Consider the following 131,183-nt stretch of genomic DNA (forward strand, 5'->3'; position numbering starts at 1 on the left):
AAGACTTTTTTCATCAGGTTTAGGTAACATCAAAATTCCCATTTGTCATTAAATGTACTCATTATTTTTGAATAAATGCATTTATCTATAATATATAAAAAACATAGTCTTATGGTTGCCATAAGATGTAGAGCTGATTCTTTAGCAGACTTGGAACCTTGTCTCATTTTTTAATGTTGAGTAGGTATTATGGTTTCTTTAAGATTCTGTGGAAGGCCAAAAAAATGATTAGGAACAATAGCAGAAAAAGAGGTGTAGCTGATAAAACACTGAACAAAGTTATGGGAAAGTCCAGCTCATTGCTGCTTATAAACACGTTTGTATCATATAGTCACAGTGCTAGATGAAGTAGGCTTTAACAGGAACAAAAGTTTGCACTCATGCAGTAAGTCTCATCTGTTTTTTTAACTTCCTGATTCCTTATCAAACGGAAACAGCAACAAAATTAGCAAGTTAGAATCTCACTTAGTAACTTCTAGTAATCAAGACTGTGTTTTAGTTTGGTTAAATTTTTTTTTTTTTTTGGAACTGTTTTATTTCCACCTGTTTTCAAGTTATAGCATTAAATTAGACACAATGTAAGGGTCCGTCATCAATAAGACTTTTAGGCCGGCTTTACACTGCAGGTCTTGATGCTCATATCCGATTTTCTGACTATATCCGATTTTTTTGACGACCCGCTTACATCATCTTTTAAAAGTGACCCGTATCTGATTTCTGCATTTACACTATGCAATGCTGAAACTATCAAACGTAGACGTTCTGAGGACTAATTAGCTGTATTTCCGCATTCCGCGGACCTCCTTTAGACTTTTGTGACTGCGGTTGTCATGGAGGCAACGCAGCGACGGAAGGAGGCGTTGCCTTGGGCGCTCCTGAGGGGACGCACGGGGGAGGAAAAGAAGGGGGGCTGCTCGGCTTTCTCTGAGTTTTGAATGAGGAAGTGTTTGCAGACGTGCTGTACTAACAGTTTGATCCAAGTGTTGAACCTTTCCTGCGCGATGACTTCTCTTTTCCGACCGTAGTCAGAAACACACTGAAGATTTCCTCGGGGTTCACTTTTCCGTTCTGAACCCTCAGCCTCCAGAGGGGGTTGAGAAAGACTCCAAAACTTTTGGGCGAGACACCTTCTTTTTAATTTTCGGTTCTCCGACAGTCCCCCGCTCCGCGCTCACACCCGCTCTCCTCTCCTTAAGTTACACGCACACACACGCAAGCACGCGCGCGCGCACACACACACACACGGTCCCCATCATACACGTCCCCCAAAGAAATAAACGGCTTCTAGCCCGGTCCATAGCAACGGTGTCCCGCTTCATTAGTTACCGTTTGCGTCCGGACCGGACATAACAGCGGTTTCCAACTACGGTCTGAAGCTGAAAGGTAACACGCTGACAGCAAAATCAGCACAAAAAGCACCTTTATAAGTCATGTGATCTCAGTTGGTGGTGTCCTGAGTTGATGTCACTGATGTACGACTCGCATTTACTGGGGAATATCCGATCTGTCTGCTTACATGGCACACGGAAATGCACGTATCCGATTCGTTTCCGATTTATTTCCACATATGAGAGAGGCCTGTATCCGATCTGAGAAAAACGGAATCCATGCACTTTTGTCCTGCTTACACGTTCACCGATCATATCCGATCTGTGTCCCGTGAGAGGAAAAAATCGGAATTGGGTCACTTGAACCATGCAGTGTAAAGGCGGCCTTAGTGTCATGGTGCCTTTGGTAACTCTCCTCCCCCTCCCCTCTCTGCTCTGCTCCTGAGGATTCCCAGCTGTATTCACTCAACTCATCAACCTCCAGCAGTCTTAAGGAGATCCAACCCCAGCATTCATCGCCAGTTCGTTGTTCCTCCATGGTGCATAATCAGATCACTCATGGTCTCGCTCTTTAAGAGTTACCTCTTGTTAATATTTTCCTATGCCTTGTTTTCAGGAAATACATACCACAAGTGTTTACCTGGGATTCACCTCCAGAGCTATCGGTCCTCCTTGATCACGCCAGGATTCCTGTTCATGCCAACCCTCCAGCTCAGCCATTGCAGAAACCCTCCAGCCACACCACGACTCCAAGTCAAGATTCCCCGGTTCTCACCTTGTTACTCACCTGCAATCCTCAGCCGTCATCCTCGCCATTGCATCGGCGTCCCACAACAATAAATCATCTAACTTACCTTACACTCTCCTGTTTTCCTTCCAGGTTCCAGCATCTGGGTCTGTCTCGGTTCTTTGAAATCATGACAGTTAGTTGTGTTCTCTTAGTTCCTAATTATTTGTTTTCCTGCTTGTATTTCCCCTGTCACTTGTCTTACCATGTTTCATTTGATAACTATACAGCAATGTTAACTGATGGCTCTAATTACCCTTAGTGTATTTAAGTGTCTGATTTTTCCATTTCTTCTTTGTCAGGTCATCTGTTTTGTCATCCTTTTATGGTATTTCTTTGAGATTTAAGCTTTTATTTCTGCCACTAGCCTGTCCTCTTTCAATAGAGAAGCAGCTGTTATATGCAGCTGTTATATAAATAAACAACTCATGATGATACTGGAAGCTGGTCTGGTTGTTGCTGAATTGATGAAAAATATTGTTGCTTCACTTCTTCCGGAGACGAACGTATGAAAATACATGATTACAAGTATATCAAGATTCACAGATTGTTTTGTTGTACCACAAAATATAATTAAAAAAAACGCTGTTTCATCATCCTATTCTGTGCAGACTAATGTCTCCTCTGGTGATGAGGACAAATTATTAGCTGTTGAGTTATGCAGACAGGGATGGGTAAAATGAGTGAAGCCATCCAGAGCAGAACCATGAGATGCTTTGGTCCAAAGTCATTTAAGGTATTTTGCTGCATTTAAACATGACGAGTATAAGTAGAATTCATTCTAATGTGCCAAGAACCGAAACGAAACACAAATAAGTGCACAGAACACAAATGGCGAGCTGAAGAGTCAGCCGCCCTGGTGCTTGGGCCACGTCAGCTTATGTGTCCGTGCCTCCAGCGCAGAGGGGCGGGGCCGACGCTGTAGATGGAGTGCCAGGCCAACCAGGACGACGAAGTGATGACGTCCAACCTAGAAGAAAAGAGATAGACCAATCGCCTCCCAGATACAACCGCGTTCAATTAACATAACTAACAATCCAAAGCAAGAAAAAAGCTCATCCACCCCCAAAAGGCTCGGCTCGTAACAACAGAATAAACGCCACAAGTCCCAGAAAGGAATAAGATGTCCTGAAGAAGAAATATTAGAGGGGCACACACTGACAGTGACCGGCTCCATCCTGTGGTCTGGCTGGCAAGTCTTAACTAGATGTGTTGTTAATTTTATGCTGCAGACGTAACAAGAAATTTGGACCCTTGCTTTTATACAGACAAAGCTTCGCTAAAATTGAATTCCAAGGAAGGAAATGTTTTGAAATCTTATCATTCTTACACAACATATTTCATGGTGAATATGATTGCACAACAATAAATTACCGATGAATTTCTCCAGCAGATGTTTGGTTATGCATAACCCAGACACTTATGCAACCTAAACACACATCAACAACTAATAGAACTTAAGTGTTACAAGAACAGGCAGACGACTGAATCCTTTTGCAGGAGGTTTATTAGCCCCACTAAAAGTCCACAAAGCTAAATCAGGGTCAGACAGACAGGAGTCGAAAACAGGCATGAGTTCATTAGAGGAGAGACAGGGTAATTAGCATTCAGGCAAGAGTCAGGGCAGGTGGCAGGCAAACAGAAGCTCATGTCCAACTAGTGATGGGACGATGATACCTCAAGGAGTGTATTGACACACTAAACAAACTGTGTTGGCACTGTTATCATACTGTGTTGGTCACCCAATAGTGACCCCTGCAGTAGTTATAAAATCATTGCAGGCAATGAAATTCCTTGTTCGTGTAAATGATAAAACTGAGTAGGTATGTAAAATATAGCAAATTAGAGTATAAATTCAGAGTTACAATTTTTTAACTTATGTGCACATTTGTCAACTTAACTGTTAAATCATATGAAATAAAAGACAAAAAAGTGATTAGTTCATGAATTTTTATTGAGAAACAAAAGTTTTTGAAGTGTCTTTGCTCCAAGGCGATTTCTCCTCTTACACACCAGCTCCCCAGCCTTGGAAAATACTCTTTCGCATGGTACAGACGATGATGGTGAGCAGAGAGTTTTAAGTGCAAATTCATGAAGATGATGGTATATTTCCTGGTTCCATTTCCAATATTGCAAAGGATCTTGGTTTCTGGGTGTGTTTGTTTCTGCCAGGTAGCGTTGGACTTCAGTAATGGAGTCAGCTGTTGTGTTTCTCGTCTTCTGGGTCTCTGCAACCTCCATATCTAAAGTTTTCCAGAGATTGTGCCCTAAAAAAATAGCTAATCATTACTTTATTATCACATGATATATCATATCACAAAGTGCCACAGAAATGTATTTTCATACCTGAACTGGGTTCTGACCCATGTGAAGAGCTAGGCTCTTCTTGTCTTGGGTAAGGCTCTTGGCTCCTCATTTCTTCTGCACATTCTGACTGCAGTCTCTGCACCGCTCCACTTGCCTTTTGATGACTAACAAATCCATTCTTTTTAAATCTGGGATCTAACAGAGTTGCCAGAGTCATCACACTGAGAGATTCCATGCCGCAAATGGCGTCAGTTAGCCGCTTCCTCAGGTTCTCAGCCAGTTGCTGAGCAGCTGTTTTTGTCACTGTTGTGGCCTGACGTTGAAGCTCAATGTGGGGCATTCTCATCATGGGAATGACCTTCGACCCAGAGACCCTTTTTTCCTCAGACAGTTCTCTTGTAGCTTGGTCAAAAGGAGCAAGAACCCTGAGCATCTCTTCAATGATCTGACATTCTTCTGGAGTCAGTGGAGTGATGTCAGGTTTTAATGTGGCCAGTGACACCCAGACTGCCTCCTTCTGCTCAGTCATTCTTTCAAACATTTGGTAGGTACTGTTCCATCGTGTTGGCACCTGGTTCATTAATTTATGGTCCGGTGTTCCCAGCTGTTGCTGTATTTGACTGAGCTTCTCTTTAGCGGTCACGCTCGATCAAAGGTATGTCACAATGTGTTGTGTTTTGTTGCGTATTTCAGTTATTGTTGGGATTTGATCACATGATTTTCACACAATTAAATTCAGGGAATGGGCTATACAAATGGTATGCCGTATTTGCAGCATTCGAGCACATGCAGTCATGTTTGCTGCTGCATCAGTGACAAGACACCTGACCTTTCCTGCTATGCCCCACTCCTCCATGAGGCTCCTTTTAACCGTGGCAATGTTTTCTGCAGTGTGTTTCTAAGGAAAATGCTGCACTGCCAAGACTGATGAATGGAGTTCATGGCTTTCTTTGTCCATATAGTGGCCAGTAACAGCTAGATATGCCTCCATATTCATAGACGTCCACATATCAGCTGTTAAGGTAACAGCAACGGGACTCTGGAGGTCCTTTTTGGTTTTTCCTTTTTCCTCCTCATATCTCTGGCTAACCAAGTCCTTGATGGTCTGAAAATAACCATACAAAAACTGTTACACCAATAAAATATAGTTATATAGTTAGTACAAACATATAATACAAATCCTTAAACATACCTTCCTGCTTGGTAGAGCATACAAGGGTAAAATAAGCTTCAGGAGCTCCCTGAATCCCTCATTTTCAACAAAGCTGAGTGGCTGACAGTCTTTGATGATCATATTGACCACTGCCTCATCCACTGCTTGCTTGTTAGGAACTGCAAGCCAAAAGGAACTATTTTGTCAAAAGCTTAATAAAAGGACTGTAATTTTTACAAACAATGTCAAGTAGACATAAGACGATATAGTGGTGTAGTGGTTATCACTGTTGCATCACAGCAAGAGGGTTGCAGGTTCGATACTAGGCCTGGAGCCTTTCTGTTTGCATGCACGTTTTTTTTGCACAATTTTTAGAGAGAATTTCAACATACCTGGGGTACTCTCATAAGTATCTGCCAATTGTTCATTGCCATGCCGAGCTCTATAATGCCTCAGCATTGATGAAGTGCTCTTATTGATATAGGATAGCTCTGTGGAGCATTTCACCTACAATAACATAAAAAGTTGATTTATCTGAAAACAATTCAAACCTCTTACCAGAACATTGCATTCACTTGTTAAAAAAAATAGACACCCTATCTCATGATTACGAGATCAGGATCTCATAATTACATGATAACATGAATAAAGCAACTGTAAGGCTCTTTAACTTACTATTATATGTATCACAGGTCATTCACTTGATAAACTGATAAAGTGAGTGCAATGTGCCACTGTAAAAAATAGTATATAAAGGAGAAAAAGATTTACCTTGTTTGGGGTCACGAGATCAAAATTATTCCACACCGGGGAACACTTCCATGGACGATCCATGATCAAGCAAAACTCCATCCGACAAACCCACGACATGTTGATCCAGTTTGTTTCCTGATAAACACACCTTGGCGCAGCACATCCAAACGATACAGTTCCTGTATCGGTAACGTGATTCTTTCTTAAAACAATACACGAACCGATACGAGGTTTCGCTCTTGAGCTTTCGGCACAGTGCTGATGCACCAGTGTCGCTCGTCCCATCACTATGTCCAACTACAACACTCAGTGAGGAAGGCAGAGTGGCACAAACAATACTTCACACTGAGTGTGGTTCAGTACGGTGCTTATGTCTGCTGTGGTTGATTGAGTGAATTTAATTATGATTAATTAAATCACACTATCTGTCACAGACCAAGGTTTATTCTCCACAATTTCCCCATCCCCTGGTGGAGCAGTGAGCGGCAAGCTCGGGAACTATTTTGGTGGATTTAACCTCCCAATCCAACCCCTTAATGCTGAGTGTCAAGCAGGGAGGCATTGGGTCCTATTTTTAAAGTCTTTGGTATGACTCAGCCTGGGTTTGAACCCACGACCTTCTAGTTACAGGGTGGACACTCTAGCCACTGGTATCTTGAATGAGAGTCAGGTATGTTGCAAGCAGGAAGTGGACGCTGGGTGTGCTGGGAGATGAAGTGGTTTCATTACTCTGGAGATTGCTCCTGCCGGTGACCTGAGGAGGCGACAGAGTTCTGACTTCTGACATTAAGTTACATCTTACTACAACTTCTTACGATTTCTAATTGAAGGAAAAATAAGCTAATGAATAAAAGAGCTTAAACTTTCTTATGGAGATGATGCTTTCTCATCATGTGTGTTCTTTCTCTTGAGCTGGTTCACACTTATGGACAGACTTTTGTCAGTGTGAAGATGCAGCTGTGCTTCTCTGAAGACTGAAGCCACTTCCGAAAGTTCAAACAGAGAAACTGAAAACACACTCAGTATATTGTTGACATGACATGGAAAGTATGAGACAAATATGATCACAGTGATGCTGGAAACCAATCTGGTTGTTCGAGGACTGTTGAAAAACGCTGCTTGCTTCACCTTCCTATAAAGACAAATTTATGAAAAAGCCACAATAAACATTGTCATAGATCCCACAGTGATTTCTTCTATCAACACAAACATCACCAGAGGTTTGTTAGTGAGCTGGAATCTGCAATGTGTCCTTTGAGGACAAATTATTAGCTGTTGAGCTATGCAGACAAGGATGGGTAAAATGAGTGACACCATCCAGAGCAGAACCAAGAGATGCTTTGGTCCAAAGTGATTTAAAGTATTTCGCTGTTTCACAACAACCAGATAGCGCTGGACAATTATCAAAGTCACTTTCATCAGGCTGCCATAAATGCTGACAAATAACAGGTATGTTAGAAGCTTAGAAGCACGGCCACTATAAATAAAGTAAAAACAGCAAAAAAAAAACATGAAGGAAATGTTTGTGAAAGCAAGCACCAGGTATTGATCTAGAAAGGTTTTGCACCATAACCCACAAGTCAATCCATGACACCGCAAACCAGGTTTAGTGGAGGGGACATATAACAGCTGTTTTTCGTTTAGTGTTGCAGCGACTCTACGGCTCTGTGACTCTCTGGCATCAAGGATGAAATACATTTTTGAAAAGCCAACAAAAATGACTGTTTTTTATAAATTTTTATTGTGATTGATTTGACATTCTAGACATTATGTAAAATTTGAAGGCTTTTTCCTCCGTCGACCGGCACAGCGTATGACGTCACGCCAGAGCACAGCAGTTTGTTGAAGAGTAATAAAAGTTTGAAGTCAATTTGTAGCAAAAAATTCAAATTGCAGGATCATACATCTAAAATATGTTGTAGTCCAAAGCCTTGTGAGCTTTTTAAAATTTTATTGGTGTCTCTAGCTGAAAGAATGCCAAAATAAGTAGCTCCGATACACGACAGAATATGGACCCTTTTAATTTTACTTCACAGCATTACCTTATAAAAAAAAATAATAATAATAAAAAAAGTTTAATCAATTGAAAATGATTAAATTGATTGATTTCTAATAATATTATTTCACTTGCTTACTTGTTTGTAGCTACAAACAGAGTAATGTTGTGTACTCTATCCACTGCAAACAGAACTGCAATGAACAGCATATAGGAGAAACCAAACAACCTCTACACAAGGAGCTTTACCAACATCGCAGAGCCAACCCAAGTGGACCTGAGTCTGGAGTGCACCTCCACCTGAAGGCCACAAACCACTCGTTCGAGGACAGTGAAGTCTGAATTCTAGCCAGAGAGAAAGGATTGTTTGAGCGAGGAGTGAAAGAAGCCATCTTTGTCAAGAAGGATAAACCTTCTCTTATTAAGAATGGTGGTCTCAGGTTTATTCTTCCATCCATCTATGGCAGTGTTCTGAAATCCAAACTGAGGACTGAGGACAAAGGACTCTTAACAACCCGAAACAATGTAGGCTAAGTTGACAATACCATCCAGTTTCAGGTCTGACTCCTCCTCCATGAGCGCATATATACCAGCTCTTTTACCAGCTAATTCAGAATTGACAAAGCCTCTTGGATAAGAGGTGAAACGTCGTCTAACTTTAAAAAAAAGTCCAGATGACAGCCCCTAAACCTACTACTATGATTTTTTGGATAAATGATTGGTATTTGCCATGTTGATTTCTAAAAGTTATTTTTTACATAATAATTTAAGTAATTTATCTTTGTCATGTGCTTTATTGATATTTCAGGTTTCTTAATTCTGTCTGATAAAAGCTAGGAACTAGGAACTACTTTATGCTGATGACTCGGCCCTTGTAGCTAGTAACGCATCTGATATGTACATTGATTGTGAAGATTGTACATCGCTTTTCCTCTGCAGCTGAGATGTGTCATGACTAGAACGCGGAGGGAGGACCCAGATGCTGAAAACCCAGAAGGGCAGAGGCAGGTAAGTAAAGAGGTAAGTATGAGGTTTTATTTTCTTAATGTTTCTTGCGGTCGTTGATGGTGTAGTGGGTAATCGTGGCTGTGGCTCTCGATTGTAGATCCAGAACTTCCAGAGCGGGAGCGAGACAAAGTCTCTGGGCAGGATTCTTGAACCCGGGCATGGTGTGGTGATCTTGAAGAGCGTGGACGCTCAGTGGATACGTGGCGTGGCTGTGGTCTAGGTGAGAAACAGAGGCTGTGGCTCACAGTGGCAGGAAACGTCAGCGGTGGAAGGCTGAGGCTGCTGCTGCTCGAGATGGTGAACTCAGGTGACTCTCGTGGCGTGAGAATGTAACCTGAGTGCAGAAGACAAGACAAGGTTAGCTTAGTACAGAGGCAAGGGGGCCAGACGTAGAGCTTCAGGAGACTAGGCACCATCAGGGTTAACGGACTGGCGAAGGATGATGAAGCTGGGTCTCCTAAAGTAGCAGGTGGCTGATGAGTAGAGTAGTCACAGCTGAGGGAGATGCTGTATCAGCCTCCCACATTGTCCAATGAACATCCAGAGACGATTATGGTCCATGATGAACCACTGAAGTCAACAGAGAGTTTTACTTACCTGGGCAGTACCTTAACTTACTCAAACTCAGCTGATCTGGAAGTGGAACGGAGAATACTTTCTGCCACTGATCTGAAAGTGGAACAGAGAATACTTTCTGCCACTAAGGCCTATGGTGCACTACAAAAGAGACTGTGAAGTTTCCATGACATCAGTACTAGTACCAAAGTGCAGGTATATGCAGCCGCAGTCATCCCATTTTTGCTATACTCCATCGAGTGTACCACTCTCTACCGCAGACATATCAAGGCTCTAAAAAGACTTCAGCTTCGCTACCGTCGCTTCATTCTCAACATCAAGTGGCAAGACCATATCCCAGATGTTGAGGTTTTGAGACGTGCCAACACAGTTAGTGTTGATGCCCTAATAACATCGTCACAACTTCGATGGGCAGGGCACGTATGCGTATGGGACGAAGAAGCCCTACAAAATCCAAATGGCGTGAAACTTTAAAGAAAGTGAGAAGGTCCAGATGTCAACATGTGCACAATACAAATACTGTTCACACATGCATTCTTATGCCTTCAAAAAAAATAGTGTGAAATATTATATTCAATCACACAAACTATTTATGTAAAGGTGAGCTAACACCTGTGCTCAGGTGAGTGTTTATGTTCTTCTAAAATGGATGAAGTAATGTGAAAAGAAGGAGGGAGAGTGCCCAGCCATCCCCACACCAAGACCCCGGCCGCAGCAGCCGTGGCAACCAGAACCCCCTAACGCCACTCGGCAGCAGGCAGAGAAAAACCGCCCCAGGGGCGATCACGTCCGCCAACCAGGCCAGGGCCAGCATGACCGCCCAGAGGCCCCCAGAGAGCAGGGAGGCATGGGAGAGCGCAGCACCGGCCCAACCAGGAGAGCAGCCCCCGCCAAGAGAGCCCAACGCCGGTCCCCACCCGACAAGGGTGCCCACAGCCCCAAACGAGCACCTCATCACCACCCAGGAATTCTGGGCATTCCCCTGCCCCAACCCCAGGTACGAGCCAAAACCCCCCAAGGGAGACCCGCTCCGCGCTCCAGGCAGCCACCCACCCGGCCCACGGTTGGTCCAGGAAGGAGCAAGGCAGGGGCCAGCCGTCCCCGCCCAGGAGGAGGGCTCCAAGGAGAAAAGGGGGGCCACCAGGGGTGTTGTAAAGATGGCACGACCAGGCTCGGCCACTGTTGGAGATTTGGTGAGGCCTAGCGCTGAGGGGCAAGGACCAGAACCCACACCACAGGGACACGGACACCCCCAGTTCAGGTGTGATGTGATCCCCGGCTTCTGGCCTTGCCAGAAAGCTCAGGGATCCCTCTCCCTGCGTGGAGAGCGGGCCGCCGGGCCCAGGAAGCCAGCACTCAAGGGACACGGCCGGCGTTGCCAAGGGCCCAGTTCCCCGTACCAGGGATGGGGTAGGGGGAAGGATGGTGCAAGGTCCCACCTTCCTTACGAAATGCGTGTGTGTGTGTTTGTGAGGGTGTTTGTGTGCATGTGTGTGTGTTTATGTTGGAATATATGTTTTGAGGAGTGAAGGGTGTGTGTACTAAAGGGGTGCAGTTAAAATTGGCTGGTAGGGCACTGAGGGGACAGCTGCTGTCCCGATTACTCACAGTGATGTCCCATCACCCTCCCCACCAAGGGGCCCTAAATGTCTAAGGTGCAGTTAATATTGGCAGGTATGGCGCTAGGAGGACAGCTGCTGCTTGCTGGCAGTTATGTCCAAGCAACCCCCCTACAAGGGCCCTACATGTCTAAGGTGCAAATGGAGTTTTCCCACTTGATAAGGAAATTTTCAACAAACCTTTTATGAAGATTATATTTGGCTGATCTAAATTTTTTGATCTGCATTTTTTATTTGATTGCAACACGGATTTGTAAACTTTCCCCATGCCATTATGTTTGTGAAGAGTGCAGTAATTAATAAGCCCCACTCCCAATGTTCCCATAGCTTACAGAACAGGAAGTAGATTAGATAATTTAATAAAGAACTAATAAAATTATTTAAAGAAAGTAAATGTATGTAACACGAACTCAGCGTGTGCAGAGTGAAACAAGAAGAGTCAGAATTAGACATTGTTGATGATCATAATAAACCTTATCGCAAAAAAATACACACATTTATTAATATATGAATGTAAGTAATATTAGCTTATAATAATAGCTACCCCAATACTTTTGAACCTTTCTGACTGCTTTTAACTAACACAATTATAAAAAAGGAAAAAATAAAATGATTATTTTTCAGAAAAAGTCAACAATTCAATGCATGTGCAGGTAATTCTGATAATTCTTTTGTCAAACCTTTTATCACAAATAACATACAGCCTTTTCTTTTGCATCATCTTACCACCTCAAAGCTTCATCCTACACTGATCAGTTCATTTAACGAAGAATGATAAGCAAACACGGACAAACAGAACAGACATGGAATAGGAAAAAACACAATTAAAAAAAAATCAAAACATGTTTTTAAATTATAGACGAGAAAATGTAAATGTAATTGCTTCAACCACAAGGCATTTTATCAACACAATCTAAGTAAAAGTTTTATTCTAAAAATAGTATTTGCTTTATTCCTGCGTTATATCTGTCACGTTAAAAAATCCCATGATAATAAAAGATGCTAGCATAATTCACTTTTACCGTTGTACTTCATTTACCTTTTCTTTTGAGGTTGTACAAATGAAAAATGATCATGTGTAGTACTATTTTTGGAAAATGAAACAAGATGAACTAACTATAGCTGTGTTTGGTGAACTTATATGGAAAGCCTCAGTTACCCCATCATCTGCTGAAGTCTGTGACAGAACAAATATACCCTGATGGAGAAAATCCTCTGCAGTTGCATCCAGAGAAATGACTCGTTGTTGTTCACCTTTCAGGATATTCCTTCTGGGGTCGCCACATCAAACGAGCTTTCATGAATTTGGTTTAGATGGTTCAGACATTTACAAATGTGAGAAGTGAATGCATACAGGAGTGGATTCAGACAGCTGTTTATAAATGTCAGTGCCGTAACAATATAGTGTTTGTTTCCAAATAGTTTCTCAAGTCTCTCATTGTGTAAAGCAGTAGCTCCAACACTCAGTACATTTACAGCGTGGTATGGAATCCACAGGACAAAAAACACTATAATGATACTGGTAACCAGTCTGGATGTCTGAGGGTTGTTAAAAAATGCTGCTCGATTCACCTTCCTATAAAGCTGAACGTATGAAAATGCTACAATAAAAAATGAAGCAAATCCCACCAGAGTCTCTGTCAGCTGCACAGCAATCTTCTGAGGTTGAGAGGAAAATTGATTTCTGCAGCGCAGCCACTGCTCATCAGGGATATCCCTTCGAGCCACCAAGGCAGGGATGGACACTATCATTACAACCAGCCAAAGCAAAACCAACAACAATCTTGTTTCTTTCTGATTGTAAAATTGTTGGTGCACTACAAGCATGTAACGCTGGAAGCTCAACAAAGCTATAGTTAGCATACTTCCATAAACACTGCAATAAATGAGATATATTAGGACTTTACAGGCCAGCAGACCAAAGATCCAGTTGTAGAGCAGACTGTAAATCCACAGTGGGAGAGTCACCAGACAGAGCAGGTCTGACACGGCCAGATTCAGCATCAAACTCTGGGTCATGCTGGACAGCTGCTGAAAATTTGGCTTCAGAATGATGACAGCAATGTTTCCAGGGACTCCCAGGAGAAAGCAGAGAGACAGAATCACTGCAGCCGGCACACCTCTGGAGTCCATGGAAGGAGAAGGGAGAAGTTCAGAAGAGGAGGAGATGTTTGAAGGTGCTGCAGTCAAGTTGAGTTTCTCCATGACGCCCAACACTAAACAAATGATGGACCTAAGAGTCACAAAATAATCAGGAATTCAGAGGTTTCACACTATTAGCATATATCTGAGTTTAGGTCAATGATCATTTCTGAATTGGCACACGGCAAAAAGATTTGACCACAAACATGCCTGATGAACAAAAGTCTGTTTAGTTTTAAGAACAAAAAAACTCACAAAATGAGAATAGCAATGACGGCATGACTTTAGTTTTATAAGAGAGGCTGGAAATAGTTTCTTGAGACTTCCATCTTATTTTGTTACTGATAGTCATGACAAAACTAAGAACCAAAATAGCATCAACATTGAAACATAAAGTTGAAAAGCCTTTTGATTTGTTGAGATCTTTATTTTGTCATCAGAACAAGACCCTAAAATAAGGAGTGTTCTTCCAACTACGTTTCTTGCAGCTTTATACCGGTGTCACACAACTGTTAGTTATTATCAGCTTAAAGGTACAAGTGATGGGCAGGAAAGTGGCATTCATGAATTACTTACATAAAAAGGTTTTAATGCAAAGTGAAGCTGTGTCAGTAATCACACACACAGAAAAAGAGACGATGTCTAGAGCACAAAGACGTATTTGAATTTCTAAGGAATGAGCAATTATGAGGAATTGCGTTTGTTCCCCTTTTAGCATATCCCTTCAGGGGTTGCCACAGTGAATCATCTTTCACCAATTTGTACAGGTGGATTGGCAGAGAAATTTACACCAGAAAACCCTAGATTCGATCAAGGCTGGGAATCGGCACAGGGAGACCCAGACGTGGGTCCACTTGTGGCTACAGTTAAGCTGCCAACCTGAAGTTCAGATCTCTGTTACATTGTTTTTTTGCAACATAAGAATAAAAGTGAACATGAGTAGATTAGCAGCAGTTCACAAAATGCAATGCTTTTACAGAAGAGAAATACATTTCAACAAAAACTTAGGGTCCTTGCTCTGTAAGAAACCAGCAACAGCACTGAGCACATTGAAAAATGATATGGAACCCACAAAACAAAAAGACTACTGATGATACTCATAAACAGCCTGGTTGTTTGTGGGCTGCTGGAAAATGCTGCCTGCTTTACCTTCTTCTGGAGGTGGGTGAGTAAAATTACTACAAGACAAAGATGAAAACAACTTACCTGGTCCTCCACTTGCAGCACTTTAATCCACTGAGCTTTTGTCAAGTATTAAGACTCAGTTTTTTAGTTTTGTTCTGTTCAGTGGTCGGCAGTTCTCACTGTGCAGTTTCCTGTTTCTGACCACATTCTAACAGGAACATTTCAATTCTTCTTATTTCTGTGAATCGAGTGTAACAAAAGCAGTGATATGCAGTAATAGATGTAAGGGTTGTTTACCTTATTTACCCTGTTGCTGTACAGATGAACAAAGATGTTAGCAGGTAGAACAATTTAAAAAAACATGTTGAACTAAATAAATGTCAGAGTTTATTTGAAAAACCTCAGCTACCACATCATCTGCAGCTTTCTGTTTTAGAGCAAAGATACCCTGACAAAGAAGATGCTCTACTGTTTTCTACGAAAAAGTGACTCAGTAGTAAGCGAGTTTGTGAAAGCATCACAGGTTTAGTAGTTTCACACATTTTTTTGATTTAAAGTGGTTTATTTCAAGCAATTGTGGCAACACGAGCGGTTAGGCACACCAAACAAAACTGAGGACTCAACCAGGTGGAGACGTGGTTCTGGCTTAAAAAATAGTTTTAATATCAATAATTAAAAAACAGGGTAAAACCAGATAAGAGTAAGAGCCTCATATAAATAATTAAAACAGAGTAAAACAAATAACATTAAGGGCCTCAAGCCCACCTGTTGACATCACAGGTACACCATCAACACTGGAACAGAACAAACAACAGTAACATGCAGGGGTATAGGTGTAAACAAGCAAAACACAGCAAACCAGTGAAGTCCCAGTTTGTGTACCCGAGTCCTTTTGTTACAGGTGGTCAGGAAGCGGCAGGTGTACACACGTCACAACCGGCCTCCAACTCCCAGGAGCCCCTGCGCAGTCACATGGTTGGCCGTAGACGATGTGGGAGGGGGGAGCAGACGCCGCAGTCAGCGACTCCCTCGTTGGACCACCAAAGCGGATGGTGGGGGGGAAGGCCGTGTAGAGAACACCTACGGACACTTCCATAAAAAGGACCAGAACTCTGTACAGCAGCACCCTGTGGAGGAAAACCAGAAAACAGGTAGCAGGGCATTACCTCTGCAACCAGAGGACATGCAGGGTGAAGAGGCACACATCACTCACATACCAGTCAGTGGGGGATATCACAAGGAACCAGAGCAATGCGCTCCGTTCCCATTTCGCCTCCACCCCAGTCACACGCCCACCGGGTGTATGACCTGGAGTGGTGACATCCACAGCACTGCACTTCCAGGTGCAGGAACCCAGGGAGGCAGTCTCAGGCAGGAATGAGCAGAAGCCAGCTCAGTCCCGGCATATAGGTGGCCTGGTGCTAATTAGCAGCACCAGGACTGGAGTGCCTACACCTGGGAGCCCAATTAACTCATCCTGCTACAATCCACCCCAAAGGCTTGCATCGTGGACCCGACGATGGAATGAACGAAAACCCACGGAACCAACTATATCCATGGCCTAAGGAGCAGACCCGATCAATGCGGGATATCAACTATAGGGAGGAACAAGGAGCGATGCACTCCGTTCCCATTTGGCCTTTTTCAGTCACAGCCTGACCTGCCGTGTGACATTTGTGATATCCACTGCACTTCACGGGAAATATCCAGTTGACCCTCCACAGACTTTTGACTTCTGTGTGGGTCAATGATGAAAACTCATGCACCACCTGAGAGCCGATGCATCACACAACCCCAACTATCTGAGACCCAAGGAGCCAACCTGATTAATGCGGGATATCACTATAGGGAGGAACAAGGAGCGATATGCTCTGTTCCCATTTCGCCTTTTTCGGTCACAGGCTGACCTGCCATGTGACATTTGTGATATCCACTGCAGTTCACAGGAAATATCCCATTGACCTTTCAGAACTTTGACTTCTGTGAGGGTTAGAGTTGGTGACCAGCCATAGGTCTCGTGGCACAATGTAGGGAAACACCGCACCATCGCGTCTCCTCGTCCTGTTGCCGACAGGGGATAAGTGCCTCCTGTAGGGCAACATAAGAATTCTGATCTGCACCGGAATCACCCAAGGGAGGAACAGTGATCGACACGCTCCGTTCCCATTTCACCATTTTACCAGTCACAAGCTGACCTGCCATGTGACAAGGAATTAGAGTGACCACCACAGCACCAAGAATCACACCCTGTTGACCCTCTACAGATTCTGAACTTCTGTGAGGCTTAGAATGGCAATCAGCCGCAGGCCTCTGAGGTGCAGCGAAGGGGCACACTGCTACAGTGTCCCCCCGTCCTGTTACCGACGGGAGAAAGTTGCCTCCAATTGATGTGTCCTCATGCACACCTGCACCTCCTCCTGCCACTCAGCCAGCTTCATTCTGGTTGCTAGAAGATGTAAAGCTTAGTCTTTAGCAGTGTTTCTGGAGTCCCACAGGCCAGCCAGGCCTGGTAGGACTCTTTTTTTCAGCTTGACGGCATCCCTTATTTCCAATGTCCACCACCAGTCAGACTATTGAAATAATATATATATAAAACAAAACATTTCATGATGATAATACTGGAAGATAGTCTGGTTGTTGGTGAATTGCTGAAAAATATTGCTGCTTCACTTTCTTCTGCAGGCGGGTGTATGAAAATAAACACTGGTTCATTGTCCTCTCCTATGCAGACTCATATCTGAAATGACTTTATAATATGTACATTCAAATGCTAAATGGACTTTTCTAGTCAGATACTTAGAGGGAAAATTAGGGCAAACTTAACTTTGAAGTTTTGAAATTATCCTAAGATTGTTGTTTGAGTTGTTTAAAGTTACAAACCTTGAAATATGGTGTTTAACTGGAATTGGATGTACAGTAAACCCTTGTTTTTCGCGGGGGTTACGTTCCAAAAAGAACCCGTGGAGTAGAAACCTTTATTTTTTTAACTATTATTATACAATTAAATACGGTGGCCCAGAAGGGTCACAACACAACACATTAACTTTACACACAACACATTAACTTAACACACAACACATTAACTTAACACACAACACATTAACTCACAACACAACACATTAGCTCACAACACATTAACTCACAACACAACACATTAACCCACAACACAACACAATACACATTAACTCACAACACAACACATTAACTCACAACACAACACAATAACTCACAACACAACACATTAACTCACAACACAACACAACTGCAATTAACATTGCAAAAAGATCCTTATACACTGACATGCCACCATCAAGAGAATTTGTACGAACGTGATGTAAATTTGGCGAGCTGTTTTACGTATGTGCACATACGTATTAAACGGCAACGTTATTGACGCACAGGTAGAGAAGAAGCGGAGTGACTTTTTAGCCAATCAGATTGCAGAACACAATGCACGATGCAAATCCGTGAAGTAGCGAAACCGTGAAAAGTAAACCGCGTTATAGCAAGGGATCACTGTATTTCGAGAAGACAAGAAGGTGATTATACACAATAAATGACATCTTTCAAATTAATTTCTGCCTGGGGCTTTCTGGACTGATAAGGGAAGTTTTTAACTGCTGGAATATTTAGGGTGATAGTTTTTTTTCTTCTTCTTTTTTTATGTTATTTTCACTTATATTGTGCAGATTGATTGCTCCAGCAGTCAAAACACATTTTACTTTTCCCCTGGTTCCAAAGGCAGCTATCTGTCACATGAATAGTAGTTAAAGGAAACACACTGTGCTGATGTGAAATTTGGAAGCTTTAGAGATTATTTACAAAAAGGAGCCCAAAATACATTAAAAATCCATGTTTTTCTTAACCACAGCCTACTGTACAGATACACATGCTAATTCAAGTTATATACAGCTGTTTCCAAGGCACCAATTAAAAATGAACTAAGTAGTGCGATCCTTTGTCATGGTGCCTCTGTCAGCTCTCCTCCCCCTCTGCTCTGCTCCTGACTCCGCCAGCTGTGACCACTCACATCATCAAGCCTCTGCTCTTCACAAGGAGACCCAGCTCCAGCATTCAACGCAATTTCATTGCCCCTTATGGTGACTAAGCCTGGTCCAGTCTACTCTTGTTAAGCTCTCCTTGTCTTTGTGCTACGCTAAACTTATTCTCCTGCCTCAGGATTCATTACCCACGAGTGTCACCTGAGTCGGATGTCTTCATGAGCTGTTTGTGCGTTCCAGAGGAAGAACCTGTTAACGCTAACCGCGCTACTACCTCCAGCCACGCCACGTCAAGATCGCTCGTCATCACCCCAACTGCTAACCGGAAAATCAATTCATTACTTACCTCTTCACTTACCTGTTTTCCTTCCGGGTTCCAGCACCTGGGTCTGTCTCGCATACGAATCATGACATCTTTTTTGCAAAATGGACTTTTGGGGCCAGTCCGTTATCATTAAGGTCACTTTACAGCATTGGTGATGACAATATTGCTTTGTCTTTAGGAAACACCAGAAGTTTTGCCCCAACAGCCACAGTTTTCTGCACACTTCTGAAAGTTTCAGGAAGTAAATGCATACAGGAGAGGATTCAGGCTGCTGTTCAAAAAACAATTGTTCCTGCAATGTACCATGAACTATTGGAAATCTTCTTGAGGTAGCTGCAATAACACACAGTATATTATTGACAATATTTGGAAAGTTAAAGATAAATAAAGTTCCAGTGATGCTGAAAACCATTCTGGTTGTTTGAGGATTATTAAAAAAAAGCTGATTGCTTCACCTTCCTATAAAGATAAATGTATGAAAAGGCTACAATAAACATTGCAATATATCCCAATGCTAAGCACCAACATACATAAATACACTCATGTAGGGCCCTGTGGTGGACACGCTTGGGTGATCAAATTCTGCAGTTGTAGAATGGAGGAGTCTGAATCACCCCTGTCCACCGATTTTAACTGCACCTCTTAAAACACCTGCCCTTCACGCTGATGGGCCGGCGTCTGCTGCCGGGGTGTTGGTGGCGCTGTGGGGGCTCCTGCGTCCCTGATCTTGTGGCTCTTTGTCCGTGCAGGGAGTGAGTATACAACATCTGAGCGGGCTGGACGGCATCCCCAGGGGCCCCCCTATGCCCAAGAGGGGCCCCTCTCTTGGGCATACCGGGACACCCCAATCTTTTCCATCGTTGCTTACAGCAACTAGAGCCTGGTCCTCTAGCGCACCGTCCCTTGGCCCTGTCTGGGGCCTCCGCTGGTCGCCTGCGTCCGCCTTCCCAATCGGGCGGTTGGTTTCTGCCGTTTCCCCCCTCTTGACCTTGGTGGGGCTGGGGAGCAGGTTGCAAGGGTGCGCAGTGTGGGCTGACCATGGGCTGCCTCTGGGGTTGAGGGCAGGTGGGGGTTCATGACTCCCGGGCGGTGGCGTGCATCTCGTCTGGGCACCGGCGTTGGTCTTGAGTGGTCGGAGCATTGGGTATAGGGCCAGGGCTCCGGCTCTGCGTGCTTTCTGTTCCTCCTACTCCTCGGCCGGGGGCTGGTGGGTCACGACCTCTGTCTCCGTTTCTGTGGTGGGGGTCAGGTGCACTGGAGAGTGGTTACTCCTGGATATTTGCCTGACGGTGAGGCTCTTGGATGCCTAGATCGGCCGGGTTGCTGTGCTGTCTGCCCCTGGCTCTGGGGTGTGGGGTGCCGGGCCTCCTGCCTTTGCTGGAGCATTCAGTGTGTTCAAGGTACACTCTAAGGCCCCATTAACATTGTATGGTTCAAGTGACCCAATTCCGATTTTTTTCCTCTCATGCGGCACAGATCTGATATGACCAGTGAACGTGTAAGCAGGAAAAAACCACATGGATTCCGATTTTCTCAGATCGGATTCAGGCCTCACTCATATGTGGAAATAAATCGGATACGTGCATTTGCTCATGCCACGTAAGCAGACAAATCGGATATTCCCCAGTAAATACGAGCCGTACGTCAGTGATGTCAACTCAGGACACCACCGACTGAGACCAAATGACTTCGTACAGGTGCTTTTGTGCGCTGCTTTTGCTGTTCGAGGACAGCTGGAGCCCCATCAGCGTGTTACCTTTCAGCCTCAGGCTTCAGACCGTAGTCGAAACCGCTATTTCCAGTCCGTCCCGGTCGGGACGCAAATGGTAACTAATCAAGTGGGACACCGTTAGTCTGGAACAGGCTAGAAGCCGTTTATTTCTTTGCTTGGATCAAACTGTTAGTACAGCACAACGTCTGCAAACATTACCTCATTCAAAACTCAGAGAGAGCACATAAGCCGGCTGTCTGTGGCTGCTTTGGCAACTGTTAGTGTAAAATGTAAAGAGCAATGGTGGACTCACTGCCCCTTGTGGTATCCCGGTGTTACAACATAACACTTTTGAAAGTGTGCCATTGAGCTTAACTTGTGTTCTATCAGTCAGGAGTGAAGGAAACCGTTTAACCATGTCTAGATTTACATTAATTTCCATCAGCTTTTTGACCAGTATCGCTGGCTGAACAGTATCAAAAGCAGAACTGAAGTCTGCAAATAACACTCTAGCATAAGTGTTAGGTGCCTCCAAGTGCTTTAGTATGAGGTGAGACTAATCACTGCATCGAGAGTGCTGCTGCCCTGTTTGTATGCAAATTGCAGATTATCCAAAAGTGGTGAAACTTCTTCCTTAGGACAATCAGTCATGATTTTTCCAAAACACTTCATTGCTATTCATGTCAATGCGATGGGTCTAAAATAATTTCCAGACTGTGGACTGCTGCTTTTTGGCATGGGAATGCCAAAAATCATGGGAATACCATGGGACACTTTTTCCATAGTGCAGGAACCTTACAGTTCTGTATTGACATTTGAAACACTGGAGCCCAAGCTTCTGACAATTCTTCAGAACACTTCCTAAACAGGAATGATGTTAAACCATCTGGACCTGCTGATTTCTTGCTTGGTACGTTGCTAAAAATGTTGATTACCAAGTCACGATTTATGAGCTCGGTACATGAACTACATTCACCAGAATTAAGGAAATTAAAGTCAGCCATGTGGCCAGCGTTATGAGAATTCAACCGCAATGTCCTCCTAGCACCCTACCCGCCAATTTTAACCGCACCTTAGACATTTAGGGTCCCTTGGTGGGGAGGGTGAGGGGACGTCACTGTGAGTAATCAGGAGATGTCCCACTAGCCCTACCCGCCAATTTTAACTGCATCCCCCTTAGTACACACACCCCTCCCCCCTCAATATATACATCCCAACATAAACACACACACATGCACACACACACCTTCTCAAACACACATACACGCACACACTTTTTGCAAGGAAGGTGGGACCTAGGACCATCTGTCCCCTGCCTCTTCCCTGGTGGGGGGTACGGGCCCCTTTGCAACGGCGGCCGTGTCCCCGGGGTGCCGGCTTCCTGGGCCCGGCGGTGCTCTCTCCGCGCGGTGGGGGGGTTCACATTACATCTGAGCCGGGGGTGTTTGTGTCCCTGGGGGGTGGGTTCTGGTCCTTGCTCCTGAGCGCTGGGCCCCGCCAAATTTTCAACTGTGGCCGAGCCTGGTCGGGCCATATTTACAACACCCCTTGTGGGCCCTCTTTTTTCCCCGGGGTTCCCCCCTCCTGGGCGGGGGCGTCGGGCCCCTGCCTCGCTCCTCCCTGGACCAGCCGTGGGCCGGGCGGATGGCTGCCTGGAGTGCGGAGCGGGTCTCCCTTGGGGGGTCCTGGCTCGTACCTGGGTTGGGGCGGGGGGATGCCCGGAACTCCTGGGTGGTGGTGGGGTGCTCGTCTGGGGCTGTGGGCGTCCTTCTCCGGTGGGGCCCTGCGTTGGGTTCTCCCGGCGCGGCGGGGGGGCTGCTCTCCTGGTTGGGCTGGGGCGGCGCTCTCTTTCCCTCCGTGCCTCCCTGCTCTCTGGCTCTGGGGGCCTTGCGGCGGCCCTGCTGGCCCTGGCCTGGGTGGCGGGCTTGGTCGCCCGGGCGGCGGTTGTTCCCTGCCGGTTCCCGTGTGGCGTTGGGGGGATTCCGGCTGCCGCTGCTGCTGCGGTGGGGGTCTTGGGGTGGGGATGGCTGGGCATTCTCCCTCCTTCTTTTCACGTTCCACCATCCATTTTAGAAGAACATAAACACTCACCTGAGCACTGGTGTTAGCTCACCTTTGCACTAACAGTTTGCATGATTGATTGACTGAAATAATTCACACTAGTTGGTTTTAAGGCATAAGTATGCGTGTGAACACTATCTGTTTTGTGTACATGTCGACAGGTGGACATTTTTGCAGCTAGTAGGTGTGTTTATAACATTTGAGTGTGTGTGTGGACAGGCTCCGCCCTTTTTATTTTTATTTTTATTTTTTTACTACATTTGAACCTTACCATAATGATTAAAAACCAGTAAACTTGTTGCTTTATGCTGCTTCATGGTCTTATCCCCCTTCCCCTCCTATTATCACCCCCTACCCCCCCCTCTCTCTAACATCCCTCTCTCTTCTTCCCTCCTTTCCTTTTCCGTCCGGTCCAATACCAAAAATTTTCAGACATGATTGAAATTAATAAAGTTTGGCCTCAATTACGAAAGGGGTTTATTCAGAAATACCTTTGGTTTGTCTGAAGATTAATAACCCCTCTTGTTAAAGTAAAATATGTCCAACACAAGAGGCCCTCAGCTCTCATCTGTCTGCCCAGCTGTTGGACAGGACAAGTTAAAAAAAAAAAAAAGAATTCAACCGCAAAAAGAATTTGTTCAGTTTATTTGCTTTGTCTGCACTTTTCACAGTTGTTGGTTGTGTTTTGACAGAATTCATGTTTGTCACTTTTTTCATTGTGTCCCATAGGTGTTTAGTGTCTTTGGCATTGAAATTGTTCTCTATATCAAGACAATGTCTATTTTCAGATTTTTTTTATTGCAATGTCCAAATTCTTTTGAGGTGTCTTTAATCCAATTTTGTCATTGTCAAAAGCAAGCTTTTTTAGATTTATGCACATTTTTGCTTCCTTTGTTACATAAGGTTTATTGTTAGGGAAATGTTTAACAACTTTCTTTGGAACAATACCATCAATACAAAAATTGATGGTGTGATGGCGTGATGGTTTCAGTTGAATAAACCCCTTCCTCTGGAACCGTGTGCCTCCAGACTCTGCATTTTGGGACTTTCATGCTCACCAGCCCTCCCACCTGAAAATTTGAAGTCCATGATATCTTGAAGCTGTGAAGAGATGTCTTACAGGTTAAGTGGAATTAAAAAATTATTCTGTGTCTTCAAATTGTAGTGGAAGGGTTGTATCCCACATAAAGAATGTGCAGTCTCCTATCATAAATTCCTGCATGCATTTAAGGTGGAGATATCTTCTTGTGGCTGAGGGTTTCTTATAAGTGCCACGCAGAGGAGAAACAGACTTGGGGGTGTGTATTCCAAATTAATCCTGCTTAGGGTTGACAAAAAGTTAAAGTTTTAAATCCAGTTGGAAAGATGAGCACATTGACAGTTTCATTTCAGTCAGACAAACTCTTGCAGTAGAATACATTTATTTTCACATACTTAATTTACATCTTAGTTGGCATTCACAAACTTTGATTGGCATAAGGCTCCGTACAATTCCATGAGATAATTTCCATAAACTTTAGGGTAAAAAACCCCGAACGGAGCCCACAGGTGGAATCCGGGGAGGAGGGTGGGGCGACGAATGCAGCGCTGCGGTCAGAAAGACAATGAACGGCTGCACACCTGGACTTAAATAGGACGCTGAACAGGTGAGTTAATTAACTACCGCCCTAGGGGGGGGAAGAGACTGCAGAGTTTTGGCTCCCTGAAAGGCGAACTCGTTCGCTATTTTTGATCTGTATGTCCGGAGAGGAGTTTAAACATCTAAGAAAGTATATTCCATGTGAGCTGAATAAACTAAAGGGTTAACTCCAGTCAGCTTGGGTTTCCAGGGCGGCTGCATGCTATGTTCTTGTTTTTATGTTGATGCTAAATTTGATGCTAAAATTAGTGTGTGCAGAGTGAAACAAGCAGAGTTAGAATTAGACAATGTTGATAAATTGATTTTATTAAACTTTATTGCAATCAAAAACAGGCATTGATTAACATATAAATTAGCCCCACCCCCAATGTTTCCATAGGTTACAGAACAGGAAGTAGATTGCTCATTTAATAAAGGACCAATAAAAGATTTTAAAGAAAGTAAATGTATGTCTGCCACATGAACTCAGTGTGTGTGGAGTGAAACAAGAAGAGTTAGAATTAGACAATGTTGATAAACTGATCATATTAAACTTTATTGCAATCAAAAACAGGCATTGATTAACATATAAATGTGGGTAATATTAGCTTATAATAATAGCAACTCCAATAAATTTGAACCTTCATAATAAAATGTCAACAAGTCCATACCAGTTCAGGTAACTAATAATTCGTCTGTCAAACTTTCTTTTTTTTTTTTTTTTAAATACAGCCTTTTCTTTTGCATTATCTCAAGACATGTGTAAGAATCATCCTACACTGATCAGTTAATTTAACAAAGAATGATAAGCAAACACGCACAAACAGAACAGACAAGCAATAGGAAAAAAACACATTTTTAAAAAATCAAAATACGTTTTAAAGTTATAGAAGAGAAAATGTAAGTGTAATTGCTACAAGCACAAGGCATTTTATCAACATAATCTGAATAAAAACCTATTTTAAAATAAGACCTCCACCTCTCAGTGACTGTTTATGTGAGAATGGTGTTACTGTGAAGCTTCCTGTTTTAAGCTTTATTCCAAAAATAAAATTTTCCTTTATTACTGTATCATATCTGTGTGTCAAGTCTGACAATCCCACGATTAGAACTTTACTTTTGTACTTCATTTACCTTTTGTTGGAGGTTGTACAAATAAAATGATCACATGTAGAACAATTTATGGAAAATGAAGCAAGATGAACTAACCATAGCTGTGTTTGGTGAAATTATATGGAAAGCCTCAGTTACCCCATCATCTGCTGAAGTCTGTGACAGAACAAATATACCCTGATGGAGAAAATCCTCTGCAGTTGCATCCAGAGAAATGACTCGTTGTTGTTCAACTTTCAGGATATCTCTTCTGGGGTCGCCACATCAAACGAGCTTTCATGAATTTGGTTTTGATGGTTCAGACATTTACAAATGTGAGAAGTGAATGCATACAGGAGTGGATTCAGACAGCTGTTTATAAATGTCAGGGCTCCAACATTATTTTGTATGTTTCCAAATAGTTTCTCAAGTCTCTCATTGTGTAAAGCAGTAGCTCCAACACTCAGTACATTTAAAGTGTTGTGTGGAATCCACAGGACAAAAAACACCATGACGATACTGGTTACCAGTCTGGATGTCTGAGGGTTGTTAAAAAATGCTGCTCGATTCACCTTCCTGTAAAGCTGATTGTATGAAAATGCTACAATAAAACATGAAGCAAATCCCACCAGAGTCTCTGTCAGCTGCACAGCAATCTTCTGAGGTTGAGAGGAATATTGATATCTACAGCGCACCGAGTGCTGGTCAGGGATCGGCTGGCGAACCACCAAGGCAGGGATGGACACTATCATTACAACCGGCCAAAGCAAAACCAACAGTAATCTCATTTTCTTCTGATTGTAAAATTGTTGGTGCACTACAAGCATGTAACGCTGGAAGCTCAACAAAGCTATAGTTAGCAAACTTCCATAAACACTGCAATAAATGAAATATGTTAGGATTTTACAGGCCAGCAGACCAAAGATCCAGCTGTAGAGCAGACTGTAAATCCACAGCGGGAGAGTCAGCAGACAGAGCAGGTCTGACACGGCCAGATTCAGCATCAAACTCTGGGTCATGCTGGACAACTGCTGAAAATTTGGCTTCAGAATGATGACGGCAATGTTTCCAGGGACTCCCAGGAGAAAGCAGAGAGACAGAATCATTGCAGCTGGCACACCTCTGGAGTCCATGGAAGGAGAAGGGAAAAGTTGAGAAGTGGTGGAGATGTTTGAAGTTACTGCAGTCAAGTTGAGTTGCTCCATGACGCCCAACACTAAACAAATGATGGACATAAGAGTCACAAAATAATCAGGAGTTCAGAGGTTTCACACTATTAGCATATATCTGACCTAAGGTCAATGATCATTTCTGAAGTGGAACAAGTCTAATAGAATTTGACAACAAACATGCCTGATGATCAAAAGTCTGTTTATTTCTAGAGCAAAAAACTCACAAAATGAGAATAGCAATGACGGCATGACTTTAGCTATATAAGAGTCGCTGGAAATAGTTTCTTGAGACCTCTATCTTATTTTGTAACAGGCAGTTGTGACAAAACTAAGGACCAAAACAGCATAGACATTTAAACATAGAGTCGAAAAGCCTTTTGATTTCTTGAGATCTTTATTTTGTCATTAAAACAAGACTATAAAATAAGGAGTGTTCTTCCAACTACGTTTCTTGCAGCTTTATACCGGTGTCACACAACTGTCAGTTATTATCAGCTTAAATGCAAGTGATGGGCAGGAAAGGGGCATTCATGAATTACTTACATGAAATGGTTTTAATGCAAAGTGAAGAAGTGTCAGAAATCACACACACAGAAAAAACTTTAAAGGGTCAATGTGTGATTAATAAAGTAGAACTGAATTGAATGGAATTGAATTGAATTGATTAAAACAACCTACCAGGTCCTCCACCAGCAGCACTGCAATCCACTGAGCTTTTGTCAAATATTAAGACTCGGTTTATTAGTTTAGTTCTGATCAGTTGTCACACATCAGAACAGTATATATATGATTGTGAAGCTTCCTGTTTCTGACCACATTTTATGACAAACATTTCCTGTCTTCATTTCATTTCTGTGAATTGGGTCTAACAATAGCAGCGATAAACAGTGAAAGATGTACAGATGAACAAAAATGTTAGCAGGTAGAACTTAAAAAAAAAAAAGTTGAACAAACAAAATGCACATTATCTGCAGCATTCTGTTACAGAGCAAAAATACTCTGACCAAGAAAAGCCTCTACTGTTTGCTAGAGAGTAGTGACTCATTTCACTGACTTCAAATAAGCAATGACAGAGTTTGTGAAAGCCTCACAGGTTTAGCAGTTTCACACATTTACAAATGGGAGGAGTAAATGCATATAAGAGTGGATTGATACAATTGATATAACTTTATAACTGTTCGTAATTGTTTGTAATTTTGCTCCATATATTGATCTTTAAGTTTTCAAATAGATTTTCAAGACTTTTGTTGTATAAGGCTTAACTACCCTTATGCTGTGTTAACATCAAAGCTAATTCCCACGTCAAGTTCACTTTAGGGACCTCTTCTTGAGCGCACAGTGCTTGCAGGGCCAGACTGCATTATACACCTGGGCCTTCAGTAGTGCAGTGTCTGAATCACTCAACCCCTCATTAAGCCTTTATTAGCCTCTAAATGAACTGAATAAAGAAAACAGTAAACAAATCTTGTTATGCAACTACAGCCAGCACAAAACATTGAAAACAACCACATTAATTTGGAATATCATTTATTAGGATATCATTTCATTCATCAAAATTCTCATTATTTGAAGACAAAATCCATCCTCCTCTCTTTCCTCAAAAAGAGTTTGATGCCGCTGTCACGTAGATTATAGCACTTAAGTTCCTTTTCTACATGCCATCAAGGCAAAAGCTGAGAGCTGAGTCTGTCCAGTTGTGTTTTCTGATGAATGAATGAATGAATTATTATTAAATGTCTTTATCCATTACATATACAACAGTTAGACTTACGATTGTAAGGAAAATTGCTGGCTCTAGCACTCTTAGAACCTTGTCTTTGTTTTTTTAAGTTTGAATAATTTGATTTCTTTAAGATTTTGTGCAAAAAAGATAAGGAACAAAATAAGTTAAAATGATGCAGCTGATAAAACACTGACCCCAGGAGGGGGTCACCAAGTTATGAGCAAGTCTTGTTCTTTCCTTCCTATAAACATTAAAGGAACACATAGTCACAGTGCTAGATGTAAGCAAAAAGTTTTTACTCAGCAAGCAACGCCTTGGTTCATCAACATTAACATTAACACGTTAGAATCTCTCTCTTAGACTTAACAATCAAGAGTGTGTGTTGCAGTTTGGTTAAATAAATCTTTTGTCAAAAAAAATGTTTTATGTCTAACCTGTATTCAAAGTTATGTTTTGACGCTTGTATTCCCCCTGTCACTGTCTTCCCTGGTTTAATTTGCTAACCACCTGTAATTGTCTTAGTAAAAAAAATTGACAACAGAAACCATTAGATCTTTTGTGCACACACATTGATTACAAGCAAAGGAGTCACAGGTCAGGATAGTAACCTTTACCTGTAATTCAAACCCTTTTGTAACAGCTTGTGCACATGTTTTCAGAACCAAGAAACCTTAATTTCCTCCAGGGCATGTAAACCTATGAGCACAACTGAATATGAATTACATAAATGGTAGAAGATCTGCGGTAATTGAAAGAATGTAAACACTGAAGCTAAGATGCCGGTGTTTAAGGATTGACCTGACCCCTGGCAGTAAAACCAAGCACATTCTTTTATATACATTGGCACTTATTTCAACAACAGACTTCATGACATATCAGTCAGACAACTCATGCAGTACAGAATGATTTATTTTCCAGATTTTTCTATTAATTTGCCATAAGGCTCCCATCAGATACAATAAAACAAGATCTGCCATAAAAACTCGGGGTATAAATGTACCCCTGACGAAGCTCACAGGTGGAACCCGGGGAGGAAGGTAGGGTGACAAATGGAAAAGGATGACAGAGGGCGTAGAGCACACACCTGGTTCTTTAAGTAGGTGGCGGAACAAGCTGAGTTAATTGGGGTGAACCGTCCACCGGGAGGTGTAAACAGGTGGACACACTGCTGAGCTGCCTGCCTGAAATCCTCCCAATTTCGTTCATTTTTTAGATCGAATTCAGCAAACGTGTCAGGGCTACATTAAGGTCTCTGTTGTGCTGCCAGTGCCTCAACATTACATTGGCACACTCTAAAGATAATTATCTAGTCTCTATTATCTTTCAGCAATTAGACATGGACAGCACTATTTCCAAACAGCTTAAAGTTTCTTAATATGTGTGTCATGGCTAGCAGGCTGTGGCAGACCCAGATGCTGGAACCCAGAAGGAAACTCGGCAGACAGAGTGATAAGTCATAAAGGATTTAATTCTGGAACAGAAGTAAATGAGCGAATAAGGAGAAGATGGTTGGAGGTTCTTGAGGGCGAACACCATGGTCCAGAGGAATGCCAGAGGGACGCCGAGACAGGAAGCAGCGAGAGGTGAGTGCGGCCCTGATTTCCAGACGAAGGCAGGATCCTGAGCAGTAGACAAAACAAGGGGTTAGTCGTGGAAGCGAGAACCAGAGCGAGACAAGACATGAAGTAGCCAGTGAAGCACCGTGGAGTACAACGAACTAGCGTCGAGTACAGGTCCTGGTCCTCCTTAAGAGCCTGGGTCCTGATGACGCTGACGAGGCACAGCCGTTGTCAGCAGGTGGACTTGATAACGAGGGCCCGGCCGGGGACACCGTGACAATGTGGACAGAGAGTGCAGTGAATGCTACGTGTACCACTGGACTGCAAAGATCTAAAAGCCTCAATACAGAAAAGTCACCAATGGAGACTGCTATTACCAAAGCTTGAGACCTTGACTTACAGTTTGAATGGACATCAGGTGACAAAACTAAAGATTTAAGACAATGGGTTGATAATATCAACAAAGAAAAAGTAAATAAAATAAAATAAAAAACAATTGGGCAAGCATTTTGCCAACAAGTTGTATAGATTTGATCTCATAGTAAACATACATCAGAAACATACATCAACTCACTAGCATTTGCTTGTTCGGGTCTTACACAATTATATTTGGAATTTTTGTATTCAGTTTTTTATGCGTATTTCATAAGCATATGAAAACTGCAGCTGATAAAACCAAGTTATGGGAAAGTCCAGCTCATTGTTGCTTATAATCACTTTTGTATCCTATAGTCACAGTGCTAGATGAAGTAGGCTAGACAGGTTACAAAAGTTTGTACTCATGCACCAAGTCTCGTCTGTTTTTTTTCAAGTATTTTTTCTGCCATCATTAAGACTTAGCATTTGTGAGAATATTTGACAGGGTGAACTGGAGCTCATGTCAAGATTTTGCCACTTTGTTTGGTTTGTTTTAACAGCTGTTGCACCAGGCAGATTATTGAAATATTATGAACAGGTTAAAAAAAAACAATTCATGATGACACTACTGGATGCTGGTCTGGTTGTTGCTGGATTGCTGAAAAATATTGATGCTTCAGTTTCTTCTGGAGGCGGATACATGAAAATCATGATAACAAATAAATCCGGATTCACAGCATGTTTTGTTCTGGTTAGTTGCCATTTGTCGTACCACAAAAAAAAATTAAAAAAAATAAAACGCTGGTTCATTGTCCTCTCCTATGCAGACTCATGTCTGAAATGACTTTTTTATATGTATATGTAGAAAAAGTCAAATGGACCTTGTCTAGTCAGATATCTAAAGGAAAAATTGGTCAAACTTAATTTTGAAGTTTTGAAATTACCTTAAGATTGTTAACTGATATGCTTAAAATTAAAGACTTTGAATTATGCTGTTGTTTAACTGGAATGAGCTGTATTTTCAGTAGACAAATAGGTAATTTTATACAATAGATGAACTCTTTCAAACTAAATTATGTGTCATGGTTGAGTTTGTTTTGTCTTGGCTTTTGCTTTAGTTCTTGTTCTGTCTTGTTTGGTTCTGTTTCCTGTTTTATTTTGAAAGGGTTCCTGTCTTGTCATGTCTTGAGTTGTACTTCCTTGGTCCCCATCTGCCCTGATCGTGTTCACCTGTGTCTTGTCTGCCCTGTCTGTATATAAGTCTTGTCTCTGCCTTCCTCTTGTGCTGGTCCATTAGCTTCTTGTCATAGTGTTGACGTCTTCTTGTCATAGCATTAACGTCCGTAACTTCTTAGCGTCTTACTGTCTGTAACGTCTGTAACGTCTTCATGTGTCTTCGTCCCTTCATGCCATGTTCCATGTTTCTAGCCACGCTCATGCTTCCATGTTTCTAGCCACGCCACAGTAAGTCTTGTTTTATTTTGTCATCCTGCTCGGCAGCGCTTTTTGTTTGTTAATAAACCCTCTAGTCCTGAACCCGTTTGCCTCCCGTCTCTGCGTCTGGGTCCTACTGGCTCTCGAGCCCCCCTCACCGTGACATTCTGCCTGGCCTATCTAGACAGATGTCAAAAGCTTTCTGGGGTTATTTTCGTATTTTTCTTCTTTTATGTTATTTTCCCTTATATTGCTGCAGAAGTCAAAACAGTTGTTTATTTTCTCTGAAGGCAGCAATTTCACTGTGCTGATGTGAGATTGGAAAGCCTTAGAGTTTAATTACAAAATGGAGCACAAAATACATGAAAAACTTTTTGTTTGTTTTTTCATACAAATACTGTACACATGCTAATTCAAATTAAATACAGCTGTCTCCGAGGCAACGATTAATAATCAACAAAGTAGCATGATTTTTTTTTGCATAAAGGACTTTTGGGGTCAGTCTATTATCGTTAAGGTCACCTCACAGAATCAATGATGGTAATACTGCTTTGTCTTTGGGAAACACCAGCATTCCTGCCACAACAGTCACAGTTTTCTGCACACTTCCAAAAGTTAAAGGATGTAAACGCATAGAGGAGAGGATTCAGGCTGCTGTTCAAAATAACAATTTTTCCCAAATTGTACCACAGCATGTTGCAAATCTTCAAGAGGTCTTCAGTATTGAAAGAAACTGCAATCACACTCATTGTATTGTTGACATGATATGGAAAGTATGAGAGAAATATGATCACAGTGATGCTGGAAACCAGTCTGGTTGTTTGAGGATTGTTAAAAAGAGCTCCTTGCTTCACTTTCACCTTATAAAGACAAATATATGAAAAAGCTGCAATAAACATTGTAATAAATCCCCTTGTGATTTCTTCTATCAACAGAATCATCACCACAGGTTCGTTAGTGAACAGGTTAATGCAAAAGCAAAGAACCTAAAATCGTGACATAACCCCTCCCTCAAGGAACCACTCCGAGTTTCCACAACAAAGCCAAGGAGGAGGGGGGTCTGGTAAATGAACTGCCACGAGCAGCAGAGTCCACAGTCTGGGGGACGGCCAGGTGCTCGGGCCAGGCATCTGGAGCAGGGAGGGGTTGGGGTGTATCCGGCATCTCCCTGTCGAGCAACCCCCTGTCCAGGACCTTCCTGGGAGCAGGGAGGCGTCGGGGTGTGTCTGGCACCTTCCTGGGAGCAGGGGCGGGTTGGGAAGTCTCCCGGACCCTCCTGGGAGCAGGGATGGGATGAGGTACGTCCAGCACCCTCCTGAGAGCAGGGACGGGTTGGGGTTGGTCCAGAACAACCTCCGGAACTGGAGCGGGCTGGGGTGCGTCGAGGACAGCCCCGGGAGCAGAGGCGGGACGCCAAGAAGGGCGGCGACGATGGTGGCCCCCCATCATAGCCAGGCAACTGCAATCAAAAGCGGAGGCGGGGAGCTGGAACCAGTCAGAAGGATTGCTATAGGCTTCCCACAGCCACATGTCCTGGTCCAATGGGTCCAAGAAGGACCGCTGCTGGAGAGCGTCCGGCTCCACCACAATAAACAGGAGAGCACTTGAGGAGTGGCGACGACGGCACCCTCTTACGGTCAGACAACTCCTGTCAGACACAGAGGCAGGGAACTGGGCCCAGTCAGCAGTTCAAGGGGACCTGGTCCTCTCCGCCTCCCGGCAATATGCCTCCAGGAGCTGCATGTCACACACCCCTGGAAAAAGGAAATCTTCCGGCTGGTGTTTATCTGCCTCCTGGCAAATTGCTCCAAAAAGCAGCACGTCACTCTCTGCTGGGTACATGTCTGGCTGGTCCACAATGTTACGAGGGAACGTTGAGGGTGTACCCAGGTGCAGAGAGGAGGAGGAGGCAGGAGGTTCCATGCAACAGGAAATTTCAAGTCCACCAAACTACAAACAAAACCACTGCATAAGCAGGATAGGCTTGCTCCTTATGGAGGTGATGCTCAGCCTCAGCAGTTCTCTGGACCCCCAAAACATCCTCCAAGAAATGTAACACCCCCATCCGACGTAGAAGCTGGCACACTTCTACAACCCTCTCTTTTTGGCCCCTCCTTGAACTCTACCCCTGCTCCTCAGCTGGATGTCCCAGCAACGCAAGCACAACCTCACACTCTCACTCCAAGGAGGCCTCAGAGACAGAGAAAGCCACCAGGGCACCTCAACGACTTTTTCTGTGGTTCCTCAGGACGAGGGACTTTGTAAGGGGGAGACAGTGTGGCATCCCTGTCTTCTGTTCCCTTGTTAATGTTCTGTTAGATGCTAAATTGCTCTGTTAGTTATGGAGAACCGTGAGCCGGTTTAGCTCGTGCGAGCCGGTTTAGCTCGTGTGAGCCGGTTTAGCTCGTGCTGGTTTGCGGCGCCTTCCGTCCGTGAAACCAGGGTTCGGCTCCGGGCTGCTCCCTGTTCCCTTCTCTACCCCTGTGCCGGTTCCAAGCCCGGTTTGAGAAGGGCATCCGGCGTAAAACATTGCCAAGTTTACCATGCGACTTGTTCGCTGTGGCGACCCCTGATGGGAGAAGCCGAAAGAGGAAGAAGTTATGGAGAACCGTGGGCGTGGCGGTAGGAGGGAAAAGCCGCGAGACTAGAGGGAAGCTCTCATTTTTTGGTTGGGAGGTCCTCTCTCTTGAATGTATGGCGTGGTTACGGCCGACAGTAACCGAGCTGTTCCGAATAAATCAGGAGTTTATGGTGAAACCAGCAACTGCATTCTTTGAAACGCCAAACGATAGAAGCTTGTAGGTATCCCACTTTTATCCCTTTTCTAACTATAATAATAATGGTATAATCGTTTACACGATGCCTCTGCGGAAGGAACTGTCGCACCTGAACCCCGTCGTGCCCTTATCAAGTACGGAGTTGTCTGAAATGAATGCCACAGAGGCTCCACCAGTGTCCTGCCCGGCTGATAGGGTGTACATTCCCCTGTCTCATCGGCAACGGGCTTTCCACTTTGTGCATGACTGACCTGCAGTCAGAAACCCAGGAAAGGCCAGCACAAAAGCTTAGGGACAGGGATCAACCGGCATGATTTGGAAAAACAATCAATCACTGAGAGGATGGTAGTATTATCTCTCAAACGAGGAAGATCAGTGATGAAATCCACCGTGATGTGTGACCATGCCCGTCGTGGGATGGGTAGATGATGCATGTCAGCCGGAAGTTGTCGATGTGACTTAGCCATTTGGCCGGATGTACATTGGGTTACATACTGAGCTAAGTCAGCCTGTAGTGTGGGCCACCAGAAAGAAGATGACCTGAGTGTTTTTCGCAGAATTTAAGCTTTTTTGCGGTAAATAGAGCTGGGAAGTGAAGCAGCTCTATGCATCTGTGGCATCTTCCCTGAGAACTGGAAGTAACTTCACAAAACATAAAAGAATTAAAAACATAAAACCAAATTAAAACATTGTAAAGACATAAACAGAAAAGAATAGAAAGCATAAAACTAATTTAAGATTCAAACAAGCCTAATAACAGGGCTAGGCTGATGCTAAAGCGCTGAAATGGAGGAACAATTCTTGTCACAGTGCTCGATGAAGTAGGCTTGACAGGAACAAAAGTTTGTACTAAACAGCAAGTCTCATCTGTTTTTTTTTTTTAAACTTCCCATTTTCTTTTCCCTACCAAAAGGAAACAGCAGCAGAATCTGACTTTTAGACCTAGCAATCAAGAGTGTGTTTCAGTTTGGTTAAATAAATGTTTTTGCTTAAAAATGTTTTATCAAGTTATAGCAATGAATAAGACACAATGTAAAGGCCCGTTACATAAAAATGCATTTTTCCTGCCTGTCATCATTAAGACTTTGTATTTGTGAAAATATTTGACAGGGTGAACTGGAGTTCATGTCAGGAGCGATTCTGGCATTGGTCTGTTTACTTTAAGTTACACACATGGATTACAAGCAAAGGAGTCACAGGTCAGGATAGTAACCTTTAGCTGTAATTCAAACCCTTTTGTAACAGCTTGTACAAACGTTTTCAGAACAAAGTCATCAGGATATGTAAACTTTTGAACGGGATCATTTGGGAAGTTGCTGTTGTCATTATGATTTAAAAAGGGTAAACAGATTTTTTTGGACCATTAATGGCTTCCCCAACAAGTAACTATGAAAGGAAAAAGTTTTTTTTTTTTTTATCATTCATATTCTATGAAAATGACCAAGAAATCTTGATTTTTTCCAAGGCATGTAAACCTATGAGCACAACTGAACATTAATTACGTAAATGCTTGAAGAGCTGCGGTAGTTGAAAGAATGTAAACACTGAAGCTAAGACTCTTGTCTTAAAGGGTTAACCTGACCCCTCGCAGTCAAATCAAGCACATTCTTTTATATACATTGACACCTATTTCAACAACAGACTTGACCACATTTTTTAGATCGAATTCACTTGCCTGCTAAGATCAAGAACATCAATGTTCAAAAAGGCTCAATACAGGATTGACACTGTCATTGCAAGTCTACTCCAGACATATTATATGGACATCAAGTGACAAAACCAAAGATTTAAGACAATGGGTTTATAATATCAACAAAGAAAATTTAAATAAAACAAACAATTGAGCAAGCATTTAGCCAACAAGTTGGACAGATTAGATCTCAGAGGCATTAAAGAATAGGATGCGTTTTTATAGAAACATACATCGAAACACTTTGTCAGAACATGACACCCTTGGCATTTTTTTGCTAGTGTCTTTCAAGTTTTTTGTTGTGTTGAGGCAAACAAAAATTTTCTTATGCATAAAAAAAAATAAGAACAAGTTAATTTAGTTCGTTAAAAGTGATCTATTTTAAACTTAAATGTCTTCTACTTTAAAAAGAACGAAAAAAAACTAAAGTTCTGTAGGCAATTTCTTCTGACAGCTTTAATTCAAGTAATAGTAAAGGAATTTGTGGAAGTAATGAATTAGTGGTTCTCCTGTCTCACACATTTACAAATGTGAGAAGTGAATGCATACAGGAGTGGATTTAGACAGCTGTTTATAAATGTCAGGGATTTAACAATATCCTGTGTATCTGTACATTTTTGTTCAAGCGCCTCCTTGTGTAAGGCAACTGCTGCCACACACACCACATCTACAGTGTGGTTAGGAATCCACAGGAGAAAAAACACTATGACAATACTGGTAACCAGTCTGGATGTCTGAGGGTTGTTAAAAAATGTTGTGTGTTTCATCTTCCTGTAAAGTTGAATGTATGAAAATGCTACAATAGGCAAAGAAGCAAATCCCACCAGAGCCTCTGCTAGCAGGACGGCTATCTTTTGGGTTGTAGAGGAGTATTGATGTTCACAGTTCACCCAGTGCTCGTCAGAGCTCAACTGTTGAACCACCAAAGCAGGGACGGAGAGAATCATTGCAACCAGCCAAAGCAAAACCACCAGCAATCTTCTTTTTGTCTGATCCCAAGACTTCTGGTGCACCACGAGCATGTAACGCTGGAAGCTCAACAAAACTATAGTCAGAAAACTTCCATAAACACTGCAATACACGAGATATGCTAGGATTTTACAGGCCAGCAGACCAAAGATCCAGCTGTAGAGCAGACTGTAAATCCACAGCGGGAGAGTCAGCAGACAGAGCAGGTCTGACACGGCCAGATTCAGCATCAGATTCTGGGTCATGCTGGACAGCTGCTGAAAATTTGGCTTCAGAATGATGACGGCAATGTTTCCAGGAAGTCCCACCAGAAAGCAGAGAGACAGAATCACTGCAGGCAGCACACCTCTGGAGTCCACAAGAGGAGAATGAGGGAGAGGTCCAGGAGTAGAAGAACTGTTTGAAGTTGCAGCTGAGTTGAGTTCTTCCATGACGCCCTCCTCCCTAAAGATATAAGAAGATTCCAGCAATATGAAAAGTAACCTCCTGCAAAAATTCAAAATTTGTGTAAGACAGACTGCCAAATTTCAGATAATTACAAAGAATATGTCCAATGAACATACTAAATTTGAGCTGCTCCACACTGCTGTCGTGCTGTACAGAATATGAAATCAGGAAAGTATGCTGCCAAATGTAATTTATGAGATGCAAATGCAGAGACAACAGCTTTTTTCATGCAAAAGGGAACAACTCCTCCCACCATTATACTATGTGAAACATGAACAAAGAAACTGGAACTTATTTAAAATTATACCTGTTTTTATTTAACACCTAGTTGTTTCATATAGATGTGACCTAACAGTTGCAGTTTTTGCATAGTTGTGTATATGATGAAAATTTTGCTTCAGGCTTCAGTTTCATATCCTTTATATTGCCAGTACAGCAACATTTTATTAACAACTTTTTTTGTTTTGTAATTATATTGTTTGGTACTTTGTAATTCCCTGTTTTGTTGTAAAAGTCACTGTTTTAGGAAAATTTTAAAACAGATAAGTAAACGCATGGTCAGACACACACAAGAAATGTTGTCTGTGTGTATATACATAGTGATCATATTTATTTCATTCCTCTTGAACTTTTATAGATAGGTGAAGTCTAAACACTGAAGCTACTAAAATATATATGTACAGGACATATGACACATTAAAAAGTAGAAACACATAGGGCAGTCAACATGACACCAAAACAAAAGAAAATTTACAAGAAAACTACAATGAGCACAGATAGCTTTTAACTGAATGTGCAAAGTATCAACATTTTAAAACAAAAAAAAAAGATTTCTTAATCTCTCATCATTAAGGTCAGATCTTGGTACTTAAGCTTTTTTTGCAACATAGATTGTGAGAAGTAAATGCATACAGGAGTGGATTCAGGCAGCTGTTCACTGCGTGCAGTGCTTTCACTGTGTACAGTGCAGTCAAACAAAACTTAAAAAGGTCTTCATTGTTTAAGAATATGGCTGCAGCACTGAGGACATTGAAAAAATGGTATGGAACCCAGAAAACCAAAAGACTCATGATGATACTGGTAACCAGCCTGGTTGTCTGTGGATTGTTGAAAAATGCTGCCTGCTTCACCTTCTTCTGGAGACGGGTGTATGAAAATACTACCAGAAAAAAGATGGTAAATCCTACCAGGCCTTCCACCAGCAGGACTGTGATCCACTGAGCTTCTGAGGAATATTGGGATTCACAGAGTGTTGTGTTCTCATTGGTGATCACCTGTCGAAACACCAGTGGAGGGATGGAAAGTATGATGGAAACCAGCAGCAATCTCACTCCCATCTGATATGTCCAATTCTTCTGATGCACCACCAGCAAGTATCGCTGAACACTCAAAACAGTCACAGTTAGTCCACTGCCATATTTGCTGAAGTACACAAAGAACGTTAGAAGCTTACAAGCTACCGGTCCAAAGGTCCACATGTAGAGAAACGCATAAATCCACAATGGAAGAGTGAGCAGGCAGAGCAGATCTGAAACAACCAGGTTCAGCATCAGTTTCTGGCTCACAGAGGACAGGTGCTGAAAGTTGGGTCTGAAAATAATCACAGCGATGTTCCCAGGGACTCCTAACAAAAAGCTCAAAAAGAACACCACAGATGGTACGAGGCCATTGTAGTTCCAGGAAGGATGAAGGATAAAATTTCCTGGAGATACAGATGCATTGGAAGACAGCTCACTGGAGTTTAGTTGTTTCATGCTGCGATCCTTCTCTGAAGACTGTACAGTCATCTAGTGATGGTTTCAAATGTGCTGTTGTCTTAAAAATAATTAAGGGGCCAGTAATGTAATGAGGAAATAGAATGGCATCTGCAGTTGAGACCAATCATTTTCACACCCCAGGAGTATTTATCAGAGCCTAACCTTCTAAAATAATGTTGTGGTAATGCCAACATCTCCTGTGTGTGTTTTTCTTTATTAACCCTGAGACACCACATCACCTGAAGGCTTTTTATGACAACTCAGAAATAGTTTGACCTCAAAACCCTATTCCATTTTTGTTTAGGTATGCGATTGTTAATGTTTAGCATGGGAACAAAGTTTGTAGAAGTGGGACCATAAACTTCTGTGGTTGAGTTTTTTTACACACTTAAAATTTTACATGAGATTTTGTCAGCTGTTAATAAGTTTTTCTACTTACAAATTGTCTTGTATTTTTATATGCACTATCTTTCTCTTTTTTTTAAGTTCAAAAAGTAACACATCAAGCTACCATAGCAGTTCTGATGTAAGATGATTCAAATGTCATTCTCTTCTGAAATAAAACAAAAGCAGAGCTTGTTTTGAAAAGCCATAGATAGGTCTGACTTTTCTCAGGTTTGTCATCAAATATATTCCAAACTTTTACCGATAAAGTTATATTTTGTCTTTAGAATTGGAGTTAGAATTGGACCTTTGGCTTTGCGAAACTTAGAACTTTGCTTTTGTTTAATGCAAATGGCATAGTTGAAATTGTTTTGACAATCTTGTTTGAAAGGGCAAAGATTTAGAAAAAAAGTGGAAAGAACTGACAGATCTTTTGCAATGCATTTGCTTTGCATTGTTTCAGTGCTAGAAGAAGTGGATGGAAACAAAGGTTTTAACTAATCTAGCAAGTAACACCTTTGTTAGCTTCCTGATTTCTTCTTCCCTTTTAAAAGTATAAAACAAACCAGTATGTGTTTGAATGCCACATTTAGCATGTGTGTTTTTCTTTTTAACTCTGTGATCACATCACTCCACTCAGAGTGTGCTGCCTACAGTGATTCTATAGATACTGTGAATTTCTATAGGTATGATTAAGAATTGTAAACAGTTGAGTGGACGCCACGTGATGGTGTGTGTACATGTGTGTATGAGCATCAACGCGATAAATGTAAGTAACATATGACACCCTTACCAAGACCTTGTAATATCACCCCCCCCCCTCCCCTCTCGTTTTTTCGGAGCGGCTAAAACTTCATAAAGTTGTTCATTAGTAAAGTGTTAATTTGCTGGACAGGAAAAAAAAATAATAATAATTCGGTAAACATTTTTGTTGAAAACAATTTTTATTTACATCAGTTTTCAAGTCATATGAAACTAGCTTTGACTTTGTATATAATAAAAATATTTTTAAATGCAGCAAAACTGGAGCTCACATTAAACAATGTTCAAATAATATGATATGGAACCTAAAGAATAAAAAGTTTAAGGATGATTCTGATTACCAGCCTATTGTCCAACAACTGTTTAAAAATGTCACCCTTTTCGCTTTTTTGGAGACAGATGCATCAAAATGTAATGAGATTACAGAGATGCACAGTGTGTTTTGTTCTAGTCAGTGGTCACCTGTTTTACCACTTAGGCAGAGAAAGGATGATTGAAACCAGCCACAGTATCACAAGCAGCATTCTCCTTCCCACTTGACGTGTCTTCTCCTAATGTACCACTGCAAGTAAAATGAACCCTCAAAACAGTCACAGTTAGCCAGTGCAGCACTCTAAGAATGTTAGGAACTTACCTGGTTAAAGCTCCAGATGTGGGAAAAAGTATAAATTCACACTTGAAGAGTGAGCATTTAGAGAAAATCTAAAACAATCAGGTTTATCATCAGTCTCTGGCTCACAGAGAACATGTGCTGAACGCTTGGCTTGAAACTAATCACAACTGCAATGTTTTCAACTGCTTGGTACTGATGGCAAACTATGACTATGGGTTCAGAATTTTGTCAATTACTAATTTACCCTTTTAAAAGAAGGGACATGAAGATGTTCAGTTCTTGGATATGGTATACTTATCTTTGGCCAACATGTGGGGGCAGCATTGGGACACATACCAGTGCAGTCAACTAGGTCTCAATCTGCATTCACAATGCTGACCATGCATCCCTGCTTTCTCCTATTTGAAAAACAAAGAATTTGGTGTGGGGAACCAACCTTATTAGTAGAGTGTTTCACCACTTCAACTGAAAGTTAATTTTTTTTCATTGTGTCAAAGTATCTCAGACACGACGTAGATGAGTCCCCTGTGCTTCAGTTCTCTCCAAAGATGCTTGAAGATACATTTATATTGCTGTTTAGGTTTGGTAGTCTCTTTTTGTTTCTAAAAAAAAAAATAATTTGCCAAAGAATATTAGTGAGAGAACATAGTAGTTTGAATACAGACATTTTTAATGCGAAGGCAAGTATTTTGTTAAAATGTTCTCAAAAAAGATACAACCATTTATCTTATTTTAAACCAATTGTGAAAATGTCCATAATTTCATGAAATCACAAAATTCAGAGTATTTCACAATGTGCTACAAAAAAGAAATGAAGATCCCCCCATGAACTGCCATATTATTGTGGTGTGGAAGATGTGTTTAGAGCTTGAATTATCCAAGGACCAATGCTGTCTGGTGCAAAAGACTCTAGTAGGGTCTCTCATGACAAACAGGTCCAAGATGACGAAAGAGACTGAGAGCTGTTAAAATAGCCTTTACGGAAATCTTAAAAGCAAAATTCACTACATTGCCTAAACAGGCATCACAGTGGATTCATCTTTATATAACACCAGTTGCAGGAAAAATCACAAGGGGCTGGGCCGTTTAAATTGGATGGCAGTCAAGGGTAGGTGCCCCATGGTTTAGCTTTCATGTTTAAGTTTATTTCAATGAGGCTGAATGAGAGGGTTGTGTCCCTGGTGTTATGGCTGTGGCCGTATTTGGTTAGCTTTGGTTCTGTTTGTTCTGTTTTGTGTATTTTTGTGTCAGAGTGGGACTACTGTGTTTTGTGGATCTTTAGGTTTGTATGTCTTTGTCTGATTATTTTCAGGTGTGGTGGAAAGGGTGTGGCCTCCCTTTGGACCAGCTGGTGGAGGCAGCCTTTAAAGCCAGCACTTGGACCTCCAGCCTGAGACGGGAGCCTTGCTGCAGCAGAGACTGCAGCAGCAGCAAGGCCCACTTCTCCATTTTGTTTTGGATTTCACCACTTGTTTAGTTGTGTGTTGCACTTTAGTATTTTGTATTAGTGTTTTGTAGTTTTGTCTGTGCCCACTCTGTTTAGTCCTTTGGTTTATAATTTTGTTTAAGTGAAGCTGTAGGGTTGAACTGTCATTTTGTTTAGTACATGTTTTCTCCTGTTTTTGTTAGGTTAGGGAGGTTGGTGTTTTGTCTTTGATTTCCCTTTTCTTTCATTTGCAGGTAAGTTTACATGTTTCAGTTAGTTGGGGTTTTGTTTGTTATTTTGGCCTTGGTTCACCCTGAAGCCTTTTAGCTTCTGTAGAGGGATGGAGGGAACGGTGTCTGCTTCCGTGTCCTCTTTGCGTGGTGATGAAGAAATGTAGAGCCACTTTCTCTTTTGTGCATAACAGGCACATTTATTCACATGAGAAAGACATAGTACATGCTCCTCGGATCATGGAGTCTGCCATACACACCGAACATTGCACATGCGCAGCTCTGCTGCAGAATCACCCAACATCACTGTCAATAGGTTACCGTAAAGCACCTTGTCTGAACACACACATAAACACAGGTTCTAACTTTACCATAACACATTGAGTAAGGGCGCACTTTAATCTTTACATCTTAACACCCCCACTCGAACTTAGCTCACTGTGTTACATTTTGATTCACTTAACTGTTTCACATTAACACATTAAACACCAAACAAATTCTGGGAAAACCTTTGTAACTTCAGCTTTGTTGCTGGCTTAGTCATCACATCGGCTGTCATTTTATCAGTTGGACAGTAGTTTAACAAAACTTTACCACTTGTCACGATCTCTCTGATGAAATGGTATTTGATGTCAATAAGCTTGCACCTCTGTCTGTTAAGAGGGTTTTTAGCTAGAGCTATGGTGCCTTGATTGTCTTCAAACACTTCTGTCTTTGCATAGCTGCATCCATCTAGGCCAGTGAGTAACTGCTCTAAGTAAATGACCTCTTGTAAAGCTGCTGCAAGAGACATGTACTCTGCTTCACATGTTGAAAGTGCCACTGTGGGTTGTCTTTTTGTTTTCCAAGAAATGAGTGAGCTTTTCTCACTCAGACTCACACAGTACCCTGAAACACTGCGCCTATCCTTTTCATTGGATGCCCAGTCAGCGTCACAGTAAACCTGGAGGCCTAAAATACCTGAAGAGTTTTTGTTAAAGCACAACTCCTTTTCCTGAGTACCTTTAAGATACCTGAGAACATGTTTAACACTGTTCCAGTGTTCTTCTGTAGGATCCCCAAAATGCAGAGAGAGTCTGCTCACAATATAACTCAGGTCTGGCCTAGTACAAGTTGACAAGTAGATTAGACTTCCTACTGCTTCCCTGTACTTCCTTATGTCTGTCATTTTCTTTCCATTGTCAGAATAGACCAGTTTCTGTTTACAAGGTGTCTCCCTTGGTTTGCAGTCTTCCATTCCAAATCTTTCTAAAATCTTATTTATCTATCTTTTCTGCGACATTTTGACTTGGTTTTCGTTTTGATGGAAATCAATACCCAAAAAGTGTTTCAATCTTCCCAAATCCTTCATTTTAAATCTGTCAGTTAACATTTGCTTTACATCACTTAGAGCCAGTTCGCTGCTTCCAGCCAGAATAATATCATCAACCCAAATCACAAGGATCACTTTTTCATCCTCTCTTTTCATAGAATAGAGACAGTGATCTGCAGGATTCTGTTCAAAACTGTTTTCCGTCAAATACTTGTGTAGCAATAAGTTCCAGTTTCGACCTGATTGCTTTAGCCCGTAAAGTGACTTATGTAGCTTGCATACCAGTTTTGGACCTGATTTCATTTTCTTCTCAAAACCTTCTAGTTGATCCACAAATATTTCACAGTCTATTGGAGCATGCAAATAGGCTGTCTTTACATCCATTTGGTGTAGGATTAAACCTTCCTGTGCTGCTTTTTGCATCACTATCCCTACACTTGTCATGTCTGCAGTGGGTGAAAAAGTCTCACTGAAAACTGTCCCTTCTTTCTGGTTATGGCCTTTAGCCACAAACCTTGCTTTAAATTTATCACCTCCGTCAACGTCTGTTTTAACTGCATAGACCCACCTTCCCCCCACTGCTTTCCTGCCTGCAGGTAACTTAGTGAGGGTGAAAGTCTTGTTGTCTATCAGTGACTTAATTTCTTCCTCCATAGAAATCTTCCATTGCTCTGACTCTGCTGATGCTACTGCTTCCTGGTAGGTATTGGGGAGATCACATACTGCTCTGTAACAGAAGTCTACACACATTTGAAGATTGTCCTTACTTACGGTGTCATAGTCTTGGAGATAAGATGGTTTCTTTTTGGTTCGAGTCGGATTCTTTCTTTGAGTTGTCTCCCGGGGTTTCCCCACACAGGGTTGCTCTGCCTCTTCTGTGAGAGTTTCAGGAACCTCAGTCAGTGTCAACATTTTCATCCATTTCTTTTTCCATCTCTGTTGGATCATCATCATTTGTTTCTCTAGGAAACATTCCATCAACACACTCAAAAAATGGTTCTGTTGTTTGTGTTTCTTTTTCACTTGTAGCCCTATTCATGTACTTTACCAGCCTGTGCTTCTGGACTTTACTTTCATTCGGGTAATAGACTAGGTAAGCTGGGCTATATTTGTCATATCCAACAAAAACTCCTTCATTACATCTTGACTCAAACTTCCCTTTATCTTGTTTGTAAGCCAAACATGTGGAGCCAAATTTATGCATGTTAGCAATATTTGGTTGTTTTCCTGTTAACATCTCATAAGCGGTTTTCTTGGTGCGTCTGCTGTAACGCCTGTTCCTGATATAAGCTGCTGTCTGCATTGCGTAGTTCGAAAACTTATCTGGCAACCCGCTTTCCATCAGTAAACATCTGCTCATTTCCAAAAGAGTACGCCAGCCCCTTTCTGCTGTGCCATTTTGATGAGGTGAGTACGGTGCAGACCTTTCGTGTCTGATTCGGTTTTTGGTCATAAGTGTCTGAAAATCTTGACTTGTGAATTCAGTGCCATTGTCAGAACGAATGCACCTTATTTCACCGTATGGTGCTACATCCGCTATAAACTTTTCATTCGCACAAACTGCATCACTTTTAGCTTTAAGGAAATATACAAAAACGGTCCCCGTGTAGTCATCAGTAAAAGACTGTGCGTATCTGTACCCATCTAAACTAGTTTGCATAGGACCAGCTAGATCTGTATGTACTAGTTGTAGTGGTTTTTCAGCCTTTACATCTGGTTCCCTGTTTCTTGTCTGAGTGGTTTTACCTTCTGTACACACTCTGCATGGGTTCACCTGTTTATGCATATCCCCTTTTACTTCCATTCCTTTCACCACACTTTGCAACTTTCCTATGTCGTCAAAATTGCAATGACCCATGATTTCATGCCAACCTTGAACATCATGAATTGCTTTACATTTGTCACTGTCATCTTCAATAGTGGGTAAATAGTACAGATTTTCATGAATATCAAACCTGCATCTGCTTTTTGTTATCAGGTGGCTTTCTCCTTTCTTGAATGTGATGGTTGTCCCCTCATTTGCTGCTCTTGCCACCGAGACGATATCATGGGGGTACGCTGGCATGAAGAGGGCATCTCTCAGATATGCCAGGTTCTGCTGTCCATCGCAGTCTACCAGGTGTATCAACGCTGTTCCTCTGCGTTGCGCTGTCCCGTTGACCTTCGTCCCGTCAGCTAACTCCACTGTGTGCCTCTCTGGATTGAAGGACTCATCAAAGTTGGTGAATTTCCTGTTTTCATTCACGATGTGGGATGTGGCGCCTGCGTCGACCATGATGCCCTTCATCTTCACCCTGCTTGCTGGTGTCTCTGCTTTGGCCTTGAAGAAGTGGTCTGTGCTTCCACTTGCGTCCTCTGTCACCTTCCGGATGTCGTTTTGTCTCCCCCTTTTCTTACATATTGTCACTTTATGTGTGTTACTTTTGCAAAAGTTGCGCCACACCTTCTGTTGGCATCTTTTTGCTATGTGTCCTTTTTCCACATTTGTAGCATGTCACTTCAGCCTCTTCTTCTTTTCTGTGGTAGGTGCAAGTTTTATTTTTCGTCTGTTCTTGTTTTGCGTAGGTTTTCATTACGTTGTCTGTTGATTCTGTCTTGCTCATTTTTTTCTGCCTCTTCATAGACTCTTAACCTCCTCTTGAAGTCTGTGAAAGTTACTTTATCTTCATTCTGAGTTATGTGCACGGCGAGTGGTTTAAATGAGTCGGGGAGTCCACCTAGGATCATGGCGATGAGCAGTCCGTCACTCATATTCTCCCCGGCATCACGTAGAGCTGTGATCGTGTTTTCCGCCCTTATCACGTAATCCGTCACGCACTCATTTTCGGCCATCTTCAGCCTCGTTAGCGTTGTGTAGAGGTTTATGATTCTGGGTTTACTCTTCCCCGAATAGTGGTCTCTCAGAATCTTCAGAGCTTCTCTGCCTCTGTCCGCAGCTTCATGTCTGAGTGACAAGCTCTTATCGTCAATTAGCCGTATTAGCTCCGCATAGCAGTTGGCATTCTTGCTTTGATCATTAGCTAGCTGCTCTTCGGTCACAGGTTCATTAAGGATGGTTTACTTAAGCTTCAAGTTGTGTAAATGTCCGAGAAAATGTGTTTTCCACAGTTCATATCTTTCCTTTGAACCGTCAAATACTACCTGGGCTGTTTGAAGGCTTGCTAGTCTGTTAGCCATGTTGTTAGTTCGCTCTTTGCTTTTCGCGCCTTTTTCGTGCTTCGCTCCGTCAGCTCTTTTCTTTAGCAAACTTGTCTTTAGCTCTTTCTTTTGTTTCTCCAAATTTCACCTTTCTTAACGGCAGCTTGAATACTTAGCAAGTCCGTTAGACGTTTAAGGAATCCGCTTGATACTCAGCGTTCATTCATTCCTCCGTACACATACCGGTGAAAATGTCCGCCTGGGCCCATAACCTTTATAGGGATGGAGGGAACGGTGTCTGCTTCCATGTCCTCTTTGCGTGGTGATGAAGAAACGTAGAGCCACTTTCTCTTTTGTGCATAACAGGCACATTTATTCACATGAGAAAGACATAGTACATGCTCCTCGGATCATGGAGTCTGCCATACACACCGAACATTGCACATGCGCAGCTCTGCTGCAGAATCATCCGACATCTCTGTCAACAGGTTACCGTAAAGCACCTTGTATGAACACACACATAAACACAGGTTCTAACTTTACCATAACACATTGAGTAAGGGCGCACTTTAATCTTTACATCTTAACAGCTTCACTTTTAGTTCTTGTTGGTGGTTGTTTATTTAGTAAAATAAATTTGTTATACTTTTGTATGGAGACATTTGTTTGGTGTGTTTGTTTAAATTTGGTAGCTAAAAACTTTACTTATGTTATGCCCCCCTAGGTACCCCTAGTAACACTGGACCTCCAGGTCAGGGGCAGATTTCTAATGGGTAAGAAAGTGCTTCTGGGTAATAAAAGGTGCCCCTACTCTGAACTCTATTGTTCCTATATGGGAGGCTTCAGCACCCATGTGCTGTCAATAATTTCTTTTCCTTTCGGCATTTCCCTACAAGGAAAGCCAAAGCTGATCAGCTTCCTCCCCCAGCTTGTCCATAATGATCACCATATTTTAATCCGTCAGTGCACATGGCAGCTGATCACCTTGGGAAGCTGATTGTGAATTTTGTAGTTGTGTCATCTTTGTGTGAATAATGAGGAGAGATGTGGAGAATTCACCCGATCATCATCTGCTTAGTTTCTTGGCGATGGATGAGGCTAGACCGACTCAACAGGCCCATTTGTAAAGGGTATTAAGCTTATCCAGCTCATTTCTGCATACCCCCTGCAAAGTAGCCCCATCCCCAAAGTGCACTTCAGATCGACCCCCTTAGCTTATACCCTAATGAGTTTTCATGTGAGAAAGGAGGACAGTGTGGGGACAGTTTCTTGACAGACCCCCAACAACCATCACCCAGCAATGCCACTCATTGCATTTGCTGGATTTCTGCCTGTCCCAACCAGATTTTGACATGTGGCAATGGATAACACTAGAGGTCCCAAAAGCATCTCAGACCTCATTCTTTCCCATTTTCTTATTTTTTTATTTATTTATCTCCAAAATTCAAAGTAATTGGGCCATGAAATGTTTTCTTTTTTGGCTCATTGTTTTGTGTCCAGGGTTAAAACATACAAGCCGCTAGTCTTTACCAAGCTTCTCACTCTCTGCTATTGAGAAAAATGCTGCATCTTTTAGCTTTTATTTCTAATATGAAATAGGAATGGCTTGGGCTCAAGTTTGGACTGTGGATCATGCTTCTTTGCTTTGCAGATCCATCTCCACTATTTCAGAATGGCACAAATCCCAGTTATTGTGGACCAGTGCTGCAATTCTCATATTAATCGAGGGCTCCCTTGCCGATGCCCTTGATGTTGTTCTTCTCTTGGATGGATGGATTGATAATATTTTAACTGTTAATACAGCAATTGTGAAAAACGTCCTTAATTTTGACAGAGCGTCCAATACACTTCTCTACCCAATTTGTTTAAAAGAAGTTTTTTTAAAACCGTTTCTCACTACGATTGTTTGTGTGTAGTAATTAACACAACCTATAAGTAAAGACAAGTAAAAAAATAAGAAAATAGATGAGCAAACCAGTAAAATATAAGTTGAAAAATATCCCTAAGGCAACTGAAATCTTCTGAAAGATCTCTAAACACTTGAATAAAAGACACACAGACAGTTGTTATTTTGAAAGAGTTTACTTTTCAAATTTTGAAAAATAACAATGGATTATATCGACAGTGTTTTAGTAATAAACTGAAATGCTTTTTCGTCAAACAGATTGGTTTTTAACACAAGAATTAATTGCATTAAACCAGGCTATGATAAACACATCTATTCCCTCCTAATCTTATTCTCACTTACTTTTTAATGAAATATTCATAAATTGTATAGAATAGACTTCTACAAAGTTATGGTAATGAAGTAAAGCTTAAAAAGTTATATTTTATTTCACACATAGAGACTTTTAAATACATAATTTTCAACTTTAAATTTTCATAAAGCTGTTTTAGAATCTATGACTTACTATGGAACTTTATTTAAATTTTAGGTCATTTGAATATTCAAATACATTTTCTTTACATTCATGTCACATTGCTAAAAGTTTATAAAGAAACTTGAGGTACATCACCAACTACAATGCTGTGACAAAACAGCCAGATTGTGTTGTGAATAAAGTCATCTGACAATTTTTAATCAGTGGAGATTAAGAATCCGTGGAAGAACATCAACGTCAGTGGTTCACCTGCCTCCCACATTTACAAATGTGAGAATTGAATGTATAAAGGAGTGGATTCAGACAGCTGTTTAAGTATATAATAGCTCCAGTGATATCCTGCATGTTTTCAAATACTTTCTCAAGCCTCTCATTTTGTAAGACAGTTGCTGCCACTCTGAGAACATCTGCAATACAGTAGGGAATCCAAAAGCAGATGAACACAATGATGATACTGGTAACCAATCTGGATGTCTGAGGGTTGTTAAAAAATGGAGTTTGCTTCAACTTCCTGTAAAGCTGAATGTATGAAAATGTTATAATAAATAATGAAGTAAATCCTACTATGCACTCTGCCAGAAAAATAGCCATCTTCTGGGCTCTGGAGGAGTACATATTCTTGCATTGCACCAACTCCTGGTTAAGGGTCAGTTGATGAACCACACAAGCAGGGATCGAAAGAATCAGTGCAACCAGCCAAAGCAAAACCAAAATCAATCTCATTTTTGTCTGATTGAAAAACTGCTGGTGCACCACAAGCATGTAACGCTGGAGGCTCAAAGTAACTATTGTCAGCAAGCTTGCATAAACACAGCAGTACATGTAATATCTTATGATTTTACAGACCACCAAGCCGAAGATCCAACCGTAGAGCAGATTGTAAACCCATAGAGGGACCGTCAGCATGACAAGCAAGTCTGACACGGCCAGATTCAGCATCAAACTCTGGGTCATGCTGGACAGCTGCTGAAAATTTGGCTTCAGAATGATGACAGCAAGGGCTCCAGGAAGTCCCACCAGAAAGCAGAGAGACATAAGCACTGCAGGCACCACACCTCCAGAGTCCATGGAAGGAGAAGGGAGACGTCCAGTGATGGAGGAGCTGTCCAAAGTTACAGCAGTCAGGTTGAGTTGCTCCATGATGCCTTGCTTCCTAAAATAATTAAAAATGTGAACGGAAAAACTAAAAGGTTTTGATATGAAGAATAACTACCTGTTTAATGTAAAAACATACAATTTTCTGGAATTTATTAAGAATATGTCTTAAATGAACATACCAAAGTTAAGTAGCTCCTTGCTGCAGTGTTGCTGGAGAGAATGTAAATCAGGGAGTGATTCTGCCCAACAAAATATCTGAGATTCTAAAACAGCAGTGAAAGGTTTTACCGTATGGAAAAATGAACTCCTCCCACCCTTCTAAGAAGGGAAGCATTTAAACATATGAACAACGGACTGTAGAAGTTATGCAAAACATATGAAAATTTCATTACAACCCCAAATGGTTTTTATGTCAGTTTGTGCTTTTGGCTTAGCTGATTTTTATTTTTTATGAAGGTTGGCAATCTGCACCTTACCATTTCCAACAAAGTGAATCCTTCAAGGCCTTAATTTGATGCGAGCCTTTATGTTGTTAGCACAACTTTTTGTACCGGAAACGTACATGTCTCATAGTTGTCATGTTTGCTAACTTGTAAATCTAAGTAACTACGATTTTGGAGAAATATAGAAAAAGCAGGAAAAGAACACCAGCCTTTATCAAGCCTTGACAAAAAAATTTAATTTTTCAATAATAAATTACAGTTGATAAACACTGGACATCTTTTTTTATTCGTTTTTATCAGAACAAGAACTTTTATTACTGTTTGTCTTTGACAAAGGGAACATTGCGATTGCAGGTGATCCATGCAGGGTTTAACCTGTCTTCACCCTAAAGTACCGGTAGTTGTGTTAGGCTTGAACCCATTAAAGACCCACAATGATGAAATGTGTGTTTATAGTGTTTTAAAAATGTTCTTGTGGCATATCTCTGATGAAAAATTAAGCTCAAAATTGCATGTCTGAGTATTTTATTATTCAAACCATTGTGAATTAGGAGCAGATGAAAAAGGGTGTATTTGTGTTTATTAGAAAATAAACTGAGCAGGATACAAGCTTCCTGCCCCACTCCACAACGGGGAGGAGAATGGGGGCGGGGTTGCTCCACACGAGCAGTCCCACCCACAACTCGGAGGTGAATTTCTGATGAACTCCTGCCGCTTTGTATCTTCAAGCAAACAAAAGGGGTTTTTTATTTATTTTTTTTAGCTAAACACGACATAATCATAATTTAAAAACCACTGGGAACACTTGATAATACATCAAAAGATGATCAGAGTGGACTGGAGATGTCGCTGTATGACACCCAGTCCCAAATAATGTGCTTTTTGGCTTACTGTAACTCTTTAACTGTTTACCCAGTCGGTGTGAATCAGCTGATTCCGACGTGGAGATAAGGCAAAGCTGCTTTTCTCTGTGATAGAATCAAATGATTTATGTTGATTACATTAACACTGCACTAAAGTTAAGTGTTTCTCCACTTCAGAATCGGTTAGAATTATGTTAATTGTGTAAACAGTTAAAGAGCTATGGTTGTTGAAAGAATGTCAACACTGGAGCAAATTATACTGTTTTAAAGGGTTAATAACCCCCATGACCCTAAGTGCATTGCAAATTGCAAATTGCAGATTGTGTCTTATTTGAAACTAAGCAAGTGGAACAACGACACCACACTGTGCTACGTGCAGCAAATTTCCAGCCTCAGAACTGTTTTGAACACCTTTTTGGAAATAAGGCAAAAATCTCAATCACTAGCCGCGTTTACATGGACAAAAGTAATCGGAGTGAACGCCTGATTGGAAAGAAAATGCGTCATGTAAACGCGCCGTTCAGAATACTCTGCCCCGGTCAGACTCGTTCGGATCAGAATTTCTTTTCGATCGAGATAGGTGGGTTATACCGATCGTTTATCCGATCGTGGAGCATGTAAACGGTTCATTCCGATCGTGTGTCACTGCTGCTCTGGGTTACGTCATGCATAGACGGTGTTTCGCTGAGAGAAAGCTTTGGAGCGCATACGGGACCAACCAGCTCTGCAGACGCTCCGTGAAAAGCGGCGCTCCGCTCTCGCCCCGCTGGCTCTCCCCTCTCTTTCACCCCTCACGGGGGAGATTCACAGGAGGAGCGCTTCGTGCCCCCCGATGCTCACTCGGTCCACTGGCTCCCGAGTGAGCAGAGGAGCTGGATGTGCACGGGTGAATTTTAACCCGACCATTGATCCGATCAAGATATTCTGCCCATGTAACCGCGGCTACTGAATGTGAGACAGAACAAGACGGTCTGCCACATTCTCACTGGAGTTTGCTATCAAAGCCCAATTGTCCAGACTAATCAGAATACAAATGCCTCGAACCAATGCTTCCATGGTGGGTATTGTTTTCTACCATGATTGCTCTTTAGCCGAATATCTCCATGATCACTGCTGCTGAAGTGTATGCAAGGTCATTGGTTTCAGTTATTGTCATGGGAAACACCCTCAGTTCTTTATTCACAGTTTCCAAGAGACTTTCAGGTGGCACTTACCAACTGTAATTGTTGGTGTTGCCAACAATGACTCTTTCACTCTCTTTTCATTCTTTCATTGTTGCCAACAATGACTCTTTCAAGTCATGACCCTATTTTTCAGACAAGTTGTTGCCTTTTTCACTGTAATGGTATTTTGTTGGGGCTGTGTTCCCAAGTTGTATTTGGTGGGTTGGCATAGCAACCTTTCTGACCTGGTGTTCTGGCTCTTCTGTGGCATTGCATTTCTATCGTACCTCTTCAACTTCAAGCTGTAATAGCAGTTTCCATTTGTGGATGTTGGAACATTGAGCTAGTTGACCCATACTGGATTATGTTTATTGCTCATGGCACCCCCAGGGAATCAAACCCTGTTTTCACACGTGTCAGTTTATTTTAATAGTTCTGGAAAACTTAAAGATCTGCTGTTTTTTTAAATAGTGGACCTCTAAACACCACATTTACCTGATCAGAGATAATCAATCAAATGCAAATAGTATATAGTTTTTCTTTTATTGCATATCATTTTGAACCCCATGCAATTGAAACAAAAAGGTTTATGTGAACAATAAATTTGACAAAACATACTTTTAAAAGAAAAGCTGACAGCCTTTACTTATCCACATTTTCACTTTTTATGTTTAATACTCATCTTTATTTTTCTTTCAACACATTGGTAATGCCACAATGGATTAAGATACAGTCACTTTTTAAAATAAATACAACAGAAACATCCAGCAAATACTTGAGTGCTTTACAACGAGTCTCAAAAGCAACAGCACCGCACAAGTTCGTGCACTGAGGGCTGCTGTGTTCGAAAAGACCCAAAGAGCTCAGGCCCAATTCCAGCCACGAACATGTTCCCAAGAGCCTCACAATTACTCTTCCTGTGGAGAGACCAAAGACGAGGAAAAGAGCTCCGAGAGAGTAATAAAATACATCTCTTAAATTGACCTGTGTTGCATGCTATGAGGAAGTACAACTCCAAACCAGCAAGGAGCGCAGGAGAACGTAATCTGGGCAGTACCCCAATTGATTACAACCTCAAAATATAGGGAAGATGTACAAAGAAAGAAGGGAACTAACGGTCTACTTGCCTTTTCCCTTGTTATTTAAAGTAACTAAAAATATATGATACATTTTTATTAAAAGAAGTATTGACGAAAATATGTGTAATCTGTCATTTCAAATAATCTACAATGCATATCTCAATTTGAACACAGTTCACAAATTTTTTGCATGTTTAAAACAGTCACTAAAAACAAAATACCTGAAAACAAAAAGAACCTATTTGATGTGCTTGATGATACGTCCAGATTCACAGAGCTTTCGCTTTGATTCCAGGAACTTAAAGTGGACTGGTGGGAGAATGAGCGGCCAAGCAGATACCAGTTCAAACGAGACATTAAACATAGCTCAATGTCTTAACATTTAGGGGTAAAGGTGCAGGGTTGACCAGTGAAGTTACACCTAACAAAGTCCACATCTAAACAACACATGTCCCTTGTCTGGAAAATGCACAAAGAGACCAGCATATGTCCACCAATCTGAGTCCATTGATATACCGAAAGCCAGCATAAATCTAAATGCACGTTAACTTTTCTTTTTTTTCTTTTTGTGTATTTTGTGTAAAGGTAAACACTGAATTATACACACACACACACACTCACTCACACACACACACACACAAACAGAATTCTGGGTTTCTTAATCTACGGTTCACATTCACAGTTGTGCTACAACATTAGATAAGATAAGAAGGGCTGCAGTTTTTTGTTTTTTTGGGGGGAAAGAGGCTGGTGGGAGGTTGGACGCAATGGCTGAAGAGATGATAGCTGGTTGGCTGGGACGGGGCATGAAGAGTGCAGACATCCACATCCACAGAATTTCCGACACAATGACAAACCTGTAATGGAGGGAAATAAATTTCAACTTTAGTGTAACAGGAAGTAACTCATGTAATTAGTGCAGTTACGTGAAATCTAAAGTAAAATGACTAATAGTGAAAAACTAGTGCTATCAAAGATCCCATTTCTTATTTATTTTTTATTTTGACAAGCTTCATTCTTTCAGCCTTTTGAAATGGTTCAGATTAGTTTCAGTTGAGATAACTTGTGTTGAAGGATGAAGCCCAATGAAAGAATATAACACCAGAATATTTCTTGACTTTTTTGATGTAATCTTTATTAGTCTAATAATTGCTGCCAAGATACAAAAACCAAACAACTGAATCAAATTCATCCATATGGTGAATTCTAGCATGCTCTCCTGTAAACAGTCTAGAAAGTTAGACTTAAAGTTAAGAGGCATCGTTTTACCTTGGAATTTAAGGTTTAGAGAATCTACATGAAATCCTTAATGTTAAGGTCATCCAGAGCATTCCGGGGAGGTGCAGGCTTCCTGGGGCTCTGGGCCATTCCTGGAGACATCTGTAGATGCATTAAAAATATTGATGATTATTGATATTAGCGCTGCAAGATATGATGAAAACTTGCGATGTGCGATATTAATGATCAACATTGCAATGGCGATATAATTTGCTATACATGAACAAATAGAAAAACAACCAAAAACATATAAATAAGAGTCAACAAAACAAATTACACTGCAAATGACCCTAGACTACATAGGAGGTGAACATCTAACATAAGTTCCATCCGATTGGTTAACATTGTGAACAAGTCCATTCAATTGGTCAAATGCATAAATGGATTTATTTGATTCTTTAAATACTTCAAGCTGACATAAGATTGTTTTAGCACATTTAAGGTAACCATTTATCACAATTTTTGCCTTCTTTTGCGGTATACGTATTGCACAGTTTGATCTTGCAATAACGATAAATTTGCAATTTATTGTGCAGCCTAATTGATATATATGTACATATTTAAACATAAATAAACTGGGATATATCTGTAAATATTTATTAATGTAAAAATTAATCGTGTGTGGATGCATTTGGGTGTGTTGGGGAATAAGATTTATACGGAACAAATGGGTGTTTATAAATGACAATGTGTGTATGATGTTTCCATGTGTGAATGTTTCTATGCATATATTTATCCAAATGTATAATTGTATGGTCTTAGTCCTTCTATTATATCAGACTTGCTTTTAACGTATGAACCTCCTAGAGTCCTTAGGTCCTCAGGTGCAGGCTTGCTGAAGGTCCCCAGGGTCAGGACAAAAAACCACGGCGAGGCCTCATTTAGATACTACGGGCCTCGTCTGTGGAATAGTCTACCTGAGGATGTGAGGGCCTCATCCAATGTGGAGGTTTTTAAAAAGAAATTAAAGACACACCTTTTTAAATTAGCTTTTAATTAGATTTTATGTTTTTTATGTTTTACTACATAATTTTAACATTTTACTTGTTTAATCTATATATGCATATATATATATATATAAATATTTTTTTTAACTTTTATATTTTATGATATTGTATCATATATATATATATATATATATATATATATATATATATATATATATATATATATATATATATATATATATATATTCTTCAATCTTTTTATGTTTTATGATGTTTTATCGCATCATTTTATCATTTTATTTGCTTAATCTAGAATTTGTATTCTTGTATTTTATGACATTTTATCATATACATATCTGTTTAATCTAGAATTTTACTTTTATACTTTTTATGATATTTTAACACATGTTTATTTTATTAGACTGTTTACGAGTGTTTTCTCACCCTTGGCTGTGGTGTTTGGGTTTTATACTGACACCCCTGCCAATAAGAGGACAGGGCAGACGGCGCCTTCTGGTTTCTCTTTATTTTATTATTTATTCATATATTTATTATCCACTGGTGTTTGTCTTTGTGTATTTTATTGTGTGGGGCTAATTTAATGTATCTTATTGTATTTTATTGCATTTGATTTTGTTATTATGTACAGCACCTTGAGCTGTCTTTGCTGTCATGAAAGGTGCTATATAAATAAAATTAATTTGAATTTGAATATGAAACTGAATGTGTTCTCATTGTAAAGGGACCAAGATCATAATACATGGAGGGTGCACTGGGTGTAGTATTAAAATTGGACCTGGGCATGAAAGTGAAAATTTATAAGGATTTTACTTCCTCTCACTCCCTTTCTTGTATTTTTTATCATCATGTCCCATATTTCCTTTTAAAGAATACGTTCATAATTAAATATTATTATCATCATCAAAAATTTCTACTGCATTGATTCTTACCTGTGCTCCTGGAGTCCCTCCAGTGGCAGGGAAGCCTTGCCTGCCCATGGGCATCATAGGTGCTCCGGCAGCTGGTGCGCCCGCCTTTCAGGTACAAAAAAAAGAAGCAAAACAATGGACAATGAAAAAATGTCTGGCTTCTAATGGTTGCGTGAGGGACACCTAATGGGCTGATTGTCCATCATTATCCAGTAATGTCCGAACGGGACATTGCTAGGATAAACTGGAGTGGTCATCTTACCATGGTGAAGCTAGGGTAAGTCCCCATAAAAGGAGCGACACCCATGGGTTTGGTCTAAAGGTGTGGAAGGACCGGGAATGACAGGAGGGGTTGGGATGTTACTGTACTACAAACAACACAGACTTAAATGCTTTAAAATAAACACAAAAAAATGCATCAAACAGGTGACAAACAATGTTTAAAAAAGACACAACAATTCTGAAGACAGGAAATGAAGATCTCTCGTAACAAAAAGAGGTTATTATAAAGGTGAGGTTCTTTATTGACACATGCTAAGTCATTCACGAAGCTCAGGAAAGCTTGAAGCAGGCAGTTATTATCATAATAGAGCAGTGTCAATGAAGATGATCAGCAATGAAGGGAGAACCACTTGGCTGGTCTGAGACTAATTTTGCTTAAAAGAAAAGGAAAATGCTCTTACATGAGCATAAGTAGTTTCTAAGCAACAGCTTCTTAGTTTGGTCACTTCATCACTCTCCAGTATTTATTCCAGATTCATTATATTTCTTTTAAACTGGGTTCATGGGTGTGTTTGGATACTATGCACATGTATTTGTGGTTCATCTAATGCTCTGTCTTCTTTGTAAAGCCTTTATCCAATATATTTATGTTATAATCATTGATTTTATTTAACATTTTCTCTATCAAAACCATTCCAGTTTCTTGGATAAATGGTCTGAACTGGAACCTGGAGAGGTAGATGAAGGAAATGCTTTGATGTTTCCTGTCTGCCATGCGGCTCCACTCCATGCTATAAGACACAGACAACATTTACCATGGGAGCACCCCAACTAGGGGGAGCTACCTGAGGGGCCGCTGGGGTTCCCATTGTGAGATCTTGGGCAAAGAGAGAAAGAGAGAGAAAGATGCCGCAAAATGGTTGTTTTAATGTGCACCATTATGATCAAATACAACTTCAAGTAGTTATCAGACAGGGTCAACGAATGCATTTGTTTGACATTTTGGGGAATAACCCAAAACCACATTATAAAACTACACTGACTTAAACATTGAGTAATGTTTTAACCATTGTCTGTATAAGAAAACTGGACCAAGTGAGTGTGACCTCACCCAGCTCCAATGAAATGAAGTTACATCAGTTGCCATTTTGAATAAATATGAGTATTGTTGGAGCCAGACGCTGTCAGTAAGCAGTAACTGGTCCGAGTTGGTCTGAGTCAATGTTTCCATGGCAACCAATTTTGTCATTTAGGAATAAGCTTGTTGGATGTCCACAGCTCTATGTCCTAAAAGCACAAAATATGTCAATCGAGTTTTTCAAACATTCAACGTAGGACCACATTATTTTATTAAGAAATCCGATTAGTCACTTTTAGTCTTTTAGTCTTTTAGTCTTTTAATAACTTGCAATAAAGAAAAGACATAATGATGATAAAAAAACAATTAGTACAATTCAAGAATGGTTATTCTGACAAATTTAATGACTGACTAACAGCTGTTTATTTCTTTAAAACTCTATGGGATTTTGGCTTCTTGGAGCCAGCGGGTACTTCCTGTTTGGAACGCCAGGGGGGAGGAGTCACTAAATCCAGTTCTCATACACAGTCAATGGACCAGAGGTAAGAGAATGTTTCTTAGCATGAAAAGAAAAATTTTGAACCTCACTCATAGCGCGGCTATCAATTTGTATTTGAGTACAACATCTATCATGCTGTTAAAATAATCAAACGGTGTGCTTTGTGCAAAATAAATACGAAAAAGATACTTCTTACAACAACACAAAAAAATAAAATTTTAAATTTGTATCATCCATCTTCAGTGTTTTTTTTTCTTTACACTCACCAGAAATTTACCAAGCCAATGTCAAACAATTGCTGATATGAGGTGCCTCTTTTATGTCAGTGACTGTCTAAATTACTACTTACTACTTGCCATGTTAGCCATGGAGGTGTCAACATCCCCCACCTGGGGGATCACAGTAGGCTTCATTACATCCCCTAGGCCATCAAATACTACAGCAAGGAGGGTGCAGGAAAAAGGAAGGGAGATATTGCAAAAGGTAGGGACATGTTAGCATCCCTCAGTTTGAGCTATTTTCACACTCTACCATGACTCAATAGCAGCCCTTCCTGCTATTGGGGATCACCATGACAACCAATGAGATATCTCCATGACAATAGAGGACACTAGGATTATGTGGAAAATAGGAATCATCACATCAAATTGCAAAATTGCTAAATAGGTAAATTTTTGTCACATTAGACGGTTCAGATTTCTTTATATTGTAATATTTGATTAGGAGACACATCATGTTCACTATAGATTTATAAGAAATTTGATGTTTGTAACATTTTAAGAGTATTGTAGCAAATAAATGCCTGAATGTAACACTGCAACTCTCCAGAAATTTATAAAAATGTCAAGGAAACATTTGCATTGGTAAAAAATTGATATTTTGGGGCTGATATTGGGTTTTTGTAGTTGCTACAAATGGAAGGAGGGCTATAGCGCTGCAGCTGGAATGAAAGTATATTACACGCTAAAGAAGCACTAATAAATACTTCCCCTTCATACAGACACTTTGCAACTATCAATCTCCTTGGTGGCGGAGGGTACAGGGCAGTCAAGCTTGTGTTGCACCACTGCAATGCAGTGCACTGTGGGAAATTAGCATGTTAAAGAGCAGGGAAAACTCACCCAATCAAACGGCAGGAAGCAAGAAATGAGCCAGCGCGGGAGCCAGATGGAGATAAAGAGCAGGAAAGATTGACGGAGAGAAAGACAGCAAACACATAGATGCCAGGGAGAGAAAAGGAAGATGAAATGAGGTTTTAAAGGAGCGAGTGACAAAGAAACCTTCAGCAGTTTGTGGTGTTCAGTCAGGCAGGCAAACAGTTAAGCAATAAGCAGCGAAATTGCAAAAGCTGGTGTTGCTATAAAAATAGAGGCAATGTTTTCACGTCCATTCAATGTAGATAAAGCCCAGTAGTTGGACATCATTTAAAAAGCTGTAAACATTTTAGACCGATTACCAATATAAACAGAAAAAACTACCAGAGGGAAGTCTATTGAAAGCAACAAATATAATTATCTAGTAGGTCAACACAACAAGAAACAGTTTACACAAAACAAAAAGGTTGTTAATTGAAAAACATGAAATTTTGATTAATCCAAAACATTCTATTTTTAAATACCAAAAAAGATACTGTTTATTTGTTTTAGCAAGTAATAAATATTGTTTATTTTCCATTTTTTATTTATTTATTTTTTTGTGAATTAACAGTATTCTCATGAAACAGAGCTTATGTTCTAGCCTGGAAATTTCAGTAGGGCACGCAACAATGTTTTTGAGCTTTTCAGGCTAAAACATTCTTTCAGGTCCACATTTCATTTCATTTAAGAATTTTCCTTAGATTTGTCTGCTCTGAAAGAGTAACATGCAGACAAACATACAAGACATTCCGAGAGTTTGTTTAACAGTAATAAAAAGAAAGATACATTGATGACATCTTGTATTTTCATGCTGGTTGGTACATACCTGACATCAGCTCAGCACCAGGGGCTGCAGGAGCAGCAGCAGGAGCAGCCGCCGAGGCATCTCCTCCTGTGGAGTCTGTGGCAAGTGGCAGGTACCCCCGTCAAAGCGTTTCACATCAGGTCAGAGCAGATTGATTCATTTGGCATTAGGAGACATAAAACAAAGAAAATAGTTAGCTCAAAATCTACCCACTCATTTAATATAAACACCATGTTTATTTTTGCTGCTTTTAGACTACTGTTGGTCCATTAGCCTAATTAAACTGATACAGGCATCCTGCAACATTTTACATATTTCAGAAATGCAAAAATGTTTTCTGGATCTGGTCTTTTTTTACATAATGTATAATGCTTCATTTAAGAAGCTCAGCTTGTTTTACAAAGAGCATGCAGACAGATGTTCAATATCTGCAAAAGTGCTTAGAAACTGGTTGCTAGATAGACAAGTGGACACAAACCCAAAAGTAAAGGCCACAAAGCTTTTGATGAGAGACTGTGAGTCCATTGCAATCATATGAGTTACCCACCACCAAACAAGCTCAGGATGGCTCCTGTGTCAATTTTAGGTGGGGGTGCTGAAGAAAGGTTGGGGGCAGGGGAGTTGAACACATCCGCTGAAGGAGGCAATGAAGATCATGTTTAAACCCACGCTTGCTCAAATATGCTCAATAAGTGCATTCATTGTAGTTGCAGAGCACGCAGTGCATTCCAGAAAAGGGTAGGGAGGTAAGGATCACCCAGTAAAAGTACCGAACTGCTCAAGAGCTTTCAGCTGACCTGTAGGAGAGATATCTCATTCCCTTTTTTATCTGCTCACTGATTTAAGCCAAGGACAAAGCTGAACGGCAGACAGCGAAAAGGAGAATAGGAGCGCACACAAGACAGCACACGCCGTGCAAAAAGGAGTACCTGCTAGCAATTCAGCACCAAGAGAAGGCTCCACTTTTGTGAAGCTTGAGTCTGGCACGGAGTCAAACATATCTATGAACACATGCACAACCACATTCAGAACTGGCAAAAGTTCCATATGCTGTATGTGTTTCTGTGCTGATACGGTTTAATGTTTCAATAAAATGCACAAAAAAGAAGGTATAGGGCAAGTCAGGGGGGAGGAAAAGATGATAGGTGGATGCAGGTCATGAATAAACACTGAGAGGAATGCTGAACCACACACTTCTCTATTTTTTACCGCTGAAAAGGTCAGTCACAGGGTTGGAGGTGTTTGTGGCTGAAATGGTCGCAGTGGTGACGATGATGCTGGATGAGGAGGTGAAGAGCGGAGAAGAGGAAGGGGAAGGGGAGGACTGGGGTGCAGCAGAGTTAAAACAGGCATCCAGCGAACTGTTATTCTCTTCTGTCATCATGCTGAAAAGATCTAGACCTGAAGATACGGCATTGGCACTACCGTCCGAAGGGGCAAAGGGGTCTTTAGGGGAGCGGAGGGTTGGTTTGAGACAAAAATAACACATAGAGAGGAGGAAAAATATTAGACAATGTTTTTTAAACCGAAAGAAATGAACACTCTTACACAACTTATAGGAGTCAAAATACAGTGTGAGATTCTTATTTACTAAAAGGGAAAATGTGACTCATTTTCCAAATGATGCAGACATTTATTCAAGTTTACATAAAGGCAGAAAGGTAATCAGCACTAAAGGATTTTTTTATGACCTACTCCCTGTTTAAATTTTACTTTTGGCATTGCCAAGTTACTATGTAATACCACATATTGTACAATAAAAGGTTAGAACATTAAAACTGTAACGTAATAAACAGTAGCAGACTCATGATTTGGCAGAGTGACACAAACCTCTTTTTTGTAGATTTTCTAATCAAAGTTTTTAAATTTTCAACAATCACAAAGAAACAAGTAAGAGGCAGTTCTGAAGAGCACCACTAAAAACAGAAGAAACAAAAAAAGAAAGAGATAAATAAGCATGATGGACTCAATGTGCAGAAGGAAATGTTCTGCTGAAGCTGGAGAAAGATTTTTACTCTGAGCCCTTATAGGGAAAAAGAATCAGTAAATGCCAAAAGAAGGGCTCAAGAGGAAATCCAGTTCAAGCTGTTAAGTAAACAAGATAAGTTGCGTGTATAAAGGAATGATTTAGTAAGAATCCTGCAATTTGAAGTTGAAAATAGGATGTCTATGAAACAGAAACTTGAGATGATTTCCGCTTAGGTCATATGAAACCCAGAGTATGTGCCAGTAGGAGGACTGTCTGAGAGAGAAAAATCAAGAGAGGTGTCACAAGTGGTTGGTATGTAGGTCACCTTAAACTTGGAGATATAGTTTAGTGTCAAAAAGTACAGGTCCCCTCTTTTTAATACTTTTCATGTAAAAAGTCATTTTCCATCTGTCTGTTTCTCTGTTTATCATTTCATCAAAACCAAGAGCAGTCTGGAAAATGCTTACATTTGTATTCATTTGCAAAAAGCACATTCTTTAATTAGTAGAAACCTAAAACCTACAGACACAGTAGCACAGTAAGAATATGGCCTTTAAACACCTACCCAAGAAAAAAAATGTAAAAGATTGGTTTTCTATTTTGTTTTTGCGAGTAATACACGCAGCGTTTTAAAAAAAAGGTTTTCGAAATAGTCACAAATCTATGTCCATTTTAGTAACATCCAAGGAGATGGTTTTATGAAATACTATACACAAGAAGAAGCTAAAAGTTTAGAAAAGTAACGCATTGGCGTTAAATAAGCAATAAATTTTGCAGGAAAAGTTTTTTTTAATCACATTTGGTTACACATGAAAGAGAAAAGTGAGAAAGTCACACAGGTCAGAGCAGTACACTTTGAAAGGTGCAAAACATTCAAAAGTCCTTTAGAGTCAACAGATTACAAGATCATTTTTTGGTAGTTGCCTGCATCAAAAAAGATTTATGGAAATGGACCAACTAATACTGATACTAAAGTTAATATTGTGTTTAAAAGTTTAGAAAAAACAGCAATAAAAAGAAAGAAAGAATTGGTAAAGGAAATGAAGAAATACTGTGAGATGTTTGCATGTCGCAGCCTTTGATGTGTCACTTATGTGTGAGTTTGTTTCAAACATGTTCACACTCATTCACACCAACGACAAGAGACAGTCACCCACCAGTTCCAGCGTTTGTGGCTGGGGCAGACGTAGCGGCAGCACCGCCCTCTGCGGTTGCAGCAGGGGCTTCAGTGGTAGAAGCAGATGTGGCAAAGGCTTCTGAAGTTCACGTGAAGAAGAAATAAAGAAAAAGAAGAAATGGAAAAAAAAAGGAAAGTCAGGGACAGATTCAAGAAAATAAAGGTGGTTAGAAATATTAGAGGAGGAGAATAGTCTGCCCCTGACACCTCAGCAGCTCCACAGCTTTACGGCATTGTGTGACTGACACTGATGGTTGACGCATGGAAGGACAGATGGGTGTACAGACAGGAGGCACTATAGCAAGGATCCATCTACTGCACAGAGAGGTCAAACAAGCCAGCATCTACAAAGGTTAGAGCTACTATCGGAAGCTGGAGCATTGTCTTTGGGTTTGATAGATGTGCTTTTCTCTTTACTCTAAGAAAAGCACATCAGCCTATCAAACAAGACAAATGTGAGCAATGGGTGTGGTCTTATGCTATATTTCAGCCAAATGGTAAGTGTGCAGACTAAACTGGGTATTTATGAAAGAATCTGAATATGTGAGTAAAAGAAAAACGTACTTGTAAAAAGTGTAAAGGGGAATGTAAGCCAGTGCAGTGCACAAACAACACCAGCTGTGTTTATATTCTGTACGCTTAATCATGCAGTCATCTGTTTTTTTGTGTGTCGTGCAACGGATTTTAGGGTTTGAGCTTCCCAGAGTGATTCCTTCTTCAAGAATTTTCTGGAAGCCCACTGACCTCCCAACAGATCCATATTGGCGGTACCGGGGGAAGTGGCAGCTGTTGAGCTAGTAGGAGGAGCTAGGGTAACTCCGGGTTCTGCCGCTGCTGGAGCGGGTGCTGCTGCTGCGGTGGAGGAAGGGGTGGGCTCTGCGGTGAGGGCGGGTTCGGATAACATGGAATCGCCCATTTCTGCCAATGGGGAGTTTGAAATTCCCGTGGAAAAGAGGAAAGAGGAGCAACCAAAGGAGCAAGAGGAGTCACCGATGTAACGCAAATGTGAAAGCCAAAAAAACAAAAACAAAAATTCAAACAAAAACAGTTTTGGATCAAGTAGATTGACATGATCCACATGTGCACGAAACAAAGTTAAAAAAATATCCAACACCGCCAGTCATAAGTGATAAATAAGAAAGCAACCACCAAAAAAGCCCCCATTATAAAACCAAAAAACAGACAATGGAGTATGTGGAGGAAGGGGAGAGAAAACAGAAGAAATCAGTACTCAGACTACAAAGACAAAAAATGAGGTAACTATGTCATTCTGGCAAGGCTATTTCAAAATGTTCTTAGCCCTAAAGGGTCCCTTTTGTTATATAAAATAGTTGAACAGATCAATATGGGAAATATCCTAAAGGTATGATGGAAGGTGCTCCTACCTGATCCAAGAAGATCTACGTTGGAATAAAAAAAAGGAAAAAATATTAAAGTTATTTAAACATATTACTAAAATGAGTTTTCTTTTCTTTGCTGCTGTTTCTCTGGAGCCAGAACAAGTCATTGTTTCATATTAGCTCTCAAATGAAGGGTCAGCATTAAACTCTCTACACTCACCCCCCCAAGATGTTGGAGCAGCTGATGCTGCGGAAGGACCAGTGGAGGACAGTGGATCCAAGTCCAACAGAGAGCTGGAGACAACATTCAAGTCATAACTTAAGCAACTTAACTCAGACTTGAAATAAAACAAAAATAGCTTCAAATCTTTATTGTTCAAAATATATTATATGAAAACAGTGGCATTTTTAATAATAGGATGATAAAAAAATATCTGTGTAGTGAAATCTGTCAGTGATTTAAAAAAGCACATCTTTGGCAATAAAAATTACACTGACGGTAGCACTTAAGAATAAGATTCCTCAATAAACTACTGGGTACTGATTTGTTTAACCCATTGGAACCCTAAACATTTTTTCTGGAAAGAAAAAACAATTATATGGAATATACCACAGACTAAGTGGACCACAGACCTTTTGTTACACCGATGTCACCTTGGGTTTTTATTGGTTAAAGACTCAAATTCGACAAGTAAACTTTATAATAAAATGCCATTAAATGGCTTGTAGGTTAATGTTTAGGCATGAGTAAATAAAAAAGGACCCAAATATAATTTTACAATAAGGTAATTGTATGTGTCCTGATGTCAAACTGCAAAAGAAAATCAGGTTTGGCTCTCATAATACTCCCATTTGCTTCATTAAAAAGTGTATGCCTTAAATATAAAAATTTCAAAACAAAGTACATTAAATATTCCTACATCCAAGCCACCCATTTAATTTTATTTTAATCTAGATTTATGGCGACCATATATAATGATATACGTATGTGATAAAAGAGGAGAACTTACTCCTCCGCTGGTTCGGGAGCTGCAGCAGCACCGGCTGCACTGTCCCCAGGAGGAGGCTGCAGTGTGGGAACAGCGTTTGAAGATTTGGCAGGAGTTGAGGTGGGAGACACATTGTTCGTTGGAGAACCCTGTAAGATCATCAGAGGAGCATGTCACAGATGGTTTGTCAGACAGGAAGATCACAGTAGAGAATATGAGAATACTTCTCCATGTTTTTTTTTACCTTTGTTGGGGACCTACAAGAATAAAAATATGAGAGGAAACAGTTAGTCACTGGCTTTAACTGAGTACCGGTACATTGGTGTAAATTAGATGGATAAATATTGACTGAGCACATGTGATCACGTGAGGAGTACATTTCCAGAGTGCAAATACTTTATTTATTTGCTGTATAATGGTATATGTAGAAATAAACAACAATAAAGTTGACTTGTGGAATAGAAACTCCTCATATAGTGATCCACATTGTCAATACCAGCATGCATGCTGTTCACTGTATATCCATCATGTGACTCTCACGTATAGACAGAACACAAATACACTGTTTTCCATGTGAATCAAGTTAGCAGGAACTTTGGGTGAAGAATGAGCATCTAGATATTTCACATGTGAACAAAGGTTAAACTCAGCTTATGGTGGACCTGAGAAACAGTGACTACATCTGTACAGTTCTCTATGCAAACTCCAAACAAAGCAGTCAACAAATGCTCACCCTTCGCTGTCGTTTCCAAATCAACAAACAGAAGGATAAAAGAGAGGAGGGTTAAAGGAAAACATGGAAACATCTCTTCCTTCCAGCATTTTTCATAATGATTCCTTTAAAGGTTCCGTGTTAAGGAAAATGAAATTCCATTCTGCCCACTTCAAAAAATTGTACATGAAAAAGGTGAATTGAACTTCTTAGAGGATGTGATGTCACAACCAAGACAAATAACCTGTGTTACTTCATGGCAGAAACTTGGAAAAATATTCTAGTAGATAAAAATACTGAGCTTACTTTAATTTAAGGTCCCCTTAACAAAATTTTGCTGCTATAAATGTAAAGAAGCTCACCCCTTTTTTCCACCTTTTACATCTTCAAGACCGTTCATGTGTGTTTCCAGAGACTCCAGGATACTGCTGGGAGCCTGAAAACACAAAGGACACAAAAACGACATTAGATTGTGAATGTTTTTTACTAATTTTTTTTCAAATAAACCATAAAATACTTTATGTTTAATTCAGAACCTTCTTTGCTAAAGAAAGATTGCATGTTTTATCTGTGTGCATTTCCCCTTCATCGCAATGCATAGTTGCTGTTATTGTTGTATTTAATCCAGATGTGCCTGCTGGGCAGAGGGGATTTTTTTATCTGCATTATTTGGTTTCTTGTACATCAATGGGAAAGAAGAAAATATGGTTCGTGGCAGCTTGAAACAGACAGGTGCTAAAAGTGAGAAATGACAACAATATTTTACATTTAGTACGCAAGTTTTGAGCTAATTTTAGAATGCATGCATAAAGGTTTATGAGAGTAGAAACAAAAAAACATAAAACAGCAGGATTAAAAAAAAAACTTGAGATGTCTCACTTCAATCCTAGCATTCATGTGTAAATGGAGACACACAATTATTTGAGTCTGGAAATAACTCGACATGCCAACACGTCATCCTGTACTTGAACAGGCAGTAAACCAAGGGCACCCCTTTGTTTATGTGGTTACCGGGTCCTCAACAGGTTTAAAGGGACAATCTTCATCATCCGAGTCTGCTAGATCCACCACAACCCCAGGGTGGAGACACTATGTAGGGAGATGGTGTGGGATGAGTCATGGGCTTCTGTGTAAGTATGTGCAGGGAGGGAATGATGACATTTATGCGCATAATATTTTTGGTCCCAGAGCTTCAAGGGAAGGCAAACGAACACATTTCACTAAAATGTAACTTACATAGTTGATGTCTGGAATGTCATTTTTCTCAACACCAACTGTCTGTTAAAGAAAACACAGAAAAAAAAATGTTAGCTCTTGACTATGCACTTAACAGAAATTTTGAGTAGTTTAGTATTACCTCAGCCAGCTTCATAAACTCTCCAATTTTGGTCACCCTGGTCAAGAACCTCTTGTAAATCTCCAAGGCTTCCTTACATTCACTTTTTTTCATCTTAAAGAATTTCTCTGCAAAGTAAAAAAAAAAAAAAAAAAGTTAATGCATCCAAACATCACTTGATTGTATTTGCAAACCTGCTTTTAGGTCAATGACCTAAAAGGTTGATGATCCCATCGTTGTAGGATGCAAACAGTTTGACCAGATCCTTGAAGAGAAGCAAGAAAGCAGCATTGATGATCCCGTTGTTCAGCTCCTTTGGATGAACCTGAGAGGAGAAACAGTGAAGTTAGGCTCCCTGACCTGAAAACAACAAAAGGAGCACACACAGAAAAAAAAGACGCACATCAAACTCCAGGAGCGTGTCAATCTGGGTCTGCAGCACAGGCATGCCCTTCAGGAGCTTCTCAGTCGTCATGGTTCTCATCACTCCTTCAGCTCTGGGAGGAAACAATATGAAGAGCGTTTTTAGGGGATAAAAAGAACATACTCAGCTGTTTCAATTTTACTTCATCTTAAAACTTACCCTTTCTTGACTCTGGTGAAGTCAAAAGCCATTTGGCGGTAAGCGAAGGCTTTCTCATTCAAGTATCGTCCATACCGCCGAATGAATGTGGACATGTCATAGCCTCAACAGAAAGGCATTTTAAGTCAGAAATTAATCAACGAGTTCTCAGGAGCTTCACTAATGTTTATGCACATGTTTGTTTATCCACAAACACATTAATGGGACTTATCCAATCCATGTCAAAAATAAATAGAATATTGTGCATCTTTTAAGCAGTTTTTGTTTTTCCAAAAGCTGCATGTGAAAGTGTCGTCAGAGAACATTGGTGACTAATGACAATCAAAGACTAAAAAGGTTACATAATCTAAATAGTATGTTTGGTTTTTCTTTGATTTTTCTTGTGATTACAGTGAAAAACAAGCCATACTGTCACTTATATGCCCTAAACTAGAGTCCAAGTTTTATATTCTTACCATGGGAGCCAGTTTTGTCAATGAAGTTGCTGAGGTTGAACAGGGAGGTCCTTGAAGCCAAGTACTGAATAAACCTCTGAAAAACAAAATTATACTTATGGTTTAGGGTAAATGAATGAATACATGAATACTTGATCTGTGGGGCTCAGACTTCATTGAGAACACCCTCCACACACACACAAACAAATTACCCTCCAAAGATACTCTTTAAACTACATTCACTTATTTTACAGCATTATAATATCGTTTCCTCTGGCTAACCTCGTTGCCATGGACACACAAATGGTGAGTGGTGACGAGCGCCTTGAAGACGACCACCCAGCTGGCATTGGTGGAGCGCTCAAACAGTGTGTCAGCCATCTGAGGGATGTTCACATTGGTGGTATTGGTGGCTGATACTAGATCTACAAGCACAGAAACAACAGAACATTTAACCACACAGAAAAGAAATTGTAAAAAGAAACTTGTAGTGTAGGCAACTCTTTATTCATCTTCCGATTTGATGTTACTGCTAACTTCTGAGCAGATCCCAATTTTTTATTCCACATATATACAGAGGAAAAAAAGAATGTCTCTTCTTCTCCGGTTGCTACTTTATACACAGAAAAAGACAGCATTACGGGTGTGTCAGCAGAGTTCTCAATTCGCTGTTGATATTCAAAGGAAGATGTTTTCAGATCAGAGACCTCAGTCATGCAGTCTAAGCTATAAACCTGTTTGACATCAGAGTAATAAATAGACAGGAGGGCAGCTCCTTTTGAAGATTCTATATAAATGTAAGTCCACAAGACAGATATTGGGAAACATCATTGAAGGAGGCCTAAAAGGAAGGCCACTCCACTGCAGCCTTGAAGACGCCGGAAATAGACCTGCATTTTTTACCAGGGCTAACAACAGCAAGGTGATAAAAGAGATTTGAAGAATGGAAAGGAAAGGAGGGCCAATTCCACAGCTGCTTGATGTCAGAACCCAGTGGGATACCAGATGCGATCTATAGCTAAAAGCCTAAAAACAGATTAATGCTAAACACTGATCCTTTGTCTTGTAGGATGTTAGACTGTCGTGACTCCACCATTACATTTTCCGACTGAAGGAATTCTAAAACCGTGCCTATTTGTTATCTTACAGATGATGATTTCAAAATTTCTTCAGATCTTTCTACAACTAATTAGACTCAAACCCCTGACTACCAGATGGCAGCACCTCTAATGATGTTTTTTATGCTTAATGAAGACTGCACTAACATTATTCCTCTGTAGCACCTCATTTCCCAAAGTACTGTCTGGAATTCTCTACTGTTGATCATTTCCACCCACGATCTCTTCCTTGTGTTGGATTTTAGTCATATTGTTCAAACCTTCTCTGCAGCCTTTTTCATATAATATGCAGGCAGAGACACAGTCCACAAAGGGGAAATGTGATTATATAATAATATCATGTCACAGACGCAGCTACGAGACAATATTTCTGCTAACATGGTGAGCACAGCCGTTTTCTCAGCTACACCGCTTTTATTAACTGCTTTTGAATGTCTGATTTCAACAATTCAATGGTGTTAAACCTGTTGCCAGATGGGGCTTATCACAGATCCATGCTTTCTGTTGTGGCATCATCACCTAAACGAACACACACTGACATGCAAACCGTGTGTAGACGCATAATGAGGATTGGCAGGGTTAAATAAAGACTCTTATGCTAATCCAGCGCCTGAAGAGGGTTTCTAAGAATGAACAGTGAGACTTCATGCTGTGTAAGAGTGTGGGTCTGTTTATTTTCTACTTTGTGACCGAGTCAAGCTGAGATACCTGTGCTACTAAAAGTTACACAACAAACCACTTTAAAACTAGACAGAAAATTCCAGAAAAATTTGAAAATGGTACTAACAACCATACTTAATCAGCGAAATGGAAAGGGTTAAATAGGAATAGGTGGCATTGTGCTCAAGATTTAACCTGTGAGAAAGTTTGAAAAGGTGAGTGCCAACCATTTCCCACATGTCTATTCCAAATTAAAATGTATTTCTTTCAAAAGAAGATTTTATTTGTATGCTGACATTTCCTCATGAAGATTGTGTGCTCAACAAGCAAAAGTTCTTACGAAAATGTACATAAAAACAGATTGATATACAATCATTTCAAGTCAAATTTCAAATATCTGCCAGAATTTAAATAGAAATTGTTCTATTAAATTTAAAATAATGAATACTTTTATTGCACTCTTAGAGTGGTGGCAAAGAAAAGTGACGGAGCAGTTTCATTTGTGCACCAGAAATTTTTTTGAAGTAATCAGGCATTGTTGTATTTTGTGTACACAGAGGCCAAAGATCTGAAGCTATCTGCCTTTTTTTTTTCAAATCCACAATTATACAAAAATCAATCTGTAACTTTCAGAAAATGCGCCCAGATTGCACAAAATAATTCGAATTTATTTAGAACTGAATGGTGGCATAGTGTTTTGCACAGTCGCCTCACAACAACCTTAATATGAGGAGTTTGCATCTTCTACTTTTCCCCATCATTCTTAAACATGCTTCATAGGTTGAATGGTGACTCTAAGCCCATCCTTAAAGGGAAATGTGAGTTTGTCTGTCCCTGTGACGGACTGACAGACTCCATGGGTTTCCTTGCATCTGCTTAACAGTGGCTGAGATAAGATCCAATGACCCCTGTGACCCTGCACATGACCAAGCGGGAATAGAGGAAGGAGGAGTTTTAATTTAGGAAGTATGCAGCCATGGGGACTGTGTCTGCAGTGAGATATCAAAACCTTTCTTTCTCGGAGAGTCCTCACACTGTGGCACTCATACACTTGTGTGCAGTTGTGATTGCAACAGTGTAATCAAAATTCACAAAATGCGAAAACATTGACCCCCAAAAATCACAGTAAATGTCAGAAAGCCTTGACTATATGCTGCCAACTTGTAATCAGACATCAAGTCTAAAAAAAATGTAATGAATAGTTGTATTTTTCAAAACAAAGAAGAATTGGTGCACAGATGTAGACAGTCAAATTGTAACATTTTACAGTTAGACATAAATAGTACTTATTTTTACTATTTTGACATGTCTCTTTGCTTTTTAATTTGATTTGCAATAATTATTTACTCTTTAAAAGGAAAAAAGGGAAGTGACAGTAACTGAGGCTTCAGATGTCACACAAAGGAGATTTCTACTTCAAACCATGTCTTTTTCAGCATGCAAATGCTGAAAAATGTTGGGCATGTATATTCTGTATATTCTTTTCTTGTCTTTTTTATTTTTATATTTGTGTGAATGTACAGTATGTAGAAAATTTTGTTTTGTTCTCACCTAGATCTCCCAAACTACAAATATTAACAGCAATGTGACAATAGCAAGTGTCAGTGTTGTCGGGTTGGCTGTAGATCGAATGCACTAGTCTGACTTTTGCCACCCATGGTTTTACACCGCCTACTGCTCCTTCGTCAGTGCTGAACAAAGCAGATTTGTGCATCATCACTTCTTCAAAAATCACATATCTAGCTTTGCGAACTGCGATTTTCAATTTAGGACGTAGGCAATTAACAATTTTTAAGTCTATTAAGTAAAATGTACATTTCTTTAATGCCCATGACAACTTAATGATAAGGCAATGTAGACAGTGTGGACCGTGAAATTCCAATAAGAGTACCAATAAATACTTGGGGGGTGTATGCATATGTAAATTACCATCCAGCTGTTTCCAGATATTCATCTGTAATGTCATAGTAAAACCCTTTAGCTGCAGCTTAAGGAATACTCTTCAATCTTGCAACCAGATCGTCTTTTGCCTCTTCAAATGTTCTGCAGCTTTGTGCCTTTATTCTTTCTGCTGTGTCTGTTTCTTTTAAATCTCGGTGGATTTTATTTCTGTGTTTTGAGGTGAAGATTTTTTTCCAATTCACTGTGCAAAAGAAGCACAGTGGCCTACATACACCGCCCCAGAAAGAGACACAAAATACTCTCATTGACTAGAATCCTGCTGGAAAACAAAATTTGGATTTTGAATGCAGCTGAAGCACACCAGTAGCCAAATAAGTGTTTCTGGTGTGTGTTTGTAATATCAGAAGTCGACAAAAACAGAAAGAGGGTATCAGTCTTACAAGTTCAGGTCTTCACTGTTGAAAAGTTAAAGATAGATGCGGGACGGTGGCAATGGTCCACTGTGCATTCTAGCTTTAGCCTTATCACCTTTGGCTGTGTGAATAATGCAAAGCAGTCACTGGCTCATTATTAAATTATTCAACACAGGAGTAGATCCCAAGATATAAGAACTAAGGAGAAGATGAAGGACCAAAACCAATCAAACCACAGGTCATCTGCAGTGTGACTATCTGTACTGTCTCCCTCATGAAAGCGCCCCTCTCTGTCATTTTAGGATGTGTCAATAAAGCTGTATTGACTTTGTTCAAACACACCTGCACATTAAATTTGTGTGCTTTTTGGGTACATTATCTCGCGTATTGCAACTAATGCATTAAAGTGGCTTTACACAAACATGAAAACTGTCATTGGCTTTTTATTCTTTGTCAATATTTTCCTATAGCACCACACCCAATTAAGATGAAGGAATCAATATGAAGCACATAACTCATTGCTGCACCGCTGCACGTGATGTGTTGTGGGAGACGCATTAGTGCCTCTACAAAATGTTGAAATGAACAGCACTTACACTCCAGGTGCTTTTTCTTGGGCGCCATCACTTCATGAGTGGTGGCTTTGCATACAGCCCTGGCCATATCCGATCCCGTTAGCTGGTATTGCGCAGCGGCAATGCGATCAGTGAGCGTTTGCCCCGACATTTTCTCGATGCTGCACAGAAACCCTCAGCAATTTGTTTCACCGCGGAGCAAAAATAAAAACAAAAATAGAAAAAATGGAAAAAGATCCGGCGGCTTCTGCTGGTCCGTCTTTTGGGCTCTCGCCTTCCTCCCGGTTAATAGGCCTGTGACCTTCTGTGGGGGCGAAAAACGACAAACAAAATGGGCTAAAAGCAGCAAATATATGTCCAATTCAGATCATGTGGCGGGATCACGTTGATAATTCGCGCTTTGGAATGAGAAAGACTTACGCAAAGGTTGTGTATTCCCCACAGATGGGCCTGTTGTAGGCTTCTTCTAGCGTTCAGTTCAGCACCTTGGACAGCTAAAGCAACTCGGTTATGTAACACTCGGTGGCAATAACGGCCGTTTTGTCCCTCACAAGGAGTAAAAATTGCCCCCCCTAAAAAACCTACCCGACCGAAGCCTCCTAGATCCTTAAAAAATATATAAATATTTGGATGATGAAAGGAATCAGCGCGTCGTGAGCCGAGGCATCAAATCTGACTCCCTTTCCTGCATTAGATTAAAAAGGCTTTCAAAATAAGAGAAGAACCCGCAATGTCTTCTTCGGCTGCCAGACACAAGGGCTGCGGTTCGGATGGGAAACGCCGCCCTGGCTGCTGTGGTCGTCTTCTCGGAGCGACGGAAAATGCGCAGCGCTCCCGGTGGTGTCGCCAACACTGCGCACAACGAGAATTCGAGTAACGGAGAAAAGGTAACTATTGTTTTTTTACCCTCTACTACTCTTTAACCCTCCGCCTCGTTTCATCCCATATTTGCCTTTAACTGTTTTTTTATTTTATTTTTTATTTTAGGTTCTATAACACTGATAAAAATGTAGTCTTAATTTGAAATTATTTTAATAGCCTATAAACTTGTTTTACGGTACTTTTTATTTATAATGTCTATTGTAATTTAATAAATTATTTAAAACTTGGAATAGTTTTTAAAAGCAGTGTCTTTTAGATAATAAAAAAGCAGGAAAATAACATTAAATTAATTTAGCACACCTGCAGAGCAGAACTCTCCAGTCACGCGCTGCGTATTACGTCACGTGACGTACCCGGAACTGGAGCCACGTCGTCAATGGGGAGTGTCACTACTACAAGAAAGAGGAAGTTCTGCACACTGCTCTGCTTCACAAATCTCCACATAAATAAAGTACAGTAAGTGAATCAATTTTGTCACACACACACAAAAAGATTGTGTTCAGAGCGGCGACTATTGTAAGAACACTGCGATCGCGCTGTGTGTGTGTCGTGTTAACTTTAACGAAGCTCACTCTGTCGGATAGTGTTTCATTTATTCGACAAAAACGTCCATTTTATTGAGCGTTATTATCTTTACAATGAGCCACACAATCCTGCTTGTAGAATAGGCTTAAACTTTGTCCTCTGTTTATGCTACATGTGTTTGTACACTTAGTGTGGTGCGTTCATTGGCTCTGTTTTTTTTCCCCTTCCTGTAAATAAAGTTTTTATTTCAGAGAAGCTATATTAATTGTGGTTAAAAGATGATTTAAAAAAAGGAAGCAGTTAAATACAGAAAACAAACACGAAACTTGTTTAATTTGATTTTATTTATTGAAACAGGTAACAATAATTGTTACCATTTTGATTCCTAAATGTATTGTATCCCACTAGTTTCAAATTTTTGGCTTTTATTTTAGTGGTTTTGAAATGTGTCTATATAAATACAAATAATCAGTGGGATTTCTTTTGAAGAACTACTTCTTTAAAATGGTATGAAAATAATAATAATAATAATAATACATAATAAACTTTATTACAGACTCAAGGTCCATTTGCCACAAAACATATAAAAGACCTAAGGATAAAAATAAACACTCAAACAAGTATAAGAGCAATGACATAAAAAGTATATTATAAAAAACAATGTCATAAAAGTATACAAATCAATGACATATGAATATAAAAACAATGACATACAAGTATAAGAACAGTAAAATAACCAGGTATCATGAACTTAATAAAAAGAAAAAAACTGCTGACTTAATCAAAAAAAAACAAATTAAAAGTTTAAAAAAGACGACGTACCAACACCTCCAAATGCTTTTGTATATTTTTTTCTTGAAAGTTTTAAAAGTTGTTTACAAGTAAACAGATGTTTTACCCCGTAATTCAGTCTAGTGAATATTTATTTTGATCCTGACAGATTGAGAAAGGCCCCAAACGTCTACATTAGTAATTTATTATGTAAATTTCATACATTTTCCACAAGAAACGGTCATTTTTGCTTTGGTTTTACAGAGATGGCTCAGTTTGAGGAGGTGTCAAAGCAGTCCATCCTGCATCCAAAGCCTGCAGGTTTGGCTTTGCAGTATGGAACAGCCGGCTTCAGAAGCAATTCCATACATTTGGACCACATAATGTTCCGAATGGGCCTGCTGGCAGTGCTGCGCTCCAAGAAAACTAAAAGTACCATTGGAATCATGGTTACTGCGTCACACAACCCTGAGGTTAGCCATTCATTCAAATCCAGTTGTCATTTTTTGCCTTTTCCTCGTTTTTTTTATTTTTTTATTCTTGAAATGTTTAGGGACGTTTTACGTTATTCAAATGTTTGTTTGTTTTTTGTCCCAAATGAAACCAATTTCATTTATGTTTATTTGTTTTCAGGAAGATAATGGGGTGAAGCTGGTCGACCCCATGGGGGAAATGTTGGCTGCAACATGGGAGAGCTACGCCACCATGCTGGCTAATGCAGAACAAGAAGAGTTAATCTCAGCCTTAAATGAGATCATAGAAAAGGAAGGGATTGACAAGAGCCAGGAGGCTTCTGTGTTTGTTGGAAAGGACACCAGGTACGTATATATAAATCAAACAAAAGTTGAATTCACTGGGAATGGGTCCCTCATATGTGTTGATTTGCTCTCTCTCCTTGCAGGAGCAGTAGTGCCAGTCTTTCACAAGCAGTTTTGGATGGAGTTCATGCTCTTGGTGGTCACAGCAAAGGTAAATTCAGCACAAAAACGCAGTGTTTTTATTACTTTATTTACATTTGGATTCGGTTTAACTAACATTTGAGGCTCTCTGTCAGATTATGGCTTGGTAACCACCCCACAACTGCACTACATGGTCTGCTGTAAAAACACACAGGGGAAATATGGAGATGCTACAGTGGAAGGATATTACAAAAAGCTCTGCCAAGCTTTCACGCAGCTCGTCGGAAATGTAAGAAGTCTGCTTTTCAGCTTCTCTTTCATTGTTTTGAGTTTAAACATTCTATTTTCCCTTTTTTTTCCCCCTATCTAATCATTAGGCATCCAACTGCACAGATGACCAGAAGCACCTCTGTGTAGATGGTGCAAATGGCATAGGCGCTTTGAAGCTGCGCGAGATGATAAGTCACCTCAACAAGGGTCTGCAAGTGACCATTTTTAATGACGGCAGCAAAGGAAAGCTAAACCACCAGTGTGGAGCCGACTTTGTTAAAGTGCAGCAAAAAACCCCTACAGGTGAAGCATACGGAAACGGGAAAGAGATTTTACCAGTCTGAAGTACTTATGCTATTTGGCACAATGTTAAATTTTTAAGCAATTTTCTGATGTTTCTATCTGAAAGCACATTTGTGCAAATTGCAACCATGAAATAGAATTATTCTTGTTAGTCCCCTTTAGTGCACTGGTAGTGCAAGCAGTCAAATACTTGTGCTCACTTAGAAAATAAAAAAGATTTGTGTTTCTTTTTTTCTGTCCGTGTCCAAAATGTTTGTGTTTCTTACAAAAAGGCATTCAGGTTAACCCCGGAGATCGCTGCTGTTCCTTTGACGGGGATGCTGACCGAATTGTTTATTACTTCGCTGATTCCCAGCAAGTTTTTCACCTTTTGGACGGAGACAAGATTGCGACTCTCATCAGTACTTTTCTGAAAGAGCTGCTCATTCAGGTATGCTCTAAAATACGAATATATTGACAAAGACGAGGCATGCTTTCCCTAATTTCTTCTCACTTTTATGCACAGGCAGGTTTGAACTTGAAGATAGCTGTGGTGCAAACTGCCTATGCAAATGGGAGCTCAACAGATTACCTGGAGAACACGATGAATGTGAGAGAATCCACACAGTAGTCACCCGGTTTCAGTCTTGATTTGAATTAGTTTTTATATCATTCATGTCTCCTAGGTAACAGTAAGATGCACTAAGACAGGAGTGAAACATCTTCATCATGCGGCCCTGGAGTTTGATGTTGGTGTTTACTTTGAGGCAAATGGTCATGGGACTGTAGGTAGCAACTGGTTTAAACAATTTCGAAGGTTTGGAAGGAAAAGCTTTCAGTTGTACTTGATTGTGGTGTTTCAAGGTGCTGTTTAGCAAGGCAGCTGAGGACAAAATCCAGCAGCTGGCTCAGGACAGCAGGATCGATGACGAGAGGAAGAGAGCAGCTCTCATGCTGCAAAGTACCATCAACGTCATCAACCAGGTACAAACAAATCAAGCTGATATCTTGCTTTGGGGAAACATAGTGTTAACAATAATCCTCTGCTTGTTTTCCCCTTAAAGACAGTTGGAGATGCTCTTTCTGACATGCTGCTAATCGAGGCCATATTAGCCATCAAAGGAATGACAGTGGAGCAGTGGGACAGGATCTACACAGACCTGCCAAACAGGCAACTCAAAGTCAAGGTAGCCCCATGGCCAAGCCGGGGAACGGGTCAAACTGGAGGATTTAACTTCATTACTGTTCAAGTGAAACTTCACAATGAAGCACAGCAGCTTACTGGGAAGCTGTTTGCTTGTTCAGAGAAATACTGTAGGATTAGTCCCTGTTACACATCACTATGAAGTTTTGCCACTCATCTTTATCCTAAAGTCATCAAACTTGTACCTTCATTGTTCTGCTTTTACACTAGAAACTACTTTTTAACCATTTTTGAAAGACGCAGATGCCACTTTTCCTTCGAAGTTGTTTCAATCTTATTGCCAGTTTAAATACTGGACAAGCTTTGTGGCAATATAAGAGGGATGTCACTCTAAACGGTACTGCAGACATATTTACAAATGTCACCAGACCAACACAGAGAAACCCACCCTGCTGTGTGCCGACTCAGGTTGAGATTCTCAGATATTAGGGGTATAGAATATCGGCAAAAAAATCTGCCAAATCAAAATGTGTTGTTTTTGGTGCATGAAATAATTAGACATTTCATATCTACAGAAGAACTCTGAGTCAATTAGTTTCTGTCTTTTCCCTAAAGGTGTCTGACCGCAGAGTAATAGACACAACAGATGCTGAGAGAAGGGCAGTGAGCCCAGCAGGCCTCCAAGAAGCCATCGACAACCTAGTGAAGACGTACAGAAAGGCTCGCTCTTTTGTCAGGCCGTCTGGGACGGAGGATGTGGTGAGAGTCTACGCAGAGGCAGACACACAGGTGAATAGCTATTTTCAGACAAATGTCACGGTTCTTGTGTAAAAAAATGTCATCAAGTGTGGTGCACGGCGCTAAATTTCTTTCGATTGTTTGGGTTTTAGGAGAGTGCTGACGCTCTGGCTCATGAGGTCAGCCTTGCAGTTTATCGCCTAGCGGGTGGAGTCGGCGAGGAACCCAAACCACTTCATTAAAAGTGCAATTGTCAACCTAAAGATGCAGTATTTTTAAAGAACAGTGCTGGTAATAATCTAAAAATGCAAATTTTTAGGGTTTTTTCTGGGAAGTACTAAATTACTTTGAAATATTTATTTGCACTTAAAACTCTAACTGTGATTATGAGGGATTACGCTGGAAGATAAGATTTGTTTGTGCCTAAGTTTGACTTAATGTGACGGAAATAAACATTATGACCTATAATGTCAGATTTCTATACTGTTTAGGGTAACAATGATCTGTATTTTCTTTAACTGTATTGTTTTTACTAAATCAACCCAATACTGTAAGCCATTTTTTCTAAGATAATAATGAAATATCAGTTTACATGAAAGTTAATAGCTCCTTCAAATTTTAGAAATAAAATATGAAAAGAAAAGAATGTGGTTTTATTATTTCAGTGATGCACCACATAATAAAAATCCCAACTATGCTTGCTTGTTGTTTATTTTGTTACTTCTGACACAGGGATGTTAAATAAATACACAAGCTTGAGGTTTGTTAGAAGCAGCAACAAAGAAGGATATAACCGTTTTCATACATTATTTTGTTTTTTTTTTACATATTCTAAATCAGGATAAATCACTGGTTCTGGCGATGACTGCTTTACTCTTCATCTGTGTCCTCAGCTGCTCCAGAAATGGTGATGGTGCACTGCTTAGTGTTGCTCACATACGTGTCCTCATCTGTCTTAACCTTTCTGGGAAAAATGAACAGAAAATGGGAAGAAGAATGTCACTGAGAAAGATGAATGTATTGTCTGCAGTCGATGTTTACCTGATGAGGAGCGTCTTCCTCTCGCACACTGCACATGCCTGATCCTGGGAAGTTCCATTCTTCTGGGTCTCTTCAGAAACGCCCTCTAACTGTCCGGAAGCTGCAACCTTCTCATTGCTGCTTCCACTTGTATCTTGGAGTCCTTCTGTGAGCTTCAAAGTACCTGTGAGGGCCGGTGTATCAGAGGAAAATAGAGAGTCTGGAGTCGGATTCAAACCGTCGGTCAGGCTCAGGCCTCCAACCATGGTGCTGAGACGACTGTCTTCCCCTTCGATCAGTTTCCTGCCACACAGAGAGAAAGCAACGGCGCTAAAAAGTCATGCAATCCCCCTTTATGCTTCCTGTTTGATATGATGGCATACAGGGAAATGGCTGAGTGATCATTTAACTTGACCTATGAAAGTCACCTATATGTGGTGATTTCTATCTCCAAAGCCATCTTAGCGTTCAGCAGGTCTTGATATTCCCGCATCAGCAGAGCCATCTTCTCCTTGGTGAGCTTCAGGTCCGCATTCATCGACTCCATTTGTTCCTTAAAGTAGATGGGTGTCACAATCTCCCAGATCTTAAAACAATTCTTGAAAAGTCTTAAGTTCATTGAATTATAACTTTAACTGTTTGATTTGTCACTAAAATGTAGATAAAGACAAAAAAATCGTTAGGCAATTTTACAGACACACCATTTCTCTGCCATGTAGACGCTCTTTCTGGCTATTAGACCAGTATTTTTTCCATCTTGATTATTTGATTCTAGTATTAAAGCAGGTAAATATAATCTGCAACATAAGCATTGGGAAAGGCACTGTGCTGTACTCTGGTCAGCTGACAATAATAAAAATAACAGGTTCAAGTTTTCCCTTCAGTCTGTATGTTTGAACTCTGAACTTCTATGCAATTTGCAAACTATTTTTGTTGGAGCCATTTGGCTGAATTTCGGTTATCTATTAGATTTAATGCATGCATGTGCCTGTCATTCTTTGGCCATGCAGCTGTTCCGGCTTCCTATTGGTTAGGTGCATTTTGGGAGCCGCCGTGTCTTTTATGGGCATTGGCCTTTGAACTTGGGAAGCACGGCAGCACATTAATCTTAGACCGTGCTTAAACTGTGTTTAGAACATGTTATTTTTACAGTAAAGAAGTATTCATGCTTTTGAGTATTTTTGTGGTTTTTACTTTATATTTTTACCGTTCAAGAAAATAAATGCTATAAAAAAGGAAGAACAACGACCCTTTTTTCTGAAGCATGCGTAAAGACGGTTCCTGCTCCCCAAGATATCCGAATGTAACTGCAACGGCAGTTACAATTTTAGATAGTCTAGACTTGAAAAAGCATTTTTTTGCCCTCTTACTTGCAGAATAGTTTCAGAAGTATTTATGTTAAAGCCACAAACCTAAAACTGCAACATCTTGCTCTAATAACTCAGTGGTTATTTCTCTCTCTGGTGCAACACGTCTGGGATTTTTTATTTCATTATAATAGGTACATGCAATTCCTTGCTGATACAGCTTTCAGAATTTAAATAAAAGAGAAAATATTTATTTTTGTTTTGTATTTCTGATGCCATAAAATATATTTGCTCGGTGGGATAAATACTTTTTAATCTATATTTTAGCCATTATTTTGGTTGAGTTTTTTTTTCATCGAGTTATTGAAGTCATATCTGAGTTTAATGATGTAACATCGTCTTTAGCAGTCAGTTACCTGTAAGTTCTCCTCTTCGTTCTTGTTTTTGTCCATTGCTTCATGAATTTGAGTCTCCAAGAACTCATTCCTCATCTTCAGAAAGTCTAAGTCCCGCTCTTTGTTCAGGATCTAAATACATATCAAAGAGTGTGCAGTGTTTTGTAGTGTCAGAATCAACTGTAAATCAAGATGATTAAGTCATACTCACATCCTTCCTGTAACCTGCAATGTCTTCTTTCAATGCTCGAACACTTTCTGCATATTTTGTAGAGGCATGACTCATGTCATGAAACTTTGTTTTGTACCAAGTATCCATTTCCTGAAAGAAAACAGCCGTTCTCACAGCTCAAAGTGTTGTGATTTCTTTATTTTATTTTGTAAAAATGAAAGATAAAAATTCCAGATACTACACTCTCCCAGTCAAAACATAATACATAATTACAATACCTGCAGATTTTTGGCAGCAATGCTGTCATACTGAGACTGGATCTGTGTGAGAGCTAAAGAAAGATCTGGGAGGCCAAAGGTCAGGTCCGTCTTGGAGGAGGCTGCATAGATCTGCTGCATCAGCTCCTCGATTTCCTTTCAATGAATAAGAGCAGAGACACGAAAATGCTGAACAACAGAAATAAAACCTCTGCATTTACAGTTTTTTTTTGGCAAAAATAGGTTTTTAGAAGCCTGTCAAACATTTTTTGATTTCATTTTTTGGTACATTTAGATGAACATTGTGCTTTCTCCCACATGGGGGTCTTGACCTCGTCACCATTTACTCAGTCTTATTAACAAATAAGCCTCCACTAAAGGTGAGCAGTAACAAGTTACATGAACTTAAGCAGCTCTTAGTAAAAATTGTACTTTTCACTTGAAGTTGAGCACATTTCTAATGAAAATTGAGTTTGGTATACTCCTTTTTTTAGCTAAAGAATTGTATCAAAAGTAACATGTTTTTTGTTGGTGATTTAAAATTAAAATAAAATATGAATATTTCAGAGAAACCCCACAGACAACAAACTTCTTTGTATTTTTGTGTTGTATCTTCACAAAAAAAAGGAATAATGGTTAATCTATTGGTTTTAAGTATAGCATGTATTTGAAAAAGGACTAAGTATAAATGCAAAAAAACAGCATTTTGTATCCTGGTTTTATTCTTAACAACAGAAAAACTTCTGTTATTGGCAAAAAAAAGTTTGTATTTCATGTTTTGTTTTACTTTTATTTGATTATTAACATAAATACTCTTACTTCTTTAGAGTAATACTATTTTGAAGTAACATTACTTTTGTTTGAGTTCCATTTTTGGACACTCTACCCATTCCTCACTACAATAGTGGGGGGGTGGGAGTTTATACATTTTTTCTTCTTCTCTCTCCCTTTTGGACTTGTGTTGTTTATTTAAATTTGTCTTATATAATTTTGTCTTGTCTTGTTTCAAATAATTTTCTTGTTTTATATAATTTTGTCTTGTTTTGTTAGTCAGTTAGTTTGTTAACACTTTTTTTTACTTGTCCAAAATAAAAAGGTTACTACTACTACTAACGTTTTTGCATTACACCACTCATGTTAAAATGAGTGGAATGTCATGTGACAAACTATGCAGATACCATAAAAGACAGACACTCATTCATTTTACCTCCTTGTGGACTTTTTGCTGAAATGCCAGTTCAACCTCCAGGTTTTCCTGCTGCTTCTCCAGTTTAATTCGAGCTGAGGTTGATTTATCCACATCCTGTGACACATGGACATAACAAAAAAGTTTTGAAAAACTGTTCAATTAGGCCACATTCCAGAGTAGCTGATTTTTTTTGGTTTTGTTTGAATTTTTTTGCCATAAGCCTTACAGGACGTAAAGTCTCTATGTGGAGCTCTGTTTGCTTCCTGGCATCCAGAGCTTCATGATATTTGGCCTTCAGCACATCCAGCTGGCTCAGCTTTGCTTCCTTTTCTGCCAAGGACAAATTCTGCAGGGACACAATTGGCAAAACTGAAATGGTCTGATCTAAATCAGTTGTGATGGGTTCACCAGAGTCAACTGGTTTCTTACCCTCTGCTCTCTCATTTGCTCAGCCTCCCTGTTGAGCTCCTTCAGCTGAGACGCGTAGAGCTGCCTCAGGCTGGATGTTCTTTCATAGGAGCTCTTTAAGGCCTCAATCTCAGCCTCCAAAAGGTTGTTTTTGGATTCCAATGATCGAACCTGTGCAAATAAACACAAAAGTGAAAGACCTACCCAGTTGCCACCGGGCTTTAATACTTTTCTTAAATAAGCAAAATTCCCAAGAGGTAAGCACCAAACACAGAAAAGGTTTTAAGGTTTGTCATAGTGTGAACGTGACAGCCAAGCAAAAGCTGCATATTCGACTTGTAAATCTTTGTATCTTGCCTTTTCAATATAAACTGTCAGACGATCATTGAGAACAACCATCTCCTGCTTCTCATTGGTGCGTGTCAACTTGAAGGCCTGGTTTTGTGCTGCAGCCACATCCAGATCCATCTTATTCCCCGGTTCCAGGGATGAACCTACACAAAGGACCCCCATACTTGAACTGCTGCAGGAGCCCAAAAATAATGGTGTAAGTGGCTTTGTGTTGTGGGCTTTTTGTGTAGCTGGCTGAGGTGATGACCTACCTTGTCAGTTTTTGCTTGGTGAGTGCTCTATGCCCCCCCAACTTCCACCCGCCACTTCGGTTGAAGCTGGCTGAGCGGTGGCGGTTCTCTCTCCTGGTGGGAGAAGGACTGGAAACCCGGAGGTGGGATGTTGAGGCAATGTTGTCCTCAAAACAACGGCGGTATGAAGACATCCTCTCCGGGCTTCGGCTCATGGTGGCTTTTAAGTTGATGCAACTGTAGTTGGAAACTGGAAATGGAGCCTTTGCTTCTTCTGTCAGTCTGAGGAGGTGGGGTCTTTATACACTTCTTGGCCCTTCCCCTAACACTACAGTGAAATGCTGAACCCTTCCATACCAAGTATGAATGCCTGCACAGGCATCTATCAACAACAAGCCAAATAATTTGGCCTATAGGCTGTTGAAAGAACATTGTGCTTCGAATGATGAAGGACTTAATTAATTTTGAAGTAAAAGCTGAATTAAACATTACTTTCAAATGTTAAGTACAAGCAAAATGAACAATACAAACTGATTTTTAGTTGTCTTAATTACAATAAAAACAAGTAAAACATTTGAAAAAACAGAACACCACTGACTTCACGAAAGGCTAATTGAAATTAAATAAATACAATAGAATACAATTTCCTGTTTTTCTATAGGGCTACGTAATTTGTTTAGACCAAAGAAAAGATGTCTGCAATCGCTGATCGCTAAATCGCTAAAAGTCAAAAGTCCTTAATTGCTGCTTTTTGTTTTTTTAATATTAATAGACTATATTAGGTATAACCCTTTACACAATGTAGAATAACTATAGCCAAAATAAAATAATTAAAAAAAAAAACAACTTGTAGTTGACTTAACCACAAACAAATATGGTATAAAAGCTCTAGTTACCCAAATGCTTTAATATTCAATTGAGTTTAGGAGATAATCAATGAACCCTTTGAAATAAAGGATGCTATGTTTATTTGACCACTTTCTTTATTTCCTTTTTCCCTTCTGTTGCTTGAAAACCTCATATACTAGCCTCATCACATCTACTTTAAACGTCTAAACATGGTAAATGGCATCTTAAACAATTAGTTTTATAAATGTTTTAATCATGCAAAACATGTGAGTATACCCTCTTTGAAGTAATCGTGTTTCCCGACATTTACAGGAGACTGCGGAACCAATCTTTGGGCTCGTCGGAACGTTATTCGTGATACACCAGCTCTGCCACTTTAATTACTTTTCTCGCTGTCTCCGCTCTTTTGTTGGTTAAAAAAAACACAATTTTCCTTTCTGTAAATTTCTACCTCAACTGCAGTGATGGCGGGTAACTTTTGGCAGAGTTCTCATTAGTGAGTTTTTGTTAAAATAATATCGACGTTGTGTGTGTTTTTGTCGTAATCATCAGCCGCTTCGCTTGTGAGGCCTAGCTAGCTGCTATTTTTGTTCTGCGTTGAAGCTAACAGTTTACTTATAGCATTGTGGTGTAAAAATAACACTTGGGGAACACACTGTAACTAAAAATGTGGACTTTCTTTCCTTTGAGCTCCAGCAATGGTTCTTGTTTTCGTTGTGTTTTGTTGCCGTCACGTCAGGAGCTTGTTACTGTTAGTCAAGTGAATTTGACCCGTTCAAACGTCTGTATAAATTTATCATATAAAGTAATCTTGCTTATCTTTTAAAGTCTGCAGTGGGTCTTGGACAAACAGGACCTCATAAAGGAGCGCCAGAAAGACCTGAAGTTTCTCTCGGAGGAGGAGTACTGGAAGCTTCAGATTTTCTTTGCAAATGGTGAGTTTTTTTTCTAATACATTCATGCAGGTTTTGGGTCTGTTTCCGGGTCTGTTTGAAAACATGAGAAAATCTTGAATAGTCACGAACAAAACCTAAATCACACACTTCAACTAATGTTTTTCATTTGGTATTTTTCAGTTATCCAAGCTCTGGGCGAACATCTGAAGCTGCGCCAGCAGGTCATTGCTACTGCGACTGTGTACTTTAAGCGCTTCTACGCCCGGTAAGGAGCTCGAAACGCTTTTTCCATAAGTTAAGCTGTTGGTATTTTACACGTTTGTGCTGACAGCTCATGGAGGGTAAAGTGTGAACATATTGGGCAGCCCTAATGAGATTACATCAGTGTTGATGACAGTTTCATTTCTGCAGAGCATCAACAGCTTTTGTGTCCGGGAGCGGATAAGTTGGTCTGGTTTATTGAACCCTGTAACAAAAGGCTGTCGACATGATGTATCAATGAGTAAACAAAGGAATGTTTACTTTTGCTGACATTAGCATAACAGTTAGGAAGGCAAAAAAAACAAAAAAAAAACTTTCCTCTTTTGTTTTAAATTCTTTCCCTTAACTATACTGTGCTTACTACCCATGTAGCCATGATTATCTTTGGCTACTCTTACTTTTTGACGTCGTCAGCATTTCTTTCCATGATCTGTTTGTTTAATATTTAAATACCTTGTGTCATTTTGCAGGTATTCTCTGAAGAGTATAGATCCGGTGCTCATGGCTCCCACTTGTGTGTTCCTGGCCTCTAAAGTTGAGGTATAAATTTGGTGGAATCATCTTTAACATTTCATGTTACATTTCATTTTTAATCATAAGTGAGACACATTTTAGGGTCTTTAACTGCTTCTTTAGTACACACGATAATCTGTTTTGTATTGCTTATTTTCCTGTAGGAATTTGGAGTCGTGTCCAACACCAGATTGATCTCAGCCGCCACCTCTGTATGTAAGTGACCCACATTGTGGATCTCAAATTTAAGTTTTCCCTGTTTTCATTTGGAGTTTCCAGCAACACAAATTTTTTTTCTTCTGTTTTTTTGTAGTAAAAACAAGATTTTCTTATGCCTTTCCAAAGGAGTTTCCTTACAGAATGAATCATGTGAGTAAAACACAGTGGAAGTAATCCGATTACGTCTGTGATTTTATGAAAAAGTTAAGAATCATGAACAAATCTGACGATGCAGAAATGTGACGGTAAACAGTAAATGCCATCAAGGTTTACTGGTTTAAGTTTCAAGAAGGTGAGGTCACATCAAACTGCTTCCTCTGCAAAGTTATTTATGTGCTGCATTGCAGCTTACCGAGAAGCCTTCAGACTGTATCACAGTGTTGCCACATTACTGCCTATCAGTGCGTTAGATTCCTCAGCTAATGTTCACACTCTGCTGACAAAAAAAAAGTCAGTCAGGGGGCTTGCTGCTCAATGCTTTTGCCTCGCAGATCTCCAGAGTTTCCAGAACAAGACGGCTCTGACGTAATGCTATATAAGCTATAAATTACGGAGGGGGGGGGGTTCAGACGGCAGAGATTGAGGTAGCAGAGGGCCGTGACTCGTAAACATCATTCATCTTGTGGACATTGGACACTTAGTAAAAGTGTGACAATGATGAAGTGCGAAGCTGTTAAAAGCAAACAAAGTCATCATCTGTACAGCAGGAGGTCAAAGGCCAGTCTGATGACGAGACTTAATAAATAAAAATGAATTCACAAATTTTGGGGGGCATTTTCAAAGTGAAAACATGATTAAATGTCTTTTTGAAATAATTCTAAACCTCTTTTTTTTCCCCCCAGATTCTAGAATGTGAGTTTTACCTTTTGGAGCTAATGGTGGGTGGAAATCTAGATAAAAAGGATGAGTTGTTTCATAGAGAGAAGAATTGATCCTTGATTGGCTTAATTTTTCAGGACTGCTGCCTGATTGTGTACCACCCCTACAGACCTCTGCTGCAGTATGTGCAGGACATGGGGCAGGAGGACATGCTGCTGCCCTTAGCATGGTACGTTCTGCCTCGTTTGAACAAAACCCATTGATGTTAGCTTATTTTTCCGCTGGAAGGCTTTGCATTGTTTTCTGCCTTTACCAGGCGAATAGTGAACGACACGTACAGGACAGATCTGTGTCTGCTCTACCCTCCCTTCATGATAGCTTTAGGTAAGAAATGCCTCTTAGGTTTTGAAAGTAGAGCAGTTTAACTCACATTTCAAAAAGATGGATTAATTACTGCTTCTGTTCCTCCATCAGCTTGCCTACATGTGGCCTGTGTGGTGCAGCAGAAAGATGCCAGGCAGTGGTTTGCAGAGCTCTCTGTGGACATGGACAAAGTGAGATTCTTACCTTACTTTGATGTCCGTGTTGCACGCTTGGCTCTAAATGGGTGTGTGTGTGTTTGTGTGTGTGTGAAGATCCTGGAGATCATCCGCGTCATCCTGAAGCTCTACGATCAGTGGAAGAATTTTGACGACAGGAAAGAGATCGCTGCTGTTCTAAACAAGATGCCCAAACCTAAACCGCCTCCTACCAGGTACGTTTGGAGTCCTGTTTTCTTAATGGCTTGTTTAAATCTTTTCAAAGTTTGTATGGGAGTTGGACAAACATGGACATTTAACAGGAGCCATATTATTATCAGAAAACACAGAACGGTACATTTCGGGGGGGGGGGGGGGGGGGGGGGGGTGTCATGTATCGAATGCGTGTCAAATGCACCGCCTTTGATTTTACACGTGTAAAATTTACTGCAAAGTGGGCTAATAAACTAAATGTATTGCCATTGCAATATCAGCCTGTGCGATATGTGTACCGCAAAAGACGACACACACTGTGAAAAATGGTGACCTGAAATGTTTACACACGTGCAAAAGAATCTCATGCCAGATTGAAGTGAGTCAAGTCAAAAACAGCCCTCTACACCAGTGTTTTTCAACCAGTGTGCCGTGGGAAATTGCCCTCATTAACTGATCTAACAACATTTCCCATCTCCAGGATATCAGCTCTGTGTTCATCCAAACAAACCCTGAGAAAACACTGAGTAGTTAGGAATATGAAAGATCATAAAATACTTGTTTCTTTGTATTTATTTGATTCTATTAAAGACATTTTGATAAGAATGACGGTACCGCGATTTAGCTGCAACTAAAGCCGTTTTCTGAACGCCCCTTTAACTGTCTCCACCAATCATTCTTGGAGGCTTAATCACATGTCATCAGTCTGACCAATCAGAAGTGGTTAAAGTATTCACTTCCTTGTTTCGATTTAGCTCATAAGTCTCTCAGTTCCAACAAAAATACCAGCCAAAGCTCGTCTTTAGCGGTGTAGCTTTCCACAGAATCCGGTGTCAGACTGTGGAACAAGTGAACAAAACAATGAAGCTCAGAGACGCAAGTCTGTCCGGCGTTGGGCGGGTTTTTGCACTACATCTCCCATGATGCATTGGGTTAAAGTGACAGCATCTCAGCGCACAAGGAGTCTTCCTTTTATGTCTTGAAACCACAACGAACACACATCAAACAGTTTTTAAATCTTCTAACTTAACTTTTATTACATCTTTTAGAAAAAAACAGCTGCAGCTTCCAGCTTTTCTGCCACAATGATCACAAAAAATGCACATGAGATTGCAGAGGGGGCTGTAGATCAATTCAGACTGAGTTTCTCCTTCTTTTTTTTTTGGATGCTGGTGTGCCGCGGGATTTTTGTCAAGGTTAAAGTGTGCCGTAGCTCAAAAAAGGTTGAAAAACACTGGTCTACACAATCAAATGGAGCCCTTTTATGTTAAATGCCCACTTCCTATGTAGAAGTGGGTCATTTGGAGCATATGTTTTTTTTTTTATCTAATTAAACGGTTGCATTGAAATGGAAATTATTTTTATCACAAGACATCTATATTGATCACTATCTCACATTGCAAGTTCGTGCTGCCTCGCTGCAAAACGTTTGTCCAAAAGCTATTTTGTTGTCTCAAAAATGTTCCACTTCATGTCAGTGAGCTGCTTGTTGTTTTCTCCCCGCAGTGACGGTGATCAGAACTCCAATGGGAACCAAGGCAACTCTTACAGCCAGTCTTAGCTGACAATCTCCATCTTGATGGAAACGTTTAGACTTTGGGACGAGTGGGAAATTCGTAAACACAGCACAACCCTTTTTTAGTGTCAGATGAACGCAGCTGCTCTTTTTAACATCGACGGACAAACTCCAGAGAAGCTGGATCTGCTTTCCCCAAACAAGCACCTACAGAAATGCCTGCAGTAACGGCAGATTTGTGACCCAGCAGCATCGTTTCGACACTCTGACTTGAAATGAACTAAAACTGAAGGAACTGAAATGATCCTGACGTCCTTGAACTGCCCAGAGGAGCGAATCATTTCACAAGAAGCTCCGAGGGATTTGTTAAAACTTGATCACAAGTGGAGTGAATGTGTGAGTTGCAGGTGAGACGCGGGCCTGTGTGAGTTTTCCTTCCTCAGGGATTTCAGTAATCTTGTAAAATCAGAGGATCTTTGTGCTGTTGCTGTGGATTTGATCGGAAATCCTTGTGATGCAAGTCGGCCCTGTGGAAAGGGTCTGTGCTGCTTTACTGAAGCACTATGAGAGAAAGAAGCCCAAACCAGACCCCTCTTCATGATACTTCTTTAACTCTTTTTTTTTTTTCTTAATTCTTAATGTAAATAGCTTTATTCTATTTTTCTGCTCAACCTGAGCAAAATTCCGCCTGTTTTTATGGTTAAAATAAGTGTCCTGTTTAATAACTGTTTACCTTTTAGGTTTTTTAACTTTTTTTTCCCTTTTTATGTTTGACACAGATTAAATGGCCAGCTTGTGATGTTTGTGTGTTTGCTTGTCCCTGTTTTTGTGAAGTGATCCTGTAAGAGCTGCGTGAGCACTGCCATCAAGACAACATGCTGAAAAGCCCTAAGAAATAAAAGCTGCTGAAAAGATCCTCAGAAACGGCACACTGTCCCCATCTAGGTCAGTTATAACGTGTTTAGGATTATTTTAAATCAGGTTAGATCAATATAGGTGGTGGAAACAACAAAAATATGTACTTGGAGGAGAAAAAAATATTTTTCTCTGTACAATGCAGAGAAAAATGTACAATGGACCTGATTCATTTACGGAAAGTCTTGTGCTGCATTAAATGGCTTTTCATTTAGGAATTTTGCCCCGTTATTCTGATTTATTTGACAAAAAATTTGTATCTAACCGAATCATTCGTGTTTGTGTTTAAAATTATTTGGATTTATTACTACAAAACTGTTTTTATGCACATTAAAAGGCCCATCTGCTTTTATTGCTGGCATCATGTAATGGACTTTGGAGAATTGTCCAGTAAAACTGCAGTGTTATATCTATTTTTGTGTAACTTCAATGTCAGCTCAATGCTGCAGCTTTAGAAGGACCCCTAGAGGTGAATAAACAACAGCCGACAGTTTAAACCCCAAAAAAGAAATGCACCAAATACCTCTTTTTAAAAATTTACTTGACTAATATGTTGTTTTTTTCTTCAATTAGGGTTCTGGTGTTGGTTCTTTCTATTACTTGCTCTGTGAATTGAAATCTTAGAACAGTTAGTTCTCGTGACGTCATCAACTGCATGAAGCTGCAGAGCGCAGCGGAAACAAGACCACTTCCTTCAAAATAATATTTAAAGCATTTGAAATTTATTATCATAACCACTGACTGATCAAAGCTAACATATTAAATGTAATTTTTTTATTCAGTTTTAATCTGTTTTGCGTACAGTTTGTTTTTTATTTGAAGGTAAATTGATCCTTTTTTCTGTGGCTATTCTCATCAATCTAGCATTATTTGTTCTTTTTCTTGTTTATTACTAAAAAGGACTGTAATTTTTGCAAAACTAGGATGAAATTGCATGCAGTAAACATATTTTGAATTGAGTTGTTTGGGTTTTAATATTGCCATCCTTGTTAAAATAAATCAACAAAAACCTATTTTATTTTGAAAAATCCAAAACGGAATTGAATTTTCAGGGAGCTGCACTTCACACAAATCTAGGAAGACGGGTCAGATCAGAGGGCTTCAGGCGGGCTTCAATGAAAGCCAGCTCCGCCGAGCGGAGAGGCCTTCGACGGGATGTTTGCGTCCACGCCGCCGTCCCCAGAGCCCCAGCTCTGCCCCCGCCTCTGCCGGCACCCATGAAGCCCCCGCCGATGAAGGCCCGAGCAGCCAAAGTGAGGCGGAAAGTGTCCGGAGACACTGAGCATGTACTGGCGCGCCGGGCTCGCGTTAACAGGCTCCTGTGTGATTGATCTTGGCCAGACCCAGATAGTCCCCTCCGGGTTTCTGGGTTCCGATGACCAGCTGCCTTTTTCTGGGTGCATCATCGCGTACCCTCTGCATCACCACGGCGGGATCATGTCAGCTTTGGGCTCGGATTCGTGGTGGCGGAAAACCTTGTATTTGACCGGAGGGGCTCTGCTCGCTGCCGCTGCCTATCTGCTGCACGAACTGCTGGCAATCAGGTAGAACGAACGACAGACGGTCAGAGCTCTGCACTCCTCATGCAGGCCCCGGGGGGCCCAAAACACAGGCCGGTGCTGATAGAAATGCATGTAGATTCGAGTGTTTTGATCAGTCTCTTGCATTTGTGCTAATGGTGCACGTTACTTAATTTTGTTTGTTTGGGCGGGGCGAGAGCTCAGTAACGGAAGGGGGGGGGGGGTTGTGATGTAACTCACCCCTGTTACAGACACACCTTTGATCTCCACCTCAAATGACTTTTTTTTACATTAATGACCATCTGTTTTCTTCTAGTTTCGTTTATTCAACCGGAAACTACAGTTTTAAAACATGTTTATTTAAATTGCTATGGCAACCTGCCTCCCTTAAGCAGCCACTCTGATTGGCGAAGTACACAAGTGACATAAGGTTGTGTTTTCCACAAAATCGGCCACTTACATTACCAGTTTTGTTGCTTTTATTGAGTCCCAAATCCTTTTATGATAGGGTTTTGTTTAAATATTCCTATGGGCGTTTGTGTGAAATGCTATTTAATAAAAGATCAAGTTAGAAAAGTGCTGTATTCCTAGTAAATATCCTAAATCTCTACGGAGGATTCTGTTGAAATCAGCTTTCTGAAAGACACCAGCTGGCATTTCAGCACCAGAGCGCGGACAGCTCCTGCGCGCGCGCCACTTTGTTTTGTTTGTCTTTCAGTTTCAGCACCCCGATCAAAGGACAGCTCCCCGCGACTCTGCAGTCTGAATTTGTTCAGGATATGAGACGGCTTTATTCTATTATATATCCATGGAGTCCTATAATGAAGAAGCTCTTAACGTTTGAACTCCAACAGTCTACATGCAATTAAGTTTGTGTCCTTGTGTGACCTTTGCTGAATCCCTTACTATGGTACTCATTATATGTATTAATTATAATATAATTAATGACTGGCTAATTCACCTTAAGCCTAGCAGTGCCTGGCAGTTCAAAATGTGATGTTTAATATCTTTTTTTTTTACAAGAGAGCAGAAATCTGTCAGAAATATGTGAGATTTGTGACCATTCCTAAATGTACATAAATATATATTTTTACTTTAAACAAGGTATAGCTGTGATCAGTTTTAGTTGAACGTTTAGGAACAACTTTAAACATTTTGGACACAACCAATTTATAAAACTGCAAGTCCTAAACCTGTGCTTTTGTATCTCAATTGACTGTAGGAGATTTCTGTTACAGGAGCTCCTGCTGTTTGCCTTTTTACAGTCTCTGTGTGACTTGCTGCTCCTGTATCCACAGAAAAGAAGAGGAGCTGGACTCTAAAGATGCCATTATTCTTCATCAGTTCTCCAGGCCCAAATGTGGGGCCCCATCTCTGTCCCCCTTCTGCCTTAAACTGGAGACCTACCTCCGTATGGTTGATCTACCCTACAAGGTATACCATTACATCAGCAAAACCAATTCCATTAAAGTGTTTGTTAGCATCCAAGCCCTCTTAGTGACTCTAAAATCCTGTCTTTTCCCTCTAGAACTCCTTTGATGGAAGGCTTTCTCCTCAAGGAAAGATGCCGTGGATCGAGTACAATCACCAACAGGTCTTTGGGACTGAGTTCATCATTGACTTCTTGGACGAGAGGCTGGGGGTGAGCCTTAACAAGGGCCTCACGCCTCAGGAGAAGGCTATGTCTCGTGCCATCACCAAAATGCTAGAGGAGCACTTCTACTGGTAAGTCCAGAAAAAAGCTCAGGCTGATTTTTTTGTTTGTGTTTGGTGTATTATTTTTAGGTTCAAATACCTTCAATGTTGTAGCTATACGGTTTTACACCAATATTTGTTGAATGCCACCATGTAGAAGTAAACCAGATGCAGAATTTAGGCAAGGTGGTGTAGTTTTAATGGTTTGGGTTGGCTTTGTTTATAGCTGCCATACTTGAACATCTTCCAGTAACTGGGAGCTCAGTTGTTATACGGCCACAGATTGATCAAAGCTACCTTGTTAACTCTTGTGCTATCTTGACCCCAACCTTACAGTGACTTGTTCTCCCTACCATGACAAAGGTGGATAAAGGTGGAAAGATTTCATGTAATCCATGGACACCAGTGAAGATCACAAATCAATGAAGAAAAAAAGTTCAGCGCACTGTCTAGTGGGTCTACATGACCCAACTCCCAATGGTAAAGTGCCTATGATAGCACAAGGGTTACAGAAAATGGATCCAAAAGAACTCAGCAACTCTGCAACAGATGAACTTTTAGGAAAATATTGAAGTTGGTTTCCAGTGACTTGCTTAATGCCACTTCATCTTAAGTTACAGATAAATGAGCCAATTATTGCCTGCAGTCATCAGATTTTAGATTGAAGCTGTTTTGAAACAGCGTCAACCGTTGAAGCATAAATCTACGTTTATATTGCTGTTTCAGGACTATTGCTTACTGCCAGTGGGTGGACAACTTGGAGGAGACCCAGAAGATGCTGTCGGTGAGCGGACCGCTGAGTGACCTGCTCACATGGATCCTGAGTCACCTGAACAGTGGGATTGTAAAGAGGGAGATGTACGGACATGGCATTGGACGGTTCTCTGCTGAGGAGGTGTACACACTGATGGAGAAGGACATGCGCACACTGGCCACTCTGCTAGGTTAGGATCTTTATTTTTGAAAATATTGATATTTTAGACACGGTGGACCCCTCTTTATCACTGGGGTTAGGTTCTAAAAAATAACCCACGATTGGTAGAGTTACAGATGTTTTACCTTGATGCATTTTTGTCAGACAGACATTGACATTTTCACATTTTCTTTCCTGTATAAACGTTAAAAGTTCAAACCTTTATAGCAAAATATGTCCAGTATAATAGAATGAATGAAGAAATATCTGATCACGATCAAAGATTTATGTACCGTAATTTCCGGACTACAAGCCGCTACTTTTTTCCTGCGCTTACAGTCCTGCGGCTTATTCAGTGACGCGGCTAATTATTGGATTTTATTGGCGGCCGCCGTGTATGTATTTTTGGACACAGTGAATGGTTTGAATTCTCTAACATCAAACACAAGTCATTTGTTTTTCAACACACCTTTAAGCAGCCAAACAGCATGGACCTGACTTCAGGTCTTAGACACTTCAGTCATGGTTCAACAAAACGAAACACGCATGTCCAGCCGCATCCCAGAATCCTTTGGTGCCATTAGACCCAACGTGCATGTGATCGCCGCTACAATATGATGAAGCTTTCAAGTTAAAAGCAATCGTTAAAAGCAGCGTGAAAAAATCACCAACGGGTTTGGAAAAGCCGGTCAGCTGCGTGACGGAGAGAACAGCGCATGCTCAGGAGTGCATTTACCTCTGAGTCATAGTGACTCGGCTGGCTGCACGTAAATATGTGGCAATAATATCAGCCTTTATTTTGTCGGGACACGACTGGAAACACAAATTGACGTGGTCGTGTTAACGGTTTCTAAGGACTGAGCAGAGATTTGCATTGAAACGCTCACAGCCTCCGTGTGAGCTGGAGACTGCGTGTCGTGTGAGCTGCGGGGCCGATGGCAGTCTGAAGGCTCCCACACGTAACAACGCATCCGCCCCTCATACACAAAACGTACAGTATTAAGTCCGATTGCTCTGCACAGACACGATTTGCTCCGTCCACCGGCGCAATGGGGACGAAGCGCTCCTCCCTGTAGCCGCGCTGGCCAGAGCTGTCGGAGTAGATAGGAAGGGGAGACAAGGAGCGCGCGGGAGCGCGGAGGCGTCGAGCCATTCTGCAGGCTGCAGCCAGGGCTTACTCGAGGCGTCCGCGGAGCAAGTGTTTGTTGTGGAAGGAAACTTCTGACCCACGCGCCGTGAGGAGGCGCGCGTATCGCGCTGAGGCGCGCGCTTTTCAGTCGTCGCTGCTTTATTTTACTAGCGTGTTTTTTAAACAGCCCTGTTACTCCCATAACGCTGCCGCGACACAAGCGGAAGGAGAGCTTTACCCGTTCACCCCTCCATGCACTGCTGCTCATTCTTAAACACGTACAACAGAATGGCGAGCCGGGCGTTGGCCCCGCCTTTAGCCCCTAAGACTCATGGGAAATGGGGGATCGGGGATGTAAATTTCCTCATCATAACTGAGGGATGTAATGTTGATTATATGGTTACTGTTTGTAATTTTATGTGTGATACCTAGATTGTCAATAAGTTAAAAAAAAATAATAAAAATAAAAACCATAACTGAGGAACTTGTGAACAGAATAGAGGTGCATACTGTTTGGCAGATGCAGATAAACTCAAAGACATGAGCCTGAGGCAAAAATGACTCCACCCACTGTGTGCTAATAAATCACACTTACACTCTGAGTCAGGAAGTGATCCGTCAGGATGACAATGTTGCCTAATTCATGCGGCTTGTACCCCGACGCGGCTTGTGTATGTATAAAATTAGTTAAACACATGAAAATGGGTGGGTGCGGCTAATAATCGGGTGCGCTTTGTAGTCCGGAATTTACGGTATATTTTGGCAAACTGAAGCTATTTTGTACAGGAGATACGGCCTGGAGCAGATTCATTCACAAGGCCAATCAAGAAGCAGAAAAATTAAATTAAATTAAAAAAAAAAGAAAGAAAAACAAAAGCATGCAAAGTTGCAGGGAAAGAAATTTGAGAAACAGCAAGAAAACGAAACATGACTCAAAAAGAGTATTTACACTGATCATACTAGTAGGAAAATCAAGTTAAAAATACCAGATTAAAAAGAAAAAGTCAAATAAAGATCCAGAGTGACTAGCTACACGAGTGCAATTTTTTTTTTAAACTCCACTCCAATAATCTTTTGATCAATTTCAAAAGTGTGCTTTGTGCCCTTGTAATTATAATTAGGTTGTTTTTAGCCAAAATTCAAGAACCTGTGTCATTTTCTAGGACATAGTTTCTTCAGAGCGGCAGTAGTTCATTAGAAATTCACCTCTAAGTTGTGGGCAGGACTGTTGCCACGGAGCAAGTTTGCCTGACTTCCCCATCGTCCCTTTGTTTACATTCTCTCCCGCTAGCTTACAGCCCCTCACAACCCCCAACCAAACATTAACGGTACAACTAAAATGGGGCTCAATATTGGAGCTATCTTTTCGTACAGTTTAGATCCAGATTCCAGCTCAGATGAGGAAAATAAAGATGTACATGGATCTATTTGTCTGACAGTGGATCTGAATGGAGCAGAGAGTTTGTGGCCTGCCGATTTGTTGATTTTAGGTACCAATTACAAGCATTTTTCAACTCATTTTTTTCATCTGCTCCTGATTCAAAACGATTTAAATAAAGAAATATACAATTTTAATCTTAATTTTCTTTATATGTGTCGTCCATCATGAGAAAAATGCCACAAGAACATGTTAAAAAGACCAAAAAACATAATTTTCATTGGAATATGTCTTTTAAAGTAATCTAACCACAGATAAGATTTCTTTTTACCATTTTTAAAAAGTATCTTTTTTAATATTTAAAAAATATATCAACTGCCTTCTGCACTCCTTGGTTTTGCTAATAGTACACAGTTTGGGCATTAAAGTTTCATTATGATTCTGTGAAACCTGCAGTTAAAATGTGCTGCATTATCTAGACAGAAATACTTAACAAAACTTTTCAGTTAAAACAAAATAAAAAAGGAAAAAGCAAACCAATGGGAAAAAAGTGTAAATCTACCAAGTAAACACAATTCTTGGAATTTCTTAAAGCAAAATGCTGGTTCTGTTTAAGCAGACTAGGTTTTAAAATGATTTACACTTTGCTTTTTAATATATTTTAATATTTCTGTATTTTTTTTATTGATTGTTTTAATATAAAATTGTAAAAAAATTTTTTGTCGTACTTACATTTTACTTCACAATCTCCCTTCTGTAGTTAATCAATAGCTGATATCACTTCTTTTTGGTTAAAATCAGCAGATGAATGTAAATATAGCGCGAGGCTGACCTCTTGTGGTACTGTTTGGTATTACGGTCTGTGCAATTTCACACCAAACTGTTTTCCTCTTTAGGGGATAAGAAATACCTCATGGGCTCCAAACTTTCTACAGTGGACGCGACAGTGTTCAGTCATTTGGCTCCGGCCATGTGGACCCTGCCGGGATCACGACCAGAACAGTTAATCAAAGGTGAGTCTGAGAATTGATTGCTTTCAGGCAGGAATTAGATGATGCTCATCTGTAAAATATACAATTTACTGTACAATATTTAGAAATTATAAGAAATACTCTAAAGGCACCAAGTGATCCTGTGAAAACTCTTGAGAAGACATTCTGAAAGATTTTACTCTGATGAACCCAAGAACAATTGTTTTTAAAGTAAATTTTACACATTAAAAAATGAAAATTAAAAAAAATGGGGTTAAAAATGTCATGGGATGAGAAATCTTTTTTTTAAGGACAAAAACCATTGAAATGATATTTTTGTCTCACTGAGCTCCTTCTTCGTCCCAGGAGAGCTGATTAACCTGGCAATGTACTGCGAGCGCATCCGCCGCAGGTTCTGGCCGGAGTGGTTTGTTGACCTGGAAGACTTCAGCTACGACGACGTCACTGATCGCAGTGATTCCAAACTTCCCGATCTCGGCCTCTACTCCCGCACGGACTCATCCCGCGACACACTGTCACGCACGCCCCACACCTCGCACACGCCCACACCCCAGGAGCCGCCGTCGCCTGTCAGCGACCCCACAGGTCACTCTCTGTATGACTCTGACATGGACACAGAGTGTTCTGAGATAGATGCGCTCAAGTGTTGACGAAAGACACACTTTTTGCACACTCCACTGCAAAGGGGGGAGCTGTGTTCTTCTTTTTCTTCTTCCTTGCACCCACCCTTCTGTGAGCAGGAAACAGCTGGGGACTGTGGTTAGTGTTGCCTGAGTTGGCGAGGATAAAGGAACATAGAGCCAAGTCAGCAGGAAACGCATAAAAGCTAAAAAAAAAAGGATCAAAATATATAGTGTTTGACAGCGTAAAATAAAAATGAGGAAAATCAAAAAAGGATGCTGCTGCTGAAAAACTCTTCCATGAGGTTGACACCATCCAGCCGCAGCCTTTCGTCCTTGTTGCAATGTTGTTTCCATGGCAACTGCATTCCTATGTGCCCCCTACCATAGTCCAGCGTGATAACCTGCACCACCCAGCTTTGTGTGAGTTATGACTAGAAAAAAAACAACAATCCACACTCATGGAGATGCATCTCTGTTGTAAATATTTCAAGAATCTGACAGAATTTTCCGATTGAATCAGTAGACTATTTTAACATTTTGTGAATATAAGCAGTAAAGACCACCTGAAGAACAGAGAATCCGCTCTTTTATTATGAAATATTGTAAATAATGCAGGTGATTTATCTTTAAAGCATCTTCGGTCTGGGATGGAGACCACAAAGCCCACTCGGCTGTCCTTGGATCAAAATAATTTGCAGCTGTTTACAGACAGTTAGTGCTTGCTGCCCATTTTTCATGCGGAGGGGTTACGCTTCGTGAACCAAGGAAGCGTTTTAGAACCATGCTTTCATTTGTGCTTTAGCTTGCCCTAAAGTTGCCCTGCAGTCGAGCCAAGGTACGACATCTGAGAAGGTAAAAGAGCAGGGCAGGCCTGTAAAAGTCCATCTTTACCATACAATTTTAGTTGTTCTCTTAGTGTTTTTTTTTGTTTGTTTTGGTCAGTGTCTGTGACCAAAGCAGCGACACAAGTGCAAATACAAGATCTTGAAAAAGAACTTTTTAGTTTTTAAATAAATGTGTTGCTTCAGAAATCAGCAGGAGAGAAAATCTGCAGGGATTCATTTGATGTCAGACTAATACAACAGATTATGTGAGGGTCGGGGTTAAATGTTCATGTGTGTTTGTCATGCAGCAGATGCACATACAGCAGTATAGCTGGGCCATGCTGAGGCATTTTAAGGTGCTTCTTGCGTTTGCTTCTTTCCGTGCCACATTTGGGGCTCAAGCTTGGAGGCTGGAGGTGAACTTAAATGACATGCATGCGTCTTTTACCGTCATTACTGCTCAATGATACTGATACAAATCAGGGGGGAAAAAGAAAAAAAGTCACTTCTGTGGAAGAAAATTCTCACATAGGAGAAAAAGATGAAGTGATCTAAGCTTGTGGGATGAAGAAATTGATGTTTCCTTCGTCAGTGAACGATCCATAAAACATAGTATAGAGATATTCCAAAGCAAATTTATAAATTACGTTAAAACCCCCAAATACTAATTTAGGTTCCTTTTGAAAACAAAAAAATCTGTTTTCTGAACAGGCATTTGGAATGTCCCAGAGATGATATATAGTGACATTTTTTCTTATAACCATATAGCTATAATAAAAATGATTTATGGTAGATTTTTAATGTTATTTTTTTATAGGTAAACTGGTGTTTATTTATTGTATGATAATGTAGAAATGAAATTGAAAGCATTCTGTTGTTTTTTCTCTGAACAATCAGCATGTGTGTGTGCTAAAAAACTTTATTCAATGTCTTAAATTCCTCACTTCATTTCTGTTGCCTTCTTCAAACAAAAGTCAGATTTGTTGGAAATGAAGTTACATTACAGGAGTGCCAGTATTTGATTTTCTGTTGGTTTTTTTGTATAATTGTATGATGTTTATGTTTTTTTAGCTACAAGGTGGATTTTTTATTTCGCTTTTTTCTTGTTTTGGAGGAAAAAAATACTGTCAGACTAAATGTACTGATGTGTGTTTTGGTGCAATATTTAACCATCTTCTCTAAATCCATATTACATTTACTGACAAAATTCTTGCTGCTTTTTTTATTTTTTCTTACTTTATGCTCAAAACGTTTACTTTACTGGTTGAAGTTTGAAGAAACCTTTCTCAGAGTTACTTCCTGTTCAGTTTAGGCTGAGAAGCTGAACTGACTGATCCCAGATCAGCAGGGTGAGATGTGATCAGTGTCTCCTCACCTGTCGCAGGAGAATCTGTCACCGGTATCCATGACCTCCTCTGTTTGTCCTCGTGCTTCAGAGCCTTTAAAAGGTCACCATCAGGGTTTGCTTTTCCCGCCAGCATTTCTGCTTGTAGAAGCCATACTGCGTTGTCTCCTCGTGTTGTGTGGGATAAGATGTGGAATTTCTTCAAAATTGTAAATAGGAGAGCCAGGAAAAATAAATATACACAAGAATATATAAAATATTGTGCAGAATAAAGCTCTCTGTGAGGTTGGAATCAAAGATTCTCATGAATGTATCACAAGTAGAGACAGAAGGCTGTACAGAAAAGATTCAACTGAAATATTTCAATAAAGCTGTGATCCTTTCATTTGGCTCGACTGCATTTTTGTGCATTAATTCCCCTTTAAAAGTGTTCACAATCAACATTTAGTAATGGGTGCACTCAGGCATGACCCTGTCTTTTAATCCCTGATTGTTTTATGAGAACACGGTGCAGAAGGATTAACTCTGTTCTCCTTTTCTTTGTTCTCGGAGCTCTGCAGTAACAGAAGAACAGCCCAAAGAAAGGAAGGATCACATAGTGGTATGGAATCGTGTGAGAAATAGGCTTGGAAAGGGGAGAAGTAACGTAAACAGATGACAGTTGTTTGTGGCCTTCAGTAGAACTTAAAAAAAACATGTAGAGGAATCCCCTCCAAGAGAGACGACAAACCTCTGACAGACATGACGGCAGACAGTCTGAAGAGACGGCACACGATCTGAGGCTGCGCAACATGCTGCATGCATGATGAGCATGCATGCATTGTTATCATGCATGGCGAGCATGCAGGCATGATTATCATGCATGGTGAGCATGCAGGCATTTTTTTTATCATGCATGGTGAGCATACATGCATTATTATCATGCATGGTGAGCATGCAGGCATTTTTTTATCATACATGATGAGCATGCATGCATTGTTATCATGCATGGTGAGCATACATGCATTATTATCATGCATGGTGAGCATACATGCATTGTTATCATGCATGGTGAGCATGCATGCATTATTATCATGCATGGTGAGCATGCATGCATTGTTATCATGCATGGTGAGCATGCATGCATTGTTATCATGCATGGTGAGAATGCATGCATTGTTATCATGCATGGTGAGCATACATGCATTGTTATCATGCATGGTGAGCATACATGCATTATTATCATGCATGGTGAGCATACATGCATTATTATCATGCATGGTGAGCATACATGCATTATTATCATACATGGTGAGCATACATGCATTATTATCATGCATGGTGAGCATACATGCATTATTATCATGCATGGTGAGCATACATGCATTATTATCATATATGGTGAGCATGCATGCATTATTATCATGCATGGTGAGCATACATGCATTATTATCATATATGGTGAGCATGCATGCATTATTATCATGCATGGTGAGCATACATGCATTATTATCATATATGGTGAGCATACATGCATTATTATCATATATGGTGAGCATGCATGCATTATTATCATGCATGGTGAGCATACATGCATTATTATCATATATGGTGAGCATGCATGCATTATTATCATGCATGGTGAGCATACATGCATTATTATCATATATGGTGAGCATGCATGCATTATTATCATGCATGGTGAGCATGCATGCATTATTATCATATATGGTGAGCATGCATGCATTATTATCATATATGGTGAGCATGCATGCATTATCATCATATATGGTGAGCATACATGCATTATTATCATATATGGTGAGCATGCATGCATTATTATCATGCATGGTGAGCATGCATGGTGGGCGAGGTGAGGCCTTGTGTGTTTGAATATGGAAAAGATACCTGTATGTGTGTGTCGGCCCATAAGGAGGATAGATGGTCGTTTACTGATGAATGTCAGAGTCCAGCTAACTGGATCCTCCATAGATCTGACTTCATCCAAACACACAAATACTGACATACAGAATGAATAAAATACACATGTTGTGAAGGAACTTTTTTTTTAAATCACACACTTAAAACACGTTTTTTTTATGGATACTGGTTTCATTTTAACCCAAATTATGCTATTATTATTATTATTCCTGAGTTTAAAAGAAAACCAGCAAAAGTGAATACCGTTTTAAACTACTATTTCTTGATTGTGATTGGCTAAGTAAGCATTTAATCATGAATATTTAGTAACATTTATTATGACCTGGGATTTAATGTTGATAAACGTTTTTTTCTGTGCAGGCAGAAGTGTTTTTAAATTCTTTCTGTTTTAAGTGAAAAAAATGAAAAGTATCCTATTTCCTTATTTTTATTTATGTATTTATTGCATTTGAATTCAATATTATTATGAAGGTTTACAGAATGCGGGGCCAATTGGTTGGCTCTCAGACGTTTTCGACCTCACCAAAATCTATACCTCTTTGCCAAAAGGGTGGACACCCCTGACTTGAATCCTCTGTAGTTGCTATAACAAGATTTGACCAGTAGGTGGAGCAAGTGCATCTTCTGATCTGGGCATTGATCCGCTCGGATCTACTTTGAGGAGAACAGACTAAGATTTAGCCTGAAGGAGAAAAGAAATAAATAGAAAATACTTTTCATTTTGTGGATTGACTTCCTGACATCAGAGTTGCTGTGCTGGGGCTTATATTGTTTAAAGGATTCTATTCATTCTGGATAAAGTCAGATGAAGGCCTGATCAAATGAAGTTCCGCAGCTGTTGTTAGGAGCTGCACTTTTTGCCCAATAAAACATGCAAAAAAATATGTTTACTTAGCTAAATATTCCAGTTATTGTACCATGCATTCCTGCACAAGCATGAATGTATTTCTACTATTAAGATCCCAGGCCTCTCTGTGACACAAGAACTGCACGTTTGCAGATTATCAGCCCTCACATCTGCAGCAGCGGCAGGACGCTTTCAAGAGAGCGACTGATATAATCCATGACCACAATGAGGAGACCTGGACGACCAGTGTGACCCCCCCCCCCCACACACACACACACACACCCCCCCTCCCAGCTCAATAAGAAGCAAAGCCGCGTTTGTAAAAAACAAATACGATTTAATGACAAAGAGCATAGTATAGAAATTGTGCAACTGCTGATTTGATTTCCCTTTGTTTTGATCACAGATTTCAGGTCGATGCTATATATTGTTTTGGTTTTTACTGACCCCCGCTGCCTCCCACCTCACACCAGAAACTCAACTTCATCTGGAATCACACGTGATGCGTTTGAGATTATTGGAATTCTGGGCCTCCTTTCAATTAAAGATCGAAAATATACAGAAATCTGCCCAGTGTGTGTGTGTGTGTGTTATTGCTGTTTGGAAAATTAAAACACAGTTGATTAGGAAAAAATAGAAAATTAAATATAATATTTTGATTTAAATAATTCAGGTGAATTTGAGTTTCTGGCTCCATATTTGTGTTAGAATTTGGTGAAACAATTTCGTTTCTTGGAGATTAAACTCCACCGTGACAGATCAGGTTAGTAATCACAGGATTTTGGTGGCACAAAAACACGGATGCGTGTTGGTGCTTCTGCCACAAACACGCAAACAAACAAACGAACAATTATAGTCACCGAAACAACCAAAGGAATAAAACAAATATATATTGGAAACACACCCCACTCGTCATCTTCACCGTGAGGAACAGAGTCAGACAGTTGAGGCCTCTGTGGCCAGAGCTGGTAAAGAGGATCAAGTCACTTTTGGGTTTTATTTTTTTCTACTATAGGCAGGAAGGGCTGGGGGTCTGTGAGTTTTTCCAGCCTATACAGTCTCGGTCTTTTAGAAATCACAGCATCTTGGAAAAACAAAAAGCAAGAAGAAAAAAAAGAAACAGGCGCAAAGAAGCGTCTGCGCGCAACAGAATGCAGCTCGGTCATCCATCATCATTCAATCTGTAAAGGTAAATTATTATTATTATTATTATTAAGATATTACTTTAGTATTATCACTAGGTTATTATTAAAATTATTTAGAGAAATATGCTAAATGTTTTTTTGTAAATTCTGGATTTTCAATAATTTACACAACATGAAATAGTGCAATTCTATAATAATAATAATAATAATAATAATAATAATAATAATAATAATAATTCTCTCCCGTGCTGCTGTTTTCTGCTGCAGAACCCCCGTCTGTTTTGTTGTGATGGAAACATGGCGTGCGTCGTGCGTCCCCGCACCCTGCTACCACCGCCTCCAGCCTCTAACTAGTTTTTGTTTCCACCTGCAGACCCTCCATCATATTCCGGTTCTCCTTTTATGACACAATGACACAGTGGCGCCTCAGTGAAAGGGAGCTACAGAAAGGCGCATTGCTTTTTATCCCAATTTTGTTGTCTTTCATTCTTTCCTTTTTTTCTTTTTGGTTAGCACATATTAGCTCAATCAGCTCGCCGGGAGAAACCTCTTACATCGCTGCAATGAGCATTTAGCGCCTCGGTGCCACTCCATGTCCCCGCTGTGTCCTTCCCACATCCACACCTGCTGTTCCAATCGGTCCAGCGCAGAGAATTAAATAGGAAAGGAGGGATTACGCCTCCGTTTGGGGTCCGTGTTTTTCTCCAAATGACGCACGGGGGGTCACTGCACAGGAGTCTGTCCTCCGTGGTGAGGAGGGGTGTCCCCGTACATGTCCTCTCCTGCTATCTGTCCCCCAGCGGGCGTCATCCTCTTCTCCTTCTGCCGCCGGTTACAAAACCAAACCCTTACCACCTCCTTCTCCAGTTGCAGGCTATCTGCCAGGGAGTTGATCTCAGCCGCTCCTGGTTTCGGACATTTCAGAAAATGGCTCTCCAGAGCGCCTTTGACGCCCACTTCGATGGAGGTCCTCTTTTTCCTTTTCCTCCCCTGCGCTGCGATTTTATCCAGGCTGGTGGGACTCCCCGACGTGGAGTCCGCCTCCTCCAGCCACTTGTTCAACAAGGGCTTGAGTTTGCACATGTTTTTGAAGCTAAGCTGAAGAGCCTCGAACCTACAAATGGTGGTCTGAGAAAAAACGTTTCCATAGAGCGTCCCCAGAGCCAGTCCCACGTCCGCCTGCGTGAAGCCCAGCTTGATTCGCCGCTGCTTGAACTGCTTGGCAAACTGTTCCAACTCGTCAGAGGTCGGCGTGTCCTCGTCCGACTGGTCCTGATGGCCCCCGTGCTGGTGATGGTGGGAAAGAGACTGATGGTGGGCCCCGGGGCCGCCCCCGTGCTCACTGAGGTGCGGACTCTGGCTGTGGTGCTCCTCATCCCGCAGGGGGTGGTGGTGCATTCCTCCTTGCTCTCCTCCCGGCATTAGAGCAAAGCCGGACTGGGAGTACGTCAGGCTCTGGCCCTCAGATGTCGCCATACCGGAGATGTGCGTTGTGGCTGTGCTGGTTCGCCATGCTCTGGCGTCGTGATGCGCTTGCTGGTGCGCTAGGTGAGGGTGTCGCTGTTGCTGCTGTTGCAGACTGCTGGAGTTCTGCAGCTCCTCTCGGTCACTGTCATGCAGTATGGGCTTCACGTCCTGGTCTCCGAGGGGACTTGATGGCCAGGGCGCCCCACTGTCACTATGAGACAGCGCCGTTATCCACTGGTGTGCGTGGCTGAGCGGATGCCCACCACCTGGTAACGTGCCGTAGTCGCTATGGAGCAGGGTGTGCGCGTCTCTGTATGCTGCCGCCTGCTGCATGCTCCCAGACTCCGAGTGAGGCGGCGGCGCGCTGCTGGGGGTGGTGAGCACGCTGTAGTGGTTGGACGTTGCGGTCGCCATAACTATGTAGAACAGAGTGAAAGCTGGAGTTAAAAGGAGGCTGCCTTTGACAGTAACTCTTTTGCGCCACGGGGCAGCAAGGCGTCTCTCCAGCATCTCCCGGGCGCTGTGCCAAGGGGACGCAGAGGCGCGCACCTGTGGTCCGCCTCGCTCCGCTCTTTATTGGCCAAGAACGGTTGACAGATGTAGTTACCCCTGACAGCACCCCGCTCATTGGTCACGGGAGATTGTACAGAGACCCCAATCACTCTGCCTAACAATACAAGCAGTCCTGCAGCACGTTGGAGCGCAAAACAGAAGGGGAACGTAGCAGCTGAGTGCTCAAAGAAAAGGCAAAACTTCTGTTTATATATATCTATATAGATATATATATATCTATATAGATATATATAGATCTATATAGATATATATAACAGGTCAATTTTGACTCTGATGTAGGTCAGTGGGTCAGAATTTTTTTTCTTTTTGTTTTAAACGTCGTATAACGCTGCGTAAAGTTCCATAGTTTACCCAAAATATTACCAATATTACCAAGCTTGTAGAGATGTTTGGAGAGATAGTACATTGAGAAAAAAATTTCAGAGAAGTATTTGAAGAGAAGCCCGCAGCTGCCTCGCTGCCCTTAGGACGCTGTCCAGTCCAGAGACAGAGAAAGGGAGAGGGGTGCTGCGTGCCTGCAGCTTCTGCCCCGTTGCCATGGAGAGCGCGGTGAATGGAACAACAACGCCCACGTCACAGCTGCAATTCACCCCTTCTTTTCGTTCTCTTCCTAAGGGGCTCATTGGGGTCGGGCGCTCGACCGTCGGGACAAATAATGGGGGGGCGATCAGACAAGGCAGCTCGAGGCCAAAGAGAGGAGCGCTGGAAAAATGGGACCCTCAGTCTGCCGCGGCCACTTCCACCTGCTTGTTGGGCAAACTTTGAGATGGATGAGACCACAGTGACACAGGAGCCTGGATTTCTAAAAAGTTGACCACAATGAGGAGTCCCCCCCCCCCCACTATTCAACAAAAATATTTAGATAATAAAACATCTATAATCTGTCATACATTCACAATTCAATAGCAGTTAAACAATAAAAATTGAATTAAAAAAGGCTTTCATTCAGTTTGTGTAAAACGTGACACATGACATTGTTATCTGATAATTTCACAATAAAACGTAATATTTAGAAAGAGAAATATTTTTAGTTAAATTAACTTGCTGATTGTCATTTTCCCACTGTAAATATAGCAAACTAGAATATCCTAATTTGTGCATGCACAAAAAATTGCATAAGGGGGTTTAATTCCTTAAAACATAAACTGATCTTATAATTGTGCAATAACCATTTTCTATTCATATCAATACTTTAGTTTCACTCATGAAAGTGGTTCTTAAATTTTTAAAAATGATGAGTGCAGTTTTTTTTAAAGAACAGAAAATTTTCAGCGGACTAATTGCTACTCCAAAGCAAAAATTAATGCAGCAATTCTGAAACAGAAATACAATTCTGCTGAGTTTTGCGAAAACCCTCCCAAACCCCTGGGGCATCTTCACTTTGGCAACTTTCTGTGTTGAGACATTGTGACTATTTGGTTCAAAGCTTAGAACTGATTTTTTATTTTTTCCCCCCCCCCAAATGTAAATATGACCCAAGAACAAAATATCTCTTTCTTCTATTTTGCAGAGAAGATCTGAAATAAAAGTGTTCATTCCAACGTTAAAACGCACAAAAGCAGCACTAATATTATTGACCAAAGAATAAACCTATAATCAATTTATCCTTTCACAGGCAAAACTGGAAACTTAAATCGGCATGCATTGAATTTATTGGGATCAAAAGAACACTGGTTTATGATTAGGCTTTAATTCGTAGAATTACCAAATATGTCGCCGGGGGCTTTGGCAAACCGTGTACTAAGAGAGGCAAAACATATTACCCTAATAGACTAAAATGCAAACTACTGGCTGCCCAATTATAACAGCTAATAATGCATAAACGATGCCAGTCTTGTTCTTACAAGTCGAAGAGGTCACTGTTAATTCAGTCAAAGGCTTGAGCTTGCTGTCAACACGGGCAGCACTTTCAAACACGTAATGTCTCAGTTTCCCTATGTGATCAGGAGTGAGGGTTAATGATGGAGATTCAGCATGTTAAATTAACAGTAATTATATGGCCCCGCTGCTGTAAAGATTCAATTTGTTCTAAAGTCTAATGGGCCTAAGTGTCCCTGTGTGCTGGCACAACTGAGTTACAGATATTAAACACGCTCACATTTCCAGAAACGGATACAAATGAAGCAGAAAGCTGTTTTTACTTTAGTGCAGATTTGAAGATTTTAAATCCAGACATGCAACTTCAACTTTTCCAATCAGTGTTCCAGATATGATGCTCTGCATGGAACCACCTGCTCCTTCACAATTACTCCGGAAAGATTGCTACAAATTCAATCATTTAAGGCAGTGTTTCAATGTTCAGCACATTTTCGAGATCTGTACATGCTCCACTCGTGTCCTGTTCACTGTGGGAACCCCAGCACAGGGGGTAACCCTGGCAGAGGGGGCTTCTTTATGCTGCCGGACACATGAAGATAATGGCCATTCCTCCACAGCTGGCCCTCACAATCAAAGCAAGAGAGGGCTCCAAGGATTCCAGCTTTAACCAGGCCATTGTCTGGGCTAATTACATCTGAATACAAGACCCTGACAATCCACCCCCCTTCAGGGCAAAACCTGCGCAGAATACCCCAAACAACTCTTCAGAGACAAAAGAGAGTGCGCCATCACGTGGCACAAACACACACACACACATATATATCTGAAGCCCAAACCAGAGCATCAGCCCCAAATGTTAACACACACAGTATGCTCATTACCCACACACACATTTCCATTCCCAGCAGGCTCTCATCAAAGTGTTGTGTCTCACTTGTGCACACTCACATGTGGCACTCGGCATTAGATCAGATCTCAGCTTGCTGCTCTCAGAAGCGATGAGGAGATCTTGGAGGACTTAGGCTGAATGGAAAACAGAGTGAAGAGCCTTTTCCTGATGCACCCTCATAATTCCAATCTATTCACCCCCTCTGGCCCCCAACCTCCAGTGCTCAACTCCATCTGTGGCCTGAACTAGCCTAAGCTCCAAAACAGCTCACTGATGACCAGTGATTGGGGTGAGGAGCCATTCTGATTACTTTTTTTCTTTTTAAACAAGTGAGTCTTCAAATTAAGGTGTATTTAGTTTCTTAAAAGTCTTGCAGGGATATCAAACTTTTACTAAATGGTGTTTTCTGTACTTTTTCAGCTGGGAAACGAGTTAATTCCACCAGTGTCTTTGATCACGGAGAGCTCAGCTAAGCTGCAAAAAGGTGTACCTTTTACAATAAATAAATAAACACCAAAGAAAACAGTTTTCACATGATTTTGGTATTTTCTGGCAGGATAAATGTTTCTCAGTTTCTTGAACATTTGTGAAATGACTGCAGTTTGTGAAGAGTTGAGTTGGTGTGAGTCTAAATAATTAAAAACATTAGCTGGAGTTGAGTTCAAGTGTCAGAGTCTTTATTGTGCACGAAGACTGCCAAAACAAGAGCAGCTGAGGAGTAAAAACCCAAAAGCAGTTAAAAATGTATGATGACTGAAAAAAAATCTAAATAGCAGGGGGCAGTTTGAGCTGTTGTCAAGTTAAAGGCAAGTTGGAAGTTTTATAACACTATCTAGGTCTGAGCCGTGCATTGAACCTGCCGCTTTCTCTTCTCCGTGTTCTTGGGATTCATATGCATGTTATGGACGTGGACCTGAGGTTCCTTGGACACGTTTTGTGGGTTTGGTGTGTGTATATGCTTGTCTGAGTGACAGCACCAGGGTTAGGAGGTCTCACTGGTGCTCAGTTTAGCATTGATTTATTCTCTTTCTCCAATTTATTTCCCCTCCGCCTGATCTGCCTCTGGGAGGACAAATGGAGGAGAAATGCCATGCACACTGACTGTTCACACTCGGAAACACACACAAACACGGTGGCAAGCGTGTCGCAGAAACGCCCCTCATTTCATTTGTCTGCAAAAAGACTTGCGAGAAAACTGCAACTATTATCCCTTTAAAACATACCTCTTTCTGGTTCTGCTGTTCCGGACCAGTAAGATTGACGACCATTCTCCTGGAGCCATCAACTAACCGAAACCTCTAAGTCTCAATGCACCAGAGCTCGTATAAGGCTTCCCATGTTGTCCTATATAACTGCCTTCAGAAGACATAAAGGGACACTCATACCTTGTGTTGAGTGTTTATAATTCACCTGCAGGTATTTTTTTTACCACATCTTTGCTGTCAAAGTGCACAGTTTCATCTCATCTCCCGTTTTTATAATGTCCCACATTTACTCTGGATAAGGTGGAAGCATGTCGTATTTTACTGGCAGCTCCTTGTCACATGCTTCTTTAATGCTTCTCATTTGAAACCTAGAGTTATGGGGACTTGATTTCTGCTGTCGGGTGTGATCATGAAAAATACCTTTTGCTCCTGTGCAGAGAAAGAGATTATCAGAAAAGGGGGGATGTGAGGGACAAGTGAAGGGGCCGGTATGTTGTTAAACCCACTTTGAAAGCTCAGCTCTGATCAATAGTCTTGGGCAAGCAGGGATTAAAATCAGGCTAAGTCTGTTCCAATCGATACTGATGGGTAACCCCGAGGTTAAAACAGGACTAAATCTCCACGCATGCCCATACAGAAGTTAGCACTCTGGTCTACATTAGAGATAAATCCACAGCGATCCATGCAAATGGACACGCAACAGGTTTTAGTGCAAGGCAAGTCGATAGAAATGAGAGCCGCGCGAGCAGTCAGAAGCAATATATTGTTAGAAGATTGAGGTAATTATTTTGGATTTATTGATGCTGTTCAGGAGAGAAAGTAAAGCTATTATTAAGGTATTTACGGACACATTTAGATAAAGCATGTTTGGATCATTTTGCGCCAAACCTTTGAGCCTTTGAGGAAGAGAGATTTTCTTCTTCTGTTTTTATTCATTTACACACAAAAGCAAAAATTAATAAAATAAAATCCCAAATTTTAAAGACTGTAATTGCTTTACAAAGACAGATGATACCTTTTATTTCTTGCTTCTATGCTATTGTTGTCATCTGTAAATGTCATTGCAGGAGCATCTTTATCTTTTGGCTGTTTCCTTTAGGGGTCGCCACAGTGAATCATCCATCCCCACATGACCCAATCCTCTGCATCTTCATCGTTCACACCAACCACCCACATGTCTTCCTTTACTACATCCATGAACCTCTTCTTTGGTCTTCCTCCAGACCTCTTTCCATCCTCACCATCCTTTTACCAACACAATCACTGTGCCCAAACCCTCTCATTCTGCTTCCCTGCATTTATCTCGAAAACATTTCAAATGAATTGTCCCTCTAAATTGTTCCTGATCTAAACCATCCACATCATTCCCAAAAAGAACCTCAACATCATCCTTTCTGCTGCCTCCAGTCCTGCCTCCTGTCTCTACGTCAGAGTCTCTATACCAAAAACATGGCAGCTCCCACCACAGTTTTCTGCACCTTTCCTTTCCTTCTTGCTGATGCTCTTTTGTCACAAATCCCACCTGAAGCCTTTATCCTCCAATGTGAAAATCCTGGCACCTGAGGTAGACATGCATGAGCAAAAACAGAAAGCCTTTAAAGCCAGGACTTTTTTTTTCCTTTTTAACTGGTTATCTATGAAGATCACATTGTTTTTTGAGCACAGATAGTCAAAAGTATTTGGCACAAACCTCATAGTTATTGCTGGAAAAATTGGCCTCAAAATTGCAGAAATGAGGTAGTTAGTTGGCTACTGACAGCTCACAGGTGCACACTAGTGACTAAGGTGGTTAATTAGTAGCTTGATGAGAGTGAGTGTGTGAGTGGAGGGGGGTAGGTCAGAACAGGAGTTTAATTTCTTAAAAGGAAAGGTTGAAAGAAATGAACAAATCCCCCCCCCCCCTTCCCCAAAAAACACAATTTCTTATGTCACCACTAATTTTTTGCTGTGCACAAAAACAACACACCTATAATTTGGTCAATGATGTTATTTGATGATAATTACATTTTTAGGAGACTCCAGATGTTTGCCTTTGCATCCGTCTTATACTTGCTCACATCCTCTGCGCTGCATGCTCTGGACCCAGCGATTGGAGAATTTCAGCAGTAATGCAGCACCCCATGCACCAAACACTGCACCGCTGACTTACAGAAAATAAGGCAGCAACTTCTACATTGGAGATTGTTCATGATTCTCTGATTGTGCAAGGAGTGCTGAATAAAGTGCACAAATACAAATCATTGCACACTTATCACAACGAAGCATAAAAGTCTCCTCAATCACATGGCAAATGTTACAAAGCTTTACCACTAATCAAGGAAGAAATGTCATCCACAAATTTGTCAGTATGACTGCTAATTGTGAGAACATAAAGGCTCACTTTCAATGTGCTAATGAAACTAATTTCAGTGATATTCTTCTCTTGTTTCCTTTGTTGGCCTCTTTTCTGATCTACTTCCATCCATTCTTCCTTTTTGCACGGCCTTCTTTGGAGAAACAAATTTATACCTTCAAAGAAATTGTCTCCCAGCACTTCCAGTCTCTAGTTACCCCAGGCTACAGATGTGCTTCAGTTCATTAAAGCATCTCTCACTGTGAGGAATTTCTCTGATTCCTAATGATCAGACAAATTCACCTTGAAGAAAACATCAAAACAACATAATACCTTCTCTCTCCCCAAAAATCCTCCCTAATTCAATTCACAAGCCTTACTGTAAGAGTTGCTCAAAAACGGGGAATAAGCTTTGCTCCGTTCACCCTCGTCAAATAAGCTTCTGCAGAATAAAAAAACCCACAGAAGCCACTTTTGGAGACCATCACTTTGTTGCAGCTTAGCTCTCAAAGCTTCCCTAAAAGGATGACAGGATACACTGAACATATCTGCATCAAACATAAGCATGAGGTTGATTCAGTTAGCCTTAGCTATGGTGATACACAAACTCCCATTAGCTTTGTTTTCCCCTTCAGTAGAAATCAACACAATGTTTTTTGTGTCCATAAAGCAATCAAAATTAAATTTGCTTCAGTAAAAGGGTTCTCTTGCTCTCCCTTTAAGAATGGTTTTCTCTCTAAGGAAAAAATGACTCCACAAACATAAAAGAGTAAAAAATAATTACACACAGAGACACACAAAAAAAGACATATCAGTCAAGTGGGATTTGCCCTGTTATACAATGGTAGCATGCTAATGTTTGCACTTCTGGAGCAAGTGGAGAGAGTTCTTCCTGATGCTGCTTTGCTTGTTTGTTAGCCTGTAATGTCTGCGTAGATGCACATTGTTAAAGTATTCATGTGCCCTTCCCAGCAAAATCCTTGAATGCACTTGTTGGAACAACAAACATGGACGTTCCCTGCAAATAAGACATATGTGAGCCTGGTCGGTGTCTGTCCGTGTTCCAAATCTTGCTCAAAATATATGTATTTTCTCATTTTTTTCCCTATAACTTATTTAAGAAAACAAAAACAGACTCCATTAAGCACTGACAAGATACAACCTAATCAATTTGCTTAACAAATACATTTTTATAGCTTGATTAACAGCCAACATATTGGCATTTTGAGATTGTGTGCTCATGCATAGCTTTTTTACAGATAAACTCTTGATTTTGAATATTCCTGTGTTAACCCTTTATACTTTATAATCTATTAAATGAGATTTACATCACAACTTAATACATACTTCAATGTAAACAGCAGCAAAGAAGAAGCTTACTCTGACTGAGTGTGACATTGAGACTCATCTGAATGTTTTTATGATGTTATGCATAAAGAAAATCACATATGGTGTGTTATGCACTCATATTTACACTAACAACTTTTCAGAAGCGGACTTACACTTGTGTGTTCTCCTTGTCTGAAGAGTTGATGACATTCCTATAGTGAAATGCTTTATATTTAGAAAAAAAGGTTTGGAGACTTTACTTTGTGTCTCTGTCTAATTTGTGAGGCTGAATAGAAATGTCACCTGTGTCTTTGTGAAGGTTGTTACTAAAAAATTGCCAAAAAGTCCTAAAATAGAAAAAGAAAAAAATACTTTCCCTTTATTCCTTCATTTTCAGTTTTTTGCAATCAAGGTGTCTGTACCATCTTTTGGCAATAAAACTGTCAGTTTGAATTCAGGTAAATCCTGTTTTTAGGATGTAGTGTCATGATTTGAACTTGTTGTCTTGTTTTTGGTCCTTGTTCTGTCTTGTTTCTGTTTCCTGTTTTATTTTGAAAGTATCCTGTCTTGTCTGTTTTCTTGAGTTTTACTTCCTTTGGTCCCCATCAGCCCTGATCGTGTTCACCTGTGTCTTGTCTGCCCTGTCTGTATTTAAGTCTTGTCTCTGCCTTCCTCCTGTGTTGGTCCATTAGTTATTCCTGTCCTGGTTGTCCTTGTCATGCCATGTTCCTCGTTTCTTGTTCCACGCCACAGTGAGTTTTGTTTGGTTTTGTCATCCTGCTCTGCAGCGCCTTTTGTTTGTTCATTAAACCCTCTAGACTCTGATCCTCATGCCTCCGCCTCTGCGTCTGGGTCCAACCGGCTCTCGAGCCACCCTCCACCATGACATGTAGTATGAAGGAATGATTATGAAGTCTAAATTTCATTTTATTCCTAAGGGAAAGAAAATGGTCAGATGTTTTTTTTTGTGGGTATAACCTTGTTTCATGTTTTGTACCATTTTCCAAACCTACAGGGAGACGTAATTCGCATTTAATCTAAATCTGATCTTTAAAGTATTGTTTAATTAAGGATTTGTGATGGATCATCTTTTTTGTGTTGTTTGAACGTCTAACTCAGTCAGTTTGAGTATGAAAGTTTATATTTGTGTGAGAACAAGATAGATAAGGAGTGGGAGCTCCTTGCGGAACACCACAGAGCTGGTGAATGAAAACAGAAGGGGGTGGGGGGGGGTGCCGCTTGGCTGTTTCTATTGAACTTGACCTGCGGGCTAGATCAATGTATGTGCATGAGTGTGTGTTACATGTCTGAGCAGCAATCCCGATGTGTGTGTAGGTAGGTGAGTGTGTGCACAGCCAGATCAATGTGTCTCCGTGTGCCACAGAATGAGAGAGCACACTGATTACCCAGGGGGTGGCAGTAGGGAGGGGGTTGGCGGATGATGATACAGAGGAGAGCTAGTAGTTGGGAGGTTTTGTGGGAGGGGGAGTTGAGCAGAGGATGGAGTGCAGGCCAGGTTTAGGGAAAGAAGCTCAGCTCATTTCATTTTCATTTTGCCTTCATTTTGCAGTGAGCTGAGCCGAGCGTCGGGTTTTTCCACAAAGACAGCCAGAATTTAGATCCACAGCCAGACGGTGAGGATCAGTTGGGAAATGACAATCTGACAGCAGAGGGATGGTTGAGGCTCATCTTGCTCCACTCTAGTTTTTTTTCCCTCAATATTTCTCATGAACCACCTCTACATTCACAAAATCCCAACAGACACATCAATTGATGTGTACCTCCAGATTACAGTGCAGCAATAAAACCCCACCGGCCTCAAGGCTATTAGGAGCATTTTTTTTAATGTTTGCATCAAGACTTCTGCAATCTGTGTCCTTGCCTGTCTGCCTTTTCTTGTTTGCTGAATTTTTCATTGTTAAGAATATGAAGAACGGCAGACCAATTCTCAGCACTGCAGGGGCTCCTCTCATCTCTCATGGTGTAGTCTTGTACGCAGCACTTCTGTTTGCAAACCCATGCCTGCTTCCAATCAGCACATAGCCAGTAAAGCGTGAGTACGTGTGTGCCAGAGAGTGGGAAGGGGCCATGAGTGGAGGGTGGAAGTGGTCCTCTGCTTTCTTTTTGAAGGGCCATATTTAATCTATGATGAGTTTTGTATATGAATTTTTTGCTAGGAACTCCACAATGAGCAAGTGTGTTTTTATGTAAATAGATGGACAAAAAAGATTATGTCATTTTTTTCTATTTTCATGACTGATGCCTAAGTCATAAAATAAATACTTTTCTGTGATGGTATTCAGCTTCCTGTGAAAACTGAACAGCCCTGAAACAGCAAAAACAAAGGCAGGATGAAACTAAAAGGCTTTTAATGCAACACAATGGGATCACTTGCTTAAAGGGCTTTTAGCTAACTGTCTTCATCTAAGTTCAATATTTCAATTTGAAAAGTTAAGAAGGTCCAAGTCTAATTTAGCCATTTTCTGAGTATGGCTGTGGAATCTTTGCTTTTCCTCCATCTCCTGAAATTCTTTCATTTTAAATCTCTGCACTCAGTTCATCTTAGAGTGAAGCAAATAAAGAGGCAAAAGAGACCACAGTATTTGTCAGATGACGTTTATAAGTGTGTCTGCTGTGCTGCTTTAAAAGACCAGTTTGAATTCCCAAGAAGTAATTTTTTGTACTTTAGAGGAATTTTTCATTCCCAAAGAACATTTGTAGCAGGCAGCAGTGGATGCAGTTTGTTAGGGGGTTGTTTACATTTCTCTGCTTCACGAGTAACCATGTTAGCTGCTTCCAAAATTTCCAAAAAAATGTTTAAAAATAAAAATAAAAATGTTGAATACCGGTAGTATTTGTACGAAACAGCACACCTCCATCCGTCTGTGTGTAAAATAAACATGATTTAGTGTAACCGTTTTCTGGTCTCTGCTCTGCGTTGTGTGATTTTGTGCACCATCAGGTAGCCAGGAGACACCGGAGGAACTTTCTTGGAGCAGTTTTGTTTATTTTCTGCTTCTGCTTGTAACAAAATATGGCATCAACACGTGCTGCTGTCAGATAATGCCCCAAAACTAAAAATATAAAGTTCACATTAGCACCAACATTGAATACAAAGAAACATATCTTCATCATGCTCACCTCTTCCCGATTAGAATGGCAAAGAGGGAAGAGGGGGGGGGGGGGAGCATGAATTTATACCCAAGTCTAAAGGACCCTGATGGCATGCTAATCAATTGCCAGATATAAAATAAATTAAATAAAAAAATACAATTTTGTGTAATTATATAATACTTCTGTAAACCCGTTACATTAGTAGGTGTTATTCATGTTATTTTCTTTGTCATTTGATAATTTTATATTTGTTCAAGTTTTACTTCAGACAAAAGATGAAAACAAATAGTTTCCAACTATTTGTAAGAAACCATAAAACCAGAAAACTGGAAAACTGATTTTAAATATATCCCTATAAAATAGCTTCTTTAAATAAGTAGTTATCTTAAGGTCAAATTCCCCATTTAACTTATTCTTGTGAAGATTTGAGGAAAGACAAAAATCCAGGGTTACATCAGTTTAAATGTTTAATTGATCCATTCACTGAGCTGCATGGTGGAACAGTGGTTAGTTTTCTTACCTCACAGTGAGAAGGGTCCTGGCTAAAATCCCAGCCAGGACCCTTCTCTGAGGAGCTTGCATTTTCTCTTCATACATGCATGCATGGGTTCTTTCCAGGCACTCCAGCTTCCTCCCACAGTCCAAAAACATGCTTCATTGGTGTGTGCATGTGGGAGTGATTGTGTGGCCCTGCAGCACACAGGTAGCATATCAGTGTACCCCACATTTGCTCAACATCAGCTAGGACAGGCTCCAGCAACCCCATGACCCCAAAAAGGATAGAGTGGGTTAAGATAATGGATGGATGGATCAAAATAATTGAGATCCTTTAAATTAAACATACTGAATATCAATTACTAGAGACATTTTATATATATTTTAAACTTTAAAATATTCACTGAAAATGTTTCAACTTCACAATCACAAGAGAAAAAAAAAAAAAATCCTAATTCATTCAAAATCTAAAATCATGTCAATTTAGTCATTAAATGCACTGAAATCAAAAACCCAACTAGATAGGACTGTGATAATTTAAGTCACCTTAGACAGTTGGTTGAACACTTGCAAAAAAACTGTAAATGATGAAATTACAAGTGTTTGTTGTAATGTTATTTTACTGTGACAGGGTATCCTGATCTGAAGATACAACACGTGCTCATACATCACAGACCCTCTGCTCCCCGTAACCTCTGCCGGTGTGGCTCTACCTCAGGAGGAAATTCAATTGGAGAGTTGACCCTGCCTGACACGAGCCAAGCACCATTGATTTTTATTGAAACATGAGCCATCGATACTGAAATTGCTTTTGATTCACAAGGCCTCTGTCTGCTTTCCTGCTGAAAAGCACAATCTATACCTGATTGGAGTTCGAGCCATCTGCTTGTCGGGATTTGAGTTACACACAGATGTTTGACACATTTTTATTATTATTAAAAACCAGAAAAATTGCAAGTGAATTTTTCTAAAAAAAAAAACTGTTCTCTTAAAAATTAAATAACAGATCTGGATTTTTTAAATGAAATACGTCCAGATGACATTTTAAGTATGACATTTAGGGCATAATTTACACTATATTACATGAAAAATTCCAAACAAATCCCATCACATGGATCTAAAGCCTCAACCTAGCTTGCAAATCTATCTTTTTTGAGAAAAACAATTCCTAGATTCTCCTTGAAAAGCAAGCAAAGATCTGTTTACCGTCTGGCAAAGACTCAAGTGCAATCAACATGCACCTGCAGCTGCACAGACTGTCAAAAAAACACAGGAAACAGCTGTTTTCATCCTTTTGAACCCTTTATTTTTAAGTAAATTCCTACATTTAGTTGCTTATTTGTAAGAAATTAATGCTGTGAATTAATTAATTAAAAACTGTGAAAAATGTTTAATATGATCTGTTTTTGTTGATCACAAGACCATGCAGCACTTACCAGCACTACATGCTCATGCACACTTCACAGATGAAAGTCAGGAGGAGAGGCTGTTGAGCTGCATACTGATGCCTCGCCAAGAGCTCCCTTCTGGGCTTAACTTGATCCCAGTGTGCCCCCGATGTCTTTGCTTCGCTCCGTGGTTAACCTGCAACACATTTAGAGACGCACATACATCCAGCCCTTCTGATAGCACCCTGCGAGGCTCCAGCTCTGGTTCATTTTATGAGCTTGAATTTGTCTTTCGGCTCACAGCCACAGTTTTCCCGTCACGAGAAAAACAAAGCGCGGCCATTGATGTGAGCCAAGCTGGGACTCTCGCTCTTCTCCTCCCTAACACATGCTGATAGATACTCATATTTCCTGTGGTAACAAGCATGAAAATGGCCTCATAAATCCAAAGTGGTTTTACGGGGACCACATCAGCTGTATAAAGGAGATGTATTACGTAAATAAAACAACATGCCATCAGTAATACTGGCTTGTTGCTACCAGCAGATCATAATGACTCAGTGGGAGACTTTAAGTGCAATGTTACAACAGCTTGACTGAGCGTTGTTGTGCATGTGTGTGTTTGTGAACGCCGGGAAGCCTTCCGTCCCTGAAACACCAAATTGTTTGATGTTTCATCATAGGAATCTAGCCCAGCAGGGTGTGGGTTCCACCACCCTACCATGGTTCAACAACCTATCAGTAAAGCACAGACAAGGAAGTATTTACTGCAGATATCCTCTGTGTCCCACATGCCACTGTATCAAAGGGAAACAAGTGAGAAAAAAGACTGTTTCCTTGTGCATAAATGCTTGAATATAAACACACAGGGGCACTCAGGAACGCACACGCCCGTGCCCCAACGGTTCGCCCAGCCCCGACCTGTGATGGATTGGCTGCACTCCCGCCGTGACAGACGAGCGATGGATGGAGAGCTGAGAAGATGAAGGTAAGGGGCGAATAAAGGGAGGGGGCATGAGTGCGTGCCGGCGTGTGTGAGGGTGTGCTGCATGGGGGGGAAAAAAAAAAAAAAAGCTGATCACAGTGGTGTTTGTGCCAGGTAGGATCTCACACGGGGACAAGAAAATCATTTCCTCCTCAGTAGCACATGTCATTTCCTCTAAACAAACAGCTCTTCTGTGGATGAGGGAGAGGCTGACGGCTTGCTCTGTCAATCTCATTCCTCGCTTCCGCCCCAGTATCTTCCTCTTCATGAGCCAGGATGAGCTGATTTTTATACTGCATGACAGAGCAAGCACAGCATTAGCTCCGTCATGTCAGGGAGTACTGCGGTGCAAAGTTTTAGTACTAAATAGATCTTTTTTGGAGCTTCTTGTCTTCTAAAAAATTCATACAGGGGCTCCTTCCAAATCTTCATACCATCTGCTTCTACAGTGACGAGGTATACTAGGCTCAGGGTCAGATGTAATTTGTGTTTTACAGTCATGAGCTTGTTCTGACAGCAAACCACCAATTTAACTTGCTTCTAATTACACACTCAAAGACATAATTAGCCCCCCTTGCAACATTGATACACGAAGAGTAACCGGCATTAAACCAAGATAAGCACTCAGCAGAGAAAGACTTCTCACGTGGCACACACACACACACACCAACACACACTCATGCATCATAATGAACCTATTTACTGTCCAGACTTAATATGTTGGAAAAACAATTTGGAGGTTAATCTTATAATAAGTTTATGTGCTCTGGATTTAAATGGTATAGAAAGTTTAGTGTGAATATTAAGCGAAATGAAAGTCATTAGTATAAATGAAGTCATTTAGATGACACACCACAGGTGCTGATTTGAATTAGTGATGTTGGAAAATGGGGCAATTATAATCAAAGGTTTAAACTGTTTGCCCACCTGTTAAAATTTCAATTCTTGATATAGCAACGCTCGCTTCCTTTTGTTGTTGTACTCTTAAGGTGGGAAGGGGATACTGATTGGAGTTTGCCACACACAACTCAACAACTTTTTGAAAATGACAGCTGTATGAGACAAAGTCAGGTCTAAAGCACTGCTGGTTCCATCTAAGCCCAACTACCTGCCAATCAAAATAATCCCACAATTTTGTTCTAAATAAGAAGTAATGTTATATCAGAAAAAAATACCCCCCACCCATACAATTTCCATTAAAAGAAAATGAGCAATGTATATCCAAAACTAAAAACACGTCTGTTTTGGGTGTGAAATCAGATTTTTCTACATGTAAGTAAATGGGAAATCCTTCTGTAACCTGCCTCTAGTGGTCATTTGTGGAATCACAATATATGGTACTCACTGGTTTGTATCAAATTTGGGAAGGCAACACGAAGACTCGCAGAAACACAAGAAGAATATGATTTATTTTAATTTCAGCTCATCATAAATTTGAAAATAAACAGAAGGGAAAAATGTCTGTCAGGTAAAATGGAAGTCAGGAGGTAAAAATGTTGCTCAGCTACATTTCATTAGTCAACCTGGTTGTAGATGTAATGTGGGGTGGGACATGGAGCCGTACTCTGAGCACTCCTTCACTTATCTACAAGGTGCGCTACATAATTGGGGGGGGGCATGGTGCAGCGGCGAAGGGTAGTCACTGATCAGTCTCTGATTGGAAGATTGCATGGTTTGATTCTCGCCTTGATCGCCCATGTGTCCAAAGTGTCCTTGGTCAAGACACTGAATCCGACTGGTGGTTATAGGTTGGCACCAGCTTTGACAGCAGAGCCGCTGCCATCAGTGAGTAAATGGAACTATGACTGTAAAGCACCTAGAGCCTTTGAGGAAGGTAGAAACGACCTGCAGGTGTACGCCATTTTGGTGAGAAAGCTGATTTCAATCACTTGAATCAGAGGTTTCATTCTTTTTTTAACTGTACAGGTGAAGGTAGGAACCTTGATCAACAAGTAACTTGAAAGCTTCACTCTTTGACACGACTCTCTTCAATCCAACAGAGTGCTAGAAAAGGCATTTGACACTACAAAAAACTGTCCATCATCCTGATCCAACTCACTCAGAACAAAACTCCAAGATACTTAAACTCCTCCACTTGGAGTGTCTCCTTTGCTAACAGAAAAGAGCATTCAGTTTTTTTTAGATTGATAACCATGCCCTTAAATTTGGAAGCACAGGTTAAAACTCCAATAGTCTCACAACCAACCAGGTCTCTCTGCTGTCTTCTACCATCTGATCCAATTTTACTACTTCAAAATGACCAGCTGACAGCTTGATCTTTTACCCGAGTGTTCAAAGCATACGACCACTAAACTAACAACCAAATGTAATATAATGAATTCTGTTTCAGGTGGGGCTGTCTTGGTATCGCTTTCACTCCTGGACATTCTTCTCATTTATCGTGGACTTTGTTTCAGGCAAGCTTGTGTTAAACTCCATTATTCTACTGTAGGATTTCCATGCAGCAACTTTCAAACTGAATGTTAAGATTTATTCCACTTGAGTGGATGCCCAGAGAAAGTACCTTTCTGCTAAAAGGGACATTTATTTTGACAAAAATATGCAAAGTTAATCCTAAAGCTTTGTTCACACGGCCCACGGCAACATGTGTTCAAGCGATCACTTCCGATGAAAAGTCCATGTATAGGCATGTAAAAGTGTATTTCGGGCTTTTGCGTTTGAAACTCTTGCATTCATGTGTCGCTTTGCAAGTTTCTACAACCATTTTTGGGGTCAATGTACAAAGGGAGTGGCCACTGAAAGTGTATTGAAAGTTAAACCAGGTCGAAATTTGACCAATCAGGGTCTCTAATATTGTGGAGATATATAGATGTTGTCCTTTTTAATTAAATTTAAGTGCCAACCATTTGAAAATTGATCATGAAGGAGAAATTAATGATTGCAGCTTGAGCATGAATGTAATTCTATGACACCAAGTCTTTCATATGTTGAATAGAGCTGTGAAAGAAATAGCCTGGAGCAAGATTCAAGATTTGCACTGCTTCGACATTTCACACCAAGCCTCTTCCAACTATAGGGGCGGACATGCGCTAGTATCGGGTTGAGACAGTCTTGTGTGAACACCGTATGCTAAATATACGTTCAAAAATGCAATTTCATTTAGTTCTTGAATGCACGTCACATGCCTGGTGTAAAAGTAGCGTCATCACAAAAGTGGTACAACTATGCAATAAATATCCTCCACAGATTCCTGTTTTGCAATAAATGTAAAACCCAAATTTCAAGTAAAATCCCTGCAGGTAATGATTAAAACACCTTGTGTCCTCTTTGTCACCCTCAATATTCTTCTGAGTACACAGAATGCCCAATACGAAATGCCATATCGTTAAAAATCACCAAAAAAGTCAATACATGTGGTCAAACTATAGACCAAGCATTGGGAAACGACTACAGACCCACACCTGACTTCAAAACGGCCTATAGGGACTATGAGACATTTAACAACAAGAGGAATGAGGCACAAGCCTTCCTGCAAACCCTAGGAGAAATGCTGTTACTGTGTACAAGTGTGTGTGATCGAGAGACGAAGAGTGTGTTCAGAAGCCCCGACTCTCTTCCCGCAGCTACTTAAGAATCCAGTCACATCTCCTGCTAGCAGGCAGGCAGTAAGACGCTTTCACGCTCACAGGTTTGCTTTAGTGAGTCTAATACCGCTTTCTCTCTCTGTATGTGTGCTTGTGTGCACGTGAGCATATCCCTAAAAAAAACTGACTGAGAGCTCCACACTCCTTTGTTTCTTCACTTTCACTCATGACAGCTGTGTGTTCAAGTTTTATGACGTGTGAGTGTTGGCTCCCGGCAGCACCGATAAACCCACTTAGACTCTCCCCTGATCTGTTCGCTCTGGGCTAGCAGAACCCCCCCCCCCCCCCCCCCCCTGCCCTGCCCTGGCTGGGCTGACACACACACACACAAACACACACATGTACACACACACTCACACACAGCCCTCTGCTTTAGCTGCTAGCTGATCTGTGACGGCCTGCCACTCAAACATTGCTCCACTGAGACACCGCACAAAGCAGCAGAGGAGGCTGGAAGTGCGGGGAGGAAGGGAGGAGGGTGAAGAGGTGATGGTGGGATGAGGAAGATGAAGAGCAAGAGAGAAAGAGTATCATTGTCTTTCTCTTGGGTTCCTGCTTGCGCCCAGTCTGGAAGAGTCCTTATCTCCCTGGTCCTCATTCTCCTCCAACTGGCTGGCTTTGGCAGCTGCTCCTTACTCCCCCAACTCCCCTCATCTTTCCTTTATGCCTCTCCTTCGTTCTCCCCATTTCAATTTCCTCCTGTCTTTATTTTTTCCACCTGATCAAATGTTAGTTCGCCTTGCCTCTAATTTACTTCTAAAGACGGGAGGACTTTGCAGAAGATAAAAGGGAAAAATTAAAAAGGACGAACTGGAGAAGAGAACATCAGAGAGAAAACCTGCAGAGGCAAAGAAGAGCCATTTGGAGTCAAATTACTTAAAAAAGACAGAATAGATACAAAGCAGTTGTTGGTTTCTTTACAGTACCACAAAAATGTGGACAAATAGTTGATCAATAATGGCTACATTGGTTGAGTTGCCCAGAGATTGGAGGGAAAGATCATTTTTTCTTGTCACTACATTGATTCTCGAATGCTCACTTGTGCACTTGAGCTGCACAAATTACATTTCTAAGTGTGTGTTGTCAAATTGAATGGACATGATACAGTATTTATGAAGATGCTACATTCATTTTTTACTTTTTTGAAATATTTTTTTACAGTAAGCTGTGTAGACCTGAGCTATTGTAACAGTTTCTCTATTTTGTTTTATTTGTAAAGACTGCACCATTGTTAAATTGTGAAAAATGAAAGGTGTTAACACAAAGGGTGATACTTTTTTTTAATTTATAATTTAGCATTTTTAAACCCTTATAGAAAGTTGATATTCGTTAGTGTGGTTACTAAAAAAATACTTTAAAAAAAGAATAAATGAAATAAATTGTGTGTCTGTGCCTGAAGATGTTAATGCAACATTAAAATTTAAAATACCATATTGATTAAAAAAACAGCCAAATTACTTTTTTTTAAAATTTTTTTTAGAGGAAAGTGTTTTTCTTTATTTGAATGCCTTTAACCCATTGATGACTTGATTATTTCCAGCTATAAAAACTAAAAAAATCCCTTATATTAATGCTTTTAAGTAGATGCTAAATAAATAATTTCTGAGCTGAATGGGTTTCATGCATGTTTGCATCAATAGACGACAATGAGTTAAATAGTTTGTGTTGTAGTATGAGTTTCTGCATGTAGTCTGTGTATTAGAAAGACCCAGTCAACTGGGAGATTTGCCTATGCTCAGACTCTTATCAAGCAGCATCCATCCATCCATCCATCCATCCATCCATCCATCCATCCATCCATCCTCTCTTGAGAACCCACAGATTCCCTTTTGGGATCACAGGGTTGCTGGAGCCAACCCAGCCACCAAAAATAAGTCCCTAGAATTTCATTTACTGTCTCCAAGTAGCTGAAAGGAATCTCCACATGCAGCTTTCAAAAATAAATAAAAAGGCAACTTGTAAAAATCTATTTACGCCACAGCAGCTTCTGCAGGTGCTTCTCGCTTCAGAGCCAGAGGGGGGGAAAAGATAAAAAAAAAGAAGTGAGAAACAGGGCGGTAATCACAAAAACCCTGAGATAAACGATGGAAGCAAAAATTTGTTTCAGCCCAAGTTTAAAAAAAAAGAAGACAAAGGAAAGAGTTTTCTGCAGAGGAGAAAGAGCACGCTCAGCAATATGGATCTATAGCTGCGGGTTAGACAAGACAGAACTCTTCATCAGCACCTAGACTGCTGCCAATATTGCTGACTCATTATTAGCCTGGTACACAGCTGCGAGATAAAAGAGCTGCTGTTGCCTCCATTATCACACATCAGACCTGTTACCGTTGTTGTAAGGCAGCAAACATTTCAATAAATAGAACAAAAATGTGTTATTTCACCAGCTTTTTGAGTGAGTCAAACTGTTGGAGTTTATTGCTTTAACTTCTCCTCCTGAGGGAAGTAGGAGCTGCTGAGCATTCATCCTAGTTTCAATCTGTGTCTGGCAAAAACAGAACAACTGTGCAAAGTTCTTTTTTTTGATCACTCTCGCTCTTTTCTCGTTGCCATTTTTTTTCTGCTTTTTAATTAAACAGAAGCAGAAGGCTGCAAAAACCTGCCGCTAATTACACAGCCTCTGCCTCCTTCTCCACCTCTCCCTCTTGCTTCTGTTTGCTTGTTCCTCTCTTTCTTTTCTTCTCTTTCCTCTCATTTCACATCTTCCCCATGTCTCTGAGCTAGGCTCTCGGCCAGCAGCCTGTGGAACAAGCTCTGGTGAGGTGGGGCATGCTATTGTCAGCTTGCTTAAAGACATACAACAAAAATGTAACTATAAATGTAACCTTGAGTGAGTTTAAACTGCATTCACACAGTTGCAAACAATGACGTTTACATCAAAACCTGCAAAACAACAGCCAAACATCTCACTGGACCCCCAAATTTGTTTGTACCATGAAGGTTTTAGGGGTCCTCCATACAGACATACAGTCAGAACTCCTCCTCCTCATCCGTCTTATTCACTGCTTTTCTTCTTGAGGATGCAGAAAGCTGTTTATTTTCCAACTTTCCTGAGATTTTTTGTTGAGATTGCACTCATAAATATGAAGTCCTGTCAAGTTTGCTGACATGCAAGTTGATGACAACAAGGGAGGGAAGCAAAAAAAGAGATAGAGAAGCTCTACAGTGGTGGACACATTGCAGAAGCCCCCCCCTCCTCTGTTTCAACCCATCCTCTGTCACCATCTGGACGCCATTTTAAAACCATCAGCTGTGGCTCCCTGAGTAAACAAGGCCGTGACCCGAAACATGCTCTCCTCAGTAAACGGGCTGGTTCTGGCATCTGCAGAATCCAAAACGAATGAGTTAGCACGAGAAGAGAAATTGGAGCCAGAATCGCTGATCAGCTAGAGAGGAAAAGGAGGGGGTCTTTAGTTTCTGAAAGTTAGCAAAATATTTTAATATAATCTAAATTTAGGATTATTGGTTTCTGGTTAAATCAGAGCTGCAAAAAGTGCAGAATTTTATTTGTTGATGGTAGATGTAGTGCTCAGTTCAAATGCTTTGCATAATTTCAACAACTGATAGACAAGATGTTGGAAAGTCGAACTTTCTCGAGCAAAAACTGTTTGTAAGAAATCAGCAATCGGAAGTTAATCTATATGGGCTTTTTTTTTTTTAAAAAGCCCATGCAAAGATTGTTTTCTGTTATTATTCAGTTTGTAAACCAGTTTAAAAATAGTTACACATTCATTGAAACTGGAAGATAAATAAATGTTGAACAATGTAGTGATTCAGTTACAGAAGTTAGGTATACATAAGATCAGTGTTTTAGGAATTCCGCCAAATTGTTTTACAACTTTAGATTTGAATTATATAGGAATTGCAAAAAAGGTTATCCTAATATTGTTCATTTTACAGAAATGAACTTTTTATTGTTGATTTAATATTTATTAGAATGCATACTTGTAATATTTGTTAATTAATTAAAATTATTTAAAAAAAAAAAAGAACTATTCGATCAGAAAAAGATTTGAAAAAAAGGTAATGTAAGATTTAAAAAAATCTCATGCACGACAGTATAAGATGCTATCCTGCAGAGGAATACCGGTAACTTAATTTGACTTAATTTCATTGAGTGAAGAGTAAAACATTTTTTAACGACTGTCTTTTAAATATAGTGTTCGATAATCAGCATTTATGCACAAAACTGATGGATGTGCACAGTGTAGGAGGGCTGGCATCTAAACTAAAATCAAAATAGGGCCTGAAAAGGAGGATTTTCTAAAATAAACCCATGAAAGAAGAGACATATTTGAGTCTCTCTGTGGTCTGATGGAAGAATGTCCACTTTGGCTTTGGGAGACGGTTGACCCAATTCCTTCCTGTTGGACACAGCATTAAGGGTTGGAATGAAGGAGATCAGGTGAAATGTGGAAAAATTAGCAATTTAAAAAAACTGTGACAACTAATGACACTTTATCTTTAGCTAAAAGCACTTAGGGAAATTATTCACTAAAAACAGGTAACACAGGTTAAGCCTCAGAAAACCATGAAAAATACTAAACTGAATATGGAAACCAAGTTAAACTAAAGTGTTCACATATGGACACACACATCAACAAACAATGTTGGTGAGAATAAAAAACAGGAATCAATCAGAGATTTATGATGAAGGAAGAGTGAAGAAGAGTGAGTGAACATGTGGAAGCTCAGAAAGAAAAACAGCTGACACACACACACACATGCATGCGCGTACACACACTCAGACATATCGGGCAGCAGAAAGATAATGACATGGAAATGATATGGTAATGATATGGTAATCTGGCAACATTATTCTTCTCACCAGAGACCAGAGGAACCTTGCCATAAACTACACACACACATCTACACACACACATTCACACACACACAGGATGAGCTTAAATCCAGACACTGATATGGTTACGGTGAGTAAGACTGAAAGAAAGTGTGTGATGTTGCAAAAGTGTTACTGTTTAAACACAGTGTGTGAGATTAACTGCTATTCTTGTTGTTTTGAGTTGTTAATATGTTTTATGACGCAAATGTAATGCTGTTTAAAAAAGCATTCCTTAACAATCAACCGTTCAAAAATTAATAATTCGCATAAACCTTTTTAAGTCATCCAAAAATTTTAAAAACAATAAAAAATTATATTAAATAAATTAAATATAATGTGTGTATGTGAATTTAAAATGTATTTATTGTAAGAGAGAAACTAGAACTTTAAATTTATGCAGAGACTTTTTAAAACCTAATCCTTCCTTTGCAATGGACACTACAGCGCCACCCTCTGACGTAACAATTCTACTACAGCCCTTATTCTGGAAACAGAGAAAACATCTAAAGTGAAGCTTTTCAAATCAGATAAACTGATTTTTTTAGACAGTGCTTTGTACACTGATTTGGAAAGCTTTACTGATTCCAAAAGTTAAGTTTACTTTCTGTTTTAGAGACCCATAAACACAGAAAATGTGACACTGAGGCTCAGAGGCTCAGTACACAAGGAAAAATATATATTGTAACCTACATGACTCAGAGACACAAAGAATGGGTACATTTCTGGTACAAGTCTCAGAAATTCAAATAATACTTCTCCTTTTGTTTTGTTG

The 131,183-nt window shown here is 40.5% G+C and overlaps 9 protein-coding genes and 1 long non-coding RNA gene across 37 annotated transcripts in view; 3 read left to right on the forward strand and 7 right to left on the reverse strand.

Annotated features, from left to right (window-relative positions):
• Window positions 1-1,065, reverse strand: part of LOC110017744 (leukotriene B4 receptor 1-like) — a 4,562-nt gene extending 3,497 nt beyond the window's left edge. Inside the window, exon 1 of the mRNA XM_078942891.1 lies at window positions 1-1,065. This exon is cut by the window's left edge and continues 3,497 nt beyond it. The gene's annotated coding sequence lies outside the window, so the exon portion shown is untranslated.
• Window positions 1,066-12,157: 11,092 nt separating this feature from the next.
• Window positions 12,158-13,934, reverse strand: LOC110017737 (leukotriene B4 receptor 1-like). The gene has a single exon (XM_020714715.3). The coding sequence runs from the start codon at window positions 13,730-13,732 to the stop codon at window positions 12,785-12,787; it is 948 nt and encodes a 315-aa protein (XP_020570374.1). The 5' UTR covers window positions 13,733-13,934; the 3' UTR covers window positions 12,158-12,784.
• Window positions 13,935-29,947: 16,013 nt separating this feature from the next.
• LOC144990173 (uncharacterized) lies at window positions 29,948-30,396 on the reverse strand. The gene is made up of 2 exons (XR_013654159.1): window positions 30,199-30,396; window positions 29,948-30,117 (listed from the first exon to the last, which is right to left on the reverse strand). It is a non-coding gene; the product is annotated as an uncharacterized LOC144990173 (long non-coding RNA).
• Window positions 30,397-35,817: 5,421 nt separating this feature from the next.
• LOC105357198 (C-C chemokine receptor type 4-like) lies at window positions 35,818-37,896 on the reverse strand. Its single transcript, XM_023953133.2, has one exon. It carries the CDS (start codon window positions 37,712-37,714, stop codon window positions 36,812-36,814), a length of 903 nt encoding a protein of 300 aa, XP_023808901.1. The 5' UTR covers window positions 37,715-37,896; the 3' UTR covers window positions 35,818-36,811.
• Window positions 37,897-53,824: 15,928 nt separating this feature from the next.
• Window positions 53,825-75,621, reverse strand: LOC101157906 (clathrin coat assembly protein AP180). 27 transcript variants are annotated; one of them, XM_078942387.1, is made up of 26 exons: window positions 74,902-75,621; window positions 74,503-74,785; window positions 70,096-70,238; window positions 69,835-69,910; window positions 69,380-69,482; window positions 69,200-69,293; window positions 69,010-69,121; window positions 68,818-68,924; window positions 68,697-68,738; window positions 67,823-67,896; window positions 66,993-67,005; window positions 66,770-66,897; window positions 65,980-66,053; window positions 65,805-65,819; window positions 65,164-65,337; window positions 64,400-64,498; window positions 62,675-62,719; window positions 62,203-62,274; window positions 61,821-61,907; window positions 61,295-61,369; window positions 59,682-59,768; window positions 58,571-58,632; window positions 57,796-57,849; window positions 57,555-57,638; window positions 55,649-55,759; window positions 53,825-55,236 (listed from the first exon to the last, which is right to left on the reverse strand). In XM_078942387.1, exons 2-25 carry the CDS (start codon window positions 74,630-74,632, stop codon window positions 55,673-55,675), a joined length of 2,037 nt encoding a protein of 678 aa, XP_078798513.1. In that variant the 5' UTR covers window positions 74,633-74,785; window positions 74,902-75,621; the 3' UTR covers window positions 53,825-55,236; window positions 55,649-55,672. The 27 variants fall into 27 exon arrangements, with proteins under 27 accessions (XP_078798513.1, XP_078798501.1, XP_078798500.1 ...); XM_078942375.1 differs by having other exon boundaries at window positions 59,682-59,753; window positions 62,483-62,719; XM_078942374.1 differs by having other exon boundaries at window positions 62,483-62,719.
• A 56-nt stretch (window positions 75,622-75,677) lies between these two features.
• Window positions 75,678-80,635, forward strand: pgm3 (phosphoglucomutase 3). The gene is made up of 13 exons (XM_004083724.5): window positions 75,678-75,819; window positions 76,924-77,132; window positions 77,293-77,477; window positions 77,561-77,628; window positions 77,714-77,847; window positions 77,936-78,131; window positions 78,404-78,561; window positions 78,637-78,720; window positions 78,797-78,895; window positions 78,975-79,094; window positions 79,175-79,297; window positions 79,870-80,043; window positions 80,145-80,635. Exons 2-13 carry the CDS (start codon window positions 76,926-76,928, stop codon window positions 80,232-80,234), a joined length of 1,638 nt encoding a protein of 545 aa, XP_004083772.1. The 5' UTR covers window positions 75,678-75,819; window positions 76,924-76,925; the 3' UTR covers window positions 80,235-80,635.
• Window positions 80,636-80,685: 50 nt separating this feature from the next.
• On the reverse strand, window positions 80,686-85,606 carry ngs (notochord granular surface). Its single transcript, XM_004083725.5, has 11 exons — window positions 85,343-85,606; window positions 85,098-85,263; window positions 84,762-84,911; window positions 84,559-84,678; window positions 84,351-84,446; window positions 83,165-83,299; window positions 82,926-83,036; window positions 82,736-82,846; window positions 81,441-81,565; window positions 81,034-81,315; window positions 80,686-80,956 (listed from the first exon to the last, which is right to left on the reverse strand). Exons 1-11 carry the CDS (start codon window positions 85,534-85,536, stop codon window positions 80,863-80,865), a joined length of 1,584 nt encoding a protein of 527 aa, XP_004083773.1. The 5' UTR covers window positions 85,537-85,606; the 3' UTR covers window positions 80,686-80,862.
• An 874-nt stretch (window positions 85,607-86,480) lies between these two features.
• ccnc (cyclin C) lies at window positions 86,481-92,258 on the forward strand. 2 transcript variants are annotated; one of them, XR_911223.4, is made up of 13 exons: window positions 86,481-86,666; window positions 86,999-87,105; window positions 87,247-87,331; window positions 87,798-87,867; window positions 88,005-88,056; window positions 88,154-88,209; window positions 88,902-88,937; window positions 89,016-89,107; window positions 89,195-89,262; window positions 89,353-89,432; window positions 89,514-89,632; window positions 91,116-91,834; window positions 91,866-92,258. XR_911223.4 is itself a non-coding variant. In XM_004083723.5 (12 exons), exons 1-12 carry the CDS (start codon window positions 86,635-86,637, stop codon window positions 91,168-91,170), a joined length of 852 nt encoding a protein of 283 aa, XP_004083771.1. In that variant the 5' UTR covers window positions 86,481-86,634; the 3' UTR covers window positions 91,171-92,258. The 2 variants fall into 2 exon arrangements, 1 of the variants encoding a protein (XP_004083771.1); XM_004083723.5 differs by having other exon boundaries at window positions 91,116-92,258.
• An 824-nt stretch (window positions 92,259-93,082) lies between these two features.
• faxca (failed axon connections homolog, metaxin like GST domain containing a) lies at window positions 93,083-102,844 on the forward strand. The gene is made up of 6 exons (XM_004083845.4): window positions 93,083-93,584; window positions 94,859-94,994; window positions 95,089-95,285; window positions 95,982-96,199; window positions 99,572-99,688; window positions 100,013-102,844. The coding sequence occupies exons 1-6, from the start codon at window positions 93,325-93,327 to the stop codon at window positions 100,315-100,317; spliced, it is 1,233 nt and encodes a 410-aa protein (XP_004083893.1). The 5' UTR covers window positions 93,083-93,324; the 3' UTR covers window positions 100,318-102,844.
• Window positions 102,845-105,542: 2,698 nt separating this feature from the next.
• On the reverse strand, window positions 105,543-108,574 carry pou3f2a (POU class 3 homeobox 2a). Its single transcript, XM_023953241.2, has one exon. The coding sequence runs from the start codon at window positions 108,346-108,348 to the stop codon at window positions 107,095-107,097; it is 1,254 nt and encodes a 417-aa protein (XP_023809009.1). The 5' UTR covers window positions 108,349-108,574; the 3' UTR covers window positions 105,543-107,094.
• Between the last annotated feature and the right edge of the window lie 22,609 nt (window positions 108,575-131,183).

This window comes from Oryzias latipes, chromosome 24, assembly GCF_053564925.1.
Source record: "Oryzias latipes strain Hd-rR chromosome 24, Olatipes_Hd-rR_3.1".
Taxonomy (NCBI): domain Eukaryota; kingdom Metazoa; phylum Chordata; class Actinopteri; order Beloniformes; family Adrianichthyidae; genus Oryzias; species Oryzias latipes.

Coding starts and splice junctions, on each gene's coding strand:
- LOC110017737 (XM_020714715.3), bottom strand. CDS start 13,732: ATGGAGAAACTCAACTTGACTGCAGCACCTTCAAACATCTCCTCCTCT.
- LOC105357198 (XM_023953133.2), bottom strand. CDS start 37,714: ATGGAAGAACTCAACTCAGCTGCAACTTCAAACAGTTCTTCTACTCCT.
- ngs (XM_004083725.5), bottom strand. CDS start 85,536: ATGAGCCGAAGCCCGGAGAGGATGTCTTCATACCGCCGTTGTTTTGAG. Junction 85,264..85,342: donor ACCAAGCAAAAACTGACAAG/GTAGGTCATCAC, acceptor GGGCTCCTGCAG/CAGTTCAAGTATGGGGGTCC. Junction 83,037..83,164: donor TTGCTGCCAAAAATCTGCAG/GTATTGTAATTA, acceptor GTTTTCTTTCAG/GAAATGGATACTTGGTACAA.
- pou3f2a (XM_023953241.2), bottom strand. CDS start 108,348: ATGCTGGAGAGACGCCTTGCTGCCCCGTGGCGCAAAAGAGTTACTGTC.
- ccnc (XM_004083723.5), top strand. CDS start 86,635: ATGGCGGGTAACTTTTGGCAGAGTTCTCATTA. Junction 89,263..89,352: donor TCCCTTCATGATAGCTTTAG/GTAAGAAATGCC, acceptor TTCCTCCATCAG/CTTGCCTACATGTGGCCTGT. Junction 89,433..89,513: donor TCTCTGTGGACATGGACAAA/GTGAGATTCTTA, acceptor GTGTGTGTGAAG/ATCCTGGAGATCATCCGCGT.
- LOC101157906 (XM_078942374.1), bottom strand. CDS start 74,632: ATGTCGGGGCAAACGCTCACTGATCGCATTGCCGCTGCGCAATACCAG. Junction 69,294..69,379: donor TTCACCAGAGTCAAGAAAGG/GTAAGTTTTAAG, acceptor GTTTCCTCCCAG/AGCTGAAGGAGTGATGAGAA. Junction 68,925..69,009: donor TGGGATCATCAACCTTTTAG/GTCATTGACCTA, acceptor TTTACTTTGCAG/AGAAATTCTTTAAGATGAAA.
- pgm3 (XM_004083724.5), top strand. CDS start 76,926: ATGGCTCAGTTTGAGGAGGTGTCAAAGCAGTCCATCCTGCATCCAAAG. Junction 78,562..78,636: donor TGAAAGAGCTGCTCATTCAG/GTATGCTCTAAA, acceptor TTTTATGCACAG/GCAGGTTTGAACTTGAAGAT. Junction 78,896..78,974: donor AGGCAAATGGTCATGGGACT/GTAGGTAGCAAC, acceptor TGGTGTTTCAAG/GTGCTGTTTAGCAAGGCAGC.
- faxca (XM_004083845.4), top strand. CDS start 93,325: ATGTACTGGCGCGCCGGGCTCGCGTTAACAGGCTCCTGTGTGATTGAT. Junction 93,585..94,858: donor CACGAACTGCTGGCAATCAG/GTAGAACGAACG, acceptor CTGTATCCACAG/AAAAGAAGAGGAGCTGGACT. Junction 99,689..100,012: donor ACCAGAACAGTTAATCAAAG/GTGAGTCTGAGA, acceptor TCTTCGTCCCAG/GAGAGCTGATTAACCTGGCA.